Source organism: Aulonocara sp. 'chitande type north' Nkhata Bay, linkage group LG4 (assembly GCF_057382095.1).
Source record: "Aulonocara sp. 'chitande type north' Nkhata Bay isolate Kocher_YH1m ecotype deep benthic linkage group LG4, A_spYH_male_GT1.1, whole genome shotgun sequence".
NCBI classification, from domain to species: Eukaryota; Metazoa; Chordata; class Actinopteri; order Cichliformes; family Cichlidae; genus Aulonocara; species Aulonocara sp. 'chitande type north' Nkhata Bay.
In genome coordinates, this window is record NC_141347.1 from 15640044 (window position 1) to 15781981 (window position 141938).

At 43.7% G+C, this 141938-nt stretch overlaps 6 protein-coding genes and 1 pseudogene across 9 annotated transcripts; 5 read left to right on the forward strand and 2 right to left on the reverse strand.

Moving 5' to 3' along the window:
- The first annotated feature begins 3440 nt into the window (after nt 1–3440).
- wipi2 (WD repeat domain, phosphoinositide interacting 2) lies at nt 3441–12351 on the forward strand. Of its 3 annotated transcripts, XM_086288699.1 has the most exons (13): nt 3441–3818; nt 4629–4711; nt 4978–5136; nt 7529–7698; nt 7812–7908; nt 8552–8649; nt 9703–9795; nt 9945–10015; nt 10125–10238; nt 10344–10508; nt 11199–11306; nt 11396–11493; nt 11725–12351. In XM_086288699.1, the coding sequence occupies exons 1-13, from the start codon at nt 3745–3747 to the stop codon at nt 11835–11837; spliced, it is 1443 nt and encodes a 480-aa protein (XP_086144825.1). In that variant the 5' UTR covers nt 3441–3744; the 3' UTR covers nt 11838–12351. The 3 variants fall into 3 exon arrangements, with proteins under 3 accessions (XP_086144825.1, XP_086144823.1, XP_086144824.1); XM_086288697.1 differs by lacking the exon at nt 4978–5136 and having other exon boundaries at nt 3464–3818; XM_086288698.1 differs by lacking the exon at nt 4978–5136 and having other exon boundaries at nt 3466–3818; nt 10125–10232.
- Nucleotides 12352–14073: 1722 nt separating this feature from the next.
- Nucleotides 14074–34286, reverse strand: LOC147332246 (myosin-16-like; annotated as a pseudogene).
- Nucleotides 34287–38032: 3746 nt separating this feature from the next.
- On the forward strand, nt 38033–39030 carry LOC147332247 (calaxin-like). The gene is made up of 3 exons (XM_086290780.1): nt 38033–38138; nt 38690–38838; nt 38962–39030. The coding sequence occupies exons 1-3, from the start codon at nt 38033–38035 to the stop codon at nt 39028–39030; spliced, it is 324 nt and encodes a 107-aa protein (XP_086146906.1).
- Nucleotides 39031–41546: 2516 nt separating this feature from the next.
- Nucleotides 41547–57366, forward strand: smurf1 (SMAD specific E3 ubiquitin protein ligase 1). 2 transcript variants are annotated; one of them, XM_086288700.1, is made up of 18 exons: nt 41547–41823; nt 48305–48343; nt 48859–48967; nt 50606–50739; nt 50852–50917; nt 51052–51127; nt 51362–51573; nt 51666–51750; nt 52944–53090; nt 53283–53517; nt 53641–53744; nt 54074–54188; nt 54270–54448; nt 54572–54709; nt 54825–54945; nt 55121–55322; nt 55606–55690; nt 55777–57366. In XM_086288700.1, exons 1-18 carry the CDS (start codon nt 41769–41771, stop codon nt 55874–55876), a joined length of 2202 nt encoding a protein of 733 aa, XP_086144826.1. In that variant the 5' UTR covers nt 41547–41768; the 3' UTR covers nt 55877–57366. The 2 variants fall into 2 exon arrangements, with proteins under 2 accessions (XP_086144826.1, XP_086144827.1); XM_086288701.1 differs by having other exon boundaries at nt 55615–55690.
- A 1672-nt stretch (nt 57367–59038) lies between these two features.
- On the forward strand, nt 59039–78407 carry rnf216 (ring finger protein 216). The gene is made up of 17 exons (XM_086288703.1): nt 59039–59183; nt 60197–60330; nt 61209–61339; nt 61445–62794; nt 62949–63025; nt 63923–64031; nt 64915–65076; nt 65166–65274; nt 65399–65532; nt 66828–66878; nt 68110–68247; nt 68651–68799; nt 70127–70205; nt 75912–76009; nt 76479–76701; nt 77092–77161; nt 77585–78407. The coding sequence occupies exons 2-17, from the start codon at nt 60264–60266 to the stop codon at nt 77974–77976; spliced, it is 3339 nt and encodes a 1112-aa protein (XP_086144829.1). The 5' UTR covers nt 59039–59183; nt 60197–60263; the 3' UTR covers nt 77977–78407.
- Nucleotides 78408–84251: 5844 nt separating this feature from the next.
- Nucleotides 84252–105528, reverse strand: fscn1a (fascin actin-bundling protein 1a). Its single transcript, XM_086288704.1, has 5 exons — nt 104454–105528; nt 90931–91087; nt 89745–89866; nt 86949–87116; nt 84252–86657 (listed from the first exon to the last, which is right to left on the reverse strand). Exons 1-5 carry the CDS (start codon nt 105292–105294, stop codon nt 86449–86451), a joined length of 1497 nt encoding a protein of 498 aa, XP_086144830.1. The 5' UTR covers nt 105295–105528; the 3' UTR covers nt 84252–86448.
- Nucleotides 105529–130022: 24494 nt separating this feature from the next.
- Nucleotides 130023–134195, forward strand: actb2 (actin, beta 2). The gene is made up of 6 exons (XM_086288705.1): nt 130023–130177; nt 131609–131738; nt 131942–132181; nt 132545–132983; nt 133091–133272; nt 133375–134195. The coding sequence occupies exons 2-6, from the start codon at nt 131616–131618 to the stop codon at nt 133516–133518; spliced, it is 1128 nt and encodes a 375-aa protein (XP_086144831.1). The 5' UTR covers nt 130023–130177; nt 131609–131615; the 3' UTR covers nt 133519–134195.
- The last annotated feature ends 7743 nt before the right edge of the window (nt 134196–141938 follow it).

Sequence of the window (141938 nt, forward strand, 5' to 3'; positions counted from 1 at the left end):
ATGTTTTTTATGCGATTTTATGATCTCGAAGCAGAAATCGAGTCTCATCAGACCATTCTTCTGTTATTCTATTTTGGCTAGCTTGCGTAAATTATAGCCTCAGTTTCCTGTTCTTAGCTGACATGACTGGCACCCGATGTGGTTTTCTGCTGCTGCTGTAGCCCATCTGCTTCAATGCTTAGCATGTTGTGCATTCAGAGATGCTCTTCTGCATACTTTGATTGTAACAAGTGGTTATTTGAGTTACTGTTACCTTCCTAACAGTGAAAAGCCATTTGGTCATTATCCTCTGACTTCTAGCATCAACAAGGCATTTTTTTTTACCAGCCCATCTGGCACCAACAACCATTTAAATCACCTTTCTTCCCCATGCTGATGCTCCGTTTCAGTAAATCATCTTGACCATGTTTACATGAATACGGGCAGTAAGTTGCAAACCATTTGATTGGCTGATAAAATTATTAGATTACTAGATTATTACAGATGTGCCCAATAAAGTGGCCAGCAAGTGTATTTAAAGTAAAGAAGAAGGCTGCTAGGACTTGGACTAACAGTGTTTTAATTTATGCAGTCCTTCCCTGTAGCAATGTTTTCTTCTGTGCCCATAAAATACACAAATGTTGTGTATAACAGGAAAGTATACACTGCTGACTGCTGGCTCTACAGTTCATTTATGTGCCTGGCATTTTACAGACACCCTCCCCCCCCCACACACACACACACACACACACACACACTCATAAACACACACATACACACAACCCCACCACCCCTATTCTTCCTTTCAAACACATATGCTCCACTGAATGGAAAATTAAATATTATCCAACAGTAAAAGTGGCCAGCAGAAGCCCTTTTTGGCACCGTGCTGCAGATGTGAGAGACAGCACAGACCCATTATGCAAATGCACAGATACCCAAACTGCGAGAGAAATGTGTTATACATTTACCTCCTCCTCCTCCCCCCCCCCCCCCCCCCCCCACACACACACACACACACAGGCGACCAACACTGCTGCCACCACCCCGGCTGTGTTTGCAGATAAGATTCCATATCAGGGACAGTGACCTGACAACCATATTTGTTCAGGTGAATAATACTTATAAATACCAGCTGCCTGTGGTTAGCCTCACTGCAAACATTCAGTTTTAAACACTGCGTATCTGAATGTATTTTAAACTAACATCCTGTAACACAGCTGGTAGATTGGGGTGTGGTGACAAACATCTGTGTAGGCCAGACATGCTGGTTTCTGTCTCCTACTGTAATCGCCTTTAAATTTCTCAAATGCCAGGACTGCAGCTTTGCTTTCTATTTGAAAAGCAAGATATGTCTGCACATCTCTGCCCATCATGTTTGTGCTGACAGACCTTTGGAGAAGAGGCGGCCACCCGGCCCCTGGAAACGGCAGGCTGGTCCAAAGGACACGGCTGACTCAGATCGATGAAGGCACTGGAGCAGACGAAGAAATGAAAAGCTCTCGGTGGAGTCACTGGTTATAATAAATGTGTGTGCGATGCTCTATAATCGATCTTGATTGTGTAAAAAAAACTAGAGTCGTCACCATGGTTATGAAAATGCAAAATATTGTTCATAATGAGAGTTTAGATAGTGTTGAAACAGTCCAAATAATGTTGAGAGGAGCCTTAGAGAGAAACTGGTTAAAGATTCCTGCTCTTAAAGCCAAGCTTCCATATGTTTTGTGTTTATCCTGGATACACCAGACTTTCAACGAGATCAAAGGTCATTGTTCTGGCTGTGGGCACACAAGCCCCACCCACCTGCTGTTCAAACCTTCTGTTTGCAAGGAGCAGCCAATGGGACGAAAGGTAAGTGGTGTTAAAGAGGAGAGAGTTTAAACAACTTGTTCTACACAGAATGAACTGAAAGGCTGCACTAATAATAATCCTTCTTTATACTGTGACTCGTGCAAAGCTACTCTAGTGGAATCTTTGTAGGTAAACAGGGTAATTCATTACACTAAAAGTCTGTCACAGTGGACTGAGTTCTGGTTAAGGTATGTTTAGTTTACTCGTGTTCTTGTTTTCTATGCTTTTACCCCTCTGCCAACTAGGTGACAGTATTTCAACATTATACACTTCCTTTTTGTTTTCCCGGGAGATCCTCACTGATAAACTGTCTGGAAAGACTGTCTCATCCTGGTGTTTCACGTTACCTGTCAGATTTGCGTGAGTGAATAATTTCCACTCCAACATGCTCAGACTTACACCTGAAACTCCAGTGAAACCAATACACAGACAAAAATTCTATGACTCATGCTCTAAATTACATTTCAGTCAGTGGATGGGATCACTCGCTGTTTCCTTTTCATTCCACGCCTTATACTTTGTTGTTCCAACTGCCAGAATTTGGGACTTTTGTCATGCTATGTGAAAGTTTTTAGTCCAGTGCTCCCACATGAGAATTCAAAGAGGAAAGAGAACGTTTTTCATTTGAAGTCATTGAAGGCATTTGCAAAAGCACAGAAAGCTCCAAATAAGTGGCTTTATTAAGCTTAATTTTCTATTTTTCAGTAATATGGCATACTAAAAGGAAAAAACGCGGGCTATTTAGACATATATGTAATACAATTTTAATATCTGATGTTCACATATGTTGAAAGCTGCTCTACATGATCCTTTCAGCATCTGTTAAAATGTTGTAAACTGCGGCACATTAACTGAAGAGGCAACAGATAATGGCTAAAAAATGGTGATGTATGAAATGTTGCAACTCTTTTTTAAAAGGCATTACTTAGTTTGCACTCACTTGCCTCTCTCTAACACAAAGATCTGACTATGTGAAAGTGAAAGTGTCAGTACATTGAGTTTTTCAAATCTCACACACGCAATCAGTGTTCTTTTAGTTATTTGGAGGTTTGCTTTGCAATAGTGTAGAGCAGGAACTGCACTCAGTAAGAAATAAGAAGTGCACAAATTCATTTAAAAAAGAAGTGGCAAATAAACACAAAACGTGCAAATAAATTGTAGATTGAAGAGGCTTCAAATTAGAAAAAAAAACTAACTTTTTATCATTTTAAAAATTCACTATAAACTATCGTCATTTTAGGGAGGATCCCGTTGCCTCGATTGATGATTGTTTATATATATTTAATAATTTAAAAAAGAGAATAACAGGAGGTTAAAATTTTAAACTAAATTAAAGCTAAAGATACAACAATATAATTTTTCATGCTGGTGTTATGAGGAGATGGGAACTGTAGAATAAATACTTACTAGCAGCGCCTCCATTGTAGATGACTTTTACACAATGTAACGATGGGGGGCGCTGGTTCTCTGAAATCCTCAATGTACAGAGGAGTCTTCTGATAGAGTCGTGATTGGTCCTGGTTTCTGTCTCCCTATTGGTTTAAAAAGGACAGAAACCGAGATACCAGTATGTTTACCGTTTTACCATAATTTTGTTTGTGGGGTTTTTCTTTATTTAAATGTTTTGTTTTTGTTCATTTCATATTTTTGTTTTGTATCGTTTCCTGTTTAGAGTCCGGGGAGCTCATTTATTAAAATCTGTCATGGCCCTTTAAAGGAACTGCACGCTGTGCGCATAACGCATGCGTATTGGGGGTGAGCAACAAGCTCCTGTGGAAAACAACAACAATCGTTAGAGCAGAGCAGCAAACAGAGATGGTTCCGTAAAGCTCAACACTTCTGGTCTTTACCACTGTATTCAGTCCAGCTGCTGCTATTTCTACTGAAGCTTTATACGTCGATGGTGCCGAACCCATGAACCTGGCCAGTCAAAGCGGAGACGCTGGCGGAAGCCAGCTGCTCTTCGCCAACTTTAACCAGGACAACACGTAAGGCAGGGCCGGGGAAAGTGGCTTGGGATCGGATGGCCTGTGCTGTGAAACTAGCTAATGCTAATTAACCCAGCTTGGACTTGTGTGGACGCCTAGCGGGGTCACAGGAATGGATTTGAAATCTCCTAGATGTAGTTTTTGTCATGCTAGAAAAGACTATCAGTAGGCGTCGTGTTTTGGGTTAGCTACTCTTTTAAACTACCCATTTACCTTTTATTTTATCAGATGCTAGCATAGCTTGCTAGCTAGCATAGTGTTTTGTGGTCCGAGGCTAACTAGCAACATGCTCGTAAATTAAGTGTGCTGTAGGCGCATATTTGCTACGGGTAATTGTAATTACTTATTCAGGCTGGCGGTAGATAGAAATAGTAAAAGGCAATTCGATTTTTCTGTGTTTTGGACTCATTACTGGTGAACAGCTGGAAGACTGCTGGAAATTGTTGTAGGAAATTGTGACTCGAACTGGGTCACTGTATTTGTTTTAATATGATTAAGATAGACATGTCGAATTTAAACTCGGTCATGTACTAAATTTGCCGGTGTTTGCTCTCAGCAGCAGAGGCCTGGTATTATTGCAACACAGCGTTAGTCGTGTGATCACAATCACACTGAGACCACAGTGACCAATGTATCTAGGGTACGCGGAGTTAGTCGATATCACTGAAATTAGACCGAACCCCCTGTTTTTCATTGTGTAGACTAATACAATGTGGCTGTAACAACGACCACAGAGTGCATTGTTATTCAGTGTATGTCTGTGACACCGTGCTTGGTCACTGCCACGCTTCCTTTCTGTGTCATGTACAGGTCCTTAGCTGTTGGCACCAAATCAGGATACAAGTTTTTCTCCCTGTCCTCTGTGGACAAATTGGAGCAGATATATGAATGTAGTAAGTATAAACTGACCTCTGTTCTGGCTTTCTACTTCCATCTACTCACCCGTTTGTGTTTGTTTTCCTCATCCAATCACTAAACAGAATGCACACACAATAGTTGCATGCAGTTAGCTGTTTTGATTTAAAGGCATGCATTTTTTTTGGTTTGTTTTTGTGAAAGTGCGACTTGGGTGTAATGGTGGTGGTAATGGTGCACGAGGCTGCATAACATGAAACTCTTTCCAGTAATTTAACCACACATGTGTATGCTAATGGCATAGACAGAGTAGGCCCCTGTTGCGGTGGTCCTCGATGTCGCTCTTCCTCTGCCTCTCCAGTTAGTCTTCACTCCCAGGCACAGATTCCATCTGTGCTACCTATGACTGATGCCGATGACGGCGATCGACTGCACACTGTAGAGCTGAAGCAACGTTCAACAGGTAGATAATCGGTCCATGCGGCGTAACGCGAAAAACTGCACAGGGGAAGGAGGACACTGCAAGGTTTGCCTGTTATAAAATGGCCGACTACCTTTACCAGCTGCAGTCTGAAGCAGTCCATCTGCAGGACAGTCTCGCTGGAGAGGCTGCCAGATATACCTTTATCTAGTTGTCCAGATGTAGTTGGCCATTGAGGTATTTGCAGCGGAGCAAATAATTTGTTTTAAGTTAGTTGGCTTTAAAGGTACTTGTCTTATAAAAACTGTTACTTCATTGCTTGATTATATTTTATGAGGTATTACTGCATTTGTTCCTGTTAGTTTGGAGTCACTATACCACTCGTGCAGTGCTTTTACTTTAAATAATTAATGAAGTATGTCTGCCCTTTCCTCTCACTAGTATGCTTAAGCATCAACCATCCTCCTTGTATATGGACAAAGGTTACATATGATTTCTGCTGCATCCCTTTTATTAACCTATATGTTGTATTCTGACTTTTTTGCTAATTAATTTATATTTAAATACCAAAGAAGAAGACGGGAGTAGGTGATTTAAGTTTTATAGTCAGCACAAGAGAATGGGAAAGCCATTTCTACAATTTCTGAACACCGCTCGTTCGACTCTTTCATGAAACAAAGTGTTAAAGGCTAGCTTTTTGATTGTTTTTGCACCCTAGATAAAAGAAGGAAAGAAGTTCACACAGTCTAGGTATAAAATGCAAAACTATCCACATCTATACTTCTTGAGCAAGACCAGACAGATTCCAGCCCACTCTGTATTTTTGGATCATTCCCTGGAAGTCCCTTTCTGACCACTGGAACTGTGCATGCTGCAGTTTCACCACAGACCTCAGACTTGCAAGCTTATCTGACCGTGTGTGTGTGTGTGTGTGTGTGTGTGTGTGTGTGTGTGTGTGAGAAATCATTGCTCAATATTCCTAGGACCCTGCCTCATGAATTGCCCTCCCTCTGCAGAGTTCTGGACTTGGAGAGATGATGTTTAGATCAGGGGTGGAATACTCCAGGCCTCTAGGGCTCACGCACCCGAATCAAATGATTAGGGTGCGTGAGCCCTGGAGGCCCCCCCCCCCCGGTTTAGATGAAAAGCCCTGAGTCGCATTGCATACCAGGAGTTTTCTTCTTGGCCTCACCAAACCAATTTTCACTTGCCACGTGGACCGTTTGGCTTCCTACAGCTTGTTCCACTCTTCAAAATGAAAATAAAGTTTTAAGGATCACGATTTGAGACACTGGAGGAGATCCAGCAGGTCTTACAGAGGCGCAGATGCAATGAGACCTAACGCGACTTCCATGGAGTGATCTAAAAATAGCAGCCACGCTGAAGATTGTCAAAGAGAGAATAATTGGGGGAGGTATTCCCAGTCCCAGAATGTTTTGCTCACATTTCATACACACTGTTACATGGTGCACATTCAGCATGGTCAGTTTAAAACTATGAGTAATCTGTGCAAGTAATAATTTTTTTCCCCTCCCTCTTGCTTTTGTATTTCCTCTGGCTTTGAGACAGCAACCCATACGGCTGCTGTTGAAACCTTTTGTTTTCAAATGTCAGCCAATCAGAAGACAGCTTCCTTAAGTAGTGGTTCTCCTGTTTGTGGCATGTCCCGCTTCCACAGCTGTGCCCCATATTCCACCAATGTTATTAATCATCACTAAAACAAAGGATCCAAGCTGAGTTTTAAGTATGATAGCAGTAGAAAAACATGAATTCAGCTTTACTTCATTTAGTAGTTCTTTCAGTTATCAGTGATGCCACTGTGGTTCTTTGTTCCACTATAGGTGGATATGTATATTTTGAAGTCTGAATCACAGAAAATAACTCGAGTAGAGTCAAAAAAAATAAAGGGTAGACACATTGGTGTAAGTCTTTAGCTATGAAGAAGCAACAATGTGTAGCTCAATTAGCTTAACTAGGAAAGGGGAAACAAGGTAGAGCTCACCACAAAGAGGAATGGGGAAATGCACTCACTGGGAGCAGATATAGGTTACTGTTTTTAACATTTGGTTTCACTTCACTGATTAAGTTTTTTGAGTTATTTCTTCTGGATGGTACGTGCTACGCTAACAACAGCGTAGCACGTATTTCCTTTGTTGTATTTTTGACACTGCCCCCTGGTGACAGTAAACGGGTATGTGGGTCTGCACAGTGCTCTATGGCACCTGCAGGCTACAAATGCACTATCATGCTTGGAGCTTTATTCCTTTGCTCATCAGCTGATTATTTATTACAGTATTGTAGTTATTATGGGATGCTTTAATGTCTAAGCCCAAATTGTCAAACTGTTTAAGATGATCTAATCCTTTAATCACATAAGTGATTATAAAATGTCAGAGCACTGATGAAATAATAATTTTGTGTCCGTCTCCTGCAGCTGACACTGAGGATGTGTGCATTGTGGAGCGTCTGTTCTCCAGCAGCCTGGTGGCTATAGTTAGTCTGAAGGCCCCCCGGAAGCTCAAAGTCTGTCACTTCAAGAAGGGAACTGAGATCTGCAACTACTCCTATTCAAACACTATACTGGCTGTGAAGCTCAACAGACAGGTAGGCCAGGGGTCGTTTGCAGTGTTCATGAATATGAAGAGGCTTATTTACCCTCTAATGACGACTTTGTTTGCTAAGTACACACAAGTTGATGTTGCGTGGTTCCTCCGCAGAGGCTGATTGTGTGCCTGGAAGAGTCGCTCTATATTCACAACATCAGAGACATGAAAGTGCTGCACACTATTAGAGAGACTCCGCCTAACCCTTCAGGTGAGTCTGAAGAAACAGTCTGTCATCATCATCATATAAATAGGAAAATATAGTGAATGTAATATGTGCTTTTTATAAAAGTTTACCTTTTTTTCCACTTTACATGTATGTGCTTGTATTGGGCCTCATCGTGAATATTTAGAAATGTACAAATCTAGTTTTTCATTTTAAAATGAAAGGGAAAAAATCTTGGGCCTCCATGACTGTATGTAGATCTGGACTGTAGCATAGGTTTAAAAACGAATGAATAAAACTAATCAAAAGAGAATAAAGAGCTGGAGTGAAAGGACCATCTGTTCAGTTAGCCCAAGATTCATACGTAGCTATTCAAAATTTGTTTGCAGAGTACGACTCAGATTTGTGCGTAACGTGTGCTCACGCGGTTTATGAGTGAGGCCCACTGAAAGCAGTAATATGACTTTCTCGTATCAGCTGAGAAGTGTCTCCACTTTCATTTTCTCAGTTTATTTTGAACAGCGTTGTTTTGTCTGCCACTCTCAACACTAAGACTTCATTTCTTCTCCTCTTTTCTTTTAATGTTACCGATACCATTGTTGTAGTTGGTTATGTTGACACGTTTTGTTTTTTCTCTCCATCTTTTTTTTTTACTGATTAGTTTGTCTTTGTGCTCGTATCTCTCCAGGATTGTGTGCCCTTTCCATCAGCAATGATAACTGTTACCTGGCATACCCAGGCAGTGCTACGATAGGAGAGGTCCAAGTGTTTGACACAGTCAACTTGGTAGGTGAACCCAGACAATGATACTTTATGTGCTTCTGTTTTTAAATAAAGCCATCATCAGGATTTATTACAAAGCATTTTCCGGGGCATACGCTTGCTGTGCCACAGTAGTGTTTCAGTTTCTGACGAATGTCTGCGTAGATACTCAGTCGTCCAGGTCATGGTAGCTTTGAGTGCTTGAAAAGAAATCAGCTGGATTTCTTTAGGTTCATCAAAGAGGCTTCTTCAGTTTTAAAACTACTTGGGCTGAGAGGTGTTTAACACCTAGTGGGGGTTTTCCACTAAGGGTTGTTGTTAATCATCAGCCAAGTTGTGAAAAAAGACTGGGTCATTACCATCACTGAGCACCGAAGTGTGAAACCTCCGTCAGCCACTGCCCCGCCCAACCATTGTGTGGCTGCTGAGGTCTCCTGAGGCACAGTGTGAGTGCGAGCGGGGGTTGAACAGCCTGTAACAGCAGATGTAGTCGCTCTAGTCGGGGCACAGAGCCGTCTGCCTGCAGAGAGCTCTGTTGTCAGATGGAGGCAGTGCTGTTATTGGTCGGTCAGCCAGCTGCAGTGAAGAACCACAGTTATTACTTTTAAAAGCGTTGCTGGTTAATTCAGCTGTCGCTCCCTGATCTAGTCAACCAATCACCATTCAGCAAATACTTAACTCATGCGCTTCCAGCAACACACAGTGATGGAGTCTTGAAGGACTGAATGGCCCCTGTGTCTGACCGGAATCACAAACTTGGTTAATTGATGGTCTTTCATAGTGGACGTGGATGACCTCCTTTACTTTTCCATCTTCTCGGCCTAAAATGTGAACATTTGCATCTTTGAAAGAGCGACCTTTGTCTTTAAAGTGCAGGCTTAGAGTTGAGTCTTTTCCTCTTCAGCTGGTTCTCCTGTGTTGTGCCGTGTGTTTTGTAAATTGGTGGTTTGGCTTCTCTTATATAAAGGTCTGAGCACTCCTGCAGTGCTTATTGTGCGTTTGGCTGTTTTTGTCTGAAGGTGTTTCTGGGCCTGAAAGCAGGTTTGTAAAGTAGTTAATCTGTGTGTCGTTTTCCAGAGAGCAGCAAATATGATTCCAGCCCACGACAGCCCATTAGCGGCTCTGGCTTTCGATGCTACTGGAACTAAGCTGGCTACAGCATCAGAGAAGGTAGTTCAGCTGCTGTGCAGGACATTACCCTGTCATCTCCGCAGCTAATTTTGTTTTCCACATGAGGAAATGCAGATTTTGATTCTTGCATCCTGTAATAGTGTTGCAACTCTGTACATCTTGTGCCTTTTTTTTTCACTTCCTCTCAGGGTACAGTCATCCGTGTCTTCTCGATCCCAGAGGGACAGAAGCTCTTTGAGTTTCGACGAGGAGTCAAGAGGTAGACGGCTCATGCACTGCAGTTTTGATTCTTCGTAACATCTGTGCACGCTTTTGTACGCGTTTACCATCTCCTCTGTGCACGTGTGTTGCCGTGCTTGTCTTCTCAGGTGCGTGAGCATCTGTTCGCTGGCGTTCAGTATGGACAGCCTGTACCTTTCTGCCTCCAGCAACACAGAGACGGTCCACATCTTCAAATTAGAAACACAGAAGGAGAAGTATGTGTACGTAGCTGTCTGTCTTTGGATGGCTTGTTTCGTAGCCACTTATCAAGCTGCTGCTTCCTCCAACGAAAACATGCATCTCACATTCTGTACGTGTTCGCTCAGGCCAGCCGAGGAGCCCACCACGTGGGGAGGTTACCTGGGGAAGGTCTTGATGGCGTCCACCACCTACCTGCCTTCCCAAGTCACGGAAATGTTTACCCAGGGGCGAGCCTTCGCCACTGTACGTCTACCCTTTTGCGGGCATAAGAATATCTGCGCCTTAGCTGTGTGAGTACACACTTTCCACACTCGCAGTGAGCACAAATGCAACACTGCGTTTGAGACATTATGAAATTGTTACTTCTTATCACGCCAGAGAAAGGGGGGGGAAAAAATGTGAAGTAGCGTTGACTGAATTTACAATCACAGGTCATCCAAAATTTCTAGCACATTTTATTTACGTTGCACTTTGATTGTAGGAAGTTTTAAAATACTGACTGATTTTAATCTTTGGTCACCTTTGACCTACTTTTTTTTTCAATTTAAAGTTGTAGCGAGTAGTATTAATAATTAATATTAATAATAATCAAAATGAGTTTTTACAAGGTGGTTTTCCTGAGGATGTGCAGGCTTCTGTCACTCTGCCTTTGTACCACTTTGTATGGAGAACTGAAGTTAGTAGCATTTCCATAATAGGTCCTGAGCTTCTGACAGGCACTTAAAATAATGCAAATACTTGAGTAATGTAACATCCGTCACCTCTGCCGCTCCTCATCTGTGTGCCAAGGAATCAGAGGAGGAATCTAAGAATAGGAAACTGGAAAATATTAATGAGTTTGTAGGATTTTTATTAGCTGCTTGGTATGTCACATCTGGTGCTGAAGAAGAGAAGATGCTGAAGAGGATAAATGTGATTGACGTGTTGGATTGGATTTGTGGATCTTTCATGAATCTCCATTTTTAATTGTTAAAAATTAGGATTCAGAAGATTCCCAGGTTGCTTGTAGCAGCGGCTGATGGCTACCTGTATATGTACAACCTGGATCCACAGGAGGGAGGCGAATGCACACTAACGAAGCAGCACAGGTAACACAGCATTGGCAGATTGTGGCTCGCTTTAGCTGGTAAGGTAAATTTTGGGGAGTTAAACTGAGGATTTCAGTCTTTGGCTTCAGGTTAGACGGGAGTACCGAGCCCCCCAATGAGATCCTTGAGCAGGGGTCACATGATCGCCCACTTGTGGCCCAGACCTACAGTGCTGCTGTCTCAAAGGGTAGGTGACACAGTATTGATATCTTTCTTTTTTTCTGATTGGGGGAAAAAAAGGCAATAGGTAAATAAAAACTAATAATAAAAACGAATAAACTTTTTTCTATTTTGTAAAGATGGCTGTTCTGGAACGACTATCTGTAATTAAGTTGTGCAGAAAGGCGGGACAAGTTTGGAAGTGATCCAATCAGAAGAAATCTCATCAATGTTTGACTTGTGAACTCTTCTTTCCTAGGTTACTGTGAAGAGCAGGGCGCTGTGGGAGGGGTGGGGCTTGACGACGACCTCAGCGACCTACACTTAGAGGAAGACAACGAGCAACCGCCGCTCATCCTCGAGACCGAGTGACTGGACTGATGGCTGTACCCACCGATCAGAGGGCTCCTCTGGTGCTGCTAGAGACACGTGACCCCGAAAGGGGCGTGGACAGGATCAAAGATGGAGGCGGGGAGGGGGGAGTGTCTTTGTTTTTCTTTTAAAGTGTTCAAGAGCCTGTCCGCCAGTTTGTTCATGCATCCGTCCGTTCACATACACGTCGTCTTTTTTTCTTCCCCCCCCCCCCCCGCTCCCTTTTCCCTCAGTTTAGCCTGAGCAGGCCAAACTGAAGCTTTGCATGTACATGTGCCAAAAGCTTAAGTGTGAAAATGAGTATCTGAGAGTGTGAGTGTCATTTAAAAAAATAAAAAATGTAGCTGTGTCGCTGTTAAAGACACTCTCTCACACACAGCGAGCCTGTGTGTGTGAGTAGAAACCGATTGTGTAAGTGCCTCTCTGCCCTTGCTGTGATGGCTTTTTTGTGTTTGAGAGGGGCGACCTCTTTTCATTGGCTGAATAAAATCTTCTTTCATTTGTTCAATCTTAATCGAGGGTGTGTGCTATCTTTTCTGACCCCTTCCCCTCTCTCTCTCTCTCTCACACACACACACACACACACACACACTTTCTTGTACACTGTCCTGCAGAGGGCGAGGCATCAGTCTAAGGTTTTTGGCATGAGGCAGAGGTGTTGACAAATATGTGATTGATTGCTTGCGTGCGTGCGTGTGGGTGCTCGGGCATGTACATTAGCAAACCATCTAGTCATGAGCTTATACACCTGCCCCTGCTCACTTTACCTCATCCAAACAAGAGGCTCAGTGGACCTTCTCCTGCCCTCTCCCTGTCCTCAGGCCTGCAGTCATTGGTTAATTTTTAAACTATCAATCTTGTTTTTTTTTTTGTTTTTTTTTAAACTACATAGCTAATCATAACCAATGATGTGTCATGCGTATGAAAACATGCATGGTGTTGTTGATGTGGTACTGTGTCCATACATCTAAGCGGTGGTTGGTGATGATCGACGGAGAAAGGCAGGAAGCTCTCCGGTCTCCTCTTAACAACTCATCCTACTGTATCTTACTCTGTACATTATTAGATGTGGCGAGATATCACTGTGTCACGCAGGGATAGTGAGTGTTTGGCCAACGAGCAAGCTGAGCATCATCATTCGATTGTGATCTGGAGGTCGGGCTGAGCCTCATCATCTGGGCCGGGATGCTGCATGATTCCCCAAATAATCCTTTTCAGTGTGTGAAGCCACCAAGTAAGGATTAGATGTGGGAGTTTGGAGTGTCGGGCATTTTCTAATGATTTTGTATAAAATGTGAAACGTTCATCTGAAACTAAAATAAATTCATGTTGATGTATGAAGTTAAGTGCCTTTTGTTCTTGTTGCACTGGCATCTTGCATTCATTATAAAGAGCATCTTAGGCCAACTGAATGGGAGGATGTGTTACCCAGCATCACAGCTACTGGAGCAATAGAAGTCAGGTAAAATCCAGTTTTTATTTTATTTGTTTTTAAGCATCGGAATTTTATACTTTTAGGTGTTACCACATAATTTCAGACATCCTCTATGCCACACTGTAATATTACTATAATATGTATGTGAAAGAATGACTCCTGCTAAGCAGAAACCTTTGACCCACAGACCAGAACGCCCGAGTGAGAGCAGTGTGCTGTAACATAACATCGCATCTAAAAAATAGACCTGCCTCCCATCTCAGTTTAATGCCCTTCCTACTAAAAGAGCATGGGGATGTGTGCATGCTCTGTACATGTCAGTGCTGACTTCATGTGGGACTCGAGCCCTGCCCGTGTAGGTGAAAAATAATTTTTAGCTTTCCATTGCACAACCACATGTGGCTTTGTTTTTTATAGTACCCCATGTTGCTCATATGTGATGTGGGTTCCCCTTTCCAACTGCCTCAGTCAGAATATGCTTTTTTTCTTTTCGTTTTTTGGGGAGGGGGGTAATGCCAAGAGCCATAATATCAAAGTTATCCTGACAGTACAAAAGCAATACTTACACCCTTACTTTTTCCACATGACATGGCAGCCAGGTGCTGAAAATCAAATGCACTTCATTAACTGATCATCGGCAAGTGTGAGCACCTATAAAAGGAGAATTTTTTGGCACTGTGTGTTAATACAATGCCACGAACTTGAACTTCAAAGTAGTCCAGATTTAGAAATGAAATTGAACTGAATTACACATTTCATGTAACATTTCAGGACGTGAAGGAGCCATTTGTCAGAATCTCTGCCATTTCAGCCCGTTCCTCAGCATCGTCCAGGTCATGGATGGTCTTCATGTATTTAAACAGGCTGCTGTTGGCCTGCTATTCTTACAGAAACACACAAATTAGCTGCCAGCTCCAGCACCAACCTTCTTCCACCTGGAAACACACACACACACTGTGTCTGCTTTCTTTCACTCATGTCACATGTCAAATCTTAAACCTTTCTAAATAACATCATAATATTTTTTAAAACACTGGGAAAATAAGGCACATCCTCAACTTCCAGTGAAGCTTCAGCCTCCTCCAGAGTCATCTGCAGCTCCTCTTTCTCCACCTCCACGTTCTTCTTGGCTTGTGGACGCTGCGGCCTCCTTCCCCAAGCTGACAGTCAACTCCTTGATCTCCTCTGAAACGAAATGGCACAGAAATAAAAACACAACAGTTAATCACTGAGAATCATATTTTCCTTTCTTCAAATGCTTGCAAGTTATGATCAGCTGTAATGGACAAGTTAGAAAGCACCTGAGAGGGTTTTGTTCTCCTTGCAGACAGTCATCAAGTGATCCTGGCTTTCCGTCTCCAGCATGTAGATCTCCATCATGTAGGAGCGGCTCTCCATCTGGCTGTTCTCCAGTTCCAGTTGCAGCTCCTCATCCTTCTGGCTCCACTCGGCTGCCATCTTATCGAAAACTCCCGGCTTCTTATCCAGAGCTGCCGCATTGGACTGCTTACACAAAGGCAGACATAGCAAACTCAGTTAGTTAGATTCATTATTATTATTAATTGTTGCTGATATATCATTACAGAAAGCATTAATATAATAAAGAAGTGCATTATCCACACAAAAGGTGAGGATAACTGGATCAGAAATTAGTTGGGTAACTAAGTTTCTAAGTAATAGCTTTGAATAATCAGACGTTCCAGCATTGCTCTTGTTTCCAGTGCTGTTGAAAACACTTTGCTTGTTTATTGGAATTTTGCCTCTTGACTGCTCTCTGCTGGATTTGTTTGTTAGCAACTAACCTCATGTGCATGACCTCTGCCGTGTAATAGCCTCTGGTGCTTCTGTGTCCTGTACACATTGAGATTTTGTTTTTGTGCATGTGTACCTTCTCTAGGTCTATAGTGAAGTCCTCCATCTCTCCCTGCAACCTCTGCTTGACCTTTTCCAGGCTGGCAGCTCTGGCCTGAGCCGCCTCTGCTGCCTCCTCAGCCTCCTGGAGATGCACTGCAAGTTTGCGCCTGGGAGAGAGTGGGAGGAAAGAACCAGAGTGGAATTTAAATTAAAATTTTATCACTGTCATGATTCATAAGACTCTTTTTTTAAAATTCTTTTGAACCTACTTGGTCTCCTCCAGCTCCTCGGTGCGGCGTATGGCGTCTCATACTTGCTCCTCCATGTGGTGACGTCAGCAGTGAGCTTGGACACAAGACGCTGGATCTCCCCACGGGATTCTAACTCCTCATCCAGCTGCTCCTTTAACTGCAAGAGATCATGCAGGGCATTCACCAGGCTGAGTTATGAGCCTGTGGATAGGTAGTCTGGATGGAGAGGTGGAGAGGCAAATGCATGATGCATCCAGCTCAACAAGGAACAGTAACGCATGCATTCGCATTCTCACCAGTCAGATGGATTTTGCCAGCACTGAGCTCTGTCTGAGTGTGCTCCATCTCAGCCAGGCGAGTGTTTGCCTCCGACACGCTGTCCTCCACTTTGTGGGCCTCAGAGTTCATCTATAAGAGTGGCTGAGCGTCTATGTTTGTGGCTGTTTTATTTTGAAAGAGTTAAGCACACAAGAGTCTAAAGATCTAGCTTTGCTTTCTGAGCAGCTTTCACGGTGGCGTTGAGATCTCCCGCTTCTTCCGGTCTGTCACTGAGGTCCACCAGATCTAGTGACAGCTCTGCTCTCTGCTTCTCTACCTAACAGGAAAACAACTTGACTCTCTAGCTGTAGCATAATGTCACATGTCTGCGTATTTTTTACTTGAATTCATATGCGTAGTGGTCAGGTATGTATCACGTTTGGACTGAAATAGACTCTCAAAGATGAAACTGCTAGGTAAAGCTGTGATACAAGCTGTCCGTGTGCCTTGGCTCTCATGGCTCGTTCAGCTTCCAGCTCCTCCTCCAGCTCCTCGATGCGTCCCTGAAAGAGGATAGAAAACGAATCAACGCGTGCATAAGCACTCACAGCAAAAACCTTGCGTCTTTAAAGCCAGACTATTAATCATCACTGCTCTTTATCCTCTTTTGCTTCTCACTTTCCTATTTCCAAATTTTCACATTGCAATGCTTCTTTGCTCCCATCATTGTCATTTTAGCCGTCCGGTTAGCTTTCATTTGCTTTCACCAAGCTTTAATCTTTTTTTCTCTTCACTTCCAATAAAAGTTCACTTTTATCAGTGTATTTATTAGAATTCATCCTGTAGCGTGAAGATGCTATGATTCTTTTGGGAGTGACCAGGATGGACAGGATACATCAGAGAGACGACTCCGGTTGACTCCTCCGGTTGAGGTTTAGAAGAAGGTTTGGACATGTGCAGAGGACAGATAGTGGATATGCGTAACAGATGAGGATGCTAGGGATGGGGTGAGATGGAGGCAGATGATGTGTGGCTCACCCTAACGGGAGCAGCCAAAAGAAAATGAACAATCCTCCAACTGTTGGTAAGACATTTAATGGATGAATAGAAATTTAAGCTTCATGATGATGCCGTCAGAGAGGTCAGATGACCACCAGACTCAGAGTGTTGGAACTTTCTGTATAAACAGTAGACCAACTAGTACAGCCATCTGTGCTGCTAAAAATAATTTACAATTGTAGTTCAGGTTTTGCATAAATAGCATCTACAACTGCTAAAGTGTGCATCTTGTACGGTGCTTCTGACACCCTGTTAGCCCTGACAGAAGAAGGAACAGTTTCAAATAACCCTTATTAAGAATATAGTGAAAATAAAAAGCTATTGTAGTTTCACCAACCTGGTGTTCTTTGAGTTTCTGGGTGAGCGTGGTGCTGAGAGCTTGCTCATCCTCCTCCTTCTAGTTCGTGTTGATAATTTCAAAGTCTCTCCTTTAAACACACAACAAATGGACACAGCAGAACATGAAAGAGGGTCCATTTCCACTGACAGTTTGTAGATAACAGGAACATACACAAATATATGTAGAAATGGTGTAAACCTTTATCTTCTTCTATGTTATACTTACAGATGAGGTCAATATGATGAGACAAAAAGCATGTATCTATAATGTCGGGCTTTAAATTTTGAGATGAAGACAAATTTTAGTTTACTTTTAGGTTAGGCTTTCAAGGAAGAAAGTTTTGTTTATCAAGTGCAAGTGTCCAGGAAATAAATGTAAATCTGCGTGTGTGTGTGTGTGTGTGTGTGTGTGTGTGTGTGTGTGTGTGTGTGTGTGTGTGTGTGTGAGAGAGAGCACTCTTGTCCCCTCTCTCACTTTTCATATGCCAGTTCCCATTCGTCAAGTGGCAGGGTACACTCTGGACAGGTCACCAGCATTTAGTCATAACCTTCAAATTCTGCATCAAATCTCCTGGTTTTGTGGTTATTTGTCCAAATGTCTGCAGGCACAGAAAATGCAAATGAGCTACATCTCATCAGCTGCTACACTCCTGTTCCCTGTGCCCTTAACCTGTTTCTCCTTCTCAGTCTTGGCCAGTGTAGACTCCAGGGAGTCCAGGTCTCTCCTCAGCTTATGCAGTTTCCCCTCCAGCTGCCTTCTCTGGTTGTGAAGAGACGCTGTGTTGCCTTCTTCTTCCTCCAGGCGCTCATTTAGATCCTAAACTCACAATTGTTTGTAAAAAAGAAAAAGAAAAAGAAAAAAAAAGACTTTTTGTGGATTCCAAGAAATGAAAAGCTCTAAATAATAATGACCTCATTTAATGAGTATTCGACCTTGTGTATGTGCTAAACATACACAAGGCCATTTTGCTAGTTATCCCAACATTAAATTTTACTCCATTTATATTCACATATACTGGCGATCCAAGTTATTATTACTGACAAAAAAAATCCCCTTTATCCTGTTTGCTGCTGTATTACTGCAGATTATACCAAATGGCCTCCACTGAGCTCTACTGGTAGATGCTAAAGACGTCTGTAACACAGTACAGATCCTGTATTGCAAATTACCTGCACAGTCTCCTCCAGCTGGACCTTCTGGTGCATCAGCCGTGTGCAGCGCTCCTCTGCATCACCCACTGTGTCCTGCTCCTGCAGAGAGACAAAGGCACAAGAGAAACAAAGCGATTTAAAGATGTATAATATGTATTATCCTGATGTAACGGTAACACATGGGAAGCACAAACATTGGCTCATAAGCATCCTTTACACTAAAGAAACAACAAAGGCATCAGCCTTTTATTGTATTGGTTGTTTTACTGTGCTACTTTGCAGAAAAAAGATTTCCAATATACTACAGGAATTTAATTTGCAGGACTCTAAATATAGCATAAATGCACAGAAACATCTGCTAAGCAGTGCTGTGTGTAGACATAATGATCTACTTACTGCAGCCAATGACAGGGCAAGGTCATTCTTCTCTTGTGACAGAGTGACAAGCTTTCTTTCCAGATCTTTAATCTAGCTCTCCAGTCCCTTCACCTTCTCCACTGCCACCCTCAGCTCCTCCTTAGCTTTGAAGGTCTCTTCCTGACATCTGACCATCAGCAGGGGCTTCACCTGTCGGCACAAAGCAAGAAATATGATGATGAAAATATGATGATGATAATTAATAATTTGTCAAGAGGAGTAATTTCAAAATTTGACCTTAGTGTAGAGTTTCCACTAACCCCAGCAGCGTAACTGGAGGAACTTCCTCACATTGTGCTGGATACCCATCAGTGCAATTCTACATAACACGCGCCACATAAATGCAGAAAGAACAACCAAAACGGCTACAGTACTGTGCATGCATGCATATACAAACAGATCCACACACTGAGGGTCAGCATCTTCTTAAACTCAATCCTCATCAGAAATCCTCTAAGCTGAGCCTGCAGCATGGTTATGATCGTTGCCAGCCGCTCATCACGCATGTCCTCCAGCTTTGCCAGGATGCCCGCATGGAAAAAGAATCCTGGCAGGATGGGAGGAAAACACGGACAAGCAAAAGATGGAAAAAAGAAAGACAAAGAAAAAAGGAAATGATAGAAAAAAAGAAGACCTATGGTCAGTCTTTAGATAAACAGCTTTGAACATATTACAGACAGTATTATACTAGTACTACAATATTATATACTATACTATATCTGTACCAGATGCCAATAGTAGATAGTATTTAACAGTCATAATCATCACTTGTACTTTTTGAAGATTTAAATCATAAGAAAATTTAGACAATGTATGATTTTATTGAAGCGAAGGAATATTGTAGCATTCATTCTTCTGGGTCTTTGTAATAGTGGTGTACCTTGGAGTGGCTCCATGTTATCTAGGCCGATGGAATTTAGGATGAGCTCAGAGGCCTTCTTGTTGTCAGCAAGTCCCTTGAGGATGATGTGGGTGTTGAGGATATAGTACCTGGACATAGTACAGAGAAGACCAGAGAGGGAAAAGAGTAACAAAAAATATGATCACACTCAAATGATTGCTTTATTTTATTCATATAGTGCTAAATCACAACAACTTTCACCGCAAGGCGCTTTATATACCTGCAATGGAGCTCTAACACCTCTGCGGTCTTAAAGAAGGCCCAACAGCGTCTCCACTTTCTGAGAATCCTCAGAAAAATGGACCTGAAGAAGGAGCTGCTGACCGTCTTCTACCGCTGCTCCATTGAAAGTGTGCTGACATATTGCATCGGTGTGTGGTTCTCCAGCTGCACCACAGCACACAGAAAGGCACTCCAGAGGGTCATCAATATGGCCCAAAAAATCATTGGACATCCTCTTCCCTCCCTGAAGGACCTGTACAGCACTCGCTGTCTCAAGAGGGCACGCAGCATCCTACGGGACTGCACACACCCAGGACACCGGGTGTTTAAGCTGCTGCTGTCTGGCAGGAGGTTCAGGCTGCTGAGGTCCCGAACAAACAGACTCAAGGACAGCTTTTACAACAGGGCAATAAATCAAATCAAATCAAATCACTTTTATTGTCACATCACATGTGCAGGTCCATTGGCACAGTACATGTGAGTGAAATTCTTGTGTGCGAGCTTCACAAGCAACAGAGTTGTGCAAAATACAATAACATAAACAGGCAAATATACGAATGGCAAAATCTGAAACTAATAAATATATGTACAATATATAATAGTATATGCAAAAAAAAAATTCTGGATGTGTATACTAAATGTTTTTCTGTGTGTGTGTGTGTGTGTGTGTGTGTGTGTGTGTGTGTGTGTATACACATATTTTACAGATTAAATAGAGTAAACAATAAATAAAATATATAAAATAAAATATACAGAGTGAGACATGTGCAAAACAGTGGCATTACTGTACAGTATGGAGTGCATAATGTTGAAGTTCCAGCAGTGAAGCTGAGGTGTCTATGACGTGTTCAGCAGTCTGATGGCCTGATGGAAGAAGCTGTCTCTCAGTCTGCTGGTACGGGACCAGATGCTGCAGAACCTCTTTCCTGATGGAAGTAGTCTGAACAGTTTATGGCTGGGGTGACTGGAGTCCTTGATGATCCTCCCCGCTTTCCTCAGGCAGCGCTTCCTGTAGATGTCTTGGAGGGAGGGAAGCTCACCTCCAATTATCCGTTCAGAGCACCGCACTACTCGCTGGAGAGCTTTGCGGTTGTAGGCGGTGCTGTTGCCATACCAGGTGGTGATGCATCCAGTGAGGATGCTCTCAATGGCACAGTGATAGAAGGTCCTGAGGATGCGGGGGCTCATGCCGAATCTTTTCAGTCTCCTGAGAAAGAAGAGGCGCTGCTGCGCCTTTTTCACTGTTTTGTTTGTGTGTACTGACCACGTAAGATCCTCAGCCAGGTGTACGCCAAGGAACCGGAAGCTGCTCACTCTCTCCACAGCAGCGCCGCAGATGGTGATGGGGGTGTGTACTTCTCTGCACCTCCGGAAGTCCACTATCAACTCCTTTGTCTTTGCGACGTTGAGGGTGAGATGGTTGTCTTGACACCAGTGGGTCAGGGCGCTGACCTCCTCCCTGTAGGCCGTCTCATCACCGTTGGTGATAAGACCCACCACTGTAGTGTCGTCCGCAAATTTCACAATGATGTTGGAGTTGTTAGTGGCTGTGCAGTCGTAGGTGTAGAGTGAGTACAGGAGAGGGCTCAGTACACACCCCTGTGGAGCACCAGTGTTCAGTGTGACGGGGGATGAGGTGATGCTGCCCAGTCTGACAACTTGGCGTCTGTCAGACAGGAAGCTAAGGATCCAGCTGCAGAGGGAGCTGCTCAGTCCTAGATCCTGCAGTTTCCTGTCCAGCTTCGAGGGAACGATGGTGTTGAATGCTGAGCTGTAGATGTCATCCAGGGAAGGACGGATGTTGTTTTGCTGTGCTGTATTTTAATGTGAAGTGTACTTATTTATATTTTTATATTGCATGTACTGGTTATATTTTGTGCAGTGTTTTATTTAGATTGCATGTTTTGGTTATACCGTCAAATTGTCCGCCTTTCCCCATTTTTACTAATTGGACACACCTGAGAGGAAAGGCAGTGTAATTTACAGAGTGCTGAGTGACACATAAGAGGGTTGGAGCTTGGCGTTCGAGGAGGACGGACAGCACCAGCGACTAGGGACGCGGAGCGAACAGGCGGACGGCAGTAGTAGTAACGAGAGCCCAGCTTGTGCACTGCGGGAGAGCAGAGGCGGCGAGACAGCTGGTGCCGATTTGCAGTTTTAAAGAAGCGGCGGGCGGAGTTGAGAGCTCTGCCCACCCGGGGTAAGTCTTCGACTTAGCCCCTTTTATTGAATGAAAATTGCCGAAAAGAATAGTGACTGCCGCTCCCTCCCTTTCTTCAGCGTACCAGGACGCGGAATGCGGGGAGGAAGGCGAGGACTCCGCTGGGTTTCCCTTTTACATCACTTCGCTGGACTTTTTTAGTTCTTTGTGACTTTTATATCGTGGCGGATGCCACTGGACTTTTAATGTTGTGTTTTATTGCTTTTTATTGTGTTACCCCTTGGCCAAGGTTGTTTTAATTCATTTTGCATTTTTAACTATTTAAATATAATAAATTATATTTTAATTATACAGTTTTTTAATCGTGTGCTTTCCCTTGGCGGCTCCACTGCTCTGTCCGTTTGGAGGAAGGTTTCCTTCCTTTAAAAAAAAACGACACTGTGGAAATAAAATCACCTTCGCTCCGTTACATAATCTACAAACAGCATTCTCACATACGTGTCTCTCTTCTCCAGGTGTGACAGGGCAGTGTGTAGTGTCAGGGCTATGGCATCATCAGTGGACCTGTTGTGGCGGTATGCGAACTGTAGAGGGTCCAGTGAGTCGGGTAGTGCAGAGCGGATGAAGTCCCTGACCAGTAGGGGTGGGTTTTTATAATCGATTCATCGATTAAAATCGATTCTGGCTTGGATAACGTAAAATCGATTCATTAAAATCCTGAATCGATTTTTTAATATAAATTTATTTTGTCCGAAATGCCAGAATCTCTGGTGACATCTCACAAAATTTCAAGAACCACCAAACAGTAAATGAGAGCAGGTACAGGGATTCTGCACATAGACTTAAACACACAGCGCGACCCGCGGATCAGAATCAGTTAGATGTCGCCTTTCTCACAGTCGGGGCTGAAAGCCGACAGCTCGCTGATCCGGGCCCGCGCTTTGTGTTCACGCCCTTTATGCGCTGATTCTAAAGCTGTTAGTTTGATCTCTCTCCAAACAATATTGACCGAACCAGCAGCAAAAGAAGATCCAAACGCTTCACATAAACATCGTCATGAATTCACTCTTTTACTGTTTTGCTTCCATTGCGATGTGCAGCTCTCTCTCTCCCTCTCTCCCTCCCCCTCTCCCCCCCCCCCCCCCCCCCCTCTCTCGAACAGTTTCGCTTTCTTCATTATTCGCTTGCTTGTTACGCACAAGTCTACTGTTGCTTACAGCGCTGTCGGCCGCTGTTTTTTCCCCTTTTACATTCTTCCGAAAAGAGAACCTCATTTCTGCTGTTCAATACTGAACAAATTTAAACTTTTTAAAATTATTCAAAATGCAAAATGCTTAGCCATGTCTCTAATAAAACCGCTGTAACGTCAGAGGTAATGTTGATTAATTAATGGTTTTCTTTCGTTTTTGATGTACTGCAGAATATTTTTATAAAATCCCAGGCCAGGAAAATCACCTACATGTTTTTCTGTGTTTTATCTTCAGCTACTTTGACACAAAGGCATCTGCTGTGATGCTCACACCTTGGATAAAGTCTTGAGAGTGTCAGCTTCCTTTTTATAGATACAAAAATATGTAAATGTCCTGATCTGAATTATATCTCTGACTGTCAAAATTTCCCAGATTTAAATCGAATCGAATCGAATTAAATCGAATCGTGGATCGAATCGATTTGGGACCTTGTGAATCGGAATTGAATCGATTCTAGAAATCAGTGACGATACCCAGCCCTAATCGGCACCTTTGTTAAATAAGTAATCACAAGGACCTTTAGTACTGAAGTGATCTCATAGCTTTGGTCACAAACTCATTGCCAACCTTGACGCGGGGGCGTGTTATGCCCTTCTGCAGCTCCCCGGAGTTGATGGCCATGAGGTGGGCAACTTTGTCAGCCACTTTAGAGGAGAGAGAGGACAAGGATCTAATTACACAGCTGAAAAATAGGTTGCTGCCAAGACTGTGATTAATGGAAGCAAAAAAAAACCAATATGCAGTGGATGAAAAAATATTTGGTTGTATGTCAAAATGGAAGGGCATGTTTTAGGAGAAGGAGAGAGCTAAAAAGAGAAGAACTGGGGTAAACTTGAGAGAGGGAGGTAAACTTTCTCTACCCTCAGTGGAGACACATCAGCCTGCTCCTCTCTGGGTTTCTGTTTGAACTTCATGTTTCCAAAGTGCATTACTCTTCCGGTCAGTTTGTACACGGTCATCTTCTCCTCAGGAGTGAAGCCCGGGACACCGAAGGCCTCCTGTGGACACACAAGCAGAGAGAACAGAGCGTACTGGGAACAAAGTATCACAATAAAGCTGTACAAAAAGAGGCAACAGCACCATCAACAGTCCAGTACGTTTCCATAATCAAATGTTATATACAAACTCTGAATGAAAGATAAAAGCTTTCAGTGTGAGCACAGGAGTGAGCGCACATCAGTGAGCAGCAGCTCCTCGCCGCCGTCCACGTTGTCCACCAGAGTGACTCCCTGACACACCCACACTGTTTCGGGTAAGGTAATGATACTTTACCTTTTTGTTATAATGAAAAGAGACACCACAGTTACTACACTACAAGATTTGATAAAATATTGATTTCTTAAAGTATGTCCTTTAGACTCAAAAAACAAACTTAAACTCATCTGCACACCCAAATACGTTTAACTGTAGCAAAAAAATAGAAATAAAACTGTTTATGGCCTGCTACAAAAAAATCCTTTAATTAAAGTTTAACATTAGGGGTGCGGTTACTTTGATCACCAGGTATATAAAAACAAGGAGGCTAGCTACTAGCTGTCTGCAGTCCTTCGTGACAGATAAATTAGACCACTAACTGGTGCTTTATTTGCCTTTTTGAGTTTTTAATGCAATTACACGATAGTTAAATAAATGGGTCCATAGTTTAGTAAGGTTTATACATTTGCTTGGTTCAGTTTCAGCCAGCCACACAAGTCCACTTTGGGGTTCTGTTAGCATGAGCATTGGGTGCAGGTAGCCAAGACTAGCTGCTTTTTCTCAACTGATAAGTAAATACCCTGTTGTAACTGCCCCTCAGACATTTGTCCTCCAGGTTTGGTGAATGAAACTGCAATTTTTCAGTCTTTTAATAAGTAAAAGCTACAAACAGTGGTTTTGCCTTTTCATGAGGTTTGCTAGCTAGATAGCGCTAGACCCACTTGGCCAAACATGGTGACTTCTGGTTCCAAGTAAAGTTACTGGTTCAAAATGTAAAATACGAGTCCACAAATCAACAGATGGTGTGACATTGGCTACATCCATCTGAACTGCTGAACTATACTTGTATTTTAGTATTTTTCAGACATATTAAATTTGTGTTAAGCCACTATTTGGATCTGTTTATCCAGAGCTTTGTAGCGGTTTTACATATTGATACGCATTCTTCGCTGTTTCCCTTCACATTTAATTATTCAATCGTGTATTGCTTTACTTTTAGTTTCAACCTTTAATCTACTGCTTTTGGTGGGTTTCGCTATTTTCTTTTAACTCCCTGAGTCTTAAAGCTAACATAATTAACATTACTCCAACCATGTTACGTTACTGAGTCAGCAGTCTACTCACTTGCTTGCTGACTACTTTTCATTTACTAAAGTTACAACTTATTGAAGTAAATGCATTTAAAATTCATTTAAAATTTATTCCATTGAATTAGCTGAGCTACACCTCGAACTCTCCACTTGCTACCTTACAGCTGCACTGGTATCTCCTGCAAGTTTTTGTTTTGGGAATCAGTAATTCAGGTGGCACTTTTTCAAAACTGGGACTCTAGAAAGCTTAAAAAACTGATCCTATTAAAATAGATTTGGTGGCTCCACAGTGTAATGACTAACACATTTGACTAACACACAAAAGACCCCTGGTTTGAGACCAAGAAGAGGAACAAATCACAAGATAGTGTATTCTTTTTGCTGGTCTTACGCCTGGATAAATGTATGTTGTGTCACAAGGGCAACTGGTGCAAAATTTGTCAACTCAAACATGTGGATAAATTCACCACCATGACCCCTTGGGAAAACAGAGAGTAGCCACAAGAACATATCTCTGAGACCCAGGGATAGTCTGTCCTTCATGATATCCCAAAATGATTTAACGTAATAATATTTTCATTTTTTTTCTGGTAACATTCCTTTTTATTTTATGAGCATTAAAACTGTGGAAATTAAAAATGAAAGAAACACATTTCAACACAAAAACCCTGTTTAAAAAGAACTTCTCTTAGTCAAGCTTTTTGGTCAAACTGCATTCAGCAGCTAACAGGCACCTAAAGCTGTGCTGTTATGTCACCTCACCGTGGATGTGACAGAAGGCTGAGTGAGGCGGAAAGATTTTACTCAGAGTTGTGGAAGGTGAGTCAGACTTATTGCTGTCAGGGGATGGGGTGGAGGAGGGCCAAACATCAGAGCAGGAAGGTGTGAGCTCAGAGAAGGACATACCAGCTTTTGAGAAGCCTGCGCAGGGACAAAAACGTGACACCAGGAATCCATTATATTGTGTAAGCTAGGGTACTTGACTTGGGTCTGGATGGAGGATGTCCGAGTCATACTGTGAACATACACATGCTAAAAAATGCTTTCAGTTTTAAAGATGCCTTCAGATAGCAGCACCTTCTTGTAGTTTTATGTGCTGTGACTCATTTTTCCCCAAAAAAACCTGGTTGCTTATTAACTGTTTGATGTAATCAAAGAGCCTCCAGTTTTGGTGGTTGTGGGCAACAATGTCCCACTTTTAATTTTTCATATTGTAAACTTTTTTTAAACCCAATTTTAGGAGGTTTGAAACAGAACTGATATGGAAAGAAGAGCTGGAGTTTAGTGCACCTTTGGGAAATATATTAATTATATAAATCAGCAAAGCAAATAGTTTAAGAAACCAAACTTTTATTTTATTGTATGTGTGTGTGTGTGTTCCACTTCTACACATTGCAATGTGAAAAAACGTCAGAGCCCTATCTTACACGATGCTTTTTATCTATAATGAGTGGCGAGCGTTGTCAGTTTGTCCCTGCGCAGGCTCCTTGAAAGCTGGTATGTCGTCCTCTGAGCTTTCACCTTCCCGCTCTAATGTCTGGCCCTCCTCCGCCTCATCCCCTGACAGCAAGAAGTCTGACTCCCCTTCTACAGCTCTGACTAAAACCCTTTGTTCCTCATTCAAACCTCTGCCTTCTGAAGCACGGACATATTGCAATGGGAGTTAGTAAGTCCTGCTGTCCACTGTTCAATTAAACTTTATTTATATGGAGCCAAATCACAGCAACAGGTGCCTGAATTTGCTTTATGTTGTAAGGTAAAGACCCTACAATCACACAGAGAAAACAGTGAAAGAACACTTAAAGAACACAGATTAAAAGCTTTGTTTTGAAAGCGTTATAATTTCTGTATATTTCTGAAATTGATGTTTGGAGCTCCTCCTTGAATCGCTACCTTATCGTGGTGGAGGGGTTTGTGTGTCACAGGGATCCCAGGGGCTATGTTGTCTGGGGGCTTTTGCCCCCTGGTAGGGTCTCCCATGGCAAATTGGCCCTGGGTGAGGGACCAGACAAAGAGCGATTCATAAGACCCTTATGAAAAGGACACCGAGGGAACAGTTTACCCTGCCCGGGATAGGGTCACCGGGGCCTCGCCCTGGAGCCAGGCCCGGGGAGGGTGCCCAAGGGCGAGCGTCTGGTGGCCGGGCCTTAGTCCATGGGGCCCGGCCGGGCACAGCCCGAAGAGGAGACATGGGCCCATCCTCCCGCAGGCCCACCACCCGCAGGAGGCGCCATAGGGGTCGGGTGCATTGTGTGCCGGGTGGCGGCCAGGAGCGGAGGCCCTGGCGGACTGACCCCCGGCTGCCAAGACTGGCAATAGGGACATGGAATGTCACCTCTCTGGTGGGGAAGGAGCCTGAGTTAGTGCGTGAGGTTGAGAGGTACCGGCTAGATATAGTCGGGCTCACCTCTACACATGGCTTGGGCTCTGGAACCAGTCTCCTGGAGAGAGGCTGGACTCTGTCTCAGTCTGGAGTTGCCCCTGGTGAGAGGCGGCGGGCTGGGGTGGGTATCCTAATATCCCCTCGGCTTGCTGCCGGTACGTTGGGGTTTTTCCCGGTGGACGAGAGGGTTTGTTCCCTGCGCCTTAGGGTCGGGAACAGGTCCTGACTGTCATCTGCGCTTATGCGCCGAGTGGCAGTTCAGAGTACCCAGCCTTCTTAGAGTCCCTGGGGGGGGGGGGGTGCTGGAGGGTGCTCCACCTGGAGACTCTGTTGTCCTGCTGGGAGACTTCAATGCTCACGTGGGTAACGACAGCGAGACCTGGAGGGGCGTGATTGGGAGGAACGGCCTCCCTGATCTGAACCCGAGCGGTGCTCTGTTATTGGACTTCTGTGCTAATCACAGTTTGGCCATAACGAACACCCTGTTCGAACATAAGAGTGTCCATAAGTGCACGTGGCACCAGGACGCTCTAGGCCGTAGGTCGATGATCGATTTTGTAATCGTATCAGCAGATCTGCGACCATATGTTCTGGACACTCGGGTAAAGAGAGGGGCTGAGCTGTCAACTGATCACCACCTGGTGGTGAGTTGGATCAGGTGGCGGGGGAAGACGCTGGACAGACCTGGTGCACCTAAACGCGTAGTGAGGGTGTGCTGGGAACGTCTAGCAGAGGCCCCAGTCCGCGAGATCTTCAACGCACACCTCCGGCAGAGCTTCAACAGCATTCCGAGGGAGACTGGGGACATTGAGTCCGAATGGACCATGTTCAGCGTCTCCATTGCCGAAGCTGCTGCATTGAGCTGCGGCCGCAAGGTGGTTGGTGCCTGCCGTGGTGGTAATCCCCGAACCAAATGGTGGACACCAGAGGTGAAGGGAGCCACCAGGCTGAAGAAGGAGTCCTATCGGGCTTGGTTAGCCTGTGGGACTCCGGAGGCAGCCGACAGGTATCGACAGGCCAAGCGGAATGCGGCTCGGGCAGCGGCTGAAGCAAAAACTCGGGTGTGGGAGGAGTTCGGAGAGGCCATGGAAAAAGACTTTCGGACTGCCTCGAAGAGATTCTGGCAAACCGTCAGACGTCTCAGGAGGGGAAAGCGGTGCTCTACCTGCACTGTGTATAGTGCTGGCGGAGCGCTGCTGACGTCGACTGAGAAAATTGTCAGGCGGTGGAAGGAATACTTCGAGGACCTCCTTAATCCCACTGACACGTCTTCCGAGGAGGAAGCAGAGTCTGGGGATGAGGGGAATGACCCGCCAATTTCCGGGGGCGAGGTCACTGAGACAGTTAAACAACTCCTTGGTGGCAGAGCCCCTGGTGTTGATGAGGTCCGCCCCGAGTTCCTGAAGGCTCTGGACGTTGTAGGGCTGTCCTGGTTGACACGCCTCTGCAATGTTGCGTGGAGATCAGGGGCAGTACCTGTGGACTGGCAGACCGGGGTGGTGGTCCCCATCTTTAAGAAAAGGACCGGAGGGTGTGTTCCAACTACAGGGGGATCGCACTCCTCAGCCTCCCTGGGAAAGTCTATGCCAGGGTGCTGGAAAGGAGAGTTCGTCCGTTAGTCGAACCTCGGATACAGGAGGAACAATGCGGTTTTCGTCCTGGTCGCGGAACACTGGACCAGCTCTTTATCCTCTCCAGGATACTTGAGGGTGCATGGGAGTTTGCCCAACCAGTCTACATGTGTTTTGTGGACTTGGAGAAGGCATTCGACCGTGTCCCTCGGGGTGTCCTGTGGGAGGTGTTGCGGGAATATGGGGTGTCTGGCCCATTGCTACGGGCCATTCGATCCCTATACAACCGTTGCAAGAGCTTGGTTCGCATTGCCGGCAATAAGTCGGACTCGTTCCCGGTGGGTGATGGGCTCCGCCAGGGCTGCCCTTTGTCTCCGGTTCTGTTCATAATTTTTATGGACAGGATTTCTAGGCGCAGCCAAGTGGCGGAGGGCTTTCGCTTTGGTGGCCTCAGATGATGTGGTTCTGTTGGCTTCATCGGGTGAGGGCCTCCAGCTTGCACTGGAACGGTTCGCAGCCGAGTGTGAAGCAGCGGGAATGAGGATCAGCACCTCCAAATCTGAGGCCATGGTTCTCAGCCGGAAAAGGGTGGAGTGCCCACTCCGGGTCGGGGATGAGTTCCTGCCCCAAGTGGAGGAGTTCAAGTATCTCGGGGTCTTGTTCGCGAGTGATGGGAGAAGGGAGCCGGAGATCGACAGACGGATTGGGGCTGCAGCTGCAGTAATGCGGACGCTGCACCGGTCCGTCGTGGTGAAGAGGGAGCTGAGTGTAAAAGCGAAGCTCTCAATTTACCGGTCGATCTACGTCCCTACCCTCACCTATGGCCACGAGCTGTGGGTAGTGACCGAAAGAACGAGATCGCGGATACAAGCGGCAGAAATGAGCTTCCTCCGAAGGGTGGCTGGCCTCTCCCTTAGAGATAGGGTGAGAAGTTCGGCCATCCGGGAGGGGCTCAGAGTAGAGCAGCTGCTGCTCCACATCGAAAGGAGCCAGCTGAGGTGGTTCGGGCATCTGACAAGGATGCCCCCTGGGCGCCTCCTGGGTGAGGTGTTCCAGGCATGTCCCACCGGGAGGAGGCCCCGGGGCAGACCCAGGACACGCTGGAGAGATTATATCTCTCGGCTGGCCTGGGAATGCCTTGGTATTCCCCCGGATAAGCTGGAGGAGGTGGCTGGGGAGAGGGAGGTCTGGGCCTCTTTGCTTAGGCTGCTGCCCCCGCGACCCGGCCCCGGACAAAGCGGATGAAGATGGATGGATGGATGATGTTTGGAGTCACATGTAGAAGAAACAATTAGATTTTTAGCAATAGAAACATAATATTTGCAAACACTGTATCACTTAACTTCCCTTGCTGCTGTAAAATGTGGAAGCTGCACTGCCCGTCATTTTGAAACCTCCACAAATGTGGCATCAATAGAAAGCCCAGGATCTCCTCTTGACAGTACAGCAGGAATTAATGATGATTGATGTCATGTAGAAGTCATGTAGACTCATGTCTACTACAGAGGACAAGAATGAATTGCTGGATCTTGGCCTAATAGGATTAATAATCTCCTAAGAGTGAAACTGCATATATCCACACAAACCAAGCCTTTGCTTTTAAAACCGCTACAAGTGTTTTAGTTTTTAAAACGTTGAATTTTAAATTGTTATTTATTCATTTTCTTGCATATTAGCATGCAGCATATGACATTATTAAAACATGTTTTTTTCCCCAGTCTGTCGTTTCACATTCAGTCATTTTAATTCTATCCACTGCAGATTTATCTGCTTTACCTCTGAGCTCTGGTTTCGTTCCAGAGAGGAGCTGGTAGAATATGTGAGATCCTCTCTCGGCAGCCTGCTGGGAAATCAGTCTTGATTTTTCGAGCAGATCTAGCACCAAGACAAACGCAATTCATAAGGGCCCATTTATCCAAATTATTTTCATTTCTCACTTGATGTTTTGTCACGGCGTGACATCTTCATGTCACGGACGACGGCACATAAAAAGCAAGGCGTGTTATTTTTAACAAGGCCCCCTGACACTGACAAGCCTGATCAGAAGTAATGCAAGAGTAACATCCACTCACAGGTCTCAGTGTCAGCGCCAGCCGGCTTAGCTGTGGATGAGGATGAACTTTCCTTAGAAGGAAAACAGACGCACATATTCGGAAACAATTTTTCTATTTCATTTCATGCGAGACATTAATAGTTTATCTGATTATTTAAAATCTGATCCCTGCAAAGTGCAAGGAGTTGTTGTTCCTGATGGGTTTACCAAATGCCTCCAACACTGGGTTGGCCTGTATGATCTGGTCCTCCACTGAGCCCTGGAAGCAGCAACATTCAAATGCCCATTATTTGAGCCTTGGAGTCTGAGGCTTTGCTCCCGGACGCTCCAAAACTGGCAAAGTACTGGATAACCTTAGTGTTTTCAGTCCTGCCTGCACCAGATTCCCCACTGATAGGAAAGGACCAGAGATCAAAAGAACGGTGTGATTACACGGTGTACATGATTTTGCAGGGAGCTCAAAGTCGGAAACAGGAACACGCGTGTTATCCTTACGTGATCAGCATAGACTGGTGCTCGCGCTCTGCGATGACAGGACATGAAAGGGGGCAGACAAACAGAGTGAGTGTGAGAGAGGAGAGTAATTGCTGCTGATTTCCCTCCGTCAGCACTGTGAACAACACAGACAGCTGTCCCGATGCCGCAAAACCTTTTTCTACTCCCCTAACAAATCATCACACGGCACACTGATTACACACCTCCAGCAACTGCCGTCTTAAAACATACAACTGCGTAACGACAGGCCACTTGCACGTTTCTGCTCCGCCTTGTATATCTGGGCCAGTTTAGCTCCATAGATAGAAAGCCATTTATATGGATTGACTGTCACACAGAAGAGGCGTGTGCATGTCCAGACGTGGGTTTAAAGGTTTAAGGATGCTCGGTCAATGATGTTAAAACATGATGGAAAGTTTTTCAACTTTGTGGCACCTTTACATGTTGATGCTATTTCCTGTACTGTGTTAAAAAATAAATGTTACATTTTTAGTGTAATTCAACCTCCTGTATGTAAAACCTCATGTATCAGATATGATACATGAGGTTTTTGTATACTTTTGATAATTCTAAATCATCAATGTATCATCATAATTGCACAATTTATTTTTAAGCAGTACATTGCAAATGAAATGCCAGATGTAGCAAATATGACACAAATTAATAATCATATATGGAAACTAGTATTTAATGCTTTTTTTTGTTTGTTTGTTTCGTCAATGGGTTCAATAAACAACCCATTTACAAAAAATTTGAATTTTTTATTTTTTTAAGCTTTACTGGGATAAACATAAACGTTTTTCCTTTCCAGTCACCTTTCTCACTCACTATGTGTTAATAGACCTCTCTGCATTGAATCATACTTGTTAATAATCTCTGGCTCTCTTCTACAGCATGTCTTTATCCTGTCTTCCTTCTCTCACCCCAACCAGTCGCAGCAAATGGCCCCGCCCCTCCCTGAGTCTGGTTCTGCCGGAGGTTTCTTCCTGTTAAAAGAGAGTTTTTCCTTCCCACTGTCGCCAAAGTGCTTGCTCATAGGGGGTCATATGATTGTTGGGTTTTTCTCAGTATGTATTATTGTAGGGTCTACCTTACAATATAAAGCGCCTTGAGGCAACTGTTGTTCTGATTTGGCGCTGTATAAATAAAATTGAATTGAATAAACATGAAAATAATGTATACTGAAACTTGCGAGGCAGATGCAGATGGGCATCAGCTAGTTTATGGGGGGAAAAGAAGTTGTCACGTCTTACAATTCTTAAATTAAATCATTATTATTCTTATTAGTAAGAGGAGGATTTTATAGTTCACAAATAATACATCACAAACAATCGTGTTTACTAATTGGTTATTATTTGGTTGTAAACATGAAAAAACTATTATAACAAATATCAAATGAATAATAAATTATTTGTAAAGCATACATGAATATTGTTTGAATCTTTTTTTAATGAAGTTACATCTGAAGTTGAGCTTATTAAGGACTTTGTAAAGCATAAATATGCCTTTTGGCCCTTATCCTCAAATCCACACAGATTTATGGAGCACTGCACCACAAATAAACAGGACGGGCTAACGACTGATCGGAATTATAACCAATAATAACTAACACATAATGTAAAAATTGTTTTGCATTGTCATCACAAGCTGTCATTTTTACTAAAGATAAACAAAGATTATAAGATACAATTTCACGGTTTGTTAATGAAGTTTGATTAATTACAAGGTTACAATTTATTAACTTGAGGATTACATGGTGTTACCCCTTCTAGGCATTCTGGAAGGTTTCAGACTTTTACTAACTGAAGAAGTAGTACAAAGCTACACATGTAGATTTAATGTTAAATGTGATAAATTATAGTTTGTCATCAAATAAATCATCAGTTGTATGAATAATCTTAAATCATTTTAAGCTTGCATAACCATTATGGCAAAAGAACAGAAAAGAGGGGGGGGGTATGCATCAACCACATGGCGTGATTAATTCTCTGCGCAGTGAATAATCTTTATGATTGATTATGATTGATGGGAAACATATTGAATAACACATTGAAAACCAAAAGTAATAAAATTCTCTAAGTTACAAAAGGCTTTTCTGTTCCTATACTGCTTTTTTTCTATGGTTTGACTGCTTTTTAATGGTGCTGTGGATTACTCAGTGCTGTGAAGCTTGCTTATGTAGATCCTTGCGCTGACATAGTGGCGGTGAAGGTTTTCCGAGACGCGGCTTCGTTGAGGAACGTGTGATCAGCGATGTCACTGGCTTGGTAGAACTTAGGCCGTTTCATCTGCTGGACATCATCCTGCCTCACTTTCACCGTCTGGTTAGAGAAGACGATAACAATAAGAATGTCGTCCGTCATCTTTGACCCAGCAGGGGCGTTTGATTTCATGTGGTTTATTCATGACATCTAGCCCTCCAGGGGGTCCACATCATCCCTGCAATCGCCTTTATAGACACCAGGCTTGCTTGCTGCCGCTAACATACTCAACCTAGTGACCGATTAGCCTGCTCACCCACTGACTTCATCAGAGACAGACTGGCAGTTTAAAGAAAGCAGAGTTGTTAATTGGAGTGAGAGAAAGGATAGTAGATGTTGATCCAACAAGAGCTAGTGTTTGACTCAGGTACTCACCAGTGCAGGATGTACAGATAAGCTCAGGAGCACTATAGGTGTGTGCCTTTTGGCCCTGGGAATGTGGATTTGGGAATTCTTTAGTCTGCCTTGGTCCATTTTGGGTTTCCCTGCAAAGCCATCAAAACCGTCTCCTTTTCTCAGCCCATTACTTTAGTTATCTTCCCCGATCCCTCTTGATTTCCACCCCTCCAGTTTCATTCCACCATGTCTCTGCTGTTAAGCAGTTATTACTTTATCTGTGTGTGTACATTAGGATTAGTATGGCACCCTAAACTGAAACCACTGATGTGCCATTGGGTTATTTTTGTCCATCAAATTCAATTAGATCTTTGTCCATCTTGATTATTTTGAAATACCTACAGCCAGATTAAATCCTTTATATTAAAACAATGATTCCCTCAGTGTATTTTGGTGTGTAAGTAATTACATTTGGATTTTTTTCAGCTAGGAACAGCTCTGGGTCAAATATAAAAGAGCTGATTTTTTTTCCCAGGATGTGTAAATTCCAGGATGTGAAGAAAAATTCCAGGGAATGCCAAAAGTTGCTGCTTTCCCAGAAGCTGAAATTTTCTGACATCACTGCTTTGTTCTCAGCCTGTAGCCTCACTCCCAACTTCCTCTGAGCTGAAGTAGCTGTTGCTCCAGTTTCCCAAAGGGGGCACTCACATTCGTACTGACTCAGCGGCACAGAGAATGAGCCTCAGGGGGATGATGGTTTGACTTGGTTCCATATTCTTCATCATTCATTTCACAGCATTTCAATCATATTATTTTTTTCCAGCTTTCTAAATTGTGCTTTTGTTATTTTTTAAAATGATTTAACAGATTCTGTGGAGCCTCTCTTTTACCATCCCCTTCTTCTCTTGGTGTAATTTCATCTTCCTCCTCGTCGTCTCATGTCTCAGCCTCTGATTTTTATTTCATGTTTTGGCCACCCAGTATTATTCCCCAACTGCTCAGTTAAACAGAATGACTTCATCTTTGTTAACTATGTGTCTGCTTGTCCCTGCGGTTTTAGTCTGTCTCCATGATAGGAATGATTTTGTTGTGAGCACACTCAGCTGGTCTCAGGGGCTCCACAGCCCCTGAGACCAGCTGAATAAAAGATACACCCACATAATCACATAATCACACTAACAGCTGTACACGATGGCTAAAAGGATAGACCGATTTGTGTGTGTGTGTCCCCAGCGTGACTACAGCCACCTGTGGAGTGTTGACATAGTTAAACAGACAAATACAAACATCATCTGGGAATTAGACAGATGTAGTTTAAAAGTGGAGGACAAAATGGGGAAAGATATTAAAGACATAAAGAGGTTTGCTCATATGAAGAGGAAGGTGGAAAGGTGTATGAATTATTGCTTCCACCTGTATCTCTCTCTGTTTTAAGGGTTTGTGGCCAATGGGCCGAATATGAAAGAGTTGAAACTGCAACATGTGTGTTTGTGTCTGGCCCCTGGGACGTGTGCGAGACATTTGTCTGCTCATATGGATTTACTGTGGTGTGTAAACAGGCCGGTGAGAGGTACCATTGTTCCCACTGCTAATACTGCAGCTAACTGTGCCGCCGCTAAAGAGCCAAATCCAAGCAGCTATAATCTCAGGTCACCCGGCTTTCCTTCAGTCTTTTTGTGTTTTAGCTGCCTGCACGCTTCATGTTCCTGCTAAACATTTCCTAAAGCCTGTTATGCTACTATGATGCAAATGGTGCATCCAATTGAACTTAATTTTATGTCACATCTGCCATGACTTTATCGTCTCACTCATATTCCCATCAAAGTTATAATTCTGCACAAGTGTAAGTCTCTCACAGTTCAGGTATTTTATATTTTTGGTACCTGTGCAGATGAATCCCATGACTCAGTTGAAACCCCAACTTTTCCTTTTGACACCATAAATTAACATTTGTGGGTCTGAGTGAAACATTATAGGAACTAAGGATTATAATGCAATTTAAATATTGCTGGGGTGAACAGCATTCAAGGCCTAACTTTAGAGGAAGACCGTCATCCATTCCTATCAGCATGTATTATCATATATTACCCATTTTTCCGCAGCATTTGTCTGAGTTTTAATTAAAATGGAAGCTCTGCCAAACATCTGCAAAGCTGTTACAAAAGTTTGTTGTTTGCTTTTTTTATATTAGTGATATTCATTGATTTTTGAATAAGAAACGTAAAGCAGAGTTGTTGAAGGGTTAATTTAGGTACTAAGTTTTAAAAGTTATTTTTAAAGTGAGCAATTATTGACAAAAACCTAAACAACTAGGTTTGGGTTGATGAGGTTAGCCATAAAAAGTGAGACCGTACCATTTTTTATTGGCAGTGATTCTATGTAGGGATATTGTTAAAGTAGAAATTAGGTAAAAGAGCGCTATATTAAAAAGTAACTGCTATGATCTTCTATAAATAGATTTTAATGTATGTCTATCTATGTATTATTATATTTGATTCATTTTTCGTGAAGTAAATGTAAAAAAAAAAAAATAAGTAGAATTAAAGCTGCAAGCAGTGACGAGAGGGCCCTCGCACCCCAGCGCATCAAGCTAAGCCCAACACCTACGCCCAGCAGGCAGCGATGGAGATTACCATCCAATCTGATGTCCCACTGACGCATATCATGAGTAGAACCACCAGTTAAAATTTTATCTCGTTCAATGATGATTATAACCCACTTTGCATTTCCTCTTCCCACTAGGCACTGCTCTAACCATTACTGACAAATGGCACATGAATCGGTTCGGGGCTGGACTCTCATTCTGCCTGTTAAGTTTGGGAAAGTTTTGGGAAAGCCAAGTGTATCTTTTAGTTACAACAGTTAAATGCTTCTTCTGATCATGTGATTGAAGGTCGACGTGTCGCCATGACCACATGGTTTCACAAAACGTGAAAAGCTTTGCAATTTAGCATCATCAAGGTCTTTAGATTTCACCCGTTGAAGATCACGTGAATGTGATTAAATCCCTAGGAGGAGTTCGTTAAAGTACGAGGCCTGAAAACATCTTGGCATTTTACATAAGCCTGCCAAATTTCAGACACATAGATGAAACATAGAGTAGGGGGTGGTCTTTTGAAATTTTGTATGGGGTGCTGTGGAGCTATTTTGCAATATTCCATGAAAACGACCATATAACAAGAAAGCCTTCCTCACATTGGAGGTTTACACCTATAAAAAATCAATTGAGGATTAATGATTCGATATCACTTTATTCAAGCTAAAATCGATCTGAATCGGAAAATCTCCGGGCTAAACTCGGCTAACTTTGTTATAGCGGTAGTTTAGTGCTCTTCATTATGGGGGCCGTTTGTAAACTGAAACATGCTGGAATTAACAGCAACATTTTTCCACTTTTAGCTCAAAACCTTACAAAAACATGTTTTTTCGAGTCATTTTTTACAACATTCACTAAAATATTTGTAGCTTTTTATGTTTAAAACACAATTTTAAATGTTAACTTTAACCTGCTTATGGTGGAGTCTGACAACTCTCGAAGAGCAGTGCACAGTCTGGACAGTGGGAGGTTCCTAAGTATACTGCACAGCATCTTTGGGCTGATTGATGACAGGATCACAGGTAGAGGTATTCAGTTTACAGTTATTTATATTTATTTATAGTAAAATGTCGATAAAATGGTGGCAAGTAAACTAAATCTCCAAATCATCACTATCACCCTGTAAATACTCTCCAATTTGGCACAACCCAGAATTCTTATTATACAATAGCCCTGTCCACTTTCCAATATGGGAGCACAAAGGAATCACTCACCTCCACCAGCTCTTTCAAAATGATTAAATCATATCCTTCAGTACATTTGTCCAGGAGAACAGAGTTGGGAATGAACAATATCTTCAATACAAACAATTAAAATCTATAATTAAATCCAAGACATGTTGTGAGTGTAACTGTCTGTCATTCAGTCTTCACTACATTTGACAAAGACAAAGACGGCGTTGTCGGCATGGAAGAGTGGATTGAGGGGACTGCCTGTTTTTCTTCGGTGCACCTTGGATGAAAAAATTAAATGTAATTCCTCAATCTTACTTTTTTTGCTTAGGCTCACTCTCACACCTTAACACATGTAGCTTATCTGCCTAAAACAAATTCCTATGTTTGGCATGGCTCAGATTGCTTCAGCATGTACGACTTGAATGGTGACAATGCCATCTCTAGAGAGGAGATGCTCGATTTTCTGAAGGAGAGGCTCATCAGACGGCCCAATGAGGACCCTGACGAAGGAATCAAAGACCTGGTGGAGATCATACTGAAAAAGATGGTGAGCTGTTTGCTGCACAGATAAAACTGTTTTCACGTGGTTTTCCAAAAAATAAAAATATTAAAAAAATTCTCAGGTCTGTAAATAATTTACCAGCTCTGCCAATGGTGCTTCCTCCCACAGGACTATGATCTTGATGCCAATGTGGTCGTTTTGGCCCAATCAAAGGCTCATTATGACCAGAAACAGTAATGGAGGGCTCCTCAGCCTCTTCCATTTTGCCTTTAGGGTTCTCCCAAGTGTGTGGTCCAAAGGAGAAATCTGACTGCAGTGGTCTGATGTGCTGCTTGTCTCTATTTGAGAAGGTCTATTTGCACCTTGAATCCACTTCTCGCTGTGTCAGCACAGGTATTGTGTAAAGTCCCTATTTTATCCTCTGTCAGTAAAACCCTATGTTGACTTTTAGGTCCATAGTAATGATGTTCTTGGGGAGGTAATAGCAGAAGAGTAAAGTCTAAATAGCAGCTGATGTTTGAAGTTTCCCTTGTATTGTCATTTCCAGAGGTTTGTTTGCGTGTGAGGTTGTTGTCGTCTGACGTGGTAGTTTTTTCTGATGAAGAAGGCTCCTCTTGCGTGTCCTCTTTCTGTGTAAAAATCAACATCATTTAAAAAGATCCCAGTCAAATTAAAAGAAAAGTGCCAAAGGGAAATTGTGGAAATGTACAAAGAAACAATGAAAAGATGTAAAGTGACTAGTTGTGTGTGTGTGTGTGTGTGTGATTATCTTAGCTTAGGTTTGCTCGGACTAAGGTGGAACTAAGTTGTTGTTTATTGGAGTGGTGGATTTTGTGAAGCAAAATCTAACCTATAGGTATAAAATTATACGGACTTAGCACATGTGCAGCACACCACCATAGAAACTTTTCTCACCCATGTGTCGCTTTGCTGAACTGAAACCAAATTATTCCGAAGGTTCTTCAGACTTTGCCAGTTATGCATAACGAACAGTTTCTGGAACTTTACAAAGTAGACCTCTGTGAACTCCTCAGCAGGATACTCATCCAGGGGCCTATACTCATCTACAGCTCCATAGAGGGCAAACAGCTGAATCAAGTTATAACCCCAATTTCTGGGACCCCTTGAACCATCAGATAACGACTCTCTAGATTTATGGTGTACACCTGCAAATAATGCAACACTTCACTGCGGTACACTGGTGCGAAAATGTTTGTGTGAAAACTGTAAATAGTGGCTATATTTATCGTCCATATTGTACATTTTACAGTGGTGGCACATTTCTGCGGAGACATTTTGGACTGTTTAACCCTTCTGAAACTTTTGAATGTTTTCCCAAAGTTTTGGGGATCATCAAGATGAGCTGTGGTGGATGTGAGACGAGGCGTTTTGTTCTTTGCAGTCACCAGTGGTTTTCTCATTGGAACACTTCCATGGATGCCATTTATGTCCAGTCTCTTTCTTATTGTTGAATCATGAACTCTGACTGAGGCGAGTGAGGACTGCAGTTCGTTAATGTTGTTCTGGGTTCTTTGTGACCTCCTGGATGAGTCATCGATGCACTGAATGTTGGTAGGCCAGCCACTCCTGGTAAGGTTCACGACTGTTACAAGTTCTTTTCCAATTGTGGTTAATGGATCTCACTGTGGTTCACTGGAGTCCATAAAATCTGGAAGGGAGCAAATGCTTTTTTAACAACAATGTAAGTGACGTTCCCCTGTAGCAGGGGGCGTCTCACACCTTAAGATACCCTCTTTTGGTCATATATTTCTAAACAGAGGCATCTTCATATCTTAACTGATTTGACTGCTGACCTGGCACACACAGACCACATCGATCGACTATGAGTTTGTCACACACTTGATGTTAGCTTGCTTGAAGTGTTGAACACGAAAAAGAAAACTATGTGGAAAATTATGTTTGCAATCAAATTCAATCCATAACTGTCACTTTTAAAAACGCAAAAAAATGCTTTTTACACCGCCCCTTGAAGCTAATATCCCTGAACAAGGTGAGATAGCCTAGCTAACAAAACACCTAGCAGTATCATTTCAGCAAAATGATTGAGTTTTGTTGAGTTGAACAATTTTTAGTTAAATGTTGGCCCGTTCTGTGTTGTTCTATTTTTGTATTTTTTTAACAAAATGAATGCTGTTGTAAATTAAATGGCCCAGGTGTGTAGTTGACACAGACCAAATATGAAGCTGATCTGATCAAATTCCTAGGAGTTCGCAAAAGTACAACGCCTAGAAATGGCAAAATCGGTGCCAAAATCTCACATTCAATTCAAAATGGTGGACTTCCTGTTGGGTTTGCGTTGATGGGCCCAATTACTTTTTTGTTCGTCTTGGTATGTTACACGTCTGTGCCAAATTTCATTCATGTAGCTCAAACTATGTGGTCATAGGACTTTATTTAACAACGCATAGGTGGCGCTCTAGAGCCATTTTGCACCACGCATATGCGAAACTATTAAAATACCAATTTCTTTTTACCAGACCTGACACGTGTGCAACATTTCTTTATTTTTTCTCTGTTTTTAAGTATGTTAAAGCCCTCAAAAAGCCACTTGTTTTGTCTGAATAATAATAAACGAGCAATTCCAGTAGGGTCTTCGTACTTTTAGTGCCCGGGCCCTAATTACTGAAATAAAAACCAAAACAGAATGTCTAAAGACTTGAAAGAATCTGATCACCACGGGCACGCCCACGCTTCCCGGAGCGAGCACGTACTGTACAGACACTGAGAACAATACGTCAGTACGTGCTTGAGCCTGCCCGAAAATGTTCTCCCGTGTTGTCGGATTTCGAAGGAGCGCAAGACTTTGCGGTGAAATAATACATTTTTATCCGTGAGGAAACCAAAAGCAAACCGCATGTGTGGAAACTGAAGTTATTCGCAGTTCCATTACTTGGTGAAACTGTGATTTTGGCTGGCTCGACAGGGAAGTTTGTGTGATCGTTTTTCCCGGAGTGATGTCGAATCCTGGGAGTCGGAGGAACGGGTCCAGCATCAAAATCCGACTGACAGGTAAAAGCGAGAGCGAAAGAAAGAGCTTACGGTGCACGTTTAAACCGGAACTCAGTGTTTGCTCGGTAACGTGTTGATTTTAGCAAACCCAACGAGACAACGCGAAGTGTCTTTGAGCCTCTCGAGTCTGCTGTTCGCCCAAACATCCGGTTTTTGTGTGGCAAACACCAGCCGAGTGCTAGCTTGTTAGCTTAGATGCTAAGTAAATTACCGAGAGGACAGCCGAGGAGCTGTTCACTGTCCTGTGCGTTTTGCAGCTGAGACAGGCGACTAGTCCGCTAGTCGTGGTGAATGCCGACGCTTGAAAGCCACGCTCAGAAACTTTATCAACCACTAACAGTGGCTTCTTAGCCTGCTAGCTAATAGTAACATTGTGGTTAATGTTGACCGCTAGCGCTTGCTAGCTACACCCTTTTTGGGGGGTGCTGACCACCAGCCGAAACCTCCGCTTCAGCCGAATGCGGCGAGCTCTGTAACGCTGGGGAGAGAGCAAATGTGGAGCGGCAGCCTGTATGAAAATTGATCTCCCGCTAGATTTGACATCCTAGTCCGGATTACCAATGAGTATCGATTGGCATTTCGCTGCTGTGTCAGCTGTAGCTGCACAAATGTCGGACTCGTTGAACTTGTCCCCACTGAAGGAAGTGCAGCATGTTTGTTCTTCAGGGGTCATTTATTCAACCGAATTGAGCTAAAAAAAATTATTTTTCAGTTTGTGGGTCGGAGTCTGCCCTGTAGGTCATATAGAAGTTTCCTCCTCCGCTCCACATACAGTCACAGCTGGAACAAAGGTTCCTACTGTTGATAATGTAACCCCACTGGGCATCCAAGGGCCTCTATTCAAATGGAAATGACCCATCTGAGCCGCTGAGCAGACGCCTTGTCCCCCTGAGTCAAAACTGAGCAATGACACACACTAAAATTTGCTTTCCGTCAGACTAAATATTTCTTTGTGTGGTTTTTATGGAACATTGCAGCAGTGTACTGCAAAGGTATGATTGTGATGGATGTCTTTTAAAGCAAATGCCTGTCAGCACTGATGTGGTGAAGTGCTGTCTGAAAATGCACCCCACATGCTGTTTACTTACTGACTCTTCCTCTCAGAGTGGATTTCAAGAAGGAAGGGTGGGAATCAGACCAACGGATCTAGCACACTTCGTCACTTATCCCACTGTTTATACATTTCAGGTTGAGGTTATCTGCGCTTGACGTTATCACTGAGTCTCACTTAGCCACGTAGATCTGCAAAAGAACAGTTCATCGCTCCTTTTGTTTGAAATAATAACAAAGGACTGATGTCACTCTTGACATTCAAGGGTGACATCTGTGATCAAAATAGATTATGTCATTGTATCAACTGTAAGCGGGTATTTTATATACTACTAAGATTGGTAGATTAACTGATAACAAATCATTTTAATCAGAATCAGTTAAAACACTGCAGTCATCTGGGATTATAATAGATCGTGTCCTCTTATGATAAAGTTTACTGTAAGCGACTCTGGTAAAATAAGCTCTACAAGAAGTATGTTATCGTAAAGTGTTTCATCAGGTGAGTTAAAATGAAAGCAAGCAGAGAAGGTATGTGTGTGTAAACTTGTATGCAACCAGAGGTTATTGCCCCTGACTGTGCCCCGCCTCCACAGGTATGAGTGGAATTCTAATTGGGTAAGGAATGTGCAATGAGCCAATGGGAGTGCAATGCTGCCAGGCTGGCCAGCTCTGTTCAGTCTGCCAGAAAGAGTTGGTTGTTTCCCCCCCTTAACATCAGTATATCTGGAAAGCGTGCACGTGTGTGTGTGCAGTAGGGACATAAGCATGTTTGACACTGGGTCAGATCTGAGAGACTTTGTTGTGTTTACAAGTGATTGTTGTGTCTTCCTGTGTTCGTTATCTTTTTCTTAAGCTTAAGTATTGCTTTGAATAACACGGAAGACCTAAGTAAGTGAAATACTTAATGAAAACAGGGGGAAAAAATGTAAACTATTTTGAAACTTGTGTAATGCGGTATAGACATTTGTTTAGGAAGCAAAAGGATACTGGTTGAATTCCAGCCAGAGACACACGAATCCCTGGGTTTGCATTAGGTTGGGCATCTGGCATAAAACTCTACCAAATCAACCTAGTGCATCCACCGCTTGTGAGAAGGGAACAGTCAGAAGTAGCTTCTGTATTGAAACCAATGTATAACCAAATTATTTATGTCATACACAGTGTTAAATATTTTGAAAAAAAAGCACCAAATGTTTGATCATACGCTAATTTTGTGAGTTTTGATACCAAAAACTTGCAACTGCAGTAATATTTTAAAAAATAAATAAATAAAATAACTAGCTGTAGTGTATCTCTGGTTTTTGAGCTTGTGAAACATAACATTTGAATGCAAAAATATGGTCAAGGCAAGATGCAGAACATAAGTAGGTCAAAAATGGTGGAGAAAAGGGTGTTTTTGTTTGTGTTTTATTGTGGAAAATGCCATGAAAGGAATTAAAGAATCAGTCATTTAGTAGGATAAAGTTAGTGGACGCAACACGTGCCGCTCAGGTTTTGGTGCCAGTCAGTCGGATTGAGTGCTTAACTTGCCTGAGCTGCAATACCGGGCAGCATCAGGACAAGAGGTTACTTGAGAGGGAAGGGGTGAAGGAGCTGAAAAGAGGAGGACAAAAGTGCGAGGGAATGAGGAACAATCAAAGAAAAGGAGAAAAAAAGCAGTGAAATAAAAATGAGTGTTTGTGTGATGGATACAACAGAGGAGAGAAGGGGGGAGTCCGATTCATGCTTACTTAGGAAGCAGCATAAGCATTTCTAATCCCTTCACTTACTAAGCTTGCAGTATGTGCAGAAACACATTTACAGAAAAGCATGCAAAACAGGATGTAGAAACATGGATGAAGAGGTTAAAGAGCCTCAGCGTCCACTTATTCTTCATTACAGAACCATTGTCTGGGTGTTTGTGCAAGCCCTTCTGTTGTCCTGCGTCTGTGTACTGCAGGCTACTTGTTATTAAGCAGGTGTGATATTTGCTCACATGTCCACCAACCACTGCTTTGTTTTTGTTGCCGAAAGAAGGTCATACAGGAAATGACATCATAAGCTCACGAGTTGTTCTGCTTGTAAGGCTGCGGGCGCTTGCTGAGACAAGAAAGTCTAGACCGCTCGAAGTTTGTCAGCATTCATCATGTTTTTTGACTCGAGCTGTGATCAAAGTGCAAAGAGATTGCACTACCTTGGCTTCGTTACCGGAGCACTCGGCCATTAATGGTGATTTAGGAAGCTTTAATTAGGTGCTGCAGTTGTGCATTTCTGGTCATTATCTAAAGAATATCTGGTGTCAAAGAGGTGTAGAGCAAGTTTGCTAACGTCTGTAGGAGATGGTTGATGTGATTTTTAAATTCCTTATGTAGCTGACTGACTGGTGCAAAAGAGGCTCACTTTTTCTTCACCTCTCTCAAACTGTTTCTGCTTGTCCCATCAAGATTGGATGAATAGAACCCCCGCCATCACTACCCTACTGACTGTCTAGCTTTTTCATACTTTTTTTTTTTAAACAGAAAGGCAGTAAATGCAAATAAAAAGAAAGGGAAATGACAGTGGGGAAAGAAACTGAGAACCAGCTGAGCTGTTAGGCTGTAAGCTCTGTGTGTTTTTTACCAGCCATGACCTTCGCAGAATGAGGAATTTCCTGAGATGCTGAGAAAGGTCCTGTCACACATTCAGGGCCACAGAAGAGCAAGTCAGAAAACACATTGTGGGAAGAATTGGTGAATAGCACAGCAGGGACAGCGACAGAGGCTTCCTTTACTTCCAGTCTGAAATAGGTGGCAGACTTTAGAAACTCGATTCCCTCCCTTTCCTCACACACTGCGTTTCTTTCATTACGTCTGTAGAAAAGATGAAGTCTCAGTGTGGAATGTGTGAGTCAGGAGGAAAGGATTGGAAGAGGTTGACAGGGAACAGGGAAGGATATCCTGAAGCCATTCTCCATTGGTTAATCACAGGAAATGGACTAGGCAACACCAGACACGTACGTGCCACTCTGGTCACCACATCCTAAACCACTGACTGCCTGACTAACTTCCTAGATAGCCGTCTGGGCCAAACCGAATCAAAAGGCAGTTTAGGTGTGTGGCAGATCAGTTAAGATCTAAGGTTGTTTTCCCCTGACGGTACCAGCAGTACTTAACTCTGAAAAGTTCCCAGTGTCTCACCAGCATTGTTCAGTTAGTGTAGATTGGATGGAGGACTTTTGAGATTATCTTTATTAATATGCAGAATACTTTTTTTTAAATCAGCTTCTAAAGAATTAATTACACTGATCTAGTCCAGTGCCTGGGGTAATAAATGAAAATATTGCTTTATCAAGTCAGCAGCGTGAAGCTCAAAGATTAAATCTATTAATGGACACAAAACAAGAAAAGCACCAAATCTACATGTTGAGGAACGCAAATATTTGGTCATTTGGGTAAAAAAAGAAGGGCAAATAATTAAGGGATCATCAAAGTAGACTAAGTGCAGAGTCAGCTTATTTCAACTTGCCATGAAAGGTAATTTAAAGTTGCGGTAGATGTGTAATGAAGGCCACAAAACCCCTCAGATGTGTGGGATGACTCTCCTACCCACTTCATGCACCCATTGCTCCCCTGCCAAGCTCCATGCAGGTGATTGATTGGGTTACACATTCTAACTCAGATCTGATTTTGACCCCCCCACCCCACCCCAATTCATTTTAATATGAAAATGAACAACAGAGAGATGAAGCCACATTATTTTTCTAAGGTTCTGTCAGGCTGTCTTGTTTTTGGCCACAGAGCCGTTTATCTTAATTACGTGTCATGTCAAACAGTTTGAGCTGAAACTAGCACAAGAACTCATAAATACTTTCTGGCGACCTTTATGTTGGTCCATAGTGGTGTGTATTTTTAATATTTAAAGAATAATCAAAAAATAAATAAATTGCTGACATTGCAGTCCAGCTCAAGAAATGTGCTGTTCATGTTAGATTTTGCATTTACTTCCTTAAAATATCAGTGTGACTGTGAATCACTAGACTCACACTGACATTCTGCAGTAACACAGGAGTAAATGTGCAACACGACACCAACGGAAATCATACTTTATCCACACATAACCTATATGTTGTCAATAACCCAGTACAGTGGCTTAACTGTGGTTTTTTTCTGCATTGACAGCAGAGGCTAGAGGCATTGGGACAGCTGTGTTTGCCTGCACGTAGTCACTTTCACTCAAGCTGTTAGTTGTTAGTTGTAGCTGTTAGTTAGTGCAGCTTTAGTGATTTCCACTCTTCAGTGCCTTCCAAAGCAAACGATTACTAATTATGGCAGAAAGTGCTGTTTGTGCATTTGTGCTGTTGCCCACGTAGTCATGACATGGAGTGTGTGGATTCTTCTTTTCCTAAAAGCTAAAGTTAAAAATGACTAAAACTAAGTTTAGGTCTGCCGTCGTCTGTGACGGGAAGAGAAGCCAGAAATACTACAGTGTCTTCTGGACGCTGATGGTGACTAAATGAAGCTAGCCCAATACATTCTTCTTTTTTTAACCTTTAGAAATGTTAGCGCACCGGAAGAAGATGATAATCTAATCTTAAGCATACTGACTGTTATGACACGCTGAAATAAGAGATGAAACATCAGGACAGTTAACTAAAAAAAGCGGAACTTTGAAGGTCCTTTTTAATGCACAGTGATCAGCTGATCTTTACAGATAAGTGTGTCAAACAGCAAACACAAAGCTCACATGCAGTCAGAACAAAAACCTTACTGTTTCTTTACAAAGCAGAGCTCACAGGTATACACCCTACACTTTACTTACCAGCCCAAATAAAAACACTGCATATAAATTTGACAAAGGCCCAGTGGACTTGAAGTGCAAACATTATCCGTGTTGATTACAGCTTACCTTTTGAATTGCATTGCATCAGCTGTGAAAACCAACATGCAGCTTGTTTTTGTTCTGCCCTGAAACAAACACTTGAGTGTATTTCTAAAAAAAAAAAAGAAAGAAGAAGAAAGAAATAGCTGTAAAGTTGTTGCTCTCTTGTGTTTTCAGTGTTAGAGGAGAGCTAGCCTAGGGTGTCATATGCCAGCTGTCTGGGGAAACAAATAACCAGACTTTGTGTACACCCACGTACATGATAAACAACAGTTTGCACACACTTACAAATTCTCAGAGTCTTGGTCAGATTGAGCTCTGCTCTCTGACTCTACAAAGATGGTGTGGGTATAGAAAGTGGTCTCCTGCTTTATCCGTGGGTGGTCTTTCAGCGTGTGTCTGTCTTTGTGCCTTTTGCCTGACACTAGCCTGTACTTCTCTGTCCGTGTCATATCCACTTTCATGACCGTCCTCTGGCATTCATACATTTATCCTGACCCACATTCTTTCCCCTCAGATGCGTCCTCTGTGTCAGCCTACGTGCTGTGATATTACATATATTTGTGTAATTTTTTTCTCCTTTCTCTTGCAGTATTATGTGCCAAGAACCTCGCAAAGAAAGACTTCTTTCGTAAGTACTCTGATTGTGATCTTTTTCACATGCATATTTCTGGCATTATAAAGAGCCCGTGTGACATAGGAGCGACTGTGAAAACAGAGTGCCATTGATGTTGCTCATTTGCTGTTCTGAGGGATAACTGTTGACCTGTGGTAGCGCTGGAATACAACAATGACCCTGACTGTCACCCCACAATCAGGGGTTTGTTTAAGGCTGCAAAGCTTCTCCGAGTGTGCCCAGTTTTGTTCTTGGTCAGAATTTGTTAAAGGCTGCCTGGATTAGAGTCTTCATTTCCTGTCAGATTAGATGGTGAATCTCAAGTACTGTTAATAAGAATGGCAAACAAACTGAATTTCCTGTTTGTTTTTAAACTGCAGGCCAGTATGAGTCTAGATACAAATACAACAACTCCATTTATGTTAAATGTTTTAACATGGAGATCATGTTTATGAGAAGCACCTAAGCCACTTTGGATTTTGAGAGACTTTATGGGCAACAGATTTTTAATTACAAGTTTTTGTGTGCAGGTCTGCCAGATCCTTTTGCCAAAGTCGTGGTGGACGGATCAGGTCAATGCCACTCTACAGATACAGTAAAGAGCACACTGGACCCCAAATGGAATCAGCACTATGACCTGTGAGTCTCGTCCACAGCTCTAAAAACAAATCTACTATACGTTTGCAGTAAAGTAATTTCTGCTTAGGTATAGATATTTAAAATGAATTATAATTAGTTTAACATAGCCATCCATCCATTTTCTACCACTTGTCTGTGTTCAGGTCACGGAGGCAGCAGTCCTCTGTCGTGCGTTTTAAACAGAATAAAATAAAACAACAGTTTTTGACTTCTTGTCTTATATCAGCACAGATGTGCTGGTGTTGTCTGAGTGGCGACACCTATCATTCATGAAAAGACATTAGCGGCTGCCTGTGCCTTATCACAGGGCATGAGTAGAAGTGACTTGTAAAGACATTACCGGCAGCACACAAAGCAATAAACGCACCAGGTATACTGGGGACTCAAACAGAGAGACCCAGGCTCCCCTTGCCCCAGCCACCTCTTCCCAGTCACCACCAGGCGACACTGAGTTATTCCCAAGCCAGCAGGTTGGACCCAGCAGGTTCTGGGTCTAACCTGAGGCCTGGTGTCCAGGAGGCATCCTTTTCAGATGCCCGAACCATTTCTTTCGATGTGGAGTAGCAGTGGGCTATTCTGAATCCCTCTCAAACGACTCAACTCCTCACCCTGTCTCTAAAGCCTGCATTATGCTCTGTTGGGGACACGGACTGCTGGAGACCCTACAGCCAAATATTCATTCCTGTTATACTTCTTTGAAGTACGCTGCCTTGATGGGATGCGTCATTGGTGGATTGTAATGTAAATTCTCTGCAGGTGAATCTGTGCGGTTACAAAAAACAGGCAGGTACGTGGATGCCTGAGCTGATCCTCACACTGACTGTCTGATGATGAGTTTGACGTCACTGGGACCCAAACAGATCCTAGCAAACTCACAGACACAGAAAGTATGAAATCTGTTTAAGTGAGAGGCTAGCCACCCTTTGAAGGAAACTAATTTCTGCTACTGGTGTCCGCCACCTCATTCCTTCGGTCACTACCAAGAGCTCATGACCATAGGTGAAGGTAGGAGCATAGGTCAACCAGTTAATCAACAGGTTCAGTTTTAAGCTCAGCTCTCTTCATCACCACAGATCAGTACAGCATCTGCCCCCAATCCCCGCGTCAGTCTCACAGCTCTGGCTCTCTTCCACAGCATATCCTTTATCCCGTCTTCCTTCTCTCACCTCAACCGGTCGCAGCAGATGGCCGTCCCTCCCTGAGCCTGGTTCTGCTGCAGGTCTCTTCCTGTTAAAAGGGAGTTTTTGCTTCCCACTGTTGCCAAAGTGCTTGCTCATAGGGGGTCATGTGATTGTTGGGTTTTTCTCTGTATGTAATATCATAGGGTCTACCTTGCAATTTAAAGCACCTTGAGGCAACTGTTCTAGTGATTTGGAGCTGTATAAATAAAATTGAATTGAACTTGTGAAGACCTGAAGACACTTAAACTCCTCCACTTTTGGCAGCAACTCATCTATTCTTTGTCATTTTAATTGATTTTCAGTTATATGTAAATGTAACAACTCATTAAAGATGCAGAAGATCTACAGATGTTGATTGTTTCATTCATTCAGATCTTTGACCTTTAAAATGGCTCGCCTTTATAAAAAGCTGGATTAAAGAGACCTGTTGCACTTGTCACTTGTTTTGTTTTTTTAGCTACATTGGTAAAACAGACTCCATCACCATCAGTATATGGAACCACAAGAAGATCCATAAACGACAGGGGGCAGGTTTTCTGGGCTGCATACGACTGCTTTCTAATGCCATCAGCAGGCTAAAAGACACAGGATGTAAGGCCGTCGTCTTTATCTACTGCTCTGATTTTAAATACACACATTTTCACACCATTTATTTAGTGCTGCTCTGTCAAGAAAATAAAAATGTATTTGCTTCCTGTTTCAGACCAGCGTCTAGATCTATGTAAGCTGAACCCCTCTGACAGTGATGCAGTGCGGGGGCAGATTGTAGGTAAGGCTGGACAGCGATGGAGCGTATGTACAGATTAGTCATATTGTTGCTTTTCTTTCACTGTGTGCATTTTCTGCACTCCCCCCTCTAACACGGCGTCAACTCTCTGACCTGTCCGTCCTCCTTGTTTACAGTGAGCCTGCAAACACGAGACCGCATTGGCAGCGGAGGCCCTGTTGTGGACTGTAGAGGACTGTTAGAAAATGATGGGTGAGTGTCACCAGATGTTAACCCTGCTAATATCACACCCTAACTTTTAAATACAAGACTGTTTGGATCTCATGTGATGTTACACAACAACCTGTTTTAGGTCAGAGGATTATTTTAGTTCTATTTGTTAAGTATTTGTCCCTCCTGCTGTCTTTGTTGCGCTGAGTTTGAAATAAAAAGCAGTTGACCCGTCATGTGATTCCAGTGTGTTTTTCTTTGTGCGTTTGTGTGTAGGCCTGTGTTTGAGGGGTGTTTCAGTGAAGAACCGCTGCCCTACTCCGACTCCACCGGTGCCGCGGGAGGCGGGAACTGTCGGCTCGACTCTCCCAGTCAGGAGAGCCGTCTTCAGACCCAGCGAATCAGAGGGCAGGACTCCAGAGGTCATGGCCACACCCCTCAGAACAGACCGCATGGACACCAACCGCCTGACCTGCCAGAGGGATACGGTCAGTGATGAACTCCTGTTGTGGCTATAGATATTTGTTTAACCTAAACCTCACATAGTCCATTTAATGGCTTTCTTTTCTTGTTAAAACAGAGCAGCGAACAACAGTGCAGGGCCAGGTGTACTTCCTCCACACACAGACAGGCGTCAGCACCTGGCATGACCCCCGGATACCACGGTATGACTATGCTGCACTTCATTTAGTCCAAGCATAACTGGAAAAGAGGTGAAAGCCTACAAAGAGACTTAGCCACTGCATCTGCAGACTTAACACACCCTTAAAGTACTCTACTCTCAGGGTTATACTCAGGATTGTATAAAATTTTTCTAAAGGCTTTACAAGAAAAGTCTGTTTCTGTAAGTGAGTGCATTCACATGTAGGTTTACATGTAATTTAAACTTTTCTTTGCATGTTGAGAGGGAGTTCTTCCTTCCTACTTTTGCTGAGTGCATGCTCATAGAGGACCATCGGATAGTTGGGATTATAACTCTAATATTGTACCTATTCTAAACTAGAGTGATATGGTTGACTTGTCAATACACTAAAATTAATGTTTTAAGCATTTGACTTATACACTCAGGCTAACATTTTAGGCCTTATCTACATCTTATATCATACTTTATCTACAAGTTATACTTTGTGTAGATACATCTTGTTTTATGATCTCATGATTTGTGCTAATGGGTGACTGTGACAGTTTTACACCACTTACAATTCTTAATTAGTAAGATTTATGGATGGTTTTGACAGTACGAACTGCCCCCGGTCATAAAAATGTCAGCAATATTAATTACTGCTAACTATAAATCTGTCATAACAGCCCATTACTTCTGACCCTATATGCTGACCTTAATCATAAACATGTCCAAATGACTGTGTTTTAAAGTTTATGATTCAAGGGTTACGTAAAGAGGGCCAAAAAAATGATGAAATTCAAGTGTTTTGTTTCACACTGAGGAAAATTTCAAAATCTGTTATGGTGAGGTACTGATCACAGTAAACATGTACAAGCATTTCTTCAACAAATGTTTTGGTTTTAATAAGGTTCTCAAAGTTTGTAGCCCAAAGAGGTTTAACAGTTTCTTCAAATTTGTGACCCGACACTAAATACACAGTTCGACCCTGTAATGAGCAGCGATATCTAAAAGAAGTGCATAAACACTTTGCTCCATGTGTCTTTAGAGCATGCCCGCTGTCTTTTTTATGCTCTTATTCAGCAGCAGATAAATAAAATAACTCTTAGTAGCTTTTCATGGGCCTTTGGGGTCCAAGTTTAGTTCAGTATGAGGATTATACTACTTAGTATGCATGTTCAGAACAGGTGGAAATGTGGTGCTCTGTCTCACTGTGTTTATCTGTTACTGGTGCAGGGATTTGGCCAGCGTGAGCTGTGAGGAACTCGGGCCTTTACCTGTAGGCTGGGAGGTCCGAAGCACCGTGTCTGGCCGGATCTACTTTGTGGACCACAACAACCGAACCACACAGTTCACAGACCCGCGCCTACACAACATTATCAGGTAAAGCATGGACCAATCTAATCTGCCACCGACCTACTAACGCTGCTGACTGGTGTGATATACAGAAACATGAGCTTATGGTAGATTTCACTGCTTATGCTGAATGGGGCTGTGTGTAATCCTGTGCGTATCGTTCTTCCACAACCTTATATTTCCCTTCTGTTCTCCTCCTCTACTTCTTCCCACCTCCAGTCAGCAATCACAAGTGAAGGAATCTTCCCAGGCCCCCCAGATGGATGTGGGGGGTGAGGAGGGGGGCGGTGGAGGAGTAAGTGGCGGCGGCGGAGGAGGAGGGGATGGAGATGTGGCAGCGCGATACGAAAGAGATTTGGTGCACAAATTAAAGCTGCTCCGCCACGAGCTGTCGCTGCAGCAGCCTCAAGCGGGACACTGTCGTATAGAGGTGTCCCGAGAGGAGATCTTTGAGGTGAGTGCAGGTGGAAGCGGAGGAAACACAGAAGCACTGGCTGTGAATATTAAATAACCGATTAACAAAAGAAAACTGATCTAAACCTGATAGCCTGTAATTAAAGCTGTGTGCGTTATACAGGAGTCATACCGGCAGATAATGAAGATGAGGCCCAAAGACTTGAAGAAACGGCTAATGGTGAAGTTCAGGGGAGAGGAAGGACTCGATTATGGTGGAGTGGCCAGGTAATTTGCTGCACGGTGCTTTTATCATCCTATCGTCCAAGTACCAGTGCTAAGTACACGGTGACAGCTCTTTTAATGCCTGCGCTTAAATGTTAAATGTTACTGCAGTGTTTCCCACCGAGAATTTACAGGTAGTAAGGGGTAGTCTGACATACAGCTGTGAACTTAATTACTATATAATTTATAAATTTACCCCATGTTTTGAAAAAGTGCTACATCAACTGCTTGTACAAAAGACTGGATACAAAGACAGGATCTTGTATTTGATTGTTTTCACTAAAGTCTTGGTGCTACTTCATCTTTGTGATCATTGTGGTGTCTGTCTGCAGGGAGTGGTTGTACCTGCTGTGTCACGAGATGTTAAACCCCTATTACGGCCTGTTCCAGTACTCCACAGACAATATCTACACACTACAGATCAACCCAGACTCCTCCATCAATCCTGTGAGTACACACAAGTAAACCCACATAACGAACAATGCTAATAAGTCCCGACTCTGTGTCTCACACTGTCTTTCTTTTAAGGACCACCTGTCATATTTCCACTTTGTGGGTCGTGTGATGGGCCTGGCAGTTTTTCACGGTCACTACATCAACGGGAGCTTCACGTTGCCCTTTTACAAACAGCTGCTGGGCAAACCCATCCAACTCAACGACCTGGAGACCACCGACCCCGAGTTGCACAAGAGCCTCGTCTGGATATTGTGAGCAAAAGCACCAATAAATGAATCCTCTCAGCCTGGCGCAGGCAGACTGCTTAGTTTGTGTCCTGCGTGCTTGTCTACATAGTTTCCGTTTCAGCTTTTACTTTGATGTGTTGTGTGCAGGGAGAATGACATCACTTCAGTACTTGATCACACGTTCTGTGTAGAGCACAATGCCTTTGGGAAGTTCTCACAACATGAACTCAAGCCTAATGGTCGTAATGTCCCCGTCACTGAGGAGAACAAGAAAGAATATGTAAGGTAAATAACTCCACAGTAGTACTCTAAACTCTGTGTCGGATACAGAGTGTAAACATTACTTGCAAACGTCTGCCAGACGTTTACTTATTTTTTTATTTTATTTTATTCATTTCAGACTTTATGTGAACTGGAGGTTTATGCGTGGAATTGAAGCCCAGTTTCTGGCTCTGCAGAAGGGGTTCAGTGAGCTCATCCCACAGCACCTCCTCAAACCCTTCGACCATAAAGAACTTGAGGTACGCGTTTGATACGTCAACAATATATTAGTACTTATTAAATATTTATATGACTTTTACCATATCTGCATGTTGGATTGGTAGTTTTGATTAAATTTCTTCTTCTAATCTGTTATCTAATTCATTATATCCATCTCAAACCCCTACCCACCACCCCGTCTCTAAATCTCTTCAGTTGATCATTGGTGGACTAGGAAAAATAGACCTTGCAGACTGGAAGACTAACACCCGTCTGAAACACTGCACAAGTGAAAGCAATGTGGTGCGGTGGTTCTGGCAAGCAGTGGAGGCTTTCAGTGAGGAGAGGAGAGGACGCCTCCTGCAGTTTGTCACAGGCTCCACCAGGGTCCCCCTACAGGGATTCAAAGCGCTGCAGGGTGGGTCATGCACTGGTACAAACACAACATACACCTTTTGGTTACACTTTGCTTCTGCTATTCCTTTTATGGTAACATTTAGTTCACTTTTTCAACACATAACTCATATACAAGGCCTTTAAATGCAAACTTTTTAACCCAAATTAGAACGATATTAGCTTCATGTGAGAATGGTTAGATGCACGTTTCAATCTGAAACCCATTAAAGAGTGTTGAGAGCTTTTTCTATTTAAAGTCTTTTCTGTGTACCAGAGCAGTGATAACTAGAATGTATGTGTGTAAGGCTCTACAGGTTCTGCAGGACCAAGACTCTTCACCATCCATTTGATAGATGCTAACACAGAAAACTTGCCCAAGGCTCACACGTGGTAAGAACCGATTTCTCTTAGTGTGTCTATATTTGTGTCAATTATTTTTTTTGTTAGTGAAGTAATTCACTCTTTTCTGCCTCCAGTTTCAACAGGATAGACATCCCTCCCTATGAGTCTTACGAGAAGCTTTACGAGAAACTGCTGACTGCTGTGGAGGAGACCTGCGGCTTTGCTGTGGAGTGATGAATCTGCGCACACTTGGCCCTTGCACGTGCACACAGACTATGTGACATTTTACATATATGCACACACACACAAACCGAATATCAAGTATACACAAAGTATACAGAGCAGCCAAGCATCACAAGAACACACTCACTCTCCGGCGACACCTTCACCTCCCGAACCTGTTGGAGGTTAAAGGAGGAAGCACAGCGGGAGGAGAACATTTTAAAAAAAAAAAAAAAAAAAAGGACTAAAAATTTTTTCAAATGTTTTGAAGAAGCATTTTTATCCTTCTGTTTTAACAAGCTATGATGTCATCCTTCAGAATGTTTAACCACCGCAGCGAAGTCTCGGGACGGATTCAGCCAATCGGATACGAAGCCGGGAACATAGAAGTCAGATTTGTGAAGAAGACGACAAAACAAAAAAAAGAAAAAAAGACAGAGCCTGTTTGTCTTTCTGCCTGACGAGTCGATTGATTGACTAGTATTCATGCTTCGTGTTTAACCACTGTCGTGTCTCAGAATGAGCGCATGTATGTACACGTGTTTGTCTGGGTGTGTGTGCATGTGAGAGAGTGCAGATCTACGTGTCTGCGTGTTTTTGCGTTTGTGTCAGGCATGACACTCGGTTACGCTGTAAAAATGATCAAATGAGCCTGCTCCTCTTTTTCTCTTTTTTTTTTTTAATCTTAATTCCTTTGTTTGTATCTGCGACCACTCTGATCCACTCTATTTTATTATTTATTACTAAGTGATTACTGACCAAGCTGCTATATGCTCTGCGTGGAGCCCACACTAATGTCCTCATCACCCCCTCCCCCATAGTTGAAGGGTCAATTCACATGCAAGTAACCCACAAAGTGGGTTCTATTGAATTTTGTTACATTTTTTTAACATTCGTATTACTGCAGAGAAATACTCCTTGTCATTGTATGAAACCTGCTAGTGTTTTTGGTGTTTTAAATGCCCTGTTACATCTGTTAAAAATGAAATCAAAGTGGCTTTCCAAAGCCTTGATTTAAAAAAATTCTAACTCTACTGATGTTATGGAGAGGTCATCTGGATTTGTTTTTTGTTTTTTTTAAACCGAGGATTGAAAGAACGTGTTTCTGGAATTCTGTATAGTTACATCTCCTAAGCCTTTTATACAAGTTTTAGCCCTCATTTTACCTGCTTTTTTTTTTTTGTGGCCCTGATCCCCGCCCCTTTTTCTCTCCATAGCCTGAATGTTGGCAAGAAGTCATCGTCAAGACCATGAATGAGTTTCTTAGCAGTCATTAATGCTCCAAATTGAATGAAATCAGAAGCTTAGAAGTTGAGCAAGCAACATAGAAAGTTCTGTTTTAAATTGAAGACTGTTAATAAGCAGGACCATTTCAGTCTGTATTATCAAGGGTATGAGTTCACTGTGTAATGGATGCAGAAGTATTGTAACTTACTATGTACTAAACATTTATGAAAATTGCGTTGTAAATAAGATTATATTAAAAGAAATTACATTGAAAATACATTGCTTGTGTCTTGTGTCTCTATGTCGACTCTTATGGGTCTAATTAAACCAAACACATTTATTATATGTATTCTTAAGCAGGTTTCCATCACTTCAAACATTAACATTAATGAGAGCATGTAAGCAAAAGAGACCTGCTTTGCTCTTGGACTTTGCATGAATCACACAAATCGATTCAAAATGATTAATATTTGCAGTAAAGTTTAAGTATTTGGACATTTTTGCCTCTGTACACTACCACAGTGGGTTTTAAAGGAACTGTGATTGAAGTGCACACTTTCAGTTTGAATTCAATGGGTTTAACAACTGTTTAGGAATTCGGGCCATTTTTATGCACAGTGCCCCCATTTACAGAGGCTCTGAAGTAATTGGGCAATTGACTGACAAACAGTTTCACAGTCTGGTGAGGCCTGTTCCCATGGTATTCCATAACAGCCGAAGCACAGAAAGTATCAGGAGTTGATTCCAAGTGTTGGATTTTGTAGCTGTTTACTGGATTTTTCAAAATGAGAGCCAAACAAATGTTGATGCAAATTAAGGAGACCTTCATTAGACTGCAAAAATAAAACCGCAGAGAGAGAGCGCAAATCAACAATCTGGTTCATTTGTAAAAGACAGAATGTCCTGACCTGCTCAACAACTCAGTAGGTAACTCCCAAGGTTAAGAAAAGCAGATTACCTCTTCCAGGGTGCTCTCGACATGTAACAAACCTGAGACACCCTGGAAGAGGTAGGCATATCATTATCAAAGTCTACAATCAAGAAACACCTTCATGAATGAAATTTCAAAACAAGGTGCAAACTGTTATTCATGAATAAGGCCAGATTAGACTTTGCAAGAAAACATCTAAAAGAGCCTTTGCATCTCTGTAAAATAACAAAATAAGTTCTATGGACAGATGAAACTCAGATGAACTTTTACCAGAATGATGAGAAAAGTCTGGAGATGAAAAGAAACGGCTCATGATCTGAAACATACCACATCATCTGTCAAACATGGTGGAGGTATGGCTGCCATACAGTGTTTATTGATGATGTGACTGCTGATAGAAGCAGCAGGATGAATTGTGAAGTGTATAGGGCTGTACTGTCTGCTCAGATTCAGCTAAATCCTGCAAGACAGAGCTTCACGTTGCAAATGGATAATGACCCAAAGCAAACTGTAAAAAATAACCCAAGAGGCAAAGAAATTGGAGATTCTTCAGTGGCTGAGTCAGTCATCTGAAACAGAGTATTTAGTGCAGTCTGTGGGATAACTTGGACAGACACTGAACTGTTTATTTATGATTATTTAATTCATCATTGCAATAGAATCCTATAAATGTTAGGAAAACGTGAAAAGCATAGCTGGTTTCCTGTAAATAGGTTATAGCGTTACAGAGCATTTAAACATACAGATTTGATAGTTACATATGATTTTCATATTCAAAGTCATTTTAAGTATATTATTTTGATCTGTTGTTTGAGTATGGTTTTCTTTAATCCTAACTAAAAGGGAGAGAGAGCTAATAGTTCAAAGTTTTTCTGCTTCTTGTTTAAGGAGCCCTACATATAAATACAATACCTCACGCAGTAGATAACCTGTATTTCGCGACAGAATGGGTACGTTTGTATCTTGGACTTAACGCTTGGTGAAGAATCAGGCAAGTGTGGGTGGGACTACATTTCCCACGGGCCTTCTGAACGTGGTGACTGGGTGTTTTTAACGTCGTGACGTCTCTGCTCTTCTTGTTTTGGCAGTTTGTTTCGTTATTCACGGTTTGTCACTTGACCAAGAAGACGTATTGTACTCATGAACCAAGACGGAGCTGCGGTATAGTACTTTTCTACATAGATATTCTCGTGTTGTGACTTCGAGCCGTGTGGGGACTGTTTGAAGCGGTTCTGTGGACAGGAAGCCTCGCACAAGTCAGCTAACTAGTCTGGCTAGCTAGCCAGCCAAGCTAACGAATGCTAGCTTGGCTAAGAGCAGTTTGTTCTGTTTGTGTCAGCGGAAATGATCGATAGCCATGATGGGATGCTTGTTTTCAAACACCGCCTTAAACTTGATGCTAAAAGGGCCATGTTAAACCTAATGTCACGGCGGGGAAAGCGGTGCAAGTGCGGGGGACGTGTACAGGCAGCTTCTCGCTGGGTTAGCGTGTCCTGTTTTAACAACACAAGATTTGTGCCACCTTTGATCAGATCGAGGACGATCAGAGCTGCGCCCGCAAGTAAAGCCGATACAGGTCGTTAGCACATATTTGTTTACACGACTGTGCCGGCGAACACATCAGTGGTAGCGCTAATGTTATTCGTCGGTGGTGATTTAAATGAGCCCAACTCCGCATTCTGTTTCCCCGTGGAGCTTCCGTCTTTGTTGAGTTCTCTCTAGTAACGTGTTTGGGGGAGTCACTAACGTGCTCCTGAGTCTTTAGTAGTCTGTGCGATTAGATTAGTTGTGTTCTCAGGGTGGAGTCCAGCTCTCCTCGTTTTCTGTAAATGTGACAGATGTTAAACTGAAACCATTTGCTGGATTCCAGGGGAATACCAGCAGGGTGATAGTGTTGTTGTGCGCGTGTCATACATAGACATTCTAACGATAGAAATTAATGGTTATAAAAAGTCACATTGAAGGGACTTGCCTCCTTTTTACGAGAAAAATAAAATAAAACAAGTTCCCATAACACGAATCTATTTTCGTTTCAAGAGTTTGTTTGTGGTAAGGGTTTAAAAGGCAGTGATTATGGTTATGGTAAATCTCCAGGAAAGTAATGCGTGTGTATGTAATGTCCTCTGATGGAAACATAACTCTCTGTATGTGTGTGTCTGTGTGTGTGGGTGTAGATGTTACTGATTGAGCAGTGATTGTGTATGTGGGCTGATTCAGGGAGCTGCTAAGTGTAGTTTCACAATGGCAGATGGAGGCAGCGATGATGAGGTCATTCACCTGGCAAGCTTCAACGTTCACCGCAGCCAAGGTGAGACTTCACATCCGCACCGGCATGCATGTAGACACAATTGTCTGTCTCCAGGATATATGATTATTGTTTTTATGCATCTATCCATTTGCTTGCTTCCACTTGTCCAAGTTAGGGCCAAGGAAAGGGCTAGAGCCTTTCGCATCTGTGGCAAGGTAGACCCTGGAATGGTCACCAGTCTGTTGCAGAGCTAACACATAGAGGCAGACAACCATTCACACTAACACTCCAATTCAACTCCTTCCATAAATCTCAACCAGAAGTCTAAATCAAGCTTTATGGTCAATTTAGAATTGTAAGTCAGCCTTGCTACACCAAGCATGTTTTGCTCTGTGGGAGGAAGCTGGAGTACACAGAGAGAAGTCACAGACATGCATAGTACATGCATTTGTTGTAACAGTGTAAAAAGTGCAACAGATGCTCCATAACTACATAAAAAAATAATTTGCTGGTCTAATAAACCCGTCAGCACCTTTATAAACTTCAGGTTAGTAACAGTATGTTAATAAAAACCTAAAAACAATTATCAAAATGTGCTCGAATATCTTGCCTTGCAGAGCTTCACGTTTTAAGATGTAAATGTTCTGCTTATGCTCTGAGAGGTCCAGCCACTTTCGTGTATTTGACCTGTTGCACACACGCATATAAACCTCGTGTTTTGTACTTTTTAGGAGGAAGTGCAAAAGTGCAGATTATTTTCAGCACCTCAGCTAGTTGTCTGATGAACTAACGGTTTCTGCAAAGAAATTCAGCATTGGCTCATGTTGCAATCGCTCATCTCCTTTGTCTTAAATTTCTACACGATGCAGTGAATGTCCCTTTTTACATCCCCTGTAAATGCATCGTTTAATAACTCCACTGTGCGTGTGTCTGTGCAGGCTCGCGCTCTCATTTGAGAGAGCTCATCACTATTTCTGATGACTCGGATGAAGAGCCTGTGACTCTTGTACCGAGCAGTCCCGTTTTGGTCCCGGACGATGCAGATGACGACGATGTCAGCATACTGGAGGTAACTGATGCAGATTATTCTTGAACCTTTCTTCGTGTATGTCACTTGAGACTTATTTATATATGTTTGAATACATTTTTCTGGGATTCTTTCTGCTCTCTTCAGCCGCTAATGCCTGCGCGCAGACACGTGATCCGCCCAGCGGCGAAATGGAGCGGGGCCTCGCACAACCCAATTAAAGTTGTAAGTCAAAGTAGCGCATCTTCTGGGGTTTCCACACTGGACCCAGTCCCTGCCTGTGCCCCCTCTACCTCCAGAGATGCCAAGGGAACCACGTCTCCCCAAGCAGCCATTAAAGTACAGTTTCCGGCGCACTCGAGCACATCTGGAAACACACTGCTGGATCTCGGCCCTTCATCACTCTCCCAGCCAAAACCGACCATAAACTCACAGCAGCACAACGGTACATCAGCAGACACAAGTGGGGAGCTCCATGCAATTTCTTCTGTCCACACCCCATCTACCTCCACAAATGCCAAGGCCAACACCATCTCATCCAGAATACCTGCACAAGTACCTGAACAAATGCTTGTCCAGCCTCAGCCTAGCACATCTGGACTCGCGCATCCACAACCTGGCTCCTCAGCACAGTTACGGTTGGAGCATCACGCGAACTCCTCTGCCAGTGCCACACACTATATTAGTGCTGCTGCAGTGACTGCTTCAAGTTCTTCTACAAAGACTCAAGTAAAGGCTAGCACGAGTAGCCTTACGCAAGACAATCCTCAGGCCAGTACTTCGTCTGCACATCCTCCATCTCGTATACGGACGCACCCTCAGCCTAGTACTTCACTGTTCCAGTCTGGTGGAACAGTGCCAGTGCAGCCCCACCTCATCCAGTTGAAGGAGGTGAAGCTAGTTGTTCTTCCCCCACAGCCAAATCAAGCTTCGGCTCTAATAACCCAGCCCCAGGGTCTGCTGCAGCCTGTGCCAGTCACTCGAATGCGGGGCAATCTCATTCAGATTGAGCCGCAGCCCTTGGCTCAGGCCCCTGCCCAGGCTGCGGCCCAGCCTCCTCAACCCCCTCAGGTTATACCAGGGATGCCCCCTGCAGTTCTAATAGCTGCAGCCCCAGAGAGACTGGGTCCTCCAGAAGCAGGTCACCGGATCATCCTGGGGAGCCAGGCACCCAAAAATGCCCTTCCAAACCCTCCAGCTCAGGCTGGTCCCTCGGGTCTGCTTCAGCCAGCCAACAGACTTAACATTAGGGTACCTGGTGTGAACTCTAACCCTCCTCCTGCTCCTCCAGCTCCTCCCGCTCCCGCAGCTTCAGTCCCACACAACAGAGAAGAAGCACGACTTATTCTGGGTCAGAACCCCGAAAGACTTAATCTGGTCGCAGTGCCTCCAGCACCAGAGGACATTCCCCAGATAGAGGATGCAAGGCCTGGACCCTCCGCACAACAGGAGAGACCAGAGCACCAGCCTCACGTTAGAGCCCTTATCAATGGTGTTGTGAGTATCTCATTACGAAAATTGTTTGCATCTCTTTTATCTGTTATAAAGTTAAATGAGTGTAATTGTGCTGTGTTGTCTCGCATTTCATCCGTTCCAACCCCATTCTTCTTTCCGGCCATGCTCTCCTCAACTTTTTGAATATCCTCTACAGTTGGATCTACTCCCCGACGTCCAAGAAACCTATGTAGCAGAACTGATCCAAAAGAATAATGTGAAAGACTTGAATGTGTAAGAATCATCTTATCTAATTTAACCTTAACGTAGAGCTTTAAAATAGATACCTATATCTTGTTGGGTAACCATGTTCGAAGCAATGTGCCACATGTGAATTTTAAAACAGAATGCAGTGATTTGCAAGTCATATAAAGTCTGTGATTAATTCAAAATAGTTCAAATGAAAAAAGAAATGATGAAACTGAGAAATTGTATTTCCTTTAAATACACAAGTTTATTTGGAATTTATGCCAAGAACACATTCAGAAAAAGATGGGACAAGGTCAAATCTCTCTTTTGTGTCATTTCTTCTTTTATCAGCAATTTGCAAGTTTTTGGATACTAAGCTGCAATTTCAAGTGGTTACATGTATAATATATCATTTTTGTGCAACATGTGGTTTCCCATTATCTAGCTAAAATAAGCAGAACCTTCTCCAGTATTAGTGATGCCTTCATATATGTACGTCTGTATCGTCACGGCTCTTGGGTCTTGATCTGTACACTGATTTAAAAAAGCTGATTTAAACTCTTTGCTTTAGTGCAGAGTACACGGTAAAGATAGTTACTGATTGGTCTGATCACAGGGCAGTTTTCCCCTTTTCCTCAGTCTGTCTTCAAAGAGCCCGGGGTCAAGAGTTTTTGGCCTCTGGACTGATAGTATAACAATTTTTCTCAGTTTTCTTGATATTTGTCAGCAATACAGTCTCTAACTCTCTGGTAGTACCTTTATCCTTTGAAAGGATTTGCAAATTATTGCATTCTGTTTTAGCTTGTATGTTACACAGCGTCATAAAGACAGGTGTAGGTGGTCACATATGAAATGATTGCCAACTGTGCGCAGTTGTAACTGTGTGAATGTTTGTGAGAGCTTGTACACATGCAGCCCCCCTTCCCTCTGCTCTGTTCCCAGTATCTGTAACCTGCTGTTGGAGACTCAAGATTATCCGAGGAAAGACACGGCAGCGGCCACATCAGCTCCCACCAGCATCCTACTAGAGTCTGGTGGCACCCAAAATGAGGCAGGTGTCTTTGTGTGTGCGTGTTAGATGCACAGAAAATGTGTGTAAATGGTGTTAATGTGCAAACAGTAGAATTTCAATCAGTAAAAAGTGCAACGTAAGCTAGGATCTCGCAGTGTGGGTCAGGGTTTAAAAGCCCTTTTAGGACAGTTATGTAAAGTGTAGATACAAATTAATAACGGCGACGTGGTTCCTCGTTACATGAATTCAAGCTGAGCAGACCATTATAGTTTCTAATGGAACTATTTCTGGTATCAGATTATGTCTATAATGTGGTTAAAGAGTGTTGATGTAGAATGATGGAATGGATGTGCTGAGGCTCCGTCTAGTAACCAAATTAAAAGAAATAAATCATGCTGTATGTAAATATAGACTGTCTATGTTCTTTGGGGGTATTTTGATGTCAGAAGTGATTATATTAAAACCAAAGGGTTGAGTGCTAAGTTATTAGCTAACTGCAACAATCAGACCCTAATATCTACCAATTCGTGGACTTCAGAAGTAATAGAAGCAAAACTGAGGGACTATCCTTATGGATGTATCTCAGAGTAGGCCTTTTTATTTTTGAGATTATTATAATAAAAATGTCCCAGACGTCTCCTCCGATGTAAATGTAGGGAATAGGTTCACATCAGTGATACAAATAGGTGGAGGTGAGGCCTAGCAGACAGCTATTAGCTATGACTGCCTGTGTCAGGGTGTAGCTGTTAGTTCAAGTAAACACTGCAATTTTTCATTGTTGAATTGACTTTTAAGTGCTGGAGGTTTACCGATATTTATTTATTTTACCTTTCCACTCAAGCCGATCACTGACTACAGCTTCATATAATCTGTGAATCGTATATTAATGTGTGTTTCTGTTTTCATGTTTGCGGTCTTTCAGGTGACCGAGGACTTGTTTGATTATGGCAAGCTGGGCGCAGTGGGACCTGAAGTTGTGATGCAGGCCGCTGACTTGCTCATGGCAGATTTCAGGATGCTCAGCTGTCAGGACATTAAATGGGCTCTCAACGCCCTGAAGGGACACTATGCAATCACACGCAAGGTACCTAAAGTCCCATCTGAGAGCACACCATGCCTCCTCTGTCTTCTTTGCTGTCGTACCTTTCAACTCTCCCTCGCTCTTCCTCCCAGGCCTTATGTGAAGCTCTGAAGAAGTGGCAAGAGTCAGGGGACCCGTCGGGAAAGAAACGACGGAGCAGGACCTCGGAACGCTGCTACGTCGATTTCCACTTTGAGTACGGTGAGAAAACTTTTAGCATGCACCTGTTTTTGCATCTTTTACTTATTGCTCTTTTGCACATTCAGAAATTGCTTTCACAAGCCACTGGAAACTCTCAGTAACTGGTTTCTTCCTTGTCCGCCAGGTTCGGTTAAGTTTGACAAGAGGATGTACTTCTTGGAGAATGACCGTCGGTACTGTAGGACATACAGCAGTCTGGAGGCATCTGTGCAGAAGGAGCTTTCGTTCTATCAGCAGAAGGCAAAGGAATGGGCAGAGGTACACACACAAATACACTCACTCGGGCACTCTGTTTTCCTTCAGTGTTGCATTTATCACGATTTTTATAGCCCAGAATGGCCCTATGTGGGGGGTTGCGGAGTGAACTGAGCACAACAACCATAATTGGTTCATGGAGTATAAAGGCAGCAAGTCTGTGTTACCTTACATTCCTTACGGGGGTGTTTATGGCTGTGTAAAAACCTCTTTGTTTTCTGCACCAAGAATTCCTCTGTGCAAGAAAACCCTGAACTCTATAAGCCTTCATTTTTTAACAGATAATGATATACTTCACTTATCTAAACAGTAGCTTTCTAATGCAGTAAGTCATTTGTATAGCAAGCACTCTTTCTAGCTTTTCCCACTGTACCCTTCCCCACCCTGCACCATTGTCTCAAAGACTGGATAGCTTTGGCTTTTAAAGCAGTCGGGTATATGGGGCTAATTATGTTGCTTTAAATCCCTCTCATGTCCTGGAGGTCTCTCCATCCAGTATCCAAAGCTCCTTCTTGTTTTTATTAGGTCTCTTTCACCTTCTTTGCTTCTGTTTACCAGGCCTTTTATTTATTTATTTATTTTTTTGCTGAGTAGAGTTTCCACTGTCTGCTATTTCCCCTGTCTGTGGTTGCCACCAGTAGCTATCCTCTCCCTATTTTGTTTGTGCCATTAACCATTTAGCAGGTGATAGAACTGCATAGTGAAACTGAAGCATATAGGAACTAGTCTGGAGCTTCATATTGTGCAGTCAGCTTCATGATGATAATTTCTTGCCTTGCACAGGCGGTTGTATTTATCTGCCGCTTGAAGATTTAAGTTACTAATTGGACAACTCCACTGTTAGAAGCTGCATTTGTTCGAAGACCAGGGAATAATGTGGTGCTGCTCAGTATATTAAAGGCGCCTTGCTTCAGCGAATAGAACAATTATAATGATTGGATATGTTGCATAGAGCTGCTTCGCAACTGTTGATAACCTTGTGATGTGCTGCATAACATGGAATACAGAGGTTTCTGAGGCTAATGTTCAGTCATTTAGATTTCAAGCACTTAGTAGGGTGAATATGTTAGTCAAACTTAGGCACAGTCAGTAGCTAAATTAGCATACACCCATGGCATCATACACCCAGCAGTGGAGCCGGTTCAGTCCCAGGGACTCTCTGTTTTCAGGTCACTCTCTGCAATGTTGACTTACAGCTTACCTCGTGCGCCCGATCTTCACCAATTAATCGACTGCCCCGCTCGCTCTCTCTCTCTCTCTCTCTCTCTCTCTCTCCCCCCCCCCCCCCCCCCCCCCAGCATGAGGACTTCCTCCTTGCTCTTCAGGTCAATGAAGATGAGTATAAAAAGGTAGGATTCATCTATAGGACTCTATCTGTTGATTCAGTCTAAAGTGGCTTTTCAGTGATGTTTCCAGATAACACTGTGCTGTGAATAAGTCTTGAGACACCCCTCATTTCTTTTTATCGTGTTGCCAAGGAGCCAGACGTTTGTTTTTGTTTTTTTTGATTAACGTGGTTTTGCGGCTTTAAAAAGCTCTTACATTTTTTTCTTTGGATATTTGGCTGCCTTTTCACTCATTTCAATCAAGCTTTTAAACAACAATAATAATAGTATTAATAATAATGATAATGATAATAAGGCAGCTTCTGTGACACCAGTGCTGTGCCTACACATAACAGATAACTTTGCTTAGAACCAGTTTTATATTGTATCTTTAGCCAATTTTTTACCAGCAGCCTGTCACAAAAAACTTATTTGTTCCCATTTCTTTCGCTGAATCTGCTAAAAATGCTAAATACCTACAACACAGTTTGACAGGCATAAAATTGAATATAACATGATTCCCAAAGTATTACCTGAAAGCTTGTCTAGCTTGGCTTGGTCAGCAGTGCGGAAACTGGAGAAGTGGAGGATGAAAGAAGAAGTGGTAGGTCTAAAGAAGTATCTACAGCAGATTTCAGTGTCTGAAAGTCGTGTCCTGAAGACATAAGCAAGGATCTGACACAGGACCTGAGAGATCCAACTAATCCACTGAAGGATCATCAGAAATGGTCTTTGTGGAAGGGTGGCTGTTGAGAAGCTATTGAGGATCTTACTCAGTATCTAACCTGAAACAGTTAACCTTTCAGCATGACAGTGATCCCAAACACACCAGCAATGCAGTTAAATAAACCTAGATATAAAACCACACAATGGAAAGTATCAGTCATGGATTGAAACAAAAGGCAGTCAGCATCCAAAGAAGAGCTTTGAATGTCCTTAAAGAAACCTGGAGAACTATTCCTGAAGATGACTTAAAGAAATGACAAGAAAGCTGCCTAAGAGAGCTCAGATTGTGTTGAAGAATAAATGTGGTCTTTTGTGGTACAAAATACTGAAATTTAAGCTTTTTAGAATTCTACGATGTCTGTTTTTGCCTCATATTCTCTATTTCAGAAATAATCATAATAAATCCAGTATAAAACTTGTTAGCTTGCAGAATGTGCTGGTTTCATTCGAGGTTCATTTTAGATATTGTCAGGATTTTCTGCATAATGTGAGGTTTTTGACTTATGATGTGTTCCGATTGTTTTTCCAGGATGGTCAGCTGATAGAGTGTGGCTGCTGTTTTGGGGAGTTTGCTTTTGAGAAGATGACGCAGTGTTCGGACGGTCACCTGTTCTGTAAAGAGTGCCTGGTCAAATACGCTCAGGAGGCGGTGTTTGGCTCTGGGAAGGTACACGCAGACATTTTCTGTTTTCAATACGACTTAACTGGTAATGTTGCTTGGCAACTATAATTGACTAATCCCATAATAATACACACTTCTTTGAGTGATGAGCTGTCAAATAAATGTCAAGATTGAATATGAGCTGGGGCACAGATTTCGCATATCATCAGTGTTTGTTGTCCATGTATTATTGTGAAAATAAAGACTTTCCCATTTATTAGGTGCCTTGTTGCTGGTACTGGTGTATCCTGTATTGCATAAAAGGTTGTCGTGTTTTTCATCCGCCTCATCTGAGCGCACTGTTGTACCTAATAATGTGTCATAATAATGGTCAGTTAAACTGGAGGTGGCTGTGAACGTGCAGCGTCTCTGCTCTGTAATGAAGTCGCGCTCCGTCCTCTTCTTGTAGTCGGACCTGAGCTGCATGGAGGGGGGCTGCCCGTGCTCCTACCCTGTGTGTGAGCTGGAGAAGGTCCTACCAGAGAATATACTGTGTAAATATTACGAGAGGCAGGCGGAGGAGGCGGTTGCTGCCACCTGTGCAGATGAGTTAGTGAGGTAAGTGTGTGTGGGGGTAGCTCTGTAGCTGGATTCTGCTTTTCTTTGCTCCCAGATTTATAGGTATAATAAAGTAACTGATAACTCGAGGTGCCAGTTTGTCCACAAACAGATTTTTAATTGACTTAATAAAATTGAATAAAGAGATTCCAGCAATGTTTACAGATGGATAGAATTATGGCCTTGAATAATTAGACCCTGTCTTATCTTAAAGACGTCACAGTACCATTCCACCTCAACAGAGCGCTCTCAGACTGCTGGTTTACTTGTGGTTTCTAGGATATTTGAAAATAAAATGGGAGGCAGAGCCTTCAACTTTCAGGCCCCTCTTCTGTGAAACCAGCTCCCAGTTTGGATTCAACCTCTCTACTTTTAAGATTAGGCTTAAGACTTTCCTTTTAGATAAAGCTTGTAGTTAGGGCTTCAGGTGACCCTGGTGACCATGCTGCAATAAGCCTAGGCTGCTTCCCATGATGCACTGCAAGTGTGTGTTCTTCACTCACCTTTTTTCACACTCACTCTGTTTATACACACCTCTGCATGCAGTCATCAGTTATTACTAATCTCTGGCTCTCTGTCTGTCTTTTGTCCTGTCTCCTTCTCCTTGCCCCAACTGGCAGACGGCCACCCGTCCTGCCGGAGGTTTCTTCCTGTTAAAAGGGAGTTTTTCCTTCTCACTGTCGCCAAGTGCTTGCTTTGAGGGGGTCGTTTGATTTGTTTCGTTGGGGTTTTCTCTGTCCTATTGCAGGGTCTTACCAAGCGCCTCGAGGCAACTGTTGTGATTCAGTGCTATGAAAATATAACTGAATGAAATTCAATCATGATAAATGATAATCAGTTATTTTTTTAATAACTGGCTGCTGAGCCCCCTGTCATTTTGCAGAAGTGGCCTCCAGCCTTTATTGAAAATGTAAAATTTTCATTTAAAAAAATCAAACTTTTAAAATATTGGCTAGAACTTGGGCTCATGGGCTAATCATGTGTTCAAAGCAAACACAAAGCATCAGGAGTAGATTCAAAGTCTACACGACAACATGGGTGGGTGGAAATTCAAATCAGGTGATGCAAACAGAAACGGTAGAAAATATTTCAGCTGTAATGCAAAAGCCAGTCAGCTGAGATTCATGTTCAGTATGGTTCATCTTCACTTTTACAGAACGAAAGGAAGGGGGGCTTAGAGAAATTGCCGTGAGAAAATGGTCCGCAGATTGATAATAGCTAGCTGCAGCCTAACCTATTTATGATTAGCACTTTGTCTCTCCTAATGTGGGATGTTGAAGATCTGGCTGCTTTGTCTAGCTCATTTTTCCTCTCTGATCTCTTCCAGGTGTCCGTTTTGCAACTTCCCAGCGTTGCTGGACAAAGACATGTCTCTGTTTAGCTGTCCCAACCCTCGGTGCCGCAAGGTGAGTTCTGCTCTTCTGCTCTCTCTCTGTTTATAAAGTAAATTCAACACTCTCGCAAAGAAGTGTACACCAAAGTAGGTCGACACTCATCTGCACATCTTCTGATGTGACCCTGGGTAAGAGTACTTACAGCACAGAAGATCTAATCTAAATTTTCAAACCAAGAGTGGACGACTGAATCGTGAATAATTCAGAGCGTCGTGACAGCAAAATGGTGTCTACCTATAAATTATCTCCGTGCAGCCTGGACACGAAGCCCGACATGCATAAGAGAGAGAGGCAGAGGAGAGATTGATGAGCAGCTTTTGGAAATGATGAACCGTTCCATGTGGCGAGGTCGCCACCTCTGGCTCCCTCTCTGTTTATCTCGGGGCCTCCTCCCTCTGTCTGAGGAATGCAGGGGGAGGCGATGCTCTTTGTCTGCCGGAGTTGTCGCACAAATTCCAGGCCAAAAAAAAAACCTTCATTATTTGGCAGAAACACACACAGGCTCATTCACGCTCCTTTCCCCACATAAATACAACCCTCCCGTTTTCCTCTGTTTTTCTGTGAGCTCTGCTTCTGTAAACGTCTCGCACTCACTCCTGCTCACAACTGTAAAGAGAAGCAAACACACACACACCTCTGCTATCTTTGCATTCCCTCAAAGGTAGGAGAGAAGTTGGGAGGGGGTTATGTCAGTAGTCATACAAGAAAAATGTGTGACTCCTCGCACAGTGGTATAAGGTCAAACCCTTCATTAACCGATGAGCTCGCATTCTTCCAATTTTCATGTCAAACTGAAGGCCCGTGGGCCAGATTTGGGCCGTTTGAAGATTTTAATCTGGCCAACAAAACATCGCACATGTACATGATGAAAAACACAGATCAAACCTGCAAGCTAACAAAGTAGTTGACAGAAAAAGACTAAAAGACCAAGCAGAAGAAAGAGAAGCAGGAGTAGTGCAATCGCTTTCAAACCAATTGGTAGCCAATGGACGGAGAACATGGTTATAAAGCTGGTGAGCTCAACCAGTTTCATGGCAGAAGGCCAGTCTGTACAGTGCAGGCAAACTGCAGGATCTTGCCCGCACAGATCAGGTCTGTGAGACTTGTAGAAACACGGTCAAGAAGAAAAGACAAGTTTTCATTTCTAGGTGCAGCCGATGGTATCGAGTTCGGTGGTCTCAGGATCACCTCTCTGCTTTTTGCAGATCATGTTGTTTCTCTGGCTCCATCAGGCGAGCCCCTCCAGCTTGTGCTGGGGCAGTTTGCAGCCAAGTGTGAAGTGGAGAGGGGCGAATTAGCACCTCCAAGACTGAGGACATGGTTCTTCTGGTGTGTTCTGTTTGAAGTCAGAATTTCCAAGTTCCCAATTGAAATTTTCGACTTGAACAGCCCTTCAAGTCAGACTTCCCAGTTGAAGCAACCCCACCAGCCCCAATTTAACAATCCAAGATGGCGGCATTGCACATAAACATTAGTAAAACTGTAAAGCTCGCAATCTGTACAGGCACTGTTGTGTGACTGAGCAGATCTGTGGTCACAAGCTCTGGTGACAGTGGATGACCAAATGAATGAACGAATGAGATCGCAAATACAAGCAGCAGGAATTAGCTTCGTCTGAAGGCAGTCTGAGCTCGTCATCAGGGACAGTGGGAGCAGTGCAGGCGTTTGGGTAGAGCTGTCATTCACAGCAAAGGTAGCAGGTTGAGGTTGTTTGGAAATCTGACTAGGATGCCGGACCCCCTCACAGGTGAAGTGTCCTGGGTACCTCCTAAAGAGCGGAGTCCCTGAAGTAGGGACAGTGGACAGACTGAATCTCTCCTAGATGAGCTGGGAGAGGAGGGTGCTCTGGGTGTCTCTGCTGAGAGTGCTGCCCACAGAACCTGGACTCAGACAAGTCAAGAGAAAAAATATTTTATTAAATGCCCGAAGCTGCCAGTAGCTCTCATATTCAGGCTTGTGAAACAGGTTGTTGTGAATTGGTTTCATGGTGTAGCATGTCCCTGTGGTGTAAGCACATATTTAAAAAGTCTCTTCCAAAGTGTAAAATATTTTTCCTTTTTGTCATTTTCTGTTTTGAAAATGGGATATACTTAACTTTTTAATTTGTTTTCATACAAGAGCAGCACTTTGTCTTTGTGTTTGAGCAAACCCTGTTTTAGTTTCAGAGGGCTGTGAGACATCAGTGTAAGACTTGTTTGCCCTTTAAACGGCTCTCAAAGCAGTGCAGACACCACATTGAAACAGTAAGAAATGAGTCATGTGAGTTATCCTCCTCAGCATTTCTGCTGCCTTGGTATTTTAGGGTGTTTCCAGCATCAACTTTCCCAGAGGCCTTTTTAAAAGATTTTATAGGAACTTTGGAGGAAACTAAAACTGAGGTTTTAACCAGATTCTTAATTACACCTGAGCTTTTCCATGTGCCAGCAGGGTTTTTCCTCCATAGCAAACCTCTTCTGTAATCCTACATCTGCTGACTTGGCCCAAGCTGGACTAGTTCTTCTTACTTGTGGCTCCACAGTAGCGTTTTGTCTTTACCATAGCTTCTCTATTAGCACGTGGCTCTCAGATGCCTCCTTTTGGCTCGGCATTATGCTTGCATTTGTTGCAGATTTTCGCCTCAGGCAGTGAAGAATAGAAATCCAATGCAATTCCTGCCAGCAGCCTGTAGGTGGAGCCATAGGCTTACAGTTGCTGGCCTTGCAGCATCACTGCACAGCTGCACCTCATTACAAGCTCACACACACACCCAGAGACGTAAAAGTTAGACATGCTCCAGATAACTCTGGGTCTGATCCTTGCTCAGTGATTCGTCTGCAGTGCAAATTCAGTCAGCTTTTAAAGCCAGCACGTTTAAGCTCTGTTATGTTTGCTTATGTATGCCGCAAAAAGCTGCTTCCACTTCCACTTAGAATTGGGATGTGTGTTGTTACCTGGAAACCCCCATCACACACGCTGGTACTATCACCAGTGTTTAATAAGAGACGGGTGATATTGAGGTGTTAATTCCTCTCTTGTTTTCACGTGTGTGTGTTTTTTATTCCCATACACACACACTGTACAGTCTACCCCACAGCCCGCTCAAGCAGGGCGGGGCCTCATTATGTAACTGACACACTTCCGTAAGCCCACCCGCCTTCTTCCATACCACCGTCTCATTGGCTAGCCACACTGTCCACTCCCCTCATACTGGTTTCTGACTGGTCGGTCACACTTCCTCGTCCATTTCAAATGTGGTTCTCATCAAATTTGACCCAGATTCTGTCCTCTCCTTCAGTTTTTTTTTCTTTCTCCCAATCTGTCCTGGCTCTGTCTGACCTACACAAACATATTCCACATGTGGTTGTGAGGACATTTGCACAGGTTTGTCCCCGGCCTGTGCATGATTACTTGTTGAGGAATGTGATATGTGAGACACTGGAAGTGGAAGCACTGTGCAAATCTGTACACTGCAGTCTTGGTGTTGCTGTTCCTGTAGATCAGATGAATTTTCTCAAAGGAGCAAGTCCTGTGACGGGCTTGCAAGCAACAAGCTTATGGCTTGTCATGTCAGGTTTAACCTCTTCCTTCCTGCCATTCGAAATGCCACTCGAGTTTGATTGCAGCAAAAGCCACACACTGACAGACACACACATCCCCTTACAAGCCCATCAGAAGCTGTGCACATCCTTATAAGGGCTGCTGTAGCGTCCACCGCAAGAGAAGAAGAAAAAGATTTAGAGGAGACGCAAAATATGAATGAAAGTAGGAAGGAGGTGCTGTTAGGGAGTGGCATGCAGAAAAGGAGAGCAGTGAATGAAGGAGTAAGGCGAGCTGGAACATGCTGGGGAAAAAATAGCAGGAGCAGTGAGTGTGAATTAATGAATGCAGAGAGGGTGAAAAAGACAAACTTGTGGTGCTGCTGCTGTGTGTTTATCTCTGTGACCTCTGTCACATTTCAGCCTGCTTCAATTTTTTTTTCGTTTCTTTTTCTTTCCTGTGTGTGTGTGTGTGTGTGTTTGTGTGTAAGTGAAGGCGTGGACGACACACCCCCTTCGAGGTTTGGCTGTGACATCAGCAGCTGTATTTTTAGCTGCACTATAAGAACTCAGGTGTGTTCCTGGTTTTCAGTGTCTTGTCAAACAGGTCTCGGACAGGCGCGCTCGCTCTGCTCTCCTCGTTCCTTGGCCTCGATGTCACCACTAGGGGGCGATCTCTCATCGTTCTGTCGTTCTCGCCCTGGTCTGGCTTTGTGTGAGCTGGCGTTTTCTTGTTTTGATTTGGGGGGTTTTGTGACACTTGAGTCCAGGAATGCTCACTCTGGCTCTTTTCTTTTAAGCAGAATATTTCTTCCACCTGAGCTTTTCCTGTTTATTCCGCTTCTGTAATCTCTAACAGTTATTCTCTAACTACAGACTATAGGGGTATTTTCCTCTTTAGCTTTCACTCGTCTGCATGATTACATCAGCCGGCCTGCAGATTAACATGTTTTTGTGACGGCTGAGACATCATATTTTGTGTGTGTGGATGATTGGGCTTTTCTTGACTTGGTTGTGTCAGGTTGAGTCAGCATCTTAAACACTTTCTCGGGGTCCCGGAGATGTTCCAGTTTTGCAGTTATCTTCTTGGGAGACCACTGCTGTCGGGGAGACTTATTGGCAACTTATTAGCTTATTAGCAGAACACAAGTTACAAGATCAGTGTCACACAGTGTTTCTAATGTCTTTGCTCCTCAGTTAGATAAGTTAATATCACTTTTATTAGTTCCACAGTTGGGAAATTGACAAAATGTAGTCCAGATGGGATTTGAATCCACAATCCTGAGCCCCGCACGCTGTTGCCTTATCCATTAGGTCACTGGGTCTTTATAATAATTGACATAATGAACCCCAAACCTCCATATGGTTTGAATCCGTGCTTTTCATCTCTATATCAGTTTTATTCAGAATGTTTTTTTTCTCTTTTTGAAGAAACAACTAAACTAGATCCAGATCTTGTGCCTTTTTTTAGGGAGCGCTCATCACTCAAGCACCAACCAAAACCATAGATTCTCCCCCACCACCCTCTGGCTGACCTTACTCATGCAGAGCTGTCCCACTGAATATTGTGAAATCAGCTCTGACTTACATGCATGATAACAAAAAAAATCCCCCAGTGAAAGGAGGATGTGTGAGGAGGTCACAGGACACAGAGGGAAGGTGCAGCAGCAGCAGCGGTGGAGATGTGGATCATGCTTTGCTGCATCAGCTGTCACACTGTTTAATATTAGATGAGGGGCTCAAATATTTATGGTGACACCACTTAGCTAAGGGTTAGGAAGAGTGGGAGTCTTGAGCCGCCTGCACCCCGCCACTCCCCAACATCCCTTTAACCTAGCGCTTTTGGCTGAGGAGACGGAGAAAGGTTGGAGCCTGGAGTCGTTGTTTCTAGGCAACCGAGCAGTCAGCGGCGAGCGCTCTCGCTGCAGTCATGCAGAGAGAGAGCCACACCTAACCGTGCAAGCCCCGAGTCCCTGCAGTGGCAGCACCAGCAGCATGCTGAGCAGAGGCAGCGGTGTGTGTGTATGTGTGTGTGGGAGACACTCTGACTGCAGTGTAATACCCACTTACACCGCCTGCTCAGCATTAATGGGAAAACTATGGGTGGATGCATCTCCTGACTTTTGATGAGAAAAGCACAGAAGCAGCACCCTCTTTCTCAACATCCCCTTCCTGTCTTTTTTTTTCTTCTTCTTCTGTTTAGGAGAGCTGTCGAAAGTGCCACGTCCAGTGGAAGCAGCATGTTGGGAAGACCTGCGATGAGGTCCTGGAGAGAGACGAGATCCGCATGAGGGTGCGCTTGTAAGTGGGTCACAGGAATCCTTCATCAGTAATGTACAGGGTGCTCAGATTTAACATGTGAGGAGAGCTAGATTTAACATCTACCAGAGAGGATGCTGGGTAAACACTTCAGTTTCCCGGACAACATTTGAGGAAACTGAGAGGCCGGCTGCTTCCTGCAGTGCTTCCTGTTTTGAGCCGGTCGCAGATCGTCTTACTTCCAGGCGCTGAAGGAGACGGGAAGCGGCCTGGTAGACAGATCAGAGGATCGAGGTCTGATGATTCTAACAGGACAAAACTAAAAGGGAATCATAGTAGCAGGAGTTTGTTCTGCTGCATCCAGAGGATCTGTTCATTCACAGAAAATGTCTCTGTTATACTGTGTGTGTGTGTGTGTGTGTGTGTGTGTGTGTGTGTGTGTCTCTCTCAATGAAAATCCCAAAACCGATCCTCTTTCGTCACATTTTCCTAAACTTTCTCTGTGCTGCAGCGAGGAGCGCATGACGGCAGCTCGGGTGAGGAAGTGCGTCAAGTGTGGGACGGGCCTGGTCAAATCGGAGGGCTGCAACCGGATGTCGTGCCGCTGCGGCAGCTTCATGTGCTACCTCTGCCGAGAGCCCATCACCGGCTATAACCACTTCTGCCAGCACGCCCGGTCTCCCGGCGCTCCCTGCCGCCACTGCCGCAAGTGCTCCCTCTGGACCGACCCCACGGTGCGCTCAAAACTCTCACAATCACAGATCTTGATTCTTCTTGTGTTTCCCACTGCACTTTGACCTTGACCATCTGAGGCCGTGGCTGCCCACAGCGGCCTGGCTACAGAATCACTGGCAACCAACAGGCAGCCTTTAGTTTCCAGTCAGTTAATGAGCTGGAGAAGCTCCAGCTCATCCTCTGATGTCCTCGGTCACTTGTAGCACAGAGCAGGAAGTAAAGCGAACTCTAGCTACTAGAAATAGTTTGGTTTAGGGAACTACATAATGCAGACCTGCAGGTTAACGACCGTTTAACACACGAACCAGCTCAGTCGTTTAAGGTCAAGTAATAATGGCAACAGCGTTTTTGGAAATGTGTCAACTTCTCTGTGTGTTGTGTTTTTACAGCAAGATGACGAGCGAATCATTCAGGAGATCCAGAAGGAAGGGGAGGCGGAGCTGAATAAGAAGTGCACAGGTCAGTCACAAAAACATGCTCTGAAAACGATGAGCTTTAACTCATACGCCGTCAGGCTGAGTGCAGCGGTTTTGCTGTGTCTCTCCGCCCCACTTTTTTCTTCACTGCACTATATAATAACAGCAAAAAGCCCCTAATAATAATAACATATTAAATAATGTTGGCACTCATCAAACTGCTGTTAATCGCTCAGTTTGCAGTGAATTATGTTCTTTGGCAGGAAACTGTGGCACTGCCACGACAACACTGTTCCTCTCCGGTGTTTCCTCTTCATCCCTTTGACTATTATTTATTCAGGCGTGCTGGCAGCAGTTGCATGAGTGTTTCCTGTGTGTGGTTTATGTGAAGGATAGGCGTGAGGGAAACATTTGATCCTGCTGTGCACCTCACCGATCCTTTTATTTATTTTCATTCTCCTCTCAGATAATTCAGGGAAGAGAGTCGGCCCACCACCGGAGCCCGTCGCAGACACCAAGCGGCCCCGTGTCGGTCCACCTGCAGAAAACCCACCCATACCCAACCCCCCGCCCGCTCCTCTGCCCCAGGCAGTGCAAGCTCCCCTTTTCGTCCCTCCGCGTCCCCGCTACCCACCGGCGCCACCGCCGCACTACCCCCAGGTGATCATGCCGCGGCTTCGCCCGGCGCCCTACGTGCCCCCGCTGCAGCACCTCCCACCCTTGAACAATAACAACAACAACAACCACCACCATCACCACCACAACCCCGGTCCCTTCAACCTTCATCAGCACAACATGGATGTGATGGACATGCCGATGCACTACGGGCCACCGCACCGCTACTACAGACGCTTCTAACGCGATGGCGTGAATCCTGCTTTGACCCGGTGTGCCCCTGCACACACACTCATGTACCCTCACTACAGTATTTCAGTAAAGTTTTCCCCCGTCTGATTATTATTTTCCGTTCCTTTTATTGTGCATTATTGTTTTTCATTCTAGTGTTTTCATCCGTTTTGATAGCTCTGCGAGCTAGCCTCTCCTTATCAATTCAAATAAAGAAAAACACACTGAAAGTGCGTTTTTAGAGAATCACAAACACACTTTCAGATACTTTTGCCTTCTCGTGTTGATTTTGGGCTTCAATAATGGCGAGATCCTCTTGTTACTCTTTTCCACCTTTTTTTTTGTTTTCGTTAAAATGTTCACGGACAGTTGAGAATCTTGAGGCAATTTCTTTCCCGTTTATACAGATATTTTTGAGTAATAAAAGCGGAAAATTAAAAAAACATTGTTAGCATTTGCTCTGTATCTTTTGTGTAACATGTGAGACTGCAAACTTTTTAATAAAGTCCTCTGTTCGCATTTTTAAGACCTGCTGCAAAGCCGATGTTGGGAGACATTTCTCTCTGTCTGAGCCTCTCTTTCACCCCCTCCTTCCTCCTTCAGCTCATGCAGAAAAAGGGGCTGACTCATGATAACTGAGCCCCCACCCCGCCTCAGGGCTATGCGCCAATCACATGACAGACGGACTGTTTTCCACCAATCGCCGTGTCGCGACAGCCGGGCTTTGTGATGTTGCAGAGGGGACTCCTTTGTTCAGCCAAGCGTGCTGCAAGTGTGACAAATCACTTTGCAGCACACACTTTGCTGTCTTCTTATTTCTGCGTGCACACTAGCAAACAGCAAAGCTCCATTTTAGCCTGGGGGTCCTAATGGTTTTAGTCATGGGTGGTGGGAGACAGACTTCGAGAGCTGGAATTAGACTTTAATCAGACTCTTCATCTTAAACCAGCCAAGCCGACATGAATTGAATCATGTAAATGAGGCTCACAGACGTTTGTCGTTTTTGGGTCGTTCACTCAAATTCACGTTCACGCATGATTGCATCATTTTAGGTTTTTTCTTTCTTCTTCATATAGCTAAAGTTATTTGAAACCTTTTTTTTAACTCCATCTGAGCTAAAATAACTGAGCGCTTTTATTATACTAATGAACTAAAAAAAAAAAGAAGCTCTGCTGACATCACTGTGACATCATCAGTTTAGTTTCCAGATGTGATTAAAAAGCCTTTCCAAAGACAGGGGGAGGGGGGTCACTGTTCATAACACCATGTGCTATTTTTACAAGCTGAGTGATGCCTTCATGATGACTGACTAATGTGTAAACTCACTGGACTGTACCTTCAAAGATTCATTGTTTCCAGCTAACCCCATGACTGCTGTGGCCACCCTCTGTTAGCCCTGACCTCAGAGCCTGTAAGAATTCATCCCGACTGTCACTGCTGCCGGCATCATGAGTTTGAATCCCTGAGAAACAATCTTTTCTTTTAATTAGAAATCCTATTCTACTCTATTCTTTTCTAGTCCCCAAAGACACCCCAGGGCTTGCCAGAAGAGCGTGTGGGTCATGGATTACAGTTGGATAGCATTAAAGGGAATTATCTCCTAATGACTCATTTAATTCAAACAACAAAGGGCGGGCTTAGCTGACATGATTAGATTGAATAAAGGAGATTTCTGGCAACGCAGTCGATGCTGTCACTTACACAATTCAAGCTCTCAATAGTTACCCTGGTATTATGATTGAAACACTGTCATGGATGGAGGCATTGCTTTTTACAGTATTAGAGGAAAGTGTAAGTACACAAGTATAGCAAACATACTGAAAAGTACATCTGAAGAGAAGGGTGTGTGTGTTAATGTGCTGCCCGTGCAGTAAACGGACTGGGACTTGTAGAGTTTACTGAGGACCTTCTGCTACGAGCGACACGCACAGTGCTTTTATTCTGTACCTCTAAGCACTTTATCTAACATCCACACACACTCAGACTCTGATGGATGCATTGAGGGTAATTCGGGATTCAGTGTCGCCATGCAGAGACAGGGATCAAAGCTTCCGATTGGTAGAGGACCTCCTGTACTTCCTGTGCCACGACTTCAGTAAGGTTGGCTTGAACCACCAAGTCAGCCTCAGCCATGCTTCCTGCTTAGATAACAGCATGCTAATGCATCCAGTCCAGAGCCGACAAGAAAAATAAACAGTTCGTCCACTGTGGGCCGCTTCATCTGGCCCAGTCAGTTTAGATCACTATACTTCTAGTGCTAATTACATAGCAGCAGCTGACAGAGGGTTTCATCCCCAGAGTAGTGCTTTGCACATTTGCTACCTGCTTCACACCAGGTAGGAGACACAAATCCCTTTGAGTGTGGGTGTTTGCATCTAGTGCAAACGCTCTGCTACATCCAACATGTGGAGCTGTGTGAATAAGGGCGCAGACAAAAGTAGCAATAATAGAGGACTTCAGTCACAGAAGCAACACAGACGTCCCTTATGTTATTTTATGTCATAGGTGGAGTACCTTGAATGTTCATTGTGTGCAGAAAAGGTCATATAAATATACATGGGCCTGTCCTTAACTGCACTGATGCATAAAAGGGCAAATCAGGAGTTCAGTCAGTACAATAACAGCATCGCCGTCATCTATTTAAACCTCACATTCATCAGCGTTTTCACCGTACTATTTGTCCTAAGGTAGCAATACCTTTATTATCTCCAGCTGTGTTACTATATTTTGCTGCATATCTTTACTAATATGTCGAAACCAGCCATTCCAATGTAGTTAATTTCAGTTAGGAGACGCAAATCCCATAAGTAGCTATGATTAGAGGATTTCATTTATGTCACCAACACAGACTGTACTTTTAGTTTGAAGTCTTGTGTGTGATAGGTGGAGTACCTCGAATGGTCATTGTGTGCAGAAAAGGTCATGTAAATATGCACAGACTGTCCTTATCTGCAGCGATGCATAAATGTGAACAATAACAGTATCACCATGGGCTATTCAAGCCTCTAAAAGACAAACACCGAGTCTTTTCCCTGAATAGTGGTTGTGGAGCCGAAGCTCTGAGTGGGATTGAACGATGAAACGGATTTTAAATGCGTCGCATTCTGGCAGGCCTGAAAACACAAACCACAGACGTGACCTACATATCTTCTGGGACACCTGTGATGGACAAATAGTGCCTCGGCTTCCTGCTGCTTCCTGTTATTTTGCATCCACGTTCCTGTGCTCACACTGCTGTATACATATTGTTTGCATGTTACATGGTGACCAGCACAACCTCTGCGGAGCAGAGTGAGAGCAATCTGGGATGTCTTCTCGCTCCGAATCAGGATAAGGAAATGCATCATATAAACAGAGGTCCTCACAAAAATAGAACTGCAGGCGTGTGTGTGCATGTGCATGCATATTGGAGCTCTCCTCCTCAGGGAGCGCTGGTGTCTGGCAGCATTTGGTCCCCTGATGGTTTTTGCTGCTCCACCTCCGCTGGCTTTGTTTGTGTGTGTTATCGTCTGTGTGTCTCTTTAATGGCTCTGTATGTTTTTAATGAGCATGTGCTTATGCAGCTGTATCCCCTCAGTACAGCTACCTTTACCACCAACCCACTGCTGATGTGAAACTATGCAGAAAGCGTCATTCGTGCCTTTGATGGCTGATTTGTAAAAATGAGTCAACCTGCTATTCATCCTGCACAGACCCATGTTGCTCACTCACATCCCCTAAAGAGATTACACGCTGACCCACTGACCCACTGCCTGAGAGTGGAAAAACATGGTGATGGTGGGAGGTAGATTTGATTAGAGCGGAGAGAGCTGATAGCGAAGGTGGAGGAGAGTGTACGTTCACACAGGATGGATGCTGGAGGAGGAGTCCGCACAGTAGAGCGTGGCTCAATGAGCTGTTCTCTGATCAAAGGGGGACCTCCTCCTCCTGGTGCTGTTCCCTAAAGGCTCCTCACCCTTCAGTGCAGTCCCACCCCCTCAAATTAAACCTAACCAGGCCTGAGCATCAGTAATGCAATGAAGGTTTTTGACACTTCACGCCCTGACAGTGCCACACACACACATTATCCAAGCTTCTAGCAGCTGGTGTTTCCATGGTAACACTGCTGGGGTGCACAAGATGTGGGTGGAGACAGCGGCCATTTCGCACACAACCTCTCCTCCCTCTCTCTCCCCCTCCTGGCAGAGAGAGCGAGCCAAACCAGCTCCGCCTGCAGCCTCACACTTCACCCACAAACCACTGCACCCATTCCTGGGATCTGGGTCATATTCTGAGTGACTCATTTTTTCAGAAGAATCAGTCAGCAGCTGGAGGAGGAGAGGAGGTTGGGGGGCAGATTAGATAGGGTGGTGTATGTTTGTCTTGCTATGTTGGGTGTTCCCCTGGGATCTGCAAACCTGACAGGGGTGGGTGTGTGTGTGTGGGGGGGGGGGGGGGGGGGTGGATGGATTAGAGGGCTTCTCTGGAGGCCCCAACATTACATTACCACCCGAAATGTGCATTTGTGTGTGTGAGTGAGCAGTTGCCCTTTCTCTGTGCTAGAATAAATGTTTCAACACAACGGCTCCATTCAGGAGACAGAAAAAAAAAAAGTGTGTGTGTCTGTGTGTGTGCAACAAATGGAGCTGCTGTGGTCAGAAACTGGCAAGAGTCTAAAAATGAAGCTATGATTACATGAGAAACGAGCAGGGGAAGAAAAGACTAGGGTTTCCAGAATTATCCAGGTTGAACTTGGAAAATGTCGTCTTCTTGAGGATACAATAAATAAATCAGTTTGCAAGAACAAAAGAAGAATTTAGCCTGAGAAAGTCTTGGGCTTCAAAGTAAGCTTTAAATGTCGAGTAAAATGCACAGACTTTCTCCTTATATGTGTTAACAACCCTGCCCCCCTAGTCTGGCACATTCATCGCCCTGATCCGTCCTCTGCGGTTGAAGAAAGTAGTGAAGAAAGAGAAAATTTGTGAAGCTTTTGGATAGTTTTCTCCTTCACAAGTTTACCTTCACAATAAAGCATGTGAAATGAGACCATCAAAGTGCAAGATGGACACGAACATAGTCTTATTTCCTGACATTTCACATGTTGAAATACTTAAAAAAAAAAAGTAAAAGGCAAACTAAGATTGCAAGAACAGCCTCCCCTCAGAGTTCTGCTGGAGATTTCACCCTGTTTTTCCTTCCCACAGTCACAAAGTGCTTGTTCATAGCTGATCATCTGACTGTTGGTGTGATTTGATGCTATATAAATAACTGAATTGAGATGAAAAGAATCAAATATTTGTAAATATTTTTAAAGTCTGGAACCTGTAAAGATCCCCCTTTGACATGTCTCTACTGGAACCATTTTGTGCTGCTGTTTGTAGGTCTTTGCAGCTTCAAGGTAGCCTTCAGCAAGTGACATAAATGCTATTGCATTGTGATCTTGGCGCTTTTAAATCCCCAGTTTTCCTAAAGAAGCACTTTGATAGGACACTGCTTCAGAAACATGCAGGCTGCTTCTAATACAATCCATTTGCGGCGTCTGACTGAATCCGTCATAAAGTGTAGCTCTCAGATCCGGATCCAATCAGCAGCCACAATATGAAAAAACTGACCCAGTTATTTTTGAGTGCCCACACCTCCACCACGCTTCAGATCAGGAGTACTTTTCCAGGCTTTTCTCTTCCCATCATTCTTGAAGTTTATCTTAATTCTTAATCTTAATTTGTCCATGAATGTCTTTCCTGGACTGATCAGACTGCTTAAATCTTGCCCCTACCTTTTTGTGATGCGATACCTCTGGTTTGCATCCAATAGTATTTTCCTAGTTTGAGGTTTTCACATTGTTTTTCTTAACCATGGAAATAATTCTGTCATCATGCACTCTTTTGTAGTCTTTCAGGCCTTTTGGAGTTTTTGATTTTTATAGGCTTACGTTGCTCCATAAGCAGATTTTCTTTTTGAAAATATAGGAAAATATTAAAAATGTCTGCAATTCCACAGCAGTAATGCAATATTAACATTAAACCCCTCAGACTAAAGTTTAAAGCCTCCATTTGATCATACCTGACTGCTTCTTTTTCACAGAAACTATAACTGACCGAGTATCTAGGTGAGCTGCGTGATCAATGTAATCAGAGCTTTGAGCACTACTACTGCAGCAGATGTGCACTTTTTTTTTTATTATTAAAACTACATGCAGTTCAAAAAACAAAAAAACAAAAAACAGTTCTGGAGAGGAGGTCACTGAGGACACCAGGGTTTTGTCTGAAACTTGCCAGGAAATGAGAAAAAAATACCATTGAGCCACATAGCGTTCCAAATCCCAGTTTTATTGGTCGTTGGATTTTAGGTGAACCAATGGCACGAGAGAGAGAGAGAAAGAGATTAATTCACAAATATCAAAGAAAAATTATACAAAATAATACAAAAGGAAGTTCCAGTTATACAAAGCAAAGATGTGGACTCTTTTTTTCTAATTTGTCTACTGCCCGAAAACTCAAGAGTAAGGCACAGTCATTACCACATGTTTACCCTTCCACATCCGTTTGTCTAAGCCCATGTCTTGGTTACCTTGGAGAAGCTGGTTTCTCCGAGGACAACTGCTCCTTTTATTCACTCGAGATTCTCAACCATTCATGCCAAAAAATAAAAAAAAATAAAAACCTTCAGAAAGTTGGACGTGGGCTAAGCAGTGATTGGTTTTCCATACTGACCTTCAGATCAGAGGAATGCTGGATGATGATGGGTGGAAGAGCCCAATAATTCAGGTGGGGGCGGGGGTGCACGTGCCAAGATCATCTTTGCTGGATCGTTAAAAAAAGAAAAAGAAAAAAAAAAAAAAGCAGCAGATAGAAACTTTCTGCTTCTGTTAGTATGAATGCAGACTGCTGAAGGGTGGAGAATCGAAGAGGTGGGGGGGGGGGACCCGTGGGTGCAGCGTGCTACATGACTGCATTACAGACCACTTGTAATCAAACTACTTCTTTCCTCCTTTTAAAACAAGTCTCTACTGAACTTTCACCAACAGTTCAGACATAAGAAAAAAAAAATCCAACGCAAACAGAAATGGAGACGTCGCTGTAAATGCGGTCATGGCGCTGCTCGGACCGAAAAGAAGCAGCAGATTTAGGGAATGGGGAATGGGTGTAGAGGTGGACAGGCAGTAGGAAAACCGTCCCCGGACGGTGTGCGAGATGCTCGACGGGACGTTGTTAGTAGCACCAGGTTCCAGTTTTTGTCGGTTCCAGTATCAAAGGTTTGGTCTACATGTAAAGGCTGAGGCGTGCGCCAAGTCGAGGGAATCGAAAAAGCAGCTTTCAAAGAGTTTATAAATCATTTTACTCCAGTTTTTATTTTTTAGGACTACCTACTGTACACTTACCCATGATAATGTCTGTGCCTCGGACATGGAAAAAGAAATGAATCCAACTGTGTTTCACAGACTTTTTTCCTCCTCCATTACACATACCACACGTGGCCCATCATTTTTAATGCTTCACTTAGTTTCTTTACACTATTCTTGTGACAATTGTATTAGCGATCAACTTCCTACTTCCCATCGTTTGGTCTAGGAAATCAGACTTCCTGCCAAACCAATGAGGAAACAGCTAGAGGAACTACACGGGAAACTGTTTGGACATTTCCTACACTTGAGATGAAAAACGGGCGAGACTGAACCCTTCGATCAGAACATCTTCAACATCTTTATCATCAGCAGATCACAGGCACACGAGGCCCGCTCATGAGAGAGAAAAGGAAATTAAGAAAAAAAGAAAACAGCCTGGTGAGAAAACCAGTTTCTACAAGAGCCAACCATCAGAGAAACAGACCTCCTCCTTCCTATTTTACAGCCACCTGACAGGACACAGCAATGAGGTTTGAGTCTGTTTTCAGAGATCAGATCAAGTAGAAAAAGGACTCTACCAGATCAGCTCAGACACCATAAATACTGCCACCGTGTGCCGCTCACACAAACAATAGAGACGAGTGGAAAGACGAGGGGGTTCACTCAGAGAGGAGGGGGCTCTTTAAACGTGGCTCTGCTCTGCTCTGGGGGGGAGAAACAGCCCAATCGTAAGGCAAGGACGGAGTGAGTGGCGGAGGATGGGGGGGTGGGGATGGGTCGAGCAGCAAACCAGATTGGAGCAGAAGAAAAGTGCACAGCCCTGTGGTAACTATGGCAACAGATAAAGGTCGGCACTGCAGAGCAGAGCTGGAAAAAAGAGAGGAAGGATAAAAAGGAAAGGAAAAAGGAGCGTCTCCTTCTTTCCTTCTTCTAACCTTCCTGTTCTCTCTGTGCAGTTCATCAACATATAAAGTTATAAGTACAGGATATACTGAGGAGCAAGAGGGGAGGGAGGAGGGGAGGGGGGGTGAGGACACCATATATGTGTGGACGGGTGGTGTCGTCGAGCCGCCGCCGTGCTCTCGTTTCCCTCCTCCGGCATCACGGCGGCAGGCGACCACATCCCCGTTCGCCGCGGGTTTTCCCCCTCCGCTTCCCCCTCAGTACTCCCACAGTGTGGCGGTCTCAAGGTCGTCGGCGTTGGCCTTCAGCACGCCGGCATGGTCGCCGCGCAGGTATTTCCCGTCAGCGGCGTGGCAGATGGCCAGCTTGTTGTAGTCGCAGAACTCAAAGAGGAAGTCGACGGGCGTGTCGCTGCTGCTCACCACCGACTGCTCGTTCCCCACCATCCAGTATTTACCTGTAGAGTCTGCAGGAAGAGTGGAGAGGAGGCACAGGGGAGGAGGAAAAGTGAGGATTAAAAATGATAATCATGGGGAAGAAACAAAAGATTGAAATCCTTTTTTGGCACAGACACCTTGTGAGTCCATAGTGAAAATCTAAATCTCTTGGAGAATAAATGATTAAACCCCCCGTGTCCGTGTCTCTCCACATACTGACGTTATAGCATCAGCTTGCTGACTGTTTAAGGTTACTACAAATGAAAGTTTGCATTAATATGACTTCTCCTCTGCAGAACCCAGTTGTGTCAAAAACAGACCTTGCAGGCTGTACGCTCCATCTCTGAACTCCAGAGTAAAGTAGTCATAGGAGGAGCGGTTGGAGTCCAGCGTCCCGGTCACCTTCCTGCAACCGATGAAGCCGTGCTCCCCGCGCAGCACGATGATCGGGCGGTTGATCAGCTTCATGATGAACTCCTCAGACTCACCTGAAAGAGACAACAGATGTGTCAGAGCAATGTGCAGTCTTCACATCAGCACATTGTGCTTCTTTGTTTTGCTGGAATGCTGCTTATGATTAAAAATGCTGACTCTTTGTTCTCATTAAAAAAATAACGTATGTGATGCAACTCATGTCAGAAATCTGTGTCAGCGAGTGCTCAAGCTGCCAAAGCCTCCTGAAAGAGAAACTGCAGCACAAAGCAAAAACCCGTCAGCTTTGATCCGCCAATGCTGGAGACCAACGCCTGATCTATAAGCGGAGCATCTTGTGATCCGCTTGCTGACTTGTAGTTTCTGTCAGCCTAAATTCTGTGCAAAAGCTTGGCATTTCCTTTTTTAGAACCTCTGTGCCACCGACTAATGTGAGGAAAAAGGTGTTTGCAGAGTGTTGATCTGCCTATTAAATGCTAATGTTACATGCAGCCAGTTAGCACAAAGACTTTCATCATGTGCTTGTAGCCAAAGTTAATAAACACTTATTAATAAAAACTTATCTGGCCAAGCGTTACATGTATAAAAATTCAGTGTAATGTCAATGTAAGGACATCAATGTAACACAAATCAACCAAACTACTTGACAATATGTGGCATCAGTGTATGAGGAAAATCTGCAGCTGTTAGCTAGCCGGTTAGCTAGCTGGTTAGCACTGACATCAAATCTGTCTACAACTACAAAAGACTGTTAGGAGAAGCTGTTATTTCAACATTGTCTTCTTATATCTGACCATTTTCACAGGGAAGATCTTTTGTTTAGAACTATGAATCATTCAAGAATGAAGAAAAGGCACCCAACACAAGCAATTTTAAATTGCACCTTTAGGCACGTTGTTGCTAGCAGCCTATTGCAAAAAACCCCCAAAAAGAACACATTTGTTTCACTTTTTTTTCTCCTTCCCCCGCATAGAGCTCTTAGGTGAAAGGCCTGACACACGACCTGAGAGATGCATCCAGAACTTCACCTGACCCATCTACTGTTCACTGATGCCTCACGAGAAATGGTCTCAGTAGAAAGGTGACTGTCAAGAAGTCATTCTTACTGACAAACGGGGAGAAAAGGCTGTAATAGGTATACCAAACTATACAAGAACTGGACTGAAAATCTGTGTCAATGCGCTTTGCAGTGATCCCCAACACGCCGTCAATGGGATAAAAGCATATCTGCATATCTCGATAGAAAAAACACAATGTTACACTGTCAGTCATGGATTGGCCTCCCCAGAACCCAAACCTCAACACCACTGAAGCAGTGTGGGATCATCTTAACAAAGAACAGAGCAAAAGCCAGTCAACATCCAAAGAGGAGCTTTGAATGTCCTTCAAGAAGCCTGGAGAACTGTTCTATACCTGCGCAAGAGAGTTCAGACTGTGTTGGAGACTAAAGGGGATCTTACCAAATATTGACTTTCAGTCTTGTATAAACTCAGTTTTTGAAGTACTAGAAGAGCTTAAAATATTCAGTGTTTGAAGGTAACATTAAAAAAAAAACCTTCATAATGTCAGCATAACCTGTATTTTCTAAAATGCCAATATAATGTGTTGGGCAATGGTTTCACTTTCCATGTTGTGGCTGATAAACAGCACATTCATGGCTGTGAGAGATATAAAGAGGTTTTTTGTTTTTAGTCAGCAGGAAGCTTTTCACTCATTGCACAACACTGGTAATGTTAGGGAAAATATTATAAAACACTTCTTCAGTAAAGACTTCAGAGAAGAGAAACACAGACAGTTTTACTTGTTGCTTAGCAAGGGCAGCTCTGAGCTCTCGCACGAGAGTGAGGGCTCAGGGACTCGCGCCCAGAGACTGCCCCGGTCTTTATTTTATAGTTCCAATGTGTGTGTGTGTGTGTGTGTGTGTGTGTGTGTGTGTGTGTGTGTGTATATATGTGTGTGTGTGTGTGTGTGTTGCTGATCAAAGGGTCATAAAGCACAAAAGGTACATCCTTGGTCAGGAGAAGGGTGACCCTCCCCCTCACCCTGGATAACACAGTGAGGAAGTCCTGCAGTTCATCTAAATGTAAAGAAGCACTTAAACTAAAACAGACATAGCTACGTTAATCCTACCGTAAAACAATAAAACAAGGTACGAGCTCTTTCCCATGCTCCCAGGATGTGGGGGTGAACCAAGCCTGCTGAAAATCACACATCCTGTCACTACACAATTGATTATATGCCTCTAAGCATACATGGTTAAACATTTCCTAATACAAATAACTACATGCAGTATTCTACCATATGCAAACTTATATCACTAAAAGATTATACTGACTACTAAATACAATTTTCCATTGACAGGTAACAAAAGCCAGCCCTTATTTATTTTTAGTGTCACACACACACTCTTGCTTGCTCAGGAATTTTCCCATGATGTTTCCAATCAGCACCATTAATTCAATACATCGAGTAAAAACTTGGCAAAAAACGCAAACGAAAAGACTGCAACAGAGTTAAAAAGCATTAAACAGCTTACAAAACAGAACCCCTCCACTCAAGTGCACAACTGGAGCCACAATTGAATTACTTCCACTGCACTGAAATTCTCCCCGTCACTGCAGAGGTGTAAATTGGTTATCCCCCGTGCGTCTGTTTGCACGGCTGTATCAACACGTCGCACTAACCTGCACTGTCGATGGTGGCCGCCAACTGGCCGTTTTTCTTGGCGGCGACGTATTTCCCATTAGCAGCCCGGAACGTCAGCCTCTTCCCACGCCACTCAATGTCAAAGTAGCAATTAGCTGATCTGCAGAGACGGAGAGAAAATTAAAGAGTTAAAGGAGTACCCAAAAAACCTTACACAGCAGTCAGATATGCAGTAATGCACTCGCAGGATTGTCAGCTAAAAAAAACAAAACAAAAAACAAACATCTTCACAGACTGAGACGTCCAGCAGCTTTATCGCAGTGCAAGTGACTCTTGGGTAATTAGATAGGTAGGATCCGGGTAGAGGGATAAGCTTGAAGTCTTTGGTTAAGTGGAATCAAGTAGCTTACTAAATCCTTTCACTTGGGAGAGGATTTTTTTTAAGTTGATTTTGATTCTCTGAAGCTCAGAAACATCCTCAAAATGTTTTCAGCAGACCACAGCTGGTTTAAAAAAAAAAAAAGAAAAAAAAAAAAAAAAGCACTTTGGTGGTCTAATCTGCGAGAAGTAAACAGAGGGAAATCTCAAGAATGTGATTGAGTAATCTGGTGAAGTTCCTGCAGGCCCCCCTCAGTGTTGAGGATCTGCTCGGTCTTATCTTAAACAGAATGGTCTGCTTCTGAGCTCCCTCATAGCGCATGCTTGTGACCGAGCTGATCAGTTTACTGCTGTCCTCTGCATCATTCCTGCACACGTGCAAACACGCTAATGCTAAACATCTGCAGCTCCTCCTGATCACCGCACATAGTTTCCTCAAGAAAGAGGCTTTAAAAGTAAAACTCTCTTAACTCTCATGACATGTAAAATGACCAGACGTGGGAGTCTGGATCTGTCTGGGGACTCACAGAGAAGTGACTCAAGAGCATAGGGTCAAAGGTCAGGGGTTAATAGCTAGCTCTCTGGTTGAACTGAACTACTGTACATTAAAGCAAATGACTCCACAGGTTAGGGCTGCACACAAATGCACTTCAACTCCCACAGCATGCCACAGCTATGAACATGCCATCAATCCCTCCCACACACAGGTCAAATTACGAGTGAGGACTAAACACCAGAAGCTATGACGGACCAGTTTGAGTTTTCCACAGTCAGCAGACACACACACGGACAATGAACGGACCTCACTGAAGCAGGTGTAGCTGTGATGATGTGTGCGATTCTTACTTAGTGGAGGCCGTGCACTGCAGGCCGCCGTTAGCCGTCAGGGTCCAGTATTTCCCAGCGGCAGTCCGGAATGCGCACTTCCTGTTTTCACGGCAGATCTCCATCTGGAATACCTCTTGGTCACTTTCTTCATCCTGATTGGCTGACAGGTCCATACCTGTGTGGGGTTAAAATGTTGGGGAGACCTTGTCAGGCTGATGAATATGAGAGGGATATGAATAACCACAGAAGATTCATCATTAACATTCAACACACACGCACGCACACGTGAGGCAGGTAACCGTATAGTAAGGACTTCTTCTGAAACTTCTATACAAACATTCTCCAAAAGCTTTTTCTTTGCAAGGATTATGAGGACATCAGCCCTGTCCACATAATTCAATATGTCCGGACAGCGCTGCATGCACCCTTATACCCACCGAGGTATACACAGCCCACACGTTCACATCCGCTGGTCAGGATCAGACGTACCAAATGAACAACATCAGTCTGCTTAGATTAGTGAAGGATTTAACACAGCTGCACACAAACCCACACCCACCCACTCACATCTGTCCTGGTCTAGACAGACCCCACTACACTTCAAAGGATCAGGCGTCACAGTGGACGGTCACAGCACACAGAGTTTGCTAGCCAGCAGTGACAACAGTCTCTGCGGGAATCTGAGAAGGCACAGCAGCTCTGATGCTAAATACTTACATCTACATCCCCAAATAATGATAAAATATTAACATGCTTCCATTTTTAGCATGAAAACATTACTCAACTAAAGTATAAGTTGTTGGTTTTGTAGGCATTTAGTATTTCAGAGATATTTTTTTCCCCCCCACTCTGCATTATGTCAGTGAGAACATATCCCTAATATGGTCATCTCAGGCACACAGAAGCTCCACCCACCTGCAGTTCAAACCTCCTGTTCATGAGGGGCAGCCAATCAGATATCAGAAGAAAACTGCAACAAGGCCCAGTGTAAGATAAAAGGATTATTTTGAATTGTGAATCATGCAAAGCTACTATAGCAGATTCCAAGAATACGAAACGAGAGTGATGGTGTCCCTTAAGGTGTACCAAAAGCAATGGGAACTATCTGAATAATTTGATTGGCTATTTAATCGATGGCAGCTAGCCTTGACAAAACTTGTAGGCCAATTTAAAAAAAGCTTTAGCTCTGTGAACATTTAAAATACATCACAGTTATAATTGTCATTTCCACGTCCTTCTTCCCCTGCTGTATATCTGTAGTCCAAAAAAAAAAAAAAACTACAAAAATCAGTGAGTCTGTGAGTGCATGTGTGTGTTTGTACAGATCAGCAGACCTCATTAAAATCAAATCAACCTTAGTCAGGCACCCAAGAGCAACAAAGTGGTAAACACATGAGTCAACTATAAGAGCGAAAACCCAGACGCACAAATACAATCTAAGCAGCACAAAGCCCGCCATTGTATATGATGAAATCATACTGTGCACTGACCTATAGCCAGAGGGCTCACAAAAGAGAGAGAGAGAGCCTGTCTGCTATGTAAATGTGTGCAGAGCAAGAGGTGAGAGGGCGAATCAGGAGAAGACGAAGAAAAAACAAAACAAAAAAAACAGCCGCACAAGTGGCACAACACATGTTTGTGAACACATTAAGAGGGGAACCTTTACCTCAACAGTAACTATTCTGCCAGCAGCACTCAGTAACAGTATTCACACAGAGCCAGCGTTACATAAAGGTGTTCAACAGTTACTGCTCACGGACTGTGTCTGGCGCTCGGGATTGAGTTTCTGCAGAAAAATGCAGAGATGCACACATGTGCACACACACAGATGATTAAGAAGGAAAATATAACCATAATGGGAACCACATGGCGAGGAGGGGGTACGGAGGAAACAAGAATGTTCATTTAGAAGGGTTTGAAGAGGACAAGGAGAAAGAAAACTGGCAAAAAAGATCCGTGTCCTCCAAGATGGGACACGTCTCTGAACTCTCCTCTAATGCTCGCTGCTTCCTGCTCAGCCAACGCAACTCTAGTAGCAAAGCAGAGCCCATGTATGTAGACTGTGGCTATGCGTGGATCAAACCATCTGCTGGTGGTTTTGACCCATGACGAGCTTTTGGCTGGTATTAGAGACGACTTTACAATGCAAATAGCAAATGTGCTAATTTTAAAAACACTACAAAAGACTCTTATGAAAGTCATTCAAAACCTCATTTTAATATGAGGTCTTTACTTTTGAAATTTTGACTTGTAAATGATAAGAGCACAAAGAAAAAGCCCGTCAAGCGTGAGTTATGTCATCTGGGTTGTGTTAATGTGAGCTGTTCATTCAAAGCAGTAGCATGGGCTCTGTTTTGATACAGTGTCGAGGCGGCTCTATGAAAAACAAGCAGTTTGATATCCAGGGGCCCGTTCTTCGTACCTCGCTAAGTAGGTTAGCCGGATTAGATTGTTGACGATTTCGCGTGATCCTGGATCAGTCGGTTCCCCGAAGCTCATCCGGGACTTGCTGTCATAGCAACAGAGCCGTAAGCGTAAACCTGCTCGGGAGCAGGTTTACTTTATGTAAACAGGATTAGATCGCGGCCACGCAGGTATGTCCGCTTCATTTATACGAAAGCAACAGCGATATTTTACCACTGTTTCACCATAAATAAATATTATCAATGTAACTAAAGATAATGCAGCACTTGATCCTTTTATTGATGTCACACAGATACATACAGGTCATTTCCTAAAAAAGGGAAATGAACTATTAACATTCTATTACATGTATGTGATTATTACAGATGTAATTCATATTTCAGAGTAGTAATTGTAAATTACTTCGTGTAATCAAGATGAGAGACCACGGCTATAAAAGCGAAGGTGGATTTGGGAAGCCTGTCGCAGCCATGTCCTGTCCGTATACGCGACCAACCCATTGCGGAAGGTGCAAGATTGATAAGGGAGAGTCCTCAGAATTCAGCGTATATTGCGGGACAGACAGGATCCTTTAGCTCAGCGCGACAGTGTGCTCATAGAGAGATATCGATATTCCCGTGAGGGTATTATTTACTTAACCAACTTGTTGACGAGGGGGTGCAGGACCACCACCTGTCTTTTTTTCCTCTGCCCTTTTCTTGGTTGCTGTTATGAACAAACTAACAGAGTATTACAGGCCAGTATTACCTTGCCAAGAGACGCAAAGCAATCTAAGAGATAAATATTACCATTCTGTAGAATACTCCTGTATTCCACTTTTACTTGTTCCCATGTTCTTGTGGGTCCTGTTGTGGCTCTAATGTGAAAGGGGATATAATATAACATATTATAATATAATATAATGCCATATGATATTGGACAATATAGTGTCATATGATAGATCTACCCTACCGCCTACTGGTGTTGGCCAGAGGGGCCGATGGCGCGATATGGCAGCCTGGCTACAACCGTAGCTGCCTCCACCAGTGTGTGAATGTGGGAGTGAATGAATAGTGGTATCGTAAAGCGCTTTGGGTGCCTTGGAAAGCGCTATATAAACCCAATCCATTATCATTATTATTATTATTAAATTACCTACGAGTTTGATTTGTCAGCAACTTTCTGCCAGCCCTCTCTCCTTGCTTTTGCAGCCTTTGCAGTGTTCTCTTGCGTTTTAATTAAACTCTGAAACTCCTGAAATCCCTCACTCATGAGTTCTTGCTCTGCTGCCGGAAAATACCGAGCACGCCCCTTGGACATTTTCGCCGACCAATCAGCGGGTTGCCGATCAATGTTTCTACTATCGATGCGTAGCCCCTTTTACGACACCCAGTGATGTCACATTCCTGCGTCCAGCTGTAGTAATCGTCAACAGCAGGTGTGTTCGGGGAACCGGATTAGCGAGCTCACGGTTAGCGCGATGATTTGATCTTGGATGTGTCATTTGATCTTGGATGTAGTAAGCGACGTACGAAGAACGGGCCCCAGCTCAGGAAGTTTGGGGTCAAACCAGACAACCAGGGCGAGGCGAACAAATCAGTGTGGTAATTACTGAGCTTTAAAGAGCAGGTGGTAGGTGGACTTGTTACTGTGGACAGAGCCAAGCTAGCTGCTTACATCTGTTCATTTCAAGCTAACCTGGTGCTAACCTCAGCTTCATACAAATGTGATGAATTACATACGAGACTCACAGCACTCAAAGTCACTGAACAGAAATCTATTCAAAGGCAAAGTTGGTGGTTTTCTCGCGTCGTCCTCCAAAAGAACCAATCAAGAGCCAAACCTGGAAACCTGAGCCACTCATCAATGACACATGGAGCACAGGTGTTGGTGGCGGCCATATCTATTCATTAGTATGCACGTCCTCCTATCATTTTTCTTTGCTGGCTGTTTCCATATTATGAACTGGCATGGCTTTTTAAATCAGTGCTCTGGTGAAAAGAGCTAGATATGTTCATATGGTGAAAAATAACTTGCATGAAAATCCTTTAACTGCTTTCAAAGACTGCACACTCACTGGCCACTTGTTCAACTCCTTGTTATTGCAAATCTCTCAACAGTCAGCCACATAGCAGCAACTCAACACATCTAAGCAGGTAGATCTGTTCAAGACGACCTGCTGAAGTTCAAAGCGAGGATCAGAATGTGGAAGAAAGGTGATGCAAGTTACTTTTTATACATAGCATGATGTTGGTCCAAGTATTTCAGAAACTGCTAGCCTGTTGGGATTTTCCCACAGAACCATCGGTTTATAGAGGATGGTCTGAGAAGAAAAATGATTCTCTGGATAAAATAGCTTGTTTATACCAGACAAGAATGGACAAGCTGTTTTATGCTGAGGAGACGGTAATTCCAACAACCACTCGTTATAACCAAGCCATGCAGAAGAGCATCTCTGAATGTAAAACATCAAACCTTTGAGCAGTTCAGCTACAGCAGCAGAAGACCACAGTAGAAGAAAACCCATCGAACTGATGCTAAAACTCACACAAAATCATTAAAATTGGACAACAGGAGACTTGGAAAATGCTGCCTTGTCTGAGGAGTCTCAGTTTCTGCTGCAACATTCACGTTAGAGACAGAATTTGGCATAAATAACATGAAAGTGTGGATCCATGCTGCCTTGTACCAGCAGTTCAGGCTGCTGCTGGCGGGGTAATATTTTGGGAGATTTTTTCTTTCTGCTTATGAGGCGACCGGTGAAATTAGATTACAGCTTCAAAACGTATAGCTGTGTAACCACACATCTTATCTGACTGTCATCAGTCAAGAGGATAAGCATACTTCCCAAACTGGGGAATTTTTCAAACAAACAGTTTATTCAGTTGCGCTCTGCCCAAGCAAAACAACTACTTCAGTCTAAAATAAAACAACCGCTGACACCAAATCATCACAAGGCTCGAATACGTTCATTTCAGTGACCGATGACTTGGGGTAATATCAAGCATCACACACTTTTAAACTCAGTTTAAAATATTGAATAAAAGGTCAGCAGGGTTCACTTTAGCTTCTGTTTTTCATTCTCAGTTCAATGTTTTTCATTTACTTCATTTTTGTACAAATCTAAGACGTCTGATTTTTACGTGCATGTCTAATGTGCATTTTCACACAGACACTGAAAACCGGCACCGGCTAAAGTCTGGCGTGAGTTTGGAACTGTTAGTTTCAGCGGAAAAACAAACATGAATTTCACTATATGAAAATAAACCCGGAAACTAAGACGCAGTTTTGCATGCTGAGCTGATTTGAGTAAATGATTCTCTGAATATCTGATTTGAATAAACTTCAGTCAGCCTTGCAGATGGTGTCAGACACTTTCACACATTCAGCTGCCTTGTCTTGAGTTATCACAAGGACATTTAAAAAAACAAAACAAAAAAAAAAAACTGCTATAAAAATACCAGACTGACAGACAAAACAGTCACCCTGAAGGCCGTGCAGCCTCAGCCGTGAGGCCGCTACACAACCAGATCTGTCCACACTGATCAGTCTTGAAGCTCACAGGGTTATGAAGGAGGACAGAGAGGGTCTGCAATCATGTACACACACCAGCAAACCACACATGCCGATTCCTCCCAAACCTCATGCACACACTCTACTTAAACAACAATCCACTCCACCCATCGCACTCAGCCTAATGGCGGCAGGCACAGATTGTCCTCAGTGAGCCAGCACCAGAGGCCTGCTGTGAACGCACGCGATTCTATCAAGCCTACTTTGTGTGTTTGTGTGGCTCCTATTGTTCACCAGGCCCTGACTGAGGAGGCGACCAGCTGGGGCACAAACAGGGAGCCAGATCATCAGCTTTTGTTCTGATCCAAACACACAGAGTGTAACCAGCCGGCCCACACTGACTGAAACACTGCTGCTTCAACTCAAAAAACAAAAACAACACACATGCATGCAGAGAAAAGGAGGTCAGGCATGTGAGAGAGTATCGTGCCCGGGGATGCCCCAACTCTTTGGGCAAATTGATTCAAACTGTGTGTTCAGCTCGTCTCTACTGAAGTACAGTTGCTGTGAACTCAAGGACGGCGATGTGGAGACACACCCAGAGCACGGCAGGATGACACGCTGGAGACCAGCTGAACCCTAACCTATAATAAAGCGCAGACATCGAGGAGGAGAGGTTCCCCCCCTCGTGGGTATGCAGCTGACGCGAGGCCGATCCTCTGGCGCGCTCCCAGCACACAAACACGCAGAGGGCGTGCAAACATTAAAACGCCAGCGTGCCCACTCAGTCACAGCCAGCGAGCATTACCAAGGATGCATAAATTAAATGCTTCCCATCTTTTTTATCCTACTGGTCGACCTTGTTGCAGTGAGAGAAAGCAAATAGTTGCCCTTCACCCCGCGGGGATTATCGCACACCAGCCAAGGTCAGAGCTGCGCCTCTCACGTCTCATTTCCTGCTCGCGGGTGGGGATGAAGGAGGCAGATAGGGTGTCAGGGCTGACTCGTGGCCAGACACAACATGGAGCCAGTGTTTCTGCTTCCTGAGTTTACCACACATTGCACGGTTGGTTTCACCCTGACTAATGTGCAGACTTAAAAATTATTTATGAATTAGGAGATGAGGATTCTGTCAAATTAATGCAAAGCAACCACAGATGAATCTGTAATCCGTATAGATGACTTTATAGGGAGAAGCAACCATTTAACAAGAGTGAGCTTTGTAAGGCAATAGAGATGTTTAGGCTGGCTACATTTAAAGCTCAGTTTGTTCGATCCCCAGACTGTGCAAGTGTCTTTAGTCACACCTCATTTTCTGATATTTCGCTTCCAAGGAGCCGGATTTTCTTAAAATATGTCATCTTCAGGCTGTTTTTCGTTGTATCAGTTGCAATTGATCATTTTCAGAGGAATGGGGTTGTTTTTTTGTTACTACTCACCGAATCATTCAAGAGATTTAAAAACCGACTCCCAGCTCTAGAGATAAATCAGCATAGTGTCTGCACATACTGGACAACTTAGTATAGAACCAGTTTTAAATAGTAAATTTATTACTAGCATCCCGTCAAAAAAAAAAAAAAAGAGAAAAAAAAAAACATTAGCTCACATTTTGTTTACTTGAATATCTGAAAAATGCCAAAGTTACATCATTAAGAAATAAAGGTGAAAAAAGAATGCAAAGGCCTGACACGGGACCTGAGAGGCATGGATTGGCCTCCACACCCCAGACCTCAACCTTGTTGAACATTATTGGGATCATCTTGACAAAGAACAGAAGAAACAGCAGCCGAAACCCAAAGAAGAACTGTGAATGCCCTTAAAGAAGCCCTGAGAACTATTCCTGAAGATTACTTAAAGTATTATATACTAGAGATGGACCGATCCGATATTACGTATCGGTATCGGTCCGATACTGACCTAAATTACTGGATCGGATATCGGAGAAAAATAAAAAAAATGTAATCCGATCCATTAAATATCACGAAAGCACCTCACAAAACTTGCAACACGCCGTAACTCACCTCAGAACGTTAGCACGTTGGAGCAGTATGCATCACGTGATAGAGCCGCTGTGGCATGCGGGACCTGTGGTCTGGATAGCATTTGGAGCTTCGCTAGCAACCTGGCATTTCATCTCCGACAAAGTTATCCCGAGAGAAGTAAAGCAAGTGTGTAAGTCCATCTCTAAATGTTTGTAAAGCATTCCTGCGTTAAGCTTAACAAGCGACTGCCTCTCCTGCTGCTACTTCAATCATGAAACTGCTTAACGATCAGCTGATCGGCTTTTCTGTCGGGAGTCCGTGTCTCTAGTTTGCTTTTGGTCCACTTTGCACCAGAAAGAGGAAACCAGCGGCTGAACAACAGCAGCACGTTTAAGCTTGATAAGCTGTTGTTAGAATGTATTTAATATTACTTTCTACACCAGGATCTTTTTCTACGGCTGGTAACTGTGCAGGGGCGGATCTAGCAAAGTTTAGCCAGGGGGGCCGATAGGGCATTAACAGGGAAAAGGGGGCACAAAGACATACTTTTCTTTCTTATTGTCATTTAAAATGTCGAGCTTTTAATAAATAATTATCTGACACCCAAAGTTTTAATCTGATGTAAAAGGAATAGAAGTCCATTACTGTATATAGTGACTATTAAGTCTAATATATATACCCTTGTAAGCTATAGTACTTTTTCCTTTGGGAAGGTACCATCTGTGCAGTCTGCAATTTTGTTGAAGAAAGATGTTGAATCTATTTAATATTTCTTGAAAAATAATTGATTTCTGTGCATTTTTTTTCACACTGCATCAAATTAAGGTTGATTACGTCGATTAAGCATCATGAGGTGGAGCGTGAGGGGTGGTTCCCTATTTTTTATTTATTTATTTTTGTTGTTGCTGGGAGTTGGAACCCTATTAGTTAGGTTGCTTAATATTTATGCTAAGTACTCTTTAAAATACCAGAATAGGGAGGATGGTGTAGGTTTAAGTTTATTAGATTGATCAGTATTGCTGAACTATGAAATATATTTTTTTGCATACAGGTATAACAAAATAGCTTTAGTGTAGTTGTTGTTTTAAACTTGAGTATGAACTTATACAAAATGCAGCAAGATATTTAAAAAACAGTTTTGTTGATTAAAAAACACTATATCTGATTCATATCGGTATCGGCAGATATCCAAATTTATGATATCGGTATCGGACATAAAAAAGTGGTATCGTGCCATCTCTATTATATACACAACTATACACATACAGTATATGATATTGCATGTTTCAACAAGCTGCTGCACTTCTTTCTCATTTTCCTAGTAAATTACAAAGAAATAAAGGGAGACTTAAGATGGTACACAGTACTGTAAGCTAACTGTTTCACAATGGGGGTTGGAGGTTTGGTTGAATCTAGTTGTTTTCATAGTCCTTTGGGTTTTATGGAGACAGCAGGAGCTTTGTCACCAAAAACCAAAGACCCCCCGAGTCACCTCACATTTGCCCCTCAGGGAATTGTTGCTTACAAAGAACAGTCAACACTCGGTGGTCACAAAGCAACCACCGGTCGCCAACAGGATGTGACGGATTCTTATTGTTTTAGCTGACAAACCAGCACTCAGTCTTCACTCACACTTGCCCTACAGTTTAGAGGAAGAACAGGCCACTAAAGGGCCACCGAGCTGCAGGCTAACTGACTGATAATTGCGTCCGAGTCCATATGCGGGTCGTTAAACAGCCTCTCTGAGAATTCGTGACCAGAGACGAGAAGAGTGGATGTTATGAGCCGGAAACAAGCGGCAGCACTGAGTCAGTTTAAAAAGCAATTACAAATGCTGTGAGTTCAGATTAGTGAACAGCAAAAACTGTGGCACCGTTTGGGTTTTGTTTAAAGTCACACAATGACGGACATCAGACTTTACGTGAACCAATATGAAATATTGGATTTATTAAAACACTGCTGGGCTGTAACAATAAAATAAATCACAGAAGGGAGTAAAGAGTCAGCTCCTCTCTTGTAAAAACATTTGCAACATTTGAGTTATTTGCAACATTTTAGATTAACGGAGGTCTCATGAAGAAGTGCAAACAAAAGCACTGATAACGTTTCTAATCCCATTCAGCTCAGAGTCTTTGGTAGGTGTGTTTGGATGAGCTGACTTAATACTATCAGCTGAAGCTGCATTCATAATATATTAACCATCTGCACCGTTGAGGTGTGCGGATGCAGATTCCCATGACGTAACCACAACAAATCAAATGTGCTAAACCTGAAACGAGCAGCTGAATCTTTTTCCTCCAGCGAGCTCCACTGTAACACTGTTTCTGTGCAAACTAACCTGCAGTAGCCAAAACTGAAAACACACAATGCAGACCATAATTTTATCTTAAAGTAGGGGTGCATGAGAAAGATAAAAAGAAAAAAAGAGAATTTCATGACTCAATAATCATGGCCGACTAATGAAAGGATGTCTAAACTGGATTTACTGCTTTTGAGCGTGAGAACTTGACAAACAGCAATTAAGCGCGAGTCACCAAATCAACAGTTTTGACTGGACAAAACCAGCTTTCAGAGTGACCCGACTGAGCTAGCCCGAGCCAACCCCCCCCCCCCCCAAAAAAAAAAGCCAGCCGATTTTAACCATCATCACGACTTGGGTCTGTCAGCCAAATAGCCGCTTTAGAATGGAGTGGAGGGGACTATAAGCAGCTGTTGATTTGAAAAAACATCTGGAGGCAGTTTAATTCCACTTGGCATTTAATCTGCATCACAATGATCCCGTTGTTGGCGGGCTGAATGTGGTTTTCCCCCCTCTCAAGATTCGGATCTTCTGCTCGTTATAAGTTGTAGCGGTCAGAAGGGACGACTTGGGTTGAGTCACCCATGAGCAAGGCATCATGGGTACATGTCTGATATGATTTCCAATATTTCAGCATAAAGCATCTAAAGACACGAGAAGCAGTCTGATAGCAGTGCTCCTTTCCCTGCACCGTTAAGTTAAAGCAACGCACTTAAAAGTGACTCACACCACCTGTGACATCACTCGCTGGTTTGTAGACGAGTTCTGGTCGCAGGCAAGAGACATTCTGAACCCAACACCTCTGTTTGACCTTTTTCTCACTGAGAAACATCGCGTGCAAGTACATTTTTGTTTGTCTACAAGGTAACCATCAATGCAGATCCACCACGCTGCATCCAATACTCCATGTGTCACTCAAATCGTAAAGAGATAGATATGACAAACTGCAGTTTCCTCGATTACAAGCCACTTAGTATCAAAATTTGCTTAAACACATGCATGTAAGCAGGATACTGCACCTTCCATAATAAACTGTGGTGGAGCAGCCAGCCATTCAGATCACAGTGTGATTGTTTTTGTGGTGGATTATTAAAGAGCAGTTCGTGCTCTCATTGCAGGGGCCCATCCTTTTAATACCGCAACCTCCACCTTCAAAATGGACCACCATTTTGTGGGTTGGGACTGAGCTTGAAGCTGGACAAAAATAAAAAAAAATAAAGTAGCAACTCCTACTTTGTGAGTCGAGGATGAATGTCTCTGTGACAAGTAAACAAAGCAGGGAGACAGAGCAAACATGCCCGGGTGTGACAACGATGAGAGAGGAAAATGAAAGGATAGACAGATCACACTTCATGAAAATAGAAGCTGTAGTTAAAAAACAAAGCAAAAAAGCCACTAAACCACCAGTCTTCTCAGCAGACGCCAGATATTCAGAGCGATTCAGAGAGCATCAGTTATAAGTCGTTCATTACTTTCAGAGCCTCGCGGCCTCATGCAAATACTCAGAGATTACTGCGCTGGCTCACAGTGATATTTAGAGAATGATTCACACACTCTCGCTCTGATCTCAAATTTCTGCTGAGTTCATCATACTTTTTTTTTTGTTTCGGATTAATGATGGGAAAAGAGATATTCAGGCACACATCAAGGCTGACAACTGTTCAGCATGCGGCATGCCATCGATGACGACTGGAGACACACAGCAGCCAAGCCTGAAGGCTTGGTATGAGTGGGGGAGGGGAGGGGGTGGCAAGGCAGGAGGAGGGGAAATATAGAAGAGGTGTTAAAAACAAAGGTTAGAACAATAAAGGAGACAGAGACTGGGAAAAAAGTAAGGAGGGGTGAGGAAAAAAGGAAGGAAGGAAGGAAGAAGGTGGAGGGAGAAGCTTGTGTCCTTGCCCAGTCATGCAGCCGAAAATCAGACATGCATGAAGACCATGAGCTCTCACTCAAACAGTAATGGAGGGAAGGGGGAGTAGAGATTGAAGAAAAACAAAAACTATTCCGCCTTATCGAAGCTAATAATCACATCAGCTGTGGATGCTGCTGTGCATCTCTCTTAATGAGACACAAAGGCTCCAGTTTCAGCTTTTCCATCCACATTCACTGGACAGCTGAGACTGTGGAGCTTTTTCTGCTGCACAGATGGTGAGGACTCTAGTGTTGCATTTTTAAATGCTCCTGGTCATATCAGTCAGAACCTCACCCGACCTAAATTAAGCAAGCTGTTTTGGTATAAAGACAAAAGTAGCAGTTGCCTACCAAGTTTTCAGTCATCTTCTCCCCTTTCTCTAATTGTGGAGCCATTCTGCTTCGGTGGCACGGTCAGCCTTCCAGTTTAAGACTGTTTTACATTTGAATGAAGGCACGCGTGCACACCGTGCTCTGTGTGTAAGAGGCTGAGAACTCTGTGTACATGGTGGTGGTTTGTAAAGTTTACTGACCATAGACGATACAACAGTGCTTTTAATCCGCTCCAGCCTGAGGGGGTTGGGAATAGTGAGGGGTGGGAGGGGAGGGGTGGTGGTGGTGGTGATTTCGTGCTGCGTTTTGTAGAGGTGGGCTGATCGATCCAAATATCGATAGTATCGATACCAATGCTGGTATTGACATCAGATGGATACAAGCGTGATAGAATCAATGGAAATCATTTACCCCAAACATGCACTATGAAAAATGCAAAAAACAAAAACCTAGATTCAGAGTACATGAAAAGCTGAAAGGTGGGTTTTTGTTGCATTAGTGCCAATTATAGTGGAATGTAAAAATCAGTGATTCAGTGGTCATTGAAATGTGCTCAGAATTTGCAAATTAGAGATTCCTCTCATAAATCATGACACACTGCTCTCCCCTACATAAGCTGCCATTATAGGTTAAAAGTATTGGTACTGGTATCAACAACACTGGCCCTGTATTTGCTTGGTATGGCACACGAGGAGTACTTTTTATGAAAAGAGGGTGATTTGGCCCAAAAGACATTGTTTAAACATGTGTAAGTGCGCACAGGCCTCTGGTGTGGGACTAGAAGTCTAGGCCATGCTCTGTGTCCATCATTCAGTGTGTGTGTGTGTGTGTGTGTGTGTGTGTGTGTGTGTGTGTGTGTGTGTGTGTGTGTGTGTGTGTGTGTGAGTGAGTGAGTGAGTGAGTGAGTGAGTGAGTGAGTGAGTGAGTGAGAGAGAGCGCGCGCGCGCTGCAGGAGGGAGATGCAGTCTCAAAATTCCATCACGTTAACCCTTCCTCTACCAGACACTCTTCTCTCTCTCTCTCTCTCTCTCTCACACACACACACACACACACACACACACACACACACAGGATCTGGACCGGACCACCACCACACCCACCTTGCCGGGTGGAGACGTTCCTCTCGTTGGCTGCGGTGAGCACGACCTGCGGGTGGCTCTGCTCCAGCACGAACATCTCGTCCTTGCCCACGCGCGCGCTCTTGCCGGACTTCATGGTACCGGAGGGCCCGGAGGGCGCGAGGTACCTGCCGCTGCAGTCCCTGAAGGCCACCTTACCAGAGCGGAACTCCAGCGTGTAGCCGGTGCTCTTGTCCGTCGTGGCGACCAGCGCGCCGTCGTTCCTCAGGAAGCGGTTGTCGGACGTCTGGAGGTGGTACCGCTGATCTCGGAACACGAGCGTGATCATGGAGTCCACTCCCCACGGGACATCCCGGTCGATGGCGATCTCGTCCACCTTGTCGCTCAGGTGCGCGTACCGCTTGCGCGTCACGCTGAAGATGTTCACCTGCGGGTGCATGGCGATGTGCACGCTCCATTTCTCCGCCACCGAGGCGGTCTGGGCGAAGCAGATGATCCGGTCCTCGGTGCCGCCCAGGTAGCGGCCGTGCTGCTCGGACTGCAGGGACCAGCGGCCGTCGTCGTGAGCGGTGATGACAAACCGGCATTCCGGACCCGGGGTCTCGCTGTCTCCGGTGACGTTCCCGTCCTTGTCGGCGGCGATGTACCGGCCCAGGTGTGACTTGAGGAAGAACACGTTCCCGCTGGAGTCATCGCCGCTCTGCTCCAGGGTCCAGATCTGCTTCTTCTTCATGGACGTGGCGGACGCGTTGATTTTGAAGCCGAAGGTCTCCGCCGTCAGGTATTTGTTCCCGCAGTTGATGAGACCGAACTGGATCTGCAGCATGTCGCTGGTTCCGTTCGTCGCTCCGTTAGTTGTCATTGTCGCTTCTGTGCGCTCGAGCCTCGGACCGGTTCTGTCCTGAGAGGGATGAGAGAAGAACGAGGAGGAGGAGAGGGGAGGAGGAGCGGTTCTGCAAGTGAGCTCGCGGCTGAAAGGGTGGGATGCTGTGCAGCCTCGCGTGCTTCTCTTTGTTTGGGGGAGTCTGTGAGCGCGCGCCGCCGGTCCTCGGTGCTCTGCCTGTCTCAGCAGCGCGAGACCGCCGCCACAGCTGCAGCCTATATAACCATCAGTGACGTCGCACATCAAACCACGCCCTCCAGGATGACCAGCAATCTGGGAGCAGAGCTCGGTTGTCTCCTCTGCTCGAACCCTGTTGCTTTTATCCGTCTAGTTTAGGTATTTTCCCCTGTTTTCCCGCTTCCCATCAGAATTCCCTAGAAATCTAATTGTGAACAGTGTGTGTTGGTACAAGCTCAAAACTCTTAAAATTGTCTTAAATTCTTTAAAAAGCCCTCTATTTTAATATCTAGCGACTCGATTTCCACCCAAGCATTAAAATAATATCACTTTCTCTCGCTTTCAGACACATATGAGACCGGTTCAGCATTCAAATCACGAGGACCGTGTGCGTGTGTCCGCTCACAAAACAGCTCTATTCATGGGCCGAGCATGCACATCACAGGGCTGGAAACAAAGAGGTCAAACAGATCACACTGGCATCTTCTCAGTCCATGTGCATGAGTGAGCACCCCCCCCCCCCCCCCCTCTCTCTCTCTCACACACACACACACACACACACACACACACACACACACAAGTACACAAAGTGTACACTTTAAAACAAAACAAAACATACAAACAGATATCGGCCAACGCAGAAGTAGCTCATGGCTCAGTGAAATTTCAAGGGCAGTTGTTCCAAACATGACCCGTGCACGTCCATGGCACGGCGCCATGAGAGCGACAGCGCTGGAGTTTCCAATCTGGGTACAGAAAAAAAACACAAATATTCTTTCCACCTGCATAACTATGCAAAGTAAGATCAATCACAAGCTAGCTTTGCTACCTTTGCAGCTGGCGTCAATCGTGATCAGAGATCTGTCATCGAGCTAAAAAAACAACAACAACAACCCCCCCCCCCCCCCCCCCAAAAAAAAACCCCAACAAAACAAAACAGGAGAACAACAAAAACTATTTCAGAAATAAAAAATTAGCACCACAGTGTAAAAAGTGTTGCACATGTTGGTAGAAAGGATGTGTTACATCATGTTAAAAACAACTTCTAAATATGCATTCATTATATGTTCTGTTATTCTAATGTTTGAATGTTATTACTAATAAAGTTTTGGTTCTTTTTTAACTTTGCCAACAGGAGCAGAGGTTCAGAGTGCCAAATGCCCCCCCTCCAGCCAAAGCACTGAAACCTCCCTGCACTGTGATTTTTCTTGTTTAATCATATTTTTATTTAATGAGTGCTTGAGTTATATTTATAACAGACAGTGGCTCTGTTTGTCATCTGCTGTGTCTGGAGCTGAGGAGTAAAGAGTGATGTACTCCCACTCACTTTCATGAATGAATGGGTGCTTCTGTTGTTGGATCATTCATACAGTGCAGCTGGCCTGGATGTACATCACACTCTAGTCCTATACATCTTAACCAATACAATACCAACTTTAATAGTTAGAAACACACAGGATTTTCATTTTCATTTAATAAAAAAACTAATAACTGTCACATCTGGTGAACTGATCACGAGGCTCTGAGGTCTTTGTTACTCCCCTCTCTGCTGGGTTTGCAAACGCAAAGTAATCTGACCCCTAACCAGTAATCTAATCACTAGTAATCTTTGCCTTTCTCTCCTGCAGTCTGAATAAATCCAATCTTCAGACAGAACATCTTCAAACAAATCAAATCTCTGTGTAATTTCAGCTCCACTCTAATAAAATTACCACACTCGTTCTCATGTATTTTTTTCCGTTTTGGGGGCTTGTGTTGTTTTCATTTCTAACAGCCTTATTTTGCAAAACTTAATTTTAAAATGTGCGTGTAAGGGTCTGTGTGTGTGTGTGGTAAAGCAGTGACTTTAAACTGCAGATCAGCACGGAAACATCACCTTTTGAGTCATTGCAGTTCACACAGAACCCATTTGCATCTGTACTTTTGTACAGAAGCTGTGGCGATCCCAGTGGAGCTTCCATGGAAAGATTAACAGCATGCAAAAAATGTGTCAGCACACCAGCCTCAACTATTTTCAATGTACCGAAGAACTTCTGGGTCACGCATGCACAACATGCTCATTTTAAAAACAGCTCAAGGAAAGAAAAAGTGCAATAATCAAGCTTCCCATAAAAGTTCAACATCATTCAAGAGTTCAGTTTGTGAGGTTTTGAGATCTTGGTAGATTATTTCTGTTACTGTGGACACACTCAACGTAGCTGTTTCTAGTCTTTAGGTTGAGCTGAGCTAGCCAATCCTTTAAAGATCGTGTTTCAGGCACCCATCCATCTTAGAGGTAGTCTTATCTGTAGGACAACTTGTGTTGCTGAACTGGAAAGAATCGGCTGTTTTTTGGTGGGGGGTTGCCTGCCTGCAGCATCATCAGTGAGCTTTTTCTCCTAAGTGCAGAATCCTTCTCATTATGTGCTGACAAACGCAGCTCAAATTAACTGAGAGGATTCAGATGAATAATTGATTCGGGTTTGATGTGGGATTAGCAGACATGTCAACAATCACACATGTTCCCCTCCTCTCTCAGGCTGTTTGCTGCTCAGAGAATTTCATCCCCTTTACCAAAATCCCAATTACAGCTTTAGTTTGCCGCCATGCCTGTTTAGGAAAATCATCTTTAACTACTTTGTGATTTTTTTCGTCATGCTACATGTTTGTAGATGTTTTTACTGATGTTTTTACTTCTGTCTAAGTGTGTGGAAACGATGAAGTCACTGACAACAAATCGGTGTACCCAGCAAAAAAATTAATAAAAAGAAATCAGAAACATAATGATTGATGAATCACTCACACGACAACAACATTCAAGGAATAACCAAGGAATGAAAAGTGCAGTTCCTCTAATGGCCACTGGAGGCTGGCACCAAAAGTAAATCGAGCTCATAGACAGAATAAAACATGATGGATGGAGCTTCCAGGTGGGGAAAGTGAAGCCAATGCAGAAGATAGTTAAACCTGCAACCTACCTGAAGGCCACCAGATGGCGATAGCTGTGGCTGATAAAAGACTTCCAGTCCTATAGAAGTCTATAAGAAAATGGCTTTCTCACTTGACCTCTGTCAACACTTTCCTGATGTGTTTGTGGGCTCAGTCATTCATTTTGGATCATGCTGAAAAGAAAATGAAATCGATTTTGTACTTTTGGTCATTCTATGTTTCAGAAAGAATGTTATTATTATAGACCCTGTGCACGAGAAAATGCTAACTTCCTGGTTTGAGACCGGATGTGGGGTTGTACATTTCCAGTAGCTTTACTTTGCGGTCAATCGCTACTGTGAAGATATACTCCAAAATCATGTCCAAAACTCGAAAACGGAAAGTTGTGTCATAAAAAAATCTAATGATCAATTTTGACGTTTAAAGAGTTTAGATCGATCAGATGTTTACATCACTCAACACAAGCAGAACTGCATTACTGCAGAAGACACATCGTCCACATTCAGAAGCACATCTCTGTATAGTGACTGGTCTTATGATGTAAACAGGCAAATGTTCAGCATTCAAACTACAGGTGAAGAATAGTCAAACCAGATGTTTCCCCCGTTATGTCGATATCAGCTAGTCAAGTACACACCTACACAGCATGTCAACAAACCGCGAAAAAAACCCACACACAAAATGAATGATTGCTGGTAACATGTACGAACGCTATGTTGTGACTTACCTTAAAAATTACAGCGGTCCCTCGCTATAATGCGGTTCACCTTTCACCTCGCTGTTTCGCAGATTTTTTAGTGCAAGTTTGCATGCTTATTTTTTTTACGTCACATTGTGTCCTGCGTCCTGATCGCTGCAGACGATCTCCTCCGTGACGTCTCTCCTGTACAGTACAGAATCGCTGCATCGATCGCTAGCAGTGTGACTCTGAGGTGCAGTACTGTATGTCCACGATGTCCACGAAACGTTTTGCACCGTCAATAAATAAAATTGGCTACTTGATTTCACCTTGATTTCACCTTGATTTCACCTTGATTTCACCTTTCGCTGGTTATTTTTAGAACACAACAAAACGAGGGACCGCTGTTTACAGATACTGAGAAATATAACATTTGAATCCTTTTTCTCTTTTGCTCTGAGGCGCAGGGAAAAAATATCGACAAGTCAATGAACATCATTTACAGATATATTGGGTAAATGCCCGAGACATCTATAGAAATGTAAATCACTGCTTGATTCATTCATTTGCTTAACTTGTTTTGGACCGTAAACAGGGCGCAAATAGGACACCGGAAACAAAGCTCCCCACAGGAGTTTCCGCACTGGAAGTAGCATATGCTAACGTGCACATAGTCAATTCCCATTGGCTAACGACTTATAGCTGACAAGTTGTTAGCCAATGAGCAACACTCACTCATCCTTATCACCTGTTTTTTTAAACTAAAATGACAAAGTTGAAAATGCACATTTTAAACAAGACTTCAGAAACCAATGGATGAACATTCATACAACATTCAGACGTCGTTACTTGTGCCGTGCTTATTTAGATGAAGCAACAATAATGACGCGAGGGCAGTAAATCTGAAGTATTTCACAGTAATTCATTTCACAGCAACATAAACGTGTAACACAATCAGACGTAGAGTGACTTTCATCCAAGCAACGAATTCATTCTGATGACTGTGGGTCAGCTTTGCATGACAGTCCTCTGGGAGCCTGAAACACACAGGTGAGACGTTTCACTTCTATAAGTCGGGGGCTAATATCAGGGTCTGTAAACTACAGTGAAAATGTGGCTTCACACAGACAGAGGAAGAAACACTTCTTTAAAAAAAACAAATACAAACAAAATAATAACAGCTCTAAATCAAGCCTTCAAAACACGACTTCATTGACCAATCAGCTACATCGCGACAGCTATGCCATCTTTTATATACAGCCTATGGGAATGGCATTTCATTACTATAGAGTGTGTGTGTGAACATTTTACACCTCTCTCACGCTATGCAGTGTTGCCTCCATTGATGCATCTTTAAATTATGTTTGAGAGAGAGGTAGTTACTCTCTCACACACACACAGTCTCATTATGCATCTCTTACAGATGCTGTGGACCTGATGAGAGTGGTAATATTTGCGGTGTTATGTTATACCACACCTCAGTCAAGCACCCATCAGCACAAGCCTCTGTGGAGACTCAGTGGGGGAGGTAGGGAGGGAAAGAGAGAGGGACGCCATCTTTGTTCTCAAAGCAGCTTTGAGGATGGTTGCTATAGTGATCAGCCTCAAATCTGTCAGTTGATGAAGGGCAGGCACTCTGCTGTAGATGGCACACACACACACACACGCGCGCGCACTACATTCAGTACCTGCAGACGGTGCAGCACTGCATCAGAGGACGCTAAGCTGACCAATAAGCTTCCGCCTTTGACACACACCTCTGGACTGGAGCCAATGGCACCTCCTTTTCCACAGCTGCATTATGACATCAACCAATCAGGAAACATCTTTGGACAAAACAGCAAATCAAAGGGAAGCCTGGGAGACATTTTTATTAAAACAGAGTTGTTGTTTTTTTTTATATAAGACGCCTGAGTCTAATTAAAGTAATGGCAACATTTTTCCCTGCCGTTGTTTTTGTCTGCAGCTGTGGAGAAGTTGTTGCAGCGTTTTTAGTCGTGACTCACTAACCTGACTGAAACTGAACAAAGAAAATAATGTGAGGAGCAGGAAAGGGACAGATATGAACAGGGTGAGAAAGAAAGGGAGAATGATGGGGAGAGCAGGGGGACTCTCCCTCTCCTCTGACCTATATTTACAAACCCCAACTTGCGGAAACCATTGTTTGATGGTGAATGTGTGCGAGCAGGCAAGCGCAAACCAAAGTGTATGGAGTGTCCTCGCTCTACAGATCTCATATTAGGTCAGCTAGGGTTGTATCAGGTCTGAGCAGACATGCACAACTGAGCGCAGAGCAGCTTTAGCTCGCCAGGGACGGCAGAGCAATAATGAGAAACCGGCTGGAACAGAATCTGCGTCACCTCTCAAGCATTAACCTATATTTTACAGTGAGCATTGACCAACTCAGTGAAGACATGAATGAACTGTCCCACTTTTCCTGCTGCAGTAAATCATATGATGCTGTGACAGAAGGTTGTAGCAAACGTGCCAGCATTTCAAACCCGAGCGTCAAATGATTTCTTAGCCTCCCATCACTGCTCGATCCCTAGTGTGCTCCAGTCTAGTGTGGGAGACATAACGAGCTAAATTTGTTCTACAACAGGGTCCTTCCATTGATTGTATTGATCACTTTCCTGGTCATTACAGTCTTGTGTCATGAAACCAACAAATGCCTGTTTTCCCTCTCTTTGTTTTCCTGCCCTCATGAGTCTTTCTCACTAAGAAGAGCTTGAAAATTGGTGAAGTTCTCCCTGAAAAATGCTAACGACAGGTTAAAGCCCCCAATAGGGCTCCTATAGTTAGTCTGAGAGTCAAATTTCTTAAGCAATAACTGAATCTAAATAACTGATAGTGGAAATACTTTAACTTAAAACCTCAAACCAAATCTGTCTCATTATCAAAGCTGAATAAAGTCAGAAATGTAAGAGGGATTTTTTTTGTTCTTATGCTTTATGTTGGCTTTGATTTCAGCCATCGACAAATTAAATACTTGATATTCTTAAATTCTTGAGAAACAGTTCTCCAGATTTCATGCTTCAGGTTTGCTAAATGTCCAGTCAGTCATAATTAAAGCCTTTTAAATGTTTCTATAAGTACTGTTATATGAAGAAAACTGCATAAAAAAACTTTTTGAAAGATGGACTGAAGCAATCCTGAAAGTGGATGTCTGAGAGGGTCCTGTGTGTGCGTGCTGGTGTCTCTTGCAATCAGTAAGGAATGTGTGTGTGTGTGTGTGTGTTTTCTTGTGAGTGTGTGCACACAGCTGCTGCCCTACCAAGGGCCTCCTCTCCACCAACAAAGAACTGGAAGCTGAAGCCACTGGGCAGCCCCCCATCCTCTACTTGCCTTCACCTCCATTCTTCACACAGAGGTCAGGTCAAAGTTCAGCATGTGTGTGTGTGTGTGTGTGTGTGTGTGTGTGTGTGTGTGTGTGTGTGTGTGTGTGTCGATGTGTGTGTGCTCTGGGGGTGTCCTCCAGCTCCCTGTGCCCTCACATTGTCATGGCTACAGAAAAGCAGCTGAACTGAGATCAGCAGAGCTACTTCACAGCCTCTCTCTTCGTTTAACACAGTGTGTGTGTGAGATTCTGTGAGTTCGACGGCGACGCCCGAAGCCGACAGAAAGACGCAGGCCGCTCAAGGAGAGACGGAGCAATGAGCCACAAGCAGGACGGCGCAGGCGCATGCGTTTGTGTTGTTAGCGTCACATATTATCTGTTTTTCTGTGTGTTTTTATGCTGGCGTGACGGTCAACTGTGGGTGCAACTGTCACATCTTCTCATTTTCAGGCCCCTCCCCCCACACTCACACACACTGCTCTCCCCACAACTCAGGAGAAGCCAGAGAGCTCTGTCTTTTGTGTGTGCTTGAATTGATTGTGGCATGATTGGCGCCTTAAGGGAAACCTGATCGGGACCACTAAAAATACCTCTTCCTGCCTCACTGTGAGAGCCTGTGACATCACATCCTGTCCTTATGAATGAACACTGTAGCCCTGATAGATCTTTCTCCTGACTAATTTCCTTCCTTTTCTTCCAGCCTTAATTCTTTCATCTCCGATGCAGTAAACAGCTGCACACTTTAAATCTCTCTCCGTCTTAACAAACAGATACTGAGCTTTTCTTTTCCTTCAGACGGCATCATGTCATTACCCTTACAAAGCCTGCCCTGTTAAGGTTTAGTCAACTTATTTAGAGATAAACATTTACTGAAAGACCAACTGTAAACGCAGCATTAGCGTATTATCAGTTTGAGTAAGCAGGTACCTGATAACGAAGCTGGCCAGTTTCTGTCTCTGTCCTTAGCTAACTTGGAGCTGGTGACCACCAGATGATTGCTAGTTGTGTCTTTGAGCGGTTTGGTGTTGGACAGGAGAGCGGGGACAAAGCAGTAAAGCAGAGGTACGTAAAACCAAAACAATCAGCCGAAAGACATGAAAACACTGTGTACAGCATTGGTGGGAACGGCACAGGTTCATATGTGTATGAATGTAGTGGTAATATTACCCCTATTGAAACATGCATCCCATAAAGCCCCCAAGGCTTCCCAAGCTTACCTCAGAACATGACAGTAAAAATGAACTATTTCAAAGAACCAGGGCACATTGATGAGAAGTGGGCTATTGGACAAAGATAAACTCATGGGAAAAAGGCTTTTGCAGGACTAGACCTCTGTGGCATGAATATTATTTCTGGGAGAAAAAAATATTTCATCCTACTTTTCAAGGGCTTGAGCATCCCTGATGATATATCAATCAATAAATGTGCCTTGCACCAGAAATTGCTTTGTTGCCTCAGGGTAATATTGTGCTATAAGGGTACGAGAATATCACAGTTTTCTGTATATACTCATGTTGTAGTTGTAGTAGAAAACAAGCAGTTGGTTCACTATTTTAATTTCATTTTAACAAATAAAGTTAATTTTCATATAAACATTTAATCGAACAACTAAATTGTGTGTGCGTGCTCATGCATGCAAGGGTTTGTCTTGCCCTGACCTCCTAACTGTTTCTCCAACTTGATTCTGGGGTCCACTCTCAGGCCTGATTTAGACCGTACTCACTGAGGGAGTGAGCCTCACTCTCCAAACACATTAATTGACCTTTTCCTTTCCATAAAAAGTTCTTGTCAACATTTCCTGTACGTTGGTACAAATTTATGTTAGCACCTACTGACATATCCCACCACTCAGTGTTATCGTGTTAGCCAAATCCCTGCTCCCGCACACCTGATTCAAATGATCAGGTATATATTTAAGACCCCAAAATATTTCAGTAAATGAAATAAATCTAAATCTGTCTTTATACAACCAAATATACTTCTTCAGGTAATCATGTAAGTGCACATAGTTTTATACAAGCATCATATTGCTGCGTCCCACGTGGATGTGATCCCTGAAAGGATAGCTTAACCCACAGGTCAAAGGTCGATTCTTCTTCTATTCTCCATTTTACCAAACTGTGACGTGTCCTATGTCATTAAATAGATACAAATAAATAAATCCAAAATTTGAAGGGACAGTGCAATAACAAAAAGTCTGCTCTTATTTGATCCTTTTTTATTTTACCAAATCACCTTAAGGTCTGCTGCCTGCACAGCACTCAGGTCAGTCTATAGGAGCTCTGTTGCTCCACCAACTGGCGACAGCAGCATACTACACAAGTTAGATCATCCACCAATTTCATGGTTCCACGCCCACAGCTCTGCACAGACACACAGCAACACATGTGTATCCCCAGTGGACGGCTGGACACACACACGTACACACAGACAGTCCATTTGTCTGAAGTGGCAGGTGTTGCCGGTTATTGCCACCACTTTCCTGCTGTACCCCCACCATCGGAGTCCCCTCCTTCTTCTCCATCCCTTTACCTCTCTTCTTTCTTTCTTTCTCTCTCTGTCTTCTTCTCTGTCTCTGACCTGCTCCCTTCGTCTTGCCTCAGCTTTTCATCTCTCTTTTTCTTCACGGACAATGAGGAGTTTTAGATGCTAATGATATGCCCTCTCTCAACAAAGGGTTGGAGGCCCCCTCGGAGAGCCTCTTTGGACACACACACACACCAAACACCAGCTGTTCTCTGCTGGCCTCTTATTACACAGACCCCCTGAAAGATTTAGCTGTTCTCGCTTTTTTTTCCGTTTCTTTTTTCTTTTTTGGGACACGCAGACAAATACACCAGCACGCATGAATAAAACACCACCCTAAATTTTCCATGCTCATAATATTTATGCAGTTCTATCAAATTTCGGGTAAAATGAAATCGAGCTGGCAGGTTCTACAGGAAACACGTTTTTTCTTCATCGCTTTCGGTCTCCTGGTGTGAATAATTGATGACTGGGAACTGATAATGGAAGAAAATGTGTGTGTGTTTGTGTGTGTGATGGACACACACCATCTGCTGACACACACATGCACTACACTTGCACACGGCCACTGTACACACAGGGGCAGGGATCGTTAACATCTGGCACAGATGGCCATCTTGAAAGCACACTGAGCTGCCACCCTCGTGAGCCAGACATCCGGGTACACTGGTTTCAGCCCAGCGTAGGGCCGCACACAGTAGGTACACATCATAATAGAGTAGAACACAATGTTTTATTCACCCATGATGCTACAAAGAAATCATTAACCTCCCTATCATAAAATGTTATCACTTTATTAATTACAGGAAGTTACATTTCCTACTAAAAGGCAACTGTAACATGGCCCCAATGAGATTCTCTGGAATACCGCTTTTAGAAACACTGTTGTTATGGAACATCTTGCAGCTTTCAGTTCCTGGTACAGCTCAAAAGGAACCAAACCTACATGCAAAGCTGAGAAAAACAAAACAACTTCAGCTTAATTTAAATATGAGTTACATAATGCACAACTCAGTGTTTCCTACTAGACCAGCCTAACTGTTTCATTGCTCAACCTAACACGTTTCCAGTTGGGATTAGTCACATATCACCTTATCCTTAAGAAAAGTACTCTCATCTGTTACACCAACAAGGTATTTATGGTGCAAAAAACGAATGAGTTGCCACGGGATTTATTTATAAATGCAGCAGCATTTATTCATGTACACACAGTCAAGCTAGTGAGCATCAGAATGAGGAAGAAAGGTGATTTCAGTGACTCTGAACAGGGCGTGGTTGTTGGTGCCACACTAGCTGTTCTGAGTATTTTCAGAAAATGATCATCTACTGAGATTCACCCACACGCCCAAGCTCACACGAAGGCAATGGTAACCCAAATAACCACTGGTTTCAACAAAAGTACGCAGAAGAGCATTTCTGAAGCATTTCTGAGTTGGGCTACAGCAGCAGAAGACCACACCAGGTGCCTCTCCTGTCAGCTAAGAAAAGGAAACTGAAGCTTGTGATTGTGTAATAATGTGGGGGATATTTTCACGGGACTCTTTGGATCACTTAGTAACAACCGAGGATTCTTTTAAATACTACTGACCCTTTATGACCACACTTTATCCATCTTTAGATGGCTGCTTCTAACACACAGGTGTCGAACTCCAGGCCTCGAGGGCCAGTGTCCTGCAGGTTTTAGACGTGTCCTTGATCCAACACAGCTGATTTAAAGGCTAAATTATGTCCTCAACATGTCATGAAGTTCTCCAGAAGCCTGTCAATGAACTTATCATTTGATTCAGGTGTGTTGACCCAGGATGTTATCTAAAACCTGCAGGACACCGGCCCTCGGGGCCTGGAGTTCGACACCCCTGTTCTAACAGGATAACATGCCACAAAGTTAAAATCATCTCAGTTGGCTGTACTCAAATGACCTCCACAGTCACCACATCTAAATCCAGTAGGGTACCTTTGGTATGTGGTGGAACAGAAGACTTACATCACAGATGTGCAGCAACTGTGTGATGCTGCTACATGCTAGGGAGGCAGACCTAACATTCATATCATACTTTAGTATATACTCTAAAGTCATTTTACAACATTTCACACATCATCGCTTGATTTTTGACAGACAGGAATCTTTTTTTGAATCTCTGATTATTAAAGAAGCAGAATAAAAAATATGCATATTATCCCACTCATACGGTGAATGATGCATTCAGGGGGATGACAGAGTGCAGGGAATTTCTATTCAAGTTTTGCTTTTAATAATTTATGCAATCAAGACCACAATTCCCCATCAAACTGCCCCTCCACGCCCATTTTCACTTCTGAAATGATACAGGACTTTCCATTAAATAACTCTGTAGGACATTCAGCGACCTCTAATGTACGTCAGCTACACCGGTTCAATATCAGGCACACGAGCAGATATTTATTAAAATCGGGTCAGAATAAGGAAGATGAATTAGAGCCAGACGTATAACATGTTCCATTTCCTCTCAGCTATAATGTGGTCGCTCTGAAAGCACACACTGGATCACACATCCAAGCAGATTGTTTCACATGAAGTTAATGGCAGTGTGACTAACACAGTTGTCTGTGCTGTAGGAAAGAAAATGGGGGAGGGGGCTGGGGGTCAAAACAGAAATGAGACTGCTGCTTACTGTGTCTCACACACACACTATCTCAGGGTGTCTCCTATCCCTTATGTAACAGCTTGGTAGTATGTTCCAGGTTATCAGCTTACAATCAGATGAGCCAAGAAAGGCGTAACTACCTCTCTCAATCCCTCTTCTCATCCTCTGTCTTTGCCCAGTTTCTCCACTTTCCCCTTCAAGCCTTTCATAACACAGAGGGGTGCGTTCAAGCGCAGGAGTGACAGGAAAGTTGATGACAGAAGTCACAAAGAATTTAGAGAGCTCAAAGCTAAAATAGGCAAAAAAAAAAAGGGACGCAGAGGTGAAGGAAAACGAATGGTCACATGTGTGCATGTCCGTGTGCATGTGTGACAGAGAGATAAAGATAAAGAGAGAGATTTACAGCCGGTCTGTTTCCTTAAAAGGCAATCCAGTCCAGGTGATTACCTGCATTCCTCAGCCAATGACAGTGCAGGGAGTCATCTACCTGTAAAAGCCCAATCTCCATTTTCTCCTGTCCACTGTGGCCATATCTTAACACAGGGCACACCCACACATACAAAGCTAAACACACATATTGGACATTTTCATATCAGCCTGTGTAGAACAATGACACCAGCGGACGCAGCTGCAAGTGAAGGCCTCACAAAGTGTTTTTACAGTTGCTTACACTGGATTCCTTCCCTGCACATCAGCACAGTCACAGCTAATGCTTGTGTGTGTGTGTGCGTTCAGGTTTATGCAGCAGTGCTAGGAAAACTGCTGCGCCCCTTGACCTACATTTTTGGGGTGTTTGGTAAAATGTAGTTCCCCGCTGCTTAGGGAATCCCATGTGTTTGCCTGTAATGCACACACACACAGATGTTTTTACTTACATGTAACAGTATACACACACACACACACACACACACACACACACACACACACACACACACACACACACACACACACACACACACACACACACACACACACACACACAAGGCTCTTTTCCCTGTGTCTCCTTAGCTAGTTTCTCTGCTAACGTCTTCCCTCTTTGCCTGCGCTTCCAATAAAAGACACGCTGAAGCAGTAAAGTGTTTTCCACTGTAACCACTTGACAGGAAGTGAATATGTGCCCACATTGAAAAGGGAAACGGGAGTGCAACTGGGTCATAGGTTTGTGCAAATTTCTTGCTTAATACAACAATGCAGAGGGGGGAGAGAAGACTTGGAGGGAGGGAGAAAAGCAGAGAAGGAAAGAAGGGGTGTTTTATTTGGACAGACTGTCAAACAAAGAGAGAGATGGTGAAGTTATGTGGCATCCCAGAGAAAAGTACCTAAGTCTTGGAGATCCTGTTTGAGGTCCCGTTTCCCCTCTGGCATGTGCGTGTCTGGACGGAGGGTTGAGGTGGGATCTCAGCTGTGTGGTCAGGGCGGTAATAGCTCTGGGATGGGAAAGGAGCAGGGGGGAGAGGTTGTGATGGGAAAGAGGGATGCCCGAATTCAGATGAGGATCGATAATGTATCCAAGTTTTCTCATGGTGTAAAAGCCCGGGGTAGGCAGTGAGGTGGCGGCCTGAGCACAGAGCTGAGTCAGCACAGAGGGTCAGTGTCCGACAGAAGCCTGAATCAGAATCTGTTTATGGGTTTCCCGTAGCATAACTCCACACAGCACATTCCTCAGATGATAAGAATTACACTGAGTTCATGCATTTTATCCCTACTTCATCTCAAAGGAATTATTCTGAATGCATCACATGCAGACGATGTGCCGTAAGCTGGTCAGTCCAGGGTATTTCATAACTATCTGATTTTCTGCACACCCCGGACTTCAGACTCGCTACCTCAATTTACATTCTGGGTTGTAATGAAGTGTTTACCTTTCATGTTAGCTACAGAACCTTACTGTACTTATGTGCGGCCTCACAGATACATTCTGGTTAAACTACAGGCTGTTTAAGTTAACCACACTAGACACACTAGCTGAAAAGAAAGCCTGGTGTTTTGTTTGCTGGCAATAAAAAAAATCTCTTGCAAAAACAAGCAAATGGCGTCAAGCAGGGCCGACCAGTTATGCAGTCCTGAAATGAAAATCCTCAACTCAGGAATATTTAAATGAAGCTAAAACAGAAACCTATCTAATGCTGTTGGTCCAGTTTAGAAAAAAAAACCAAAACACGCAAACGGGTATGCTGAGGACAGCTAAGGCAGGCATCGGGTTGTTGCCTCAAATTTCCTGTCCCCACGATGACTAACACGCACGCTTGCAGATACGCAGCGATGAAAGAAAAGGTGGTTTATACAGCCTGGTTTTTTGCCCAGATATGACTAACGCATTTGCCATAAGTGCTCGTGGTTGAACTTTGAGTGCGAAGTATTGGTGTCTACCTGTCAAAACGTTGACCTTATATGGTGCCTCATAGTGAAAAAAGAGGAAGTCCCTTTGTGTGTGTAGCAATAAAAAAAAGTGACAACCGTGTGGTTTCAGTCGAGGATCAGCAGCTGTAGGAGGCACTACAGAGCAGCATCAGCATGTAGCCCACACTGTCAGCTTTAGGAAGTGGTGTGAGTGCTGATTTTCATTTCTACATGACCACAGATGTGTGTTACAGGTCCACTCTTCATGTATGAAGGGCTCATCATCAGGATCTAATGGTTTTATTGCTGTTTCCCAGCTTTCGTAGACACATCAGTGTGCCGATCTGTGTAGCATCAATGGGTTTGAACCCACCCATCTTTGTACTTAACTGACAGGCGCACAGGCCGCACATGAAGTACACAATCAATCACACACGAACACACACACACGAACACATAGAAGTGCTTGTTCTCTTGAGAGAGAAGGAAATTGGAACGTCCTCCTCTGCAGTTTCCAGTTACTGAAACACAACTGAACGAGAAGTGAAATTTCTCGAGCTGTGAATTCCCCTGTAATGTAGCAAGCACGCACGCACGCACGCACGCAACACACACACACAGTCATGCACGGACAAACACATGAAGTCAAAGAAAGGGGAAAGTTACTAAAATACACAGAGTAGCACTGTTCATCAGTAACACACTGATACATCATGTGTCTACACAGAGCTCATAACTAATAAGATAAACACAGACACGCACACAACACAGTCCTTAGGGAGTGAAGCTGATTTCCTTGAGATGGCATCCCATGTGACTCGCATTCCTCAGATTGTTGTCATGTGACAAACTTAAAGATCTCCTTTTATGGACGTCAGTCTTAACAAGAGGGCGTGGCCTCACTAATGCACACCCAGGTCACACGGAAAACGCACTCTGGCACTGAAACTGATGAAGAATGCACTCAAAATGTACTCTAAAATACCTCACGCTCCAACCCAAACACAAACAAACCCTGCAGAGACGGAAGAAAGTGGTGCGGGAGTTGTGAAATCAGACTGGCAGCACTGTCATCCTCTCTGTCACAGTCACTTTGCAGGTATTACCAGACTCCAACCGCCCCAGAGTTTCAGGCCAACTGCTTCATTGCGTGACACCTGGATCATAATAGTGTACCCATTGTAACTGAAAAAACGTTTAACTTTATGTAACAGATGAAAACAATAATTAAGCCCATTTTATTTATTGATCATTAATCCCGCTATAAATCAGCCAATGAAATTAAATTACACGAAAGGCGCCCTGTTATGTTGCTTTTCAGCTCATTTATTTAACAAGGGAGTGATTTGGAGTTTTGTTTTTGTTATTTAAGCCTGTAAAGAAGTCAAGAACTCATTCATTTCTTTGGACTCTGTAAGGGTAGCTTTGCATGAGTCGCTATTCAAATTGATCCTCATTTAAAGCAGGCCCTCATCTGTCTGAAATAAGCCCCTCTCTTCCCAGAACCTTTAAAGCTAACTGTCTTCTGACTGGCTGCCCCTCGTAAAACAGAAGATTTGAACAGCAGGTGGGTGGGGCTGCTGTGCCCACATCTGTAATATCACACAGAGCTTTAGAAGAAATAACTGTGTAAAACTGAGCATTTCAAACACTGTGAGGCCTCAGCTTTTGGGCTCATACCTAGTAGGTAACGTTTTCAAACACGAGTCCCCTCACAAGCTTAAAAAAATCTGAAATTTAACAAAGGCTACTCACTAGAGCTCAAGTTTCAAAACTTCCTGGAGGCTGCCAAAGCTCATAGGTTGACTTGGCTGCCATAGTCCTGGGAGTGGGGGTGGGTAAGTGCAGATTTTGAGTTTATCTTTATAAATCCAGACTGGATTACCACAGTGGTGGCAGGAGACTATTCAGACTTTATAAATAAAACTGCAGCCTCCATCTTACATCCCTTAGTCTGCACAGGAACCTACACGCTTGCCTTCCCCCCTTCCCCCTGTAATCTCTGCTGGATGTTCAGATGTGGACAGAAGAAATGGAGACCTCTCCTTTGATGCCTCCCGCCGGCGCGTTATGTCATGCTTCACTCGTGTAAATCTTTGTTGCCATGTGTTGCTGCCCAGTTCCAACTGGACTCTGCACTTGTAAAGTAAAGCTAATATGCTGCACTAAGCTGAAAAAACGCTGGCGTGAGTGATTAAGAGGCTTCCGGGTACACATTTCAAGCACAGGTACTGCGGGTGGTACCCATGGATGACCGGCTTTCCCTGACATGTGTTCGTCAGGGGAAAGGGATGCTAAGACAGAAGGCAGGAGAAGCGGAGGAAAACGGAAGATGAAAAGAGAGATAATTGATGGGAATCGTTATGTCAGATGAAGAGGAGGAGATGATTGTGTCATAAATTAAAGGGATTAGAAACTGAAAAGAGAATCTGGAGAAAAAGGGATTAAAGAAAAGGTGTGGCAAATTTCTTATGAATCCTCCATAAGCCACACGTTCTGCTGCCGGCCTCTGAGAGCCGTCTCTCCACTTCCTCCTTACCCCACTTCCTGCCTCTGCTGCAGGCCTATGCCCTTATATGGCAACTGCGGGCAGCCAATCAGCACTGAACAGGCAGCTCATTCAAACTGCCAGTGTGAGAGAAGAGAAGGGTGGGAACTGCAAACAGAAATGAACAGAAATCGCCCTGTGCAAAAACAATATACTCCACCGGCACACACGCATAAGCCTCCCCCGCCGGCTTAAAACAAAAGCGAGGTGTCACAATACGACGACAAAGCCCAGCGACACATGTAAACTTTACTCAGCAGCAAATTCAGGGGCCACTGGGTGCATGCTGCAGCGCTGCACTGAACTTGTTTTTTGGTGGCAAATGGGAAAGGGTGGGCTTGGTTACTATGCAGAGGAGAGGAGATAGATTTCCAGAGCTGAAAAGAGGGTGTGGACCAAGATATGACTCGGCACGATGCCACAATTCCCCCGGACGCTTTATTTTGAGGGAATGGTCAGCAACTGACTTTTGATTTAGGAGGAGACACAGAGGGGGAAGTAAATGACAGAGAATGAAACAGAGGAGAACATGTAAAGGGAATTGGGAAATGCAGAAATAAGAGGACAGGCTGTCATGTTATGTAAGGAGTGTGCAAACAGCCGATCACCAAGGACTGCAGACCAAAGAGCATGCATGGGCGTGAGTAGGTGGCTGACCTCTCTCGCCATGCTTTAGTGGGGGCAGCAATGAAGTAAGGTAGATCAGGAAGTGGGAGCGTGGCCGCAGCCTGTAAGAAGCTCATAATTCCCACACAAGCCAATCAGAGGGCTGGTAAGTGGTGAAACGAGCCAATGTGAGAGGAGGCTCCCTCCTACTAGACAGAGACAGATGGTAGAGGAGACATAAGCCTCCCTGGGTCCACCACCGTGCAGGGGGTGACTAAGGATTGTGTGTGTGTGTGTGTGTGTGTGTGTGTGTGTGTGTGTGTGTGTGTGTGTGTGTGCATGAGTAGGAGATAGAATTAGATACAGAGATAGATAAAGCTGTCAGTCTTCTGAGCTTGTGCAGCAGTAATGCATATATCCTGCAAATGAGCTTTTACATCTAAAAGTGTGCAAGCCTGCATGCATTTCTACACTTTTGTGTAAAAAAAACTGCACCTCTAGCGTAACAAATGCTTGAGGTCATCTACATGTGCCGCTTTTGCGTTGACATTTCTCCATTCATGGTTGAGACTGCTTTGTCATCAGTTTACCTGAGTAACATATAGCACCCTTAAAAGGCACCTCGGCCTAAAATTTGGGCCAATGAGGGCCCAGAGCTACAGGAGGAAGTGAGGTGGGTGCACAGGAAGAGGCAGAGAGGAAAGAGAGAGAGAAAGAAAAACACTGTACCTTATTATAACTGTTTAACCGTTATAGAGAGACTCTGTTTGTTTACCAAAAAAAGTGTGAAAAGTGGTCATAATCACATGACTTTCAAAAACCAGGGTGGCACTCTTGCAGTGGCCTGCAATCTACACACATAAATCACATTCGTTGAAGAGTCCAACACACAGGAAGTGCCAAACAGGCAAATCAACAGCAATGTACATTCATTTGAACTACCAGCCTCACTGCTGGGGATGAACTCATCTGAGGATCACAAAATGCCAGGAATCACAAAAGACAATTAAGAGTTTCATCCATTATTTATATATATGTTATATGCATTAGGATAAATGACATAAGATACCATCAGGGTGGCAGCGTGGGGCGTGGTCAGTACATTATTTGTGTGTCTATAGCTAGTGCATTTAAGAAGTCGTGAGGTGGGGGGGTGGGGAGGGACGGCGTTAAGAATCCATTTAGGCCATAAATGGGAAGCTAATCCAATTGAAGCACGAACTGGCCAGCTGGCAGGCACAACACACACACACACACACACACAGCTGGTAACTGGCCCGTGCCTTGGAGTCAGACTGTCACCACGGTGACCTGCGGATCAATGACGCTGCAGACGACCAATCCATTGGCTGCATCGCAAAGAGGAGGGAGGCAGAGTGGAAGGGAGCGAGGCTAGGGAAGAACGGTGAATAGGGCTTCCCTCTCTGAAACTATGACCAGTCACAGATGGCAAACAATCGGTCAGCAAGTCACTTTTAATCAGGCTGCAAAGACAAGAGGGAAACAAACGGGTGTGTGTGTGTGTGTTTGACAGGGGAAAAGGAGAGAAATGTCTGCTCAGCAAAATGGGCGGATAGATGACTCTAAAAAAAAGAAAGAAACACCAGAAGTTTACTTGGATAGACGAGACCTCACTGATGTTTGTGAAATATAAGACCAGAGCCAGTGTTGTGCTAAAAAGTGATTTCCAATGTTTCTGTGTGTGTTTTGTGTGTGTACTGTCTTTGCTTATTTTGGTAAAAAGACTGAAGTCAACTGGATTTATCAGTGAGTTGTACGGACATGTATAACTCAAGAAAGAGCAGTTTTGGAAGTATCTTTATAAGTTTGCATAATCGTACCTACACAGTAACCAATTCAGTCCCTTTTGGCTACTAAAAATATCTTTATACAACTGTGATGTTATATTTGTTGTAATTTCTGCTGCGCTCTTGGCCTGACCTCTATTAAAAAAAAGAACACGTTAATGTAGGTGAGATGTCTTAGCCAGATAAATAAAGGCTATGTAAAAGTCAATTTGTCAAAAAACAGACTGCAGCTTCTGCCTTGCAGGAACGTTGTTTGTGGCTCAGAATAACTTGATGGCATTCATAAGAGATACAGTAGGTTTGACATATGTTTCACAGGTTATATACCAACAAGTCATTTGCAACATTTTGAATAAGGGCAATAATATTTTGGCACAACGCAGCCGGCCAGTTAGCTTAGCTTAGCAGGAAAAGTGCAGACTGGAAAACATCCAGCTTGTCTTTGTATTTATAAAAACATCCTTTCAGCTCAGTTCTGAGCAGCTGGCAGTTGGGGAAATAGCCCGTGTGTGGACAGGATATAGTGTAGGGATTCAGGACAGATCACCATGGAAAACAGCAACTAGTTATTGTCCCCTGAAGCTAAACTCAGCTATAGAGGTGCTGTTGTTGTTCCTTTTCTCCTGCAGAGAGCCCCAGTTGCGGTTTCCCTTATTTCTCATATTCGTGCTCACTTGTTGCTGGAGTCAGTCTCCAGAAACCGAAAGTGTACTCAAAGTATTTGTTTAAACTACTTTGCCATTAATCTAAAGGAGAAAATCCCCGGATAGCTGCATTCACCTTAAGCTTGTAACCGGGAAGCTAATCTGGCCTCCTGTTTTCCTGCTGCTCTGTCACACAAAACACTCGCAGGGAACCAAGAATGAAACTCCTGCGGGCGACAAACAGGATGCATTTCCAAGATGACATCAAGACGCCTCTCGACATCTTCTTCTGCTTCCATTTTCATCTTAGCTTCAACCAAGATCCCATTTGATGGTTTTATCGCTTTTATCGCTCGCTCTTGCCATCACTGCTTCCCATCCCTCATCTGACATCAGCATTGAGCTTTCAGCCTCTGGCAAAGCTAATTGCAACTAATGTTTTTTGTATTGAGCTGCAGTCTTGTAACAGTAAGACTCAAGGCAGCTGATGTGTAACTGTGTATGATTCTTGTCCAGCCTCTAAACCGGCTTTAGTCATCAACAAATAAAGGCCTTTTGTGGTTCCTCTAACCTTCCTACACAGACCAATAAAAAAAGAAAGAAAAAAGCCTTGATTTCAGCCTCAGTGCCACGTCCACAAACATGGCGTGGACTGTCTTATTTCTCTTGATGATGAAGGGGACAGAAAGAGGAAGAAGAGACACATGAGTGTAGACACAGAGCCAAAACAGGTTACAGCGCGAGCGAGTTAGCCAATAATGGCCTTGCCGAGTTGAGCGCAAAGGGAAACTTGTGGCGTCTTTACTCATAAGAGGAACAGGAAGCCACGGTGGGACGGGTTTAGCAACTCAGGGAGTGGCATCGCTCTGTGTTGTCGCTCCCGGCCGACTGGTTGCTTACCTTATTTGAAGAGCAAAACCTGAGGTGCTGACGTCACAGCAGGGGTTTTTTCAAATCACTGACCAGTAAGTGTACACAGACACACGTGACTGGCGTGCACTTTGCAAGGTTGTGTGTGTTTTCATGCAAAAGAGCACTGTTTGTTTCTCACTAGTCACACAGACACAGTGTCAGATCTATGTAAAGGTCGCCGGTGAGCTCTAAATTACTCAGACACATAAAAGCAGAGTCAGCAAAGATAGTACGAGGTCATGGTTAGCTCCCGTCCCTTAAAGAACACATAAACACAAATGCTGCTGCGGTCACTGGGTTACTGATTGACTCGTCACGTGGCCGGGGTAATACCTGGCTTCAGCCAAAAAAACAGCCAACGAGATCACCTGTTGGCGTGCTTACATAATACACACGGATCTGCCATAACTTAAAAATCACCTGCCTGATGTCGTGCGAGTCCTCCTTGTGTCATCAAAACAGCTCGGACTTGGCGTGTAGACGGGACCTCGCACGGGGCTGCTGGCAGCAGATTCATTGGGTCATGTGGCGGATCCACACTGTAAAGAAAAGATGGACCTTTTCAGGCGTAGTTCCATGTCTAATGGCTAACCCTCCCTGACTCTTCACTCGCTTCTCACATTAAAGTGTCACTTAGCTTGACAAGTGGTCTATTTAGAAAACCAGTGATCACAGTAATAGTTATTATACACAACACCTCAAGTGACTGTGTGTAAACTCCCGTCTGGGGGGGAAAAAAATCCCCGGAAAAATTCATTAGGTGGCTTTATAGCAGTAAGGATCTTGGCAGCAAGGGCCCAGGGTCAAAGCTTGTTTTTGGCTGGCACACTGGGTGTAAGCACAAACACGCACTTACACAACATACACACACATGCTGGTATGATACACGAGAGGAGGTGGAGGAGGAGGAGGCTTTCCAGGACAGCATTCCAAGCACTTGGCGAGTACACATTTCCCACTGAAGAGTGTTGACAACATAGCACTTAACCAGAGACCTCTCACTTCCAACCAGAGAGCTGTACGCAAACATACATAAATACATGCTTGCCCAAGCTGACTGACAACCTGAGCTCCGCTTTGATTCTTTATACAGGAGTGAGCGAAGAAGCTCCGACGCCGTTGTCGCAGCTACGATAGTGGATGTCATATTAAATGGCCACAGGTTCAAATATTGAGCCAAAAGCTCAAGCCTAGCACTTTTTTATCCTTTTGGTCCTGCATGATGTCACAGAACTGATATCAAGTGTACATGGCATGACCCAATATGGCCGTCAGGTACACACAAGCCACGCCCATACCTTCTGTTTGTGATGGCAACCAATCAGAAAAAAAGTTGGCTTTAAAGACGAGAATGCATTGAGTGCCCTCACTGAGGTCCAGCCTCACATCAGTAGTGATTATTCTGAACTGTAAATGATGGAAAGCTTCTTTTTAGTAGAGTTCAAACCTAAACAAAAAAACAATAGATCCTCCTTTAAATGCTTTTGCCCTGAATCAAAGTAGGAGCTGGAGCTGTGGGTTGGAACAATGACTCACCTATGCACGAATATGCATTGCATAGACACACATTGTGAATTCAAAATCCCACAGGCACTCCCTGAGGCCAGATTAAACATTTCCCAGCCAATCCCTGTTTACGCCATTACAGAGACACAACCCTCTGGTTTCTGTTCAAACCTCCATTAACAGGGTTCATGCTTTTGCTTTGTTTTTTATTGTTTTATTCATTAGAAATACAATTTTAATACTGATAAAACAAACATGAATAAAACTTTAAGCGTTCAAGGTGAGAGTTAAGACCTGTAAATTAGCAAGTGTAGCCAGAAGACAAACACTCTTCCCTGCATGTGCAAGCCCTCTAACTGCATCTGCATGAGTCTGTGCACAAACCAACACTTGATTTGATCGCTTTTAACAAATTTGCACATCACCAAGTATTAAAGTTCAGCCGGAAGAAGGGTTAAAATGTGCAGGTCTCACCCGCGCCGTTTCACACTACAGGAAGCTGTAATTCATTTAAAAGAGGCTTATAAGGGTCCATTTAAATGGCCATTTAAAGTCAACATGACAAAGAACAGAGGGCAGGAACAACGAGATACACAAGAGTTGATGCAACTGAGAGAGGAAAGGGAAGTGGTGTGGGGGGGGGAAGAGAAGGAGCTGCTGTGAGTGTGGCTTTAAATGGTACTGAGGCCACCTCACCATTTTTATAACCTGCATGCTTGTGCAATGAATGAATGAATGAATGAATGGAGGGATGGCTGGATTGGTGTGCAGGCTGTTTTAATTTAATGAGAGATAGATGAGAAAGGAATGGGGGACCACAGAGGAAGAGTGGGGTTAAAGTAAAACCTTCAAACCTTCACACTGTGGTATGATTAAATGTTAAACCTTTATACAGCAGTGAATCGTTGATGGAAAGTTGCCTGCCTGCAGGCCTAAGGTCAACCCCGCAGCATAAGTCTGTGACAGGGGTTAGATTGGGCCCATTGCTCAGGGAGTGAGCAAGGCCGAAAATCACACGTTTTAAAGTGTACTCACACAAGAACAGGAAGTGGAAATGGGCGCAGTGTGTGTGCCTGTGTGTTTTATCTGAAACTGGTAAATAAAACCTGGGTTTTTTTAATTTATTTAAATAAAGGTCAATCAAAGGGGATCTACTGAGTGATTAAGCTAGAGGCATGGGAGTGTTGGCCATCGGTCTGATAGAGCAGGGAGTTTTAATACTTCCTGCTTCATAGTAATCAGCAGGAATCACACCCATAATAACCAAGTGGAGCATAAAAATCTGAGACAAGCATGAGATTCCCCCCTCCATTATCCCCTGAAATGACACACCTTTATTATGCTATTGTATCTCAAACAGAGAGGAAGAGGTAGCTATTTACAGGACACCTGACAACCATGAAGGACACATACCTGATATATAAATGAACTTTATAAGAAACAACTAGCATCAGTGGACAAGGGGGTGGCCTTACACACAGCAAGCTGGTCATTCCGCAGCCTGTGGAGGGGCAGCTCCACAGCTCTGTGTTCATTAAGCTTTTAACCTGGTGATGCAGTGGTTGTGACTCCCACTGGGCTCACATCTGCCTTTCAAAGTGGAGGCAACCTCAGCATCACCCCCACCCTACTTCGATGTCTGAAATATCAAATAATGCCAGGTTATTCCAGGCTGAATAACCGGGAGAGAGGGCAGCCTTTTGATAAAAAAAAAAAGCCTGAGGCCTCTGCAGCCTTCACAGGGAGGAGTCCTGGGTGCTGAGCTCTGCTAACGTTCATATATGTTTATAACAAACTGCTCTGAGCAGTTGCACCAGGGACATATTTCACTTTTAATAAACAATAAACGTCATTTAACCTGAACATACAGCGGTATATCTACACATTAAGACTTACTAGGTAGGCCTCGCCACACCAATCCCTTCCCTTTTATTTTCTCCAATCCTTTGCTATTATCGCCTCCCTCTCTCTCTTTCTCTCTCGAATCGCGAGCGCTCGGTGCACCATAGCGTGCACGCGACGTGCCCAGTGAGTGACGCCGGACCAATCAGGGGGCGCAATTCCGAAAGTTTACCTTTTATGGCTAGAGCCAGGCAAACGACTGGGTATAAAAAACAAGCGCCCACAGCTAACGGATTCACTCTGAGCGCCGTCACACTCACAGCTTGTGCGGGATATCATTTGCCTGAAACCGTTTCCCTTAAAGCGAAAAGCCCCCCACCCAAAGGTAAGGAGACGGAGAAATCCTTATTTATAAATTCTTATTTTAGGATGTTTATCAAGTAAACAACGAGCTGATTTGTTTATTTTATGTAAACATGGATGAATTTATTCACCTTAATGCAAACTGTCGTCGGGGACCACGCGGTTCTTTGTCTTCCCGTACAAGAATTGTATTGATTGTTAAACAGCAGTATCTGTATCTTGTGTTTGGCTTTTCTTTTTTAAAAAAAAAAACAAAACAAAACGAGGAACTGTTATGATTGCAGACAAGTTCATTAGCGCTGCTGCTGCGATTCACAGGTGCTTTTGGATGGAGCCGGCTTCTAGTAAATGGCATCCTATGAGTTAATGGTTGCGCTAAAACCGGTGTTTGTTACCGTGTAGTCGTACACGTTTTTTGCAGGATTGTGGCGACGCCTGGCATTTGATCCCAGGCAGGGTACTTTGAAGAGGGTTTCCGAGTTGAGACTGTCTGGATCCCGGCTGCTCCCTTTGTGCGCCCGATGCGGCGGGGTGTGACCTACTTTAGCATATTAGCCTAGCCACATCATGCTAGCACGCCCTTCAGATTTGCAGCAGTTGCAGTTTTAAGTCTCTCTCGTTTATCCTGGATACTCCCACACACGCTTTTAAAAGCTGAATTTCTTTTTTATTTAACCTGATCTGGTGTCAGTTTAAGGCTTGCGGTAAAAAGATAAAAGGCCTAGCTTATCTTTCTTTTAAAGGTGATAAACTGAGTAATAGCTCAAGTGACTGAATATGTCCCGATCAGTTTAGTTTTCTTAGCTGTGACAAGAAAGAAATGAGGAAATTGCCAATCAATCGCCTGATCTTTCACGCCGAGAAAAGGCGTGGCTTTCAGGAAATGGATCACCAGTCAAGCGCTTGTGACCATTCATGAGTCTGCATAAGTTCATTATGCAACTTCTCTTCTCATAAACTAGCTTCAGTATTAAGTAATTGCAGACTTGATCTTTTTTCTTTATACCTGCAGCCTTTAAGTGTCTCGTGCTGTGCAATGAATGACTGTGCTGCTGCATGACGCAGTGATATTCACTCAAAGGACTTAGAAGGTTCATAAAAGCGAGCGTGATTAAGCAACAGTGGGAGGGCGCTGGTTGTAACGATAGTAAAATGAAGGGAGTGGTCTGTCGGCTCTTTAATGTGGACTGTTCCCTTTTTTCTTTTTTGCCGTGCGTTGCCGCTCTGGCGTCGCGCCACGCGCCGGTAGCCGCAAAGCTGCTCAAAACCGAACCATGTCCTTATATGGTAACAACAGAACGCAGCGCCACTTCCTTTTGTCTGGCTTACTCGGAATGTGGGGCACGAGCTCCTCCTAGCGGCAGAGCTCGTGAACTTCCGCTAGTTAACAGGAAGTGGAAGCGAAATGGCCGCAGACTTGAGTGTTAATCCTTTTTTCATTTATCTTCAACAGTTCAGCCATGGAAGATGAAATCGCCGCACTGGTTGTTGACAACGGATCCGGTATGTGCAAGGCCGGATTCGCCGGAGACGACGCTCCTCGTGCTGTCTTCCCCTCCATCGTCGGTCGCCCCAGGCATCAGGTTAGCGACTGCGCATGTCTACTTTTAATGCCACCTTAAATTGTGACTTGTGTCGCAAATCAAGCCTATATCAAGAAAATTGTTCAATTTAATGACAGTTAATATTATGTTTGTAGTTCAGCTATCACTTGGCAAACACTTCTCTAATTTCTCTAAATTGTGTAACTTTTGACTTTTTAACTAAAACTGATTTCCCTGTTCAGGGTGTGATGGTGGGTATGGGTCAGAAAGACAGCTACGTTGGTGATGAGGCCCAGAGCAAGAGAGGTATCCTGACCCTGAAGTACCCCATCGAGCACGGTATTGTGACCAACTGGGATGACATGGAGAAGATCTGGCATCACACCTTCTACAACGAGCTGAGAGTTGCCCCTGAGGAGCACCCCGTCCTGCTCACAGAGGCTCCCCTGAACCCCAAAGCCAACAGGGAGAAGATGACCCAGGTACACTTTTTCCAGACCTCTGTTTATCTCCCCAGTTTCCTTCTGTTCCATTCTCATTTGCTCCTTCCTTCCCCTCCCTCCTCTCCTCCAGGAACTCTCTTCTCTAAGATGATCTATCATCAACAGGTCTCTTGACTGTGTGCCTTACCTGCACTTGTGTCTATTTAGGAGCGCAGTAGCTCTGCACTTTATTAGACATTGACTTACTTGCACAAGTGTGAAGGAATGTTTACTTTCTGCACTTTTATTCGACTAACTTCAGTCAGCCTCACTCTAAAGCATGTAGTGAGTGCAGTGGTCACAAAAGCTAGACTTGTCTTTTTAAATTTGTAAAGCTAAAATGTGTTCTCCCTCTCCTTGCAGATCATGTTCGAGACCTTCAACACCCCCGCCATGTACGTTGCCATCCAGGCCGTGCTGTCCCTGTACGCCTCTGGTCGTACCACTGGTATCGTCATGGACTCCGGTGATGGTGTGACCCACACAGTGCCCATCTACGAGGGTTATGCCCTGCCCCACGCCATCCTGCGTCTGGACCTGGCTGGCCGTGACCTCACAGACTACCTCATGAAGATCCTGACAGAGCGTGGCTACTCCTTCACCACCACAGCTGAGAGGGAAATCGTGCGTGACATCAAGGAGAAGCTGTGCTACGTCGCCCTGGACTTCGAGCAGGAGATGGGCACCGCTGCCTCCTCCTCCTCCCTGGAGAAGAGTTACGAGCTGCCTGACGGACAGGTCATCACCATTGGCAATGAGAGGTTCCGTTGCCCCGAGGCCCTCTTCCAGCCTTCCTTCCTGGGTATGTTTCCAACAGAAATCCACCGCTTATTAAATCCTCACATGCAACCTGGGCCCTTATAGTGTCCTGCAGTTCCACTTGCTAACTGGTGTCTTGTATCTTCTCAGGTATGGAATCCTGCGGAATCCATGAAACCACCTACAACAGCATCATGAAGTGCGACGTCGACATCCGTAAGGACCTGTACGCCAACACCGTGCTGTCTGGAGGTACCACCATGTACCCCGGCATCGCTGACAGGATGCAGAAGGAGATCACAGCCCTGGCCCCATCCACCATGAAGATCAAGGTGAGCTGACTTGCCTTCTAGTGGCATTCATAAGGGTTCAGTTAATGCGCTTTTTAAAAATTATTAAGCATCCCAATGACACTCTGCCTCATTGTCCTGCAGATCATCGCCCCACCTGAGCGTAAATACTCCGTCTGGATCGGAGGCTCCATCCTGGCCTCCCTGTCCACCTTCCAGCAGATGTGGATCAGCAAGCAGGAGTACGATGAGTCCGGCCCCTCCATCGTCCACCGCAAATGCTTCTAAACAGACTGTTCCTTCTCCCCTTCCCCAACCAAACGCCCAACAACTTCAGCTCTGTGCAAAACAACCACACACCACACATTTCTCATACACAACTCAGGCGCAGAGAATAGATGACCAACTCATTGGCATGGCTTCAGTTATTTTTGGCGCTTGACTCAGGATTTAAAAAAAACTGGAACGATGAAGGAGACAGTAATGTTTTTGGCTAGGTTTTAAAAAAGACACCCCAGGGTTCTGCAGTCTCATCTGGGGCTTAAAAAAAATGTACATTTTGTTTTTCTTTAGGTCATTCCAAATGTTTGTTAACTGCATTGTTCAGACACATGATTCCAAATGTTAACTTGCATTGTTCAGATACGTATTTGCCTCTGTGAAGGCTGCCCAGTGGTTGGCGCATACTTAACATGGTTGTAGTATCGCTTGTATGTAAGTTATGTCTGGGTTTTTTGTACTTTCAGCCTTAAAAGAAAATCTTGGTCCTGTTTAATTTTTGTTTTTGTTATGCAAACCCTCATCCTGACCTCACTTCTTCTCCCCCCCATGTTGGAAGGTTCATCCCTGGGGTGGTGGGGCAAGGGGGTGTCTCGGAATGATGGGGTAAACATGGGGTGCCAGACCGGTGGGGCCAACCTGTACACTGACTAAACAATCCCAATAAAGTGCACATGTGTTCCGAAGTGATGTCTGACTTTTGTGTTTTTTATGACTTGAACATTTCTACAGCTTAGTCGTCTTTTAGTAATGCTGAAATTATTACAGTGAGTGTTAAAGTAGACTTAAAATGCCAGTTATACAGCAGTAAAAACCAGACCAATGCTTTATTCATGGAGCAAAGTCATGCTAGTGTGCAGCTCTATTATAGCTCATTTGCTCATAGTTTTTGGTCTTTGAGCTGGTATCTGTAAAAGCTTAAAGCTAAAATGGCAAACAAACTGAATGTAGATCTACATTTTGATACACTTAAAGGCAAAGCTGAAACATCCTGTCTTAAACGCAAGCAGTTTCCAGCGCTCTCTGTGCTCAGCCCTTGGGCCTTTTCGAGCTGTTACAGCAGTGATGTATTTTCTTGCCAGAGCTAAAACTAGAAATTTAATCACCAATGGGTTCAATTAACTCCCTTTTAAACAAGCTGTGCTTGCAAGTGTAGGATAACTTCATAACTGCTATAATAGCAATGCACCTCTAAGCAGCTTTTGCTGGTCTGCATTTTTATGAAGTAGTGCTGCTGTTAAAGCCAAGTTGCTAGATGGCAGATAAATCAATTACCACTTACCATTTATTGTGAGTGATTCATTAACATGAAGCTTTAAAGTGCCATAAGTGCTATTTGTATATATTAGGTTAGAGGGTGGGTGCACCGTGGCTTCTCCCATTAAAAGCGCCTTTCCAGTAATTCCCTTCCATTTGACTGTTGCTGAGAACCGGCGAAGCCTCGATCTCATTTAATGTTAGAAGATTCTGAAAATACTGCCCGAGTTAAACTTAATGCACAGTACATGCAGACTGTAACAGGATGCTTTTGCGTCTCGGAGTATGTTTAAATGCATCAGTATCTCTGCTTTTTGGTGCTTCAGGGGTTTACGCTGACCTGTTTTTGTTTTTAGTATTACGTGAGCTCACTGTGTGTAAAGTAACGTGACTAAAGTTCAGTCAGTCTCTAAATGTCACATGAAAGGGTCTTTTCGCTGCCCTTGTGTGTTTCTTAATGACTTCACTTCTTTCCTCATGATGAGCTGTTTATTGGCTATAAAAAGCTTTGACAGTAATCTTTTTGTTTTTAGACTTTGGTTTTATGATGTGAGTGACAAGAGGTTAAATCTCTCCATAAAGGAAAAAAAAAGATTCTTTCAGGCAGTTGCGTTGTTTAGACAGCAGGTGGCGACAGAGGCTGATTTATCACAAACTAAGGCGTGACTCTCCTGCCTGTTCTCACGTTGTCGTTTTTCTCTGCACAAATGCACGGTTGACCAGGTGCTTTGAGTCACTGCATGTGCAAGGTATACATATATTTTTTTTCATATATATATATATATATATATATATACATATATATATATATATATATATATATATATGCAATACTGTGCAAAAGCTTTATGCAGGTGAGGAAAAAATGCTGTAAACAAAGAATGCTTTCAAAAATGGAAGTATTAGTCATTTATTTTCATCAATCAACAAAATGCAATGAATGAACAAAAGAGAAATTTAACTCAAATCAATATTTAGTGTGACCACCCTTTGCCTTCAAAACAACATCAATTCTTCTTGGTACACTTGCACACAGTTTTTGAGTGAACTCAGCTGGTAGGTTGTTCCAAACATCATCTGTGGTTATCATGTAATCCCAGACACACTTGATGATGTTGACATCAGGGCTCCGTGGGGGCCATACCATCACTTCCAGTACTTCTTGATCTTCTTTACGCTGGTTCTCAGTGACTTTGGCTGTATGTTTGGGGCTGTTGTCCTGCTGCAGAATACATTTGGGGCCAATAAACAATAATTTATATTTATGAAAGCATTCTTTGTTTACAGCATTTTTTGACACCTGCGTAAAACTTTTGCACGCTACTGTATATGTATTAGAACCCAAAGGGTTTGGGGAGAAACCGTGAGACAGCAGTTAAAAGCTGCCATTGAAGCTGTGGTTTCATGCCAGCTTTCCTAGAATGGTGGGAAAATAAGATCCCGTGCTGATACAGGCCCATTTCCTGTGCACTTCTAAAAGCGGATCTTCCACATTTGTATATCAGAGAGATGAAAGAGGATAAGATGGATAGACCAGCCCCACCCTCAAGTTCAATGCATCATATCCTGTTTCTGTGTGTGCGTGCGTGTGTGAGAGAGAGAGGGACAGCACAGATCTAGTGCGGCCCAAAGTCATGATGCTCCCATTAATCAGGCTGCCCTAGATTCATGCTGTATCCTGAGCTGAATGCAGGCCTGTTAGAGAGGACATGCAGGTCCGTGCATATGCATAAAGACGTGTGTACTTGCCCTGATAGAAATTCATATATGCATGCTTCTAGAAAGGCTACGCACACACACACGCCGAGGATCGAGTGTGTTTGGTATTGAAAATGTATTCCATCTCACTGCAGCTCCCGCCCCAGCGCACCCCTGTGATTCTGCTGAGACTGCTTCCCTCTGATATCCTTTTACTGCCACGCCAGCAAAACACGCACTGCCAGAGAAACAGCGCTTAGTGTGTGTGTTTGTAGTGTACTACACTTTATTTTCCCGGTCTTTGCCAGGGTTGTGTGTGTGTGTTGTCTGTGGACTGCAGGTGTTTGTGAATGAAGCACTCCTAGATCAAAAGTGTCTGTGAGAAACGACACAGTGGGGTGGGGGGTGGGGCGTTTTCTCATTTTTAAAAAAAGAGACTTAGTGTCTCCTTCCTTTTTTCTTCTTCTTTCTTTTTCTACTACAGGCGTGAGGCTCTAGAGCAAGCAAATCCACTGGTCAGGGACCTTTTTCACCTGCAGTTTTCACCTCTCTCCAACAGGTGGGGCTGCTGCACTACATGAGTCTTCTTCGACCTGTGAACTGGGTGAAAGGCAAACACGAGAAAGAGAGGGCTACAACTGCTGACAGGAGGAGGCCAGAGGAGAATAATCAACTCAAATACATTAGATCCTCCATTTGCAGGGCTTGGAGTGATTTCAATGCTACAGTGGATGACATGCTCACAGGGTTAATACATCTCTGCATCGCCCGCCCCCCCATCCTTCAAAGGACATTACAGTATCTTGTCTGATTGACTGACAGCAGCTTTAAAGTGATGTTTTGTGTCTGTTTCACACACTCTGCAGTGCAGACCATCCCTCTGTTCTACAGTAACCGAATAAAGACGCATGATCGGTAGCAGCGTTTGCAGCAGCAGGAGCAGCAAGCCTTCGGAGGACTCAGTGACCCTGACACATCACCACTGAGCATTTACTCAGCAGGATATATGAGTCTGTTGCATCACTGTTTCCTTACATTTGTGGAAAGCCTGTGGATGTGCTGTTTGTTTTTTTTTTAATTTCTAGAGAAAAGAAAAAATTTCTCAGAGATCTGACCACACAAGTCAGGAAGAGGAACAAGTACCAAAAATATACAACCCTGCAAGCTGCAAGCTTGCTTGAGCACTGTACAGAGCACAGCTGACAGACACAACCACTGCCTCCTCATTTGCCATCCCCCACGTTGGTTTAAAGCAGGAGGGGCAGATGGAAATTTCTGTGCTGTGACCGCTCTGTGCATGTCTTTGTCATGGTGCTATTTCCAGGAGCAAAAAGAAAGAAGTTTAAAGATTAAGACAAAAAAGCAACACCACAAGCTTTTGGCCATCTCAGTTATGGTAGACTGACTTATTTAGCACCTTCACATCTGATTACAAGCTCAGACTATAAGTCAGACAGGGTTTGGTAGAAGACTGTCACCTGTTTTCTTTCTTTATAAAAAATCCAAATAACGCGTTTGGTGCCCTATTAGTCACCTGATGTATGCTTAAGCTGACTAATTTGCCTGCTGGCTCATGTCATGGTGTACACCCTGACATTACATTTACCTACAACTAAGGACAATCAAAAGCAAATTTGTCCCTCATTGCATACAGCAGACTGACAACCAAATGTGCTGTATCCCATAGCATATCTGGGTCACATCATCAGGAATGATCGCTGTGGTCACCCAGGCAAATAAACCAGAATGCAAACTGCACAATGTGCACAGACGATGTCAAAACAGTACCTTTCACAAGCTACTGTACTTCAATGCATGCAGCACATTTGTAAAGGAAAAACAAACACACACATAGAAAAAAAAAAAGCTTCAGGTGGCACATGATAACACATTCAGGATTTTGCTCAAGCTTCCAACTTACACAAGCTCAAGCCAAATGTTTGCAGCTAGTATTGTTCCCACCTTTCACGCTGTGAGTGTAAAAATGGAGTTATGCTGATCTCAACTAAGCGTGCTCTAAGTGACGCACAATATTCCTCATCTTTCTGGGAGCACTGGAACAAATGCCAATGCTTGTTTTGATATTTACTGCTTCCTTTTTTTCTTTGTGTATTGAGATGTGTTGGATGTAAAAGTATCTCCTCGCACCATCTCATGTACTTCTTCCAGCTGGTGTGTTGTATGTGTGTGTTGTTTTTGCTGTGTGCATTTGGCTATTTCCTAAACCTGAACACACCGCCCCCCCAAGAAAGGAAAAAAAACGCAACGAGAGACAAACCAGAAATCACTTTACACATTCTGGAAATTGGTGGACCTACTTTTTCCTCTGTCTTGTGCACACATGTCTTCTGATGTGAAGTAAGTGGCCAGCTGTGCGTTCTCAAGTGGCCCAATCAAATCAAAAACAAAACAAAAACCCTTCAAGGCTCTGTCTGATGATTGGCAGTTACCCCATGAGAGCTCTGGGTCTGTATGGGCCTACAGCTCTGAAGTGGAGGGGGGGTTGGTCTGTGTTTGTGTGTGTGGTGTCAGTCATCTAAGCCTCGGTGGCATTTTTATTGCATGCGTGTGTGCGTTGCCTGTGCGTGTACATTTGCTTCACTCCAGCAGGAAACATGACACTGCTATTAGGTTTCTTCATTAACATATTTCTGCATGTATCTTGCTGCAGTGCAGTAGCACCAGCTTCAGTAACAATACAGAGCTTGTGTCGAGCATGAGATGCAGTTTGATGAATGATTTAGCCCTCTGGGCATGCAGGCTCACTGCTCTGTGTGTGAGGGAGGGGTGTTAGTATTTGTTTGGACTTATTGTTTTGTTTTATGGAATACAGTAGAAAATATACTTAACTGAGAATACAACCATGGCTCATGGTTTTATTAGCCCATTACTGTGTGTGTTTTATGGTTATGCAGGAGGACATCCTTCTGTATTTATGTAGGGCTATGCGTCTCCTCTCCACAGAGGTGTGAACCCCTAGCTGAATGAATCAATGCCGCCTCCTCACTCTGTCCCCCGTGGGTTAATGTAGCCACAGGCCTTGGAGAAAATCAGATAGTCTGTCCAGCAAATCAAATCATTTACCTGATCCTTCAGCTGATAGGACAGAATTAACCCAAGCCTTAGAAAAGATAGTATTTGGACAGCCACACAGCTAGAGGTTGATGTGAGATAGGGCGCTGAGGGGGGAAGATAAGGGGCGAACAACAAGAAGAAAAACACTAGCAGCCTGGATGAGAGTCAAGGATAACAAATGTTCTCCCTCTATAATATCTGCTGGGTGGAATAAAAAAAAACCCAACAACGACAACAACACAAAAAAACAGCGTTAGTAAGATAAAAAAAAAATGACTGTGGTATTATATTGACTCAGCAGCGTTTTTAGGTCATAAATCATGGTTTTCAGTACTTTTTCCAAAAGCCTGGAACATACAGTTGGATCATCCTCAAAGAACACAGTTGGTGTATATGCTATAAAAAAACAAAAAAACATAATCTACCAAATGGTCCCATCTGTTCCTATCCATGTGACAAGCCTAACCTAGAAATAAACAGATATGTCTCTGAACCTGGACACATTGTTCTGCACATTAGCTGCTTGTTGTGCTGTAGTTGGAGAGTGCAATGAGGAATGCTGAATTAGCCTTTATTGGGTTATTTGGCTGAACTGGAGGGTTTCATTACATAGAAATTCAGTGTGATGTTTGTATAAAAATAAGTCACCTTATTATTATCATTTTATTACAGTGAATAAACACACATTATGTTATGGATGTGGATTAAACCCGTGTGTAAAAAACTAAAAAAAACCCCAAACAAACAAAAAACAGGCGTAAAATGCTGCAAGTAATAAGCTGTGCTCTTGATTATGCTACGAATCATCCATACCCACCTCAAAGTGGGGATAACTCCCACGGAAGCCACGGTGTTATTGACAAGACAAACCCAACACAGTGAAGGTGAACCCTGCCTCTCGCTCGCAGGTTGAAAAGAGGGCAACAACAGGACACTAATTAGAAAGAATTGTCTGAATTCCCAGTCGGGAGCGATTTGGAGAACAAAGGACCGACTCGGTCCCCTCGGACAGTCCGGGACATGACTCTGATCTCCGCCTGGTAATTCCCTCCCCGAGTCCCGTCAGGGATGGCAGGCGCATCGTAGCAGCGAGGTCAGCGGGGTGAGATCCGCCGCTGAGCAGCCTGGTGTTTTTGCTCAGCTCGCTAGCGGTGTGGTGGTCCGATTGGACAAAAACAAAGAAGCCACCGAGCCGTGACCACCGGGAAAGTCGGGCACCGAGTGTCCCCACGAGCGGGTACATAACGTCCACGTCTGCTGTTCAGATGAGCCCTTGCTGCTCTCCTTCTTCTCCTTTGGCGATTCGGTCTGTTGAAGCGCTCGCTGTGCCCCTACACCGAAGGGTCGCCTTGAAACCGGCGCAGTGAGGAGGGAGGGGCTGGAGGAATGGAGGAAGGAGGGGGGCACGGGCAGTTTGAAACCGCCTCTAATTTTTTTAATCAACATTTTTGCAACTGTGTAAAGCGGGGCGGTGTACTTCAAAGGAAACTTATGGATAATAAAAACCCGCCAGGGTCCGACAGTGCTGTCCGCACGGAAGAACAGGGGGGGTCACATCGGGGATGAGGAAGGGGAGGCGTGTGTGTGTCTGTGCGTGGGGAGGGACTTTACACCAAAGGTCGATTGCCCCCACTCCCCCTTTATGAGTCTTAACACAATGGTACTAAATTAGTACGCCACTTTTTCTCCCCCTTTTAATGCAAATGTGTGTGTCCCTCCTCCTGTTCAGTCTGTAGAGATTATGCACAAGCAGACACCCCAGTCTTGTTTTCACCTACGGCCCGATTTGCATACCGAAAGCGGTGAATTCCAGTCGCAGCCCTTATGATGCCTTTATGCCCTTATGATACAAGTCCTCAGTGGGTCTTCAGGAGGTCTCTGACCAGTGAAATAGTGCTGTAGATCACAGCGCCCAGTCGATTGTAGACCACAGATATGGCCTATCGTGGCCCAATGATGCTGTCTTAAACAATGCTTTTGATGGCTCCCATATCGTCAGTTGCCAGGCCTAAACCATAAACTAGTCTGTGTTTCTGGCTTGTGACACGTTTCCCATTTCCACTCATGTGTTTTCACAAACCATATACCTGATCTACTGTTTCTAAAGCCCTAGCCCAAATGAAACGAATTAATTGCTATCGCGAGTTTTTATGCTCGAATTCTCGGTTTTGCTCCCCTTTGTAGCAAATAGTGGAGAGTGGGATTTTTCTGTGACTTAATTGGGCTTATTCGCTGCTTCCTGGTGAGAAAAAAGTAAACGTGAGTACCACACTACCTAAAAAAAAACACAAACACAAAACGCCTCCAAACGCCTGGGATACTTGATTTTTTTTAGCGTCTATTATAATCAGCGTGGAAACTGGTGGGTTGGTGAGTAAGTGGGGGGCATCGCTTTGACC

Coding starts and splice junctions, on each gene's coding strand:
- rnf216 (XM_086288703.1), top strand. CDS start 60,264: ATGGCAGATGGAGGCAGCGATGATGAGGTCATTCACCTGGCAAGCTTC. Junction 61,340..61,444: donor ACGATGTCAGCATACTGGAG/GTAACTGATGCA, acceptor TGCTCTCTTCAG/CCGCTAATGCCTGCGCGCAG. Junction 62,795..62,948: donor GAGCCCTTATCAATGGTGTT/GTGAGTATCTCA, acceptor TATCCTCTACAG/TTGGATCTACTCCCCGACGT.
- LOC147332247 (XM_086290780.1), top strand. CDS start 38,033: ATGGTGGAGTCTGACAACTCTCGAAGAGCAGTGCACAGTCTGGACAGT. Junction 38,139..38,689: donor GATTGATGACAGGATCACAG/GTAGAGGTATTC, acceptor GGCATGGCTCAG/ATTGCTTCAGCATGTACGAC. Junction 38,839..38,961: donor AGATCATACTGAAAAAGATG/GTGAGCTGTTTG, acceptor TTCCTCCCACAG/GACTATGATCTTGATGCCAA.
- smurf1 (XM_086288700.1), top strand. CDS start 41,769: ATGTCGAATCCTGGGAGTCGGAGGAACGGGTCCAGCATCAAAATCCGA. Junction 50,740..50,851: donor CAGGCTAAAAGACACAGGAT/GTAAGGCCGTCG, acceptor TTCCTGTTTCAG/ACCAGCGTCTAGATCTATGT. Junction 50,918..51,051: donor AGTGCGGGGGCAGATTGTAG/GTAAGGCTGGAC, acceptor CCTTGTTTACAG/TGAGCCTGCAAACACGAGAC.
- actb2 (XM_086288705.1), top strand. CDS start 131,616: ATGGAAGATGAAATCGCCGCACTGGTTGTTGACAACGGATCCGGTATG. Junction 131,739..131,941: donor TCGGTCGCCCCAGGCATCAG/GTTAGCGACTGC, acceptor TTCCCTGTTCAG/GGTGTGATGGTGGGTATGGG. Junction 132,984..133,090: donor CTTCCAGCCTTCCTTCCTGG/GTATGTTTCCAA, acceptor GTATCTTCTCAG/GTATGGAATCCTGCGGAATC.
- wipi2 (XM_086288699.1), top strand. CDS start 3,745: ATGAACCTGGCCAGTCAAAGCGGAGACGCTGGCGGAAGCCAGCTGCTC. Junction 4,712..4,977: donor GGAGCAGATATATGAATGTA/GTAAGTATAAAC, acceptor CTAATGGCATAG/ACAGAGTAGGCCCCTGTTGC. Junction 10,509..11,198: donor AATATCTGCGCCTTAGCTGT/GTGAGTACACAC, acceptor GTTAAAAATTAG/GATTCAGAAGATTCCCAGGT.
- fscn1a (XM_086288704.1), bottom strand. CDS start 105,294: ATGACAACTAACGGAGCGACGAACGGAACCAGCGACATGCTGCAGATC. Junction 89,867..90,930: donor CAGTGCACGGCCTCCACTAA/GTAAGAATCGCA, acceptor CCGTCTCTGCAG/ATCAGCTAATTGCTACTTTG. Junction 87,117..89,744: donor GGCCACCATCGACAGTGCAG/GTTAGTGCGACG, acceptor TGTCTCTTTCAG/GTGAGTCTGAGGAGTTCATC.